The sequence below is a fragment of the Python bivittatus genome, unplaced genomic scaffold (assembly GCF_059951505.1).
Source record: "Python bivittatus isolate LINGU-HERP-01145 unplaced genomic scaffold, Pbiv_v1 ctg000020_np1212, whole genome shotgun sequence".
Lineage (NCBI taxonomy): Eukaryota > Metazoa > Chordata > Lepidosauria > Squamata > Pythonidae > Python > Python bivittatus.
Genome location: NW_028277030.1, coordinates 56,816,010 through 56,960,188, shown reverse-complemented (window position 1 = coordinate 56,960,188; position 144,179 = coordinate 56,816,010).

Sequence of the window (144,179 nt, the reverse complement as noted above, 5' to 3'; positions counted from 1 at the left end):
ATTCTGCAGTAATTATCTCAGTCGTCTGCTTCACCAGATTTTAATGAAAAAGATTGATTAGTGACATAATTAAGCATTTCAAGGGGCTAGTTTGTTTTCTGAGATAAAAGGAATGTGATTAATTGTGAAAGTGTATTTATCAGCTGAAGTCAGAAACCAAACTCTTCCCATGGTATTAAGGGTCACAGCCCAAAAAAGTATAGTAATTATAACTAATACTCCATTTCATTGCCTTCAGTGCAAATTCTTGGTCATGGTTACCTTAAAATGGATTGGTCCAAGGTCTTTTTGGTGTTTAAATCTCTGTTTGCTTTAATATGTGAACATACCACATGATATCTTATGGCATTCTCATAGTAATGGACTGGATTTGCAGGTCTTTACTATGATACAACAAGACAGTTCCCAGATGTGTGAGGGTTCTTTGTTTTCCAAGGACTAGAAACACCAAAGCATAGCAAATCGGTACAAAACACTTTATTGCAGCACGCACCTTCCCTAGCAACAGACTACTACTCTCCACCCAGCTAGGACTTGGAAGGTGATATTTAATACTCAGTCCTTTAATACTTAGTTCAACCAAAAGTCTGTAAATCTGTAAAGTGGCGTACAATCTTTGCCTTTTCCCAACCATTCTCACTCTAGTTGGGATGAGATGGTGTCTCAGTGTGGTTCTTCCTCTTCTAATTGCTACCAAGCTCCTGGCAAAGCTCCAGGCAGGACTCCCACCAGGACATGCTGCTCACCATAACTTGTGGTGCTGGCAGTTGAATGATAGTCCTCTTGCCTGCTTGTAATAGCTGCCAATCTTCAGACGTCACCTCTGCTTCCCCACCTGTATGCCATTTACTTATCACCTTTCTTCCTACACACACCTTCCCCATTCTGTCTTAATGTTTGCCTTTGTAAGCTAAGGGCTTGGGTGGGGTGAGGCTGCCTCTGGATGTCAGCACATCCTTGAAAATGCCAGGGTGAGGCTGAATTATTACAGGCAGCTGGAACGCCAGCTTGGATGCTTGTGAGTAAAGTTTGAGTTAAGGAATGAGTGTATGAGGGAAATGGGGTGAGAAATGTTTCTGCCTGGCTGCAGCTACTTTTCCCAAGTGCAGACAGCAATCCCAACTTTACTCCCTCACAAGATGCAGGTGAATAATTCTCAGTGAAACCAATGGAAAATCAGAAAGGTTTTGCAAACTTTTGAGCAAATTCATGAGTGAAACAAAACAACAGCAGCAGCAACAACAACAGAATTGGGTAAAAGGTCCTTTTGAAATTCTTAACTAACTTTGTGGGCAGAGAAATTGGATGGAAATTTCCCCTCAGTTTCTGCAGGGGAATGAGACGTTCTCCAATAATTTTTCAGGGACAGGACTCCCAGTTCATGGTGACAACCACGCCACTACTGAAAAAGCTCCATGGGAGGAATTCCTTCACAGTGTCTTCTGTCGGGGTTTATTTGAAATAATAAACACCTTATTCATCTAATTGAACAAGTACTAGTATGGAATTGAACAAGTACTAGTACAGAAAAAAGCATATGCAGATGAACTTTTCTGCCCAATCCTAGAAAATGTATGCACTCATGAGAAAAGCCATTAAGTGCAAATTGAAAGAGTGCCATATTCATTGCTATTTCAATCCTGCATATCCAAACACATAATGATTATATTGTGTGGTGCTTACTAGCAGATATACCAACAGCATGGAAGTGAACAATGAAAGATGTTTTGGGACTCTCAGGATGGAGAAACCCTTTCCCTATATCTACCTTGGAAATGATTTATCTGAGACTTCTGGGGAAGAAATGGCAAACCAAAGATGGCTCTGCAGAAAGCGAGCCGACGACTGCAGTGAAATTAAGAGCCGGCAAATAGACCGGCTCTTTGTAATTCCTTTCTGGACAAGGAGGGAACTTCAGATCACCCAAAAGTGCTCCAGACAGTTACTCCTCATGAGGAGACTGCAAGATAGCAGTCTCTGGCAGGTTCAGAGCTCTGAGAGACAAGAGAATAGTCATTTTGCTCAAAACATGGTTGATGCCTTTAAAAGGACCCTGGGTTCACATACTTCCTTTTCTAATCCCTTTTGGAAATTGCTCGTTAACTACTTTTCAGCTTTGAAAAGGAACCTTTGGATCAACAAGTTTTACACCACGGGGTGAGTTTCCTTCAATCTTTAGCAAAATAAGTTTTAAATATAAGTTTAAGGACTTAATTTTTTTCCTGGAATAAATAGCAAAAGGCTGATTTTAGAAAGTTACAAATGGACTAAGGATCCAGAAAAATTTGAAATAAGATTTTGGAATTAATTATAAGGAATCTTTCCTGTGGGAAAATGCTTTTATTTTGAATTCTTAAAAAAAAAAAAAAAAAGCTTTGTGAGAGGGGACAAAGAAAAAATGAAAAGAAATCAAGTTCTAGGACATTATTTGAGGGGACTAAAGATCAAGATTGTTAAAAATAAAAGGAAGAAATATAAAGTTGGTTTATTTGATCAAGGTTAAAATAGATGTTATCTCTGGTAACCCTTAGTGGACTTTTGATGACATCAGGACTGAAATGATGAGGTTTTATGGATTTATTTATAGATAAGAGATAGGATACGGGAAGAAGATATAATTTGTTGTATTTTAAGAGAAGTTGATAAGTTACTAAAATTGTGTATACTTGTAATTAAGGGGGAAATCACCTTTTTATATATTTCTTTTCTTTTTCTTTAGTATAAGAATATAGTAAATTTCTGTTTTTCTCTTTTTTCTCTTATTTTCTTTTCTGCATTTTCTCTTTTTTCTTTTCTTTTTTAGTTTGTATTAGTTTTTATTGTTGTAAATCGTAAACTTTAATAAAATTACTATAAAAAAAAGGAAATGATTTAGCTCAAAAAACAAAAACAAAACACTTTTGATGTATAGTTGGAATATTTTAAAAATCTTACAGAATGACTTTTCCATTTCCTCTGGTGAAGGTTATCCCTACCAGCAGAAAGACTGGGAAATCCTAGTGGCCTTGGGCACATATGACCACAATGCTTTTGGGTGTTATTCAACAACTTGGGATTCAAACAAAAAATAGGGTTTGAGCAAAGTAATACTGCAACAACAACAACAGAGGGAGAAAGTCACAACTTCTGCTTGGATGGTTTGGATTTAACTTCCATTGTTTAACAGAAAACACACCTTGGACTACTTCATTTCTTCTTTTATTTTCCATGTTAGAAAACTATATTTTGCTAAGTTAATTATCAAAGAAATGAAAAGATTCAATTTCACACGTATCCCAGTTACTTTGTCCAGTATTCACTGAAAGTTTCTGACAAACTATTTTGATTATTGTGACAGTAGTAGCGAGCAGACAATAATTTTAGTGAAAGGAATGATTCCTCTTTGCAATGTTTGTTGCAAATGACATTTAGAAGCTGAAAGGGGGGGGGGGAGAAAATGGATTCAGCTGGTTTATAAACTGTCTGCAATGATATTAAAGTATTTAATTATATTAAATGTTTTAATATAATTTGGATGGATGAGTTAGTCATGATAAATTAAAGTCCCATGGGTTTCTATAACTATTCTGTACTTAGTCTGAATCTAAGCACTCTCTCTATACCTTATGGTTTATCCCAGTCAAATGTGGGCAGAGAACTGAAATTTGCCAGAGCACATTTGTGTATCTGCAGAAGAGACTGCAGACAAGATCCCATTCTGGGCAATGTGATTTCTATGGGTGGGTAGACTTGTTGGATATAATCCCCTGTCAATATCCTACAGATAGAGATTCAGAATCTGTTCCTTATGTTATTAAGCCAGAAGCATAAGCAAGGAGTGCTGTTTGAATATGAGAAGGCAGGGTAAACTCTCCATCTTTTTGGAAGACAGGTGATTTTTTTTCCCTAAAAGGATCTCCACAAGAAGAGCTGGGAAAATGTTCTCCAAAACAGCAAGGGGTGGACTACTATGAGGTAGCCTCTGTCACTTGTGTTCATATTGTCTGAGTGTACATTTGAGACATGGTAAGACACATCAATGAATGTTGCCATTCACAAATTGATCCTCTGCTATATTAACATGATTCTTCCAATGAAGAAGTAAAAGGCATTGTGTCTTGTTCATTAAAAATGTAACTCTGTATCCTTCATTAACTTGATCTAATAATGCACATTCTTTGATGCATTGCCTGTAGGTCTTCAGGAGTATTGTGTATGAGTTGTGTGAAATTTATTTTGAGGCACAGCTGGTTATGTTTTCAAAAATACAGATAATTTTAAAGTATATTCCAGTATTTTGTTATACCAGGACCACATTTTGCTTTCATTCCATCTTTTATTTTTTGAGGTAAGTTTTTATTACAATTTTATTATTGAAATTTGTTTCATCCTGCTTAATTTCCTCAAGTAGGAGTTGCTATTCTAAGGAAGTCCCTATAAATTGTCAATGTATGAGTTTGGATAGGCCATCTTCATTCTTTATTTGGAGCTGGCTACTCAAGTTCCTTGAAGTAATGTTCTTTCTCTGCCAGAAGAATAGAATGAATTGCTTTAGTTCCTTATACAGTCCTTGATTCTTAAATTCTCGGTGATACCATATTCAATAAATAAATAATTTCCCCAATCCATTATACTGCCTAAGGTAAATTTAAAGGTCACGAATTAAAAATGATGGGGTGAAATTCAACATACTGTATATTTGCAAATATATATCCTCAGTAGAATTTCTCATGATTCTTCATTCTCATAAAAGGTCCACCCCATTCATTTTATGTAAGGTTGAAGACCCCCAGAGAAGATTTTCAGGAGCTGCAGAAGGAATTGCTCCTTCCCATTTCATGGGAAGGAACTCTGTCTGCCTATGGAAATGCACCTCTGGATCCTATCAAATTATCTATCTGCATAGTTAATGTACTTTCCATAACACACATACACATGCACTTAACGTCATACTTTCAAAAATACATATGCATACATATTCATGGAGCTTTGCAAAATGAATAGGTGCAAACTTTTCCAGTGATGAATGATAGCTAATTGATCCATGTCATCCATGCTACAGTAACATCTGCTTGTGTTCATCAGAGTATTTTTGTGTAAAAAGAAATGAAAAGCAGATTCCTTTCACACTGAATCTTACCAAAGAGAAGAAAATAAATGTATATAATTTATTATAATCACACTAAGAAAGGGATGGATATCACTCCAGTTAGAATTACCATTGTTTTTCTCTACAGCACCTATTATTCCTTCAAATTTATATTGACTTAGCTGTTTTATAGATCAATCAGCAGGGCAAATTAGATCAACAATGTATTAAATTGCCATCCATGACTGCAAAGAACTTTAAACGCCTATGGAAAAGTATTTGTTAAAAGTGTGATCTATTTTATTATTGAACTTAATCAAGCCTAAGAAAAGATTTGCTACAATCAATGAAATAAATAATTCCATTCTTAAGAGGACTAGGCACATTTTCAATTCATTATTATTTCAAATCCAGGCTGGTAATTATGTTTATGTGACACCCTTGTTAGCTTTTGTGGCTTATTCTATATATATTTTTCTCAGTAAAGTGCAGACAACTAAACAAAACTGCACTATGCATACAACAATATTTTCAGCCATGCTATATGCTTTGATGTTGTAATCAAGTCTGATTACAAAACATTTCAAATTATGTTTGTGACTTATTAAGACAGGGATCAGTTTCCCCCCCATGACTGTTCAATAAACAGATATGGCCATTATGAGTTAATTTCCTCCTAGTTGCTTGTGGACTAGGATCCACAAGCAGAATGAACTGCTTTACCACAAATCTGCTCTGGGTTGATGGGGATATGTGGAAAAGTACAGAAGGCAGGAAAAACAAGAGAATAGTGGAAGTCCATTCATGTAGTACTTGACTTGGCCCTCATGTTCTATTCCAAATTTTATGAAACATTTCTGAAACAGAATGGTGACAGACAATTTCCTTTTTACTACAGAACACATTGTATTTGCTGTGATCATAAGATTCCTAAGCACTTCAAATTATGATTTTTTTCTTTAAAAAAATGAATTGTGTGATTAAAAAAAGAATCTGGAAAATATAATCTAATAGAAGGTTTAATGAGTCAGCTGAAGTTTTATATCCCAGTGAACTTAAATATAATGTAGAAATATGGAAAGTACTGAATAAATAATAAATATTGTTATACATTTTTTGACTAATTTGTCAACATAATCATAATTCATTTATAATTTAAGCTAAAACTATGGGGACTGGGTGGTATTACTTCCAATAATTTCTTATAATTATTATCTACCATCCTGTCCAAGGAATCATAGGCTTGTACCCCTAAACATATCAGTTCCAGTCCCTTGTATTTTGCATTCCAAACGAGGGTGTTCTTCAGAGTGTAGTCTTGAATTTAATGTCTGATGATCTGGCTTTAGATTTGATTGATAGCCTGAGTCTGAAAGACAAATGGATGCCAACCATGTCTAACATTCATATTTCTAGCTATGGAAGTCCTTGTTGTGACTTACTTTACAATAATTTGGTTAAGTGGCCATCTCTAGGGTTGCCATGTACATACCTATGCTGAAAGCAGAACACAGATTAGCAAACACAGATTATTAAGATGATGTGGGAAAGGTTGTCTACTAACATGTAGTTGTAATAAACTTAAATGCCCTACTGGAAGGGTGACTGAAGAAGGAATGCTTGATAAAATCTTCAAAGTGCTATTGGCTATTCTGTTACTGCCAGTGTCTGCTAACACAATATAGTTGTATTTAATATCTCTATCTATTGAAAGATGCATATCGTGTGTTGGGTTTTTCTATATTTCAATACAAATTAAGAGTGGCAAGGCATAGAACAATATGGCCTCTCAGTGAACATTTGCATCTCCTCAAATTGAAATTGTATAACTCATTGCATTACTTCTGTAATAAGTATAATATTCCTGGGGGAATCTCTGAAAAGTCATGAGAAATATCTAGCTATAAATTTTGGCATGTAGTCCATAGTTTACAAGACTTCTTCAAATGCCTGCTGTCAAATGAATGACACACTGAATCTTTTGGTGCCACTGTTATGCTTAATTGTGCTATTGTTTAGTATTAGTGGAGAAACAATTTTTCTTTAGCATTTTTAGAAAGGTCGAAGGTAGTGAGTAAACTTTTTGAAGGCTTAATTACTATGAAAAGATATACCATATCAGCAAGATTCAAGTATGGTTATCTTTTAAATCTTAGGGATCAGTAAGAGTAAACTACATTAATAACTTTTCAAGTATGGTAGATATATTGCTACTAGTATAAACATTGAAATAAAACTATATAAAAGCTAACAAGGAATATGGTTAAATTATAAATTTCTAAAAAATTTCATTGCTTCCTGAAAATAACTCGAGTGTCCCACTTATATTGCCTTCTTCTTTTTTTCAGATTTCCCCAACCTAGTGCTCTCCAGATGCATTGAGGTATATTCAGGGACATACAACCCCAATATATGTATAAGTTTTTACCATCTATATTTATTTGCTGATATGTGTTTCTATGGATAACGTAACATAACCTGTCATCATGAAGTAGATAAGTTCTCAAAGTTCATAACAATTATATAATTTTCTATGGCATTCTCACAAGTATAATCAAATCAGTACTTGTCAGGAGGACGTGCAGATTGTATGCAGCAGACAGAAAACAAACCCATTTGTTTATCATATTCAAACAAGCTGATTAAAATATTGTTCCAGTCACAGAAATACATGTGGTCAGAGTCTATATGCAAAATGGAGATAGTAATATTTCACTTATTAGAAGGATTACTAATGGCCAAACTAACATGGTTATTCATTACATGACAGCACAGAACAAGTTTGTTTTGAAAACAGCAGTACAGTGCATGGCAAAACATCAGTCAGATCATAATCATAGTGCATAGAAAGGTTTTTTAAAGCACTTTCCTGATACTGGCATCCATGGGAGGAGAGAGGATGTCAAAAAAAGCAAGATGGCCATTGTGGCAGCCCAGCCTCTTTCCATGTGCATGTAATGTGGATGCATATATAAAAAGATGGTGGTGCCATGATCCCCATCTTCCCTCTTTTGACCTCACCACTGGACACCACTTTTTCTTGATGATAATCCTGCTGAATATCACCCTTCTCTCAACTATTATACGCACTAGGAAAAGAAAATCCAGTTGGAGCCAATGGAAGATCCTTTTGTTTTTTTCCCCCTTTCAATAGCTTATGAGATGATTATTTCTGCAGCATATTCATGTTGCAGTTAACTACCCCTCTCCAAATCCCATGGCTCCAATCCTATGTGGCCATTGTAGAAGAGGCTGCCATAGTTAATTATAACCATGCTTCCAGTTTGACCATAATATAACCTAAGGAGTGCTAAAGTCATGCTGTATGCACGCTTGTCCTTCTTCCTAACATTTTCTCCTGCCTAGTTGCTGGGTCTGCTTATTTGAACTGCACGTACCCAGTTAACATGGCAAAGCCATCAGTTCTATTCTATTATGCTTTATCTTGTATTGTTGCGGAAATTTTCTACCCACCTTTAAGGAACCAAAGCAATCAGAGATCTGCCACGAAGATCCTGTATTGGCATGCAAATAATGCAGTGGTCACTGGGCTCCCAGCCAAGAAAATGGTGCCCAAAGCCCTGGACATTCTACATACAGAATTATATAAGGATGGGGGGTTCATAGATGTCCCATAGATACCATGAATAATTAATTTATGGTCACTAGAAGGAAGAGCATGCTTTAGATAAGGTGGGCAGGTGGCCCTTAACTTGGAGATGATGATGGTTTGAAGTCACCATGAAATGATTCCGTCCACCCAGAATATCAGTTAGCATATCAGTAACACAAAGAGCATAAACCATCTACATCTGACTACTTTTTATTATGGAGATGGGATATCTCCACACTTCACTCCCAGAAAATGTCAAGTCTGGGGCTGGTCATCTGTCTCCTTAACGTAAGTGGCTTGTTCATCTACTATAAGAATACATTCTTTACAAGTAGAAGGATACTATTACAAAGGCATGCAAGTCTAACAAAGAAAGGCTGTATGTAGTGATACATGACCCCATGGGGAGGGAGAACTGCATTAGGACATACTGTACATGTCACAATATTCCTTAATACAAATTGCACATTCCAAAATATCCCTACAATATTTACTTTTGAAACATTTGTCCTATGTTTTTTCCTACCATTTCAAACCTACATAGCATGCCATAGGGCAACCCACTGATTTCTCCATACAGACAGAAGTGGGCCTAACAATGACAAGAATTCTAATAGTTTGCTTGTACTAAGGAGCCTGACATTTTACCCCCCCTTCTTTTTTCACCTTTTCATTTTATTTTCCCTTGCAGCTAAACTATCATTCCAGCAATCTCATTTTCTTTCAATTGCAGGCTTAAATGGCTCACCAGTATTTTGAAAAGAAAGAGATGTGAATTCTGATCTGGTTTTATCCTAAAAATGCCTTCTCCAACAGCTGTGTATCTCCAAGGTGCTGTGTGCCATAAACAGTAGCTGTATTCATTGCCTTTACTTTGTGTTCATATTTGGTATCCAATAAGCATCTCCAGTAGGTCATGAATTGGGATCCCATCATGTTTTCTCATCATAATAAAATAGGCAGTTTAAGCACTCTATAAAAACTGGGTTTACCACAACTTAAAATTCAGACTTTGGAGAAGGCATTCTGATCCTTGGTTTAATTTAACCCTGAGTGTCTTGTATAAGTTTTCCCAAACTGATACCTTCCAAGATATGTTAGTTTTTAACTTTAATCTCTCAACCAGCATGATTATATTTGGCTGGGGACTATGAGAGGTAAACTCCAGTGCATCTGGCAACACAGGTTTAGGGAAGACTGATCTATTAAGTAGCTTCTTCCTATTCCAACCCAGAGAAAGCAAGATGAATTACTGGAAAACATCAAGACTGTTTTGTGAATTCATCATAGTTTTTGTGGGTCTTACCCTTGGCAGCATGATTTTTGTAAGACAACCCTCTCCCCCAACAACGTAACTTTGGGCTGCCATCATTCAAAATCATTCAGCTGTAATAGAGCTGTGACAAACCATAACTGAATGCTAAAATAAATGAAATACTGTTACTACTTGATGTAGATGCCTTGAATCCTAATTTTCATCTTATGACTGTGATAATGGCCTAGTGTTTTATGATCATTTGTAGTTATCGTGGCACCATGTCTTTAAACTTTGCCGCAAGCCCAAATAAATCTCAGCACTGCAAACTGTATGGTAACAGAATTGCCTTGTTGAGTGAACATCTAAATGTCTTGCTGGGCTAAATAAACTAAAAACATCACTTTAACAGGAACTGGAACAGTTTAAAAATGGTCTTTCCTATTTCTCAAACACTTTAACCTTACACTGTGTGTTGTCATTTAATTTTTTTCCAGTGATGCAAAACAGCAGAAGGTTAATGTAATTAGACAACTGTTTCTAGCTCTGGGGTCACTTAATTAGACAATCCCTTTTTTAACACAAAGTCATTGATGAGTATTTGTGGGGTAGGTTGTTGAGTTATCAGTTTATTTTGGCTTGCTCATTTTTTTCCCTCCACTGAGCTTGAAGAAGCATTTATAAAGCAAATTCATTTTATCTCAGGGATGGGGAGAAAAGTCCACCCAGGGCTAAAATTCATGATGGACAGAACCAGAGCTGAAAGTGGAGAGGTTCTGACATTTTTCAGGACTGCAATTTCTTTCTCTGTGTGCTACCCCATTTCTTCAGGACCACGTCTCCCTGACTCATTATCTCTTCCATGAGCACAACATGAAAGTGGAAATGATTCCTGCAGAATAGCCTAGAGAGGAAGCATCGGCTTGTGCATTTACAGAACCAGATGCTGCAGAATGTGGCAGGAAAATAGGATAAAGTTGCATATAAATGGTGGGGTGCCAGCTTCCAAGACCAGTTTTATTATCAGAGTAGCTCTGCAGAGAAAGATAGAACGAGACATGGTGGTTTAAGTAACTCTGGAGGTTTACAAATTAAAATATAATCTTCCCAAATGGTTATTATGGATATTCCTTTCTCCCTCCCCTCATCTTCAGTAGATTTTCTTATGCTTATGGGGAAAATACTGTATATGCTGCTATTTAAACTTAAATTTCTGTGTAGTATATAATACCTTGATTGTTAATAAGAAATCTTTAAGTTTGGGGACATTCCTTTCTCTAGCAAAAGGCTCTATGAAATATTTTTTCAGGTTTCAGAGTTTCATACAGCTCTTGTTTTATCAGATGTTGTAGGCCATGTATCAACATTGGCTCCTTCTTGTTCCTTTGTAGTCTTTGTTCCCGAGTAAATCAAAACTGGTGTGAAAAGTACTTTCCATATAAATTCAAAGTTCTGTAATTATGACAATATTCAAAGGGATCCATTAGCATTTTGGCTTTCAAAAGACTAAGGTATTAGGAACTGTACTTTCAGTTCTGAAAATGTATATTAGATTATTGTTAATTAAATACTTTGGATGATCTTCAGGTTTCATCAGTCTTGCCAAACTGATGAAACTGAATCTTTTCCAAGAAATATATAGTTTCTGCAACATTTTCTTTATTGCTTTACTTATTTATTTATCTTACAGTTTTTCTAATCTGCCTAACTCAGAAGACTCTGGATTACAAGAGGCTAACATTATAAAAGCAACAATAGAAATAAATCAACATTATATACCCGCAAACAGTAATGATAAATCAACCCTCCCCCAAGATCGATGGCAATAAAACTTAGCTAGGGTTGATGGCCTCTTGAAATTAAACTGTCTTTAAAGATTTTTTAAAAACTATGCAGGAAGGAACTTTATGGTTATCGCTTTTGACACATAGTCCCCAGTTGTGTGTAATTATATAAAGAATGTTAAAGTTTGTATCCAGCATTGAGAGCATGGAGCAAACCAAATAAAATGTGCTTAGCATTATTGGCCAAGGTCTGTCCTTTTTTTTGGACCATTATGAAACCTGGCATTTGGTAAAAGAACTCAATTTATTTAAATTACCTTCCTAGGCTTGCTGGTTTTCAAAAAGCAATTCATAATTCAGTATTAGTAAACGGCTTCTTAAACAAGTGGATTTGTTTAATGTCTGAGTTACACAGCACTGCTGAAACCAGCACAATAATTGCAAATGTATTTGGAGCGTAATTGACGCAGACAAGGATAGCATTGAAGGGAGAGCTCAGAGGCCATGAACTCACTGCTTTTCAAAGAAGCTCCATGTTGATCAAGGGGATGGCTTCTTTTGGAAAGAGAGATGGCTAGAGAATGTCAGTTTTATTTACAACTGTAAGAACATAGCTGGAGGCAATTAAGCATAGAATAAGCCAGAAACTGGCTGCCCTGCATGTGGCTCCTGGAAAAGTATTCCAGCACTGCTTTCCTTCTTCATGCCATCTCTGTATTTCTAGGTTCCCAGAACAGGTCTGCTTCACACAACTGCCTGAATATCTTAGCTGAAGATGCACCTTAGATGAAATGCTTGACTACCTCTGGGCTCTAAAAAGTTTCCAAGTCAGGAAATATTTATTCTTAAAATGAATAACTTTTCCCTAAGAATCCTTTAAAAAACTACCCAGCCCTTTCTGTTGCATCTTAAAAGACAAATACTTGGGGAATAATCTGCCTGAATAATCACAAGTATCTGAGCAGTGTCACACTTTCCTGTGTCTGGGCCAGTGGCTAGAGCTGGGTGGGTGAGAAGAAATAAGAATGATTAAGCATGGTGCTATCTTGCCATAACGGAGGATAGAAATGAAGTCAAGGCCTTGAAACTGGTTGAGGAAACATGAATTTGCTGAGTTTTATCTAACAGAAGAATTATTTTCCAAAAAGTAAGAAGTGCTGGGAACATCTGGACATTTGAAGGTGCCCCTGAATCCATTCTCCTGAATGTATTGATTTAGTAGGGCACTTTTGCTTTCTTTTTTTCAGTACAAGAAGAAAATAAGACAGAGAAGCCTTAATCATGACTTAAATCTGGCTGGAGGCTATGCCATAAAGCTGGCATGTAAATCTGAGTTAGTCCCCAAGTGAGTATTAGAATGCAAACTTATGAGGTTCATCTCCAAGCTGGGAATAAACATGCAGGTGGTTGCTTGAAGGAGAGAGAAGACTTTATTTCTGAGAGCCAGATATGTAAGATGATCAGCTGTCAGGGCTGGGGCATCGGGGCTTCCCAGGAATCCTCCTTTATAGGGAAGATCCTTAAAAGGTGTGAAGGGAAACCGGCCCTCTAGGATTCCTTCCAAAAGGTAATTAGCCAGGATTTCAAGAGGGAGCACTGGCCGGTGAAATTGACTAGGGAGCAATTGACTAGGGAGTGTTCTAAGGTCAGGCACCCTATTGAGCCTGGGTTTTCTGTGTTTGCCTTATCTGGTATTGTCTAATTGGAAGGTAGATCTCTTCGGGAAGAATCCTTTTTATGATTTGATTTTTTTGGGTTTAAGGAATGTTGGCCCTTCCTTCCAGGTCTTTAGTTGTTTAATTTTGGGCTAAGGTGGAAGACTCTTGATTCTTTCTGTTAGGTCTTAATCTTTTTAGGTGAGCCCATTCTTACTATAATTTAGCTATATGCTTTGATTACTGTTTAAGATAGACAATGGTAGGGTGAGACAAATGGGAAGCTTTGACTTCCTGCTGGCATGGGATGGGGGGAGAATTTGATTTCCTTCTCACATGAGTGTAATGCAAATAATATATAAAATTTTAAACATTTTTATTGCAATGAAAATAATTTAATTATATGTGAATACATGTACATGAGAGATCAGATTCACCTTAGACTGCTACTAACCTATTTAGTAGGCCTGTCTTTAATATAGGATTTCTCAAACCGCAGATATCTAGACAATGGCTTTTTTTTCAGTACGTTTTTTGTGGCCCCCAAATATATTTAAGGGCTTATGAAAAATGCAGTTTCCCTTTTTGCAAACAGAAAGTACATTTTTTAAGACTTCAGTCATGACTTCTGGGGAAAAAAATGGCAGACTGAAGATGACTCTGTGAAAAGCAGAGCTGACAACCACGGTGGAATGAAGAGCCGGTGAGTAGATCAGTTCTTCGATAATTCCTCTCTGGCCAAAAAGAGGACTTGAGATTGCCCACAAGTGCTCCAGGCAGATGCTCCTCACAAGGAGACTTCAAGACAGCGGCCTCTGGTGGGTTTAGAGCTCTGGGAGATGAGGGAATAGCCATCTTGCTCAAACTGTGGTCAGTGCCTTTGAAAGGACATTAAATTCACATATTTCTCTTTCTAATCACTTTTGGAAATTGCTTGTTCTGCTTTTCGGCTATTAGGAACCTTTGGATCAACATGTTTTACACCACTGGGTGAATTTCCTTCAATCCTTAGTGAAATAAGTTTTAATTACAAGTTTTGGAATGAATTATAAAGAATCCTTCCCATGGGAAAATGCTTTTGTTTTGAATTTTTCATTGTGCTGATTCATTATTTTCAGCAAGAAAGTCTTCGTGTTTTGAACATAGAAAATGGACTTGAGTTCTAAAACTGCCCAACATAGCATGCTACTGATGCACGCTCAAAAGCAGACCACTTCTGAACTTCATTCTCTGGAAACCATCTGCCAAATGTGCGCAGAGGATGTTTATGAATGTAATTAAGCAATTCATATCCACTTGATTATTTTCTTGAGAGCTTATGCCTAAAAGAGCCTTAATTTTGTCAGTCCACAAAACTAAATCACTGAGGTATTGTTCTCTGATCTTGCTCAGTTTACTGTGTGCAAGCTGAAATGCTTTATGAGGTGTCCAGCCATGTTTTAGTATTATTTCAGGCTTTTTAGCTTTTTCTGGAAGTATTTAGAAATTGGGATGTTATATTTATCATGCTCAAAGTATTCCAAAAGAAGACTGTAGCTGCAAATAATTGTTTGAAAGCCAGAATGCCAAGACAGCCAACACATTTCATGGAGAGATTTGATAGCCACTGATTTATATTCAGAAGCATTTACTATTTCTTGAATTTTGCATTTTGGTGGTGGGGGTGGGTGGGTGGGGGGTTGCAAAAAACACTATCCTCATTAAAATTTCAAAATCCTAAATAAACTTGCTTTCTTTCTATACATCATACATTTCCAAGTCTTCACAGTATGTAATATAACTTTGCTGGACTTGCTGCGGAATATCATGTTTCAGCTGTGCTGCTGTGCCAGAGAGTCTGCCAGTTTCACAGAGGCATTGCTGGTTGTGAAATCACCATTTTCAGTAGGCAAAGCTTGCATATTTTTTTTATAAAACTGTACTGCAACAGCATTACAACATTGCAATTGTATTATTCCATCAAATGAGGTTTTATAGTCCATAGAATGTATGAGTCTAAATTTAGAGTAGAATGTCAAGTGTAAATAGCTATGTCTGTGCTTTTATCAACAGCTAAAGTATGAAATGTTGCTGATGTTATTTCATTCATAATATCATTCTGTACACTAATGTTGACAATTTCATGACATTCAAAAGTATAATACTTATGTCTCCAGCTTTCTGGTCTGCAGACATACTTTTCCATGAGCCCAGTAGTAAACTGAACAGAAACCATTCACATTAATAGCCAAGAATATACTGTCAATAGAACCTTAATTTCTTCTGGGTTTGAATGTGGTGTTCAAGGTTAATTTGCTTCTTTCTGTATTGGTTGGATTTTCAAGCAGTATGACAAGCAATCTTCCGTGTAAAGAATGGGGTTTGTTTAATGAGTGTATGAGATTAACTTGACAGATGATGCTTTAAGAAATCCATATCCTCCCACATTTTCCTTTGGAAAATTCTCCAGGAGCTTTGGCATCTCCACAATACATACAAACAGCTCTGAGGTCTCCTTGTACAATACGTGAATATTTCACAAAGTTGAATAAAAACCATGCTGGGGATTTTGGTGCAACCATTTCTGTAGTCTCATCCAGCTATTTAGATATAAATGAGGTCATGAGGTCACTATTCACTTGTGTTTCAGACTTCCAGACAGTGACATTTGGGGGATGATTTTTCTATCTTCTGTAAAAGTACTTTCAAAAAAGTAGTCCTGTGATACTAAGATAAGTTTAATGGGTATCTGGCCCTCAACTAAAGGCAGCTCCCCAATCCCCCCAACCTCATGCTCTGAGATTTACTAGTAGTGCTGTGGGTCAGTCAGTTTCCTGATGATGTTCCCAGGTCCACCATCCAATCCCATGCATATCGTGTCCAGGAGACACAGACTGTTGTTAAGATGATCCAGCCAGTGGAAAGGCAGGGCCTGGGATGGAAATATTGAGAAACATGCTACAAATAGGTAGATGTGGATCATTCTGTTTCTGTGTAGTTCTTTCACTACTTATTGTTTCTTTAAACAAAGATACTCATTAAAATCCCCTACTAACGTTTTAGCTTTTGTGCATACTACGTTTAAGTACATACCCTGGGTTCACAACCTGTGTGCACACACACACAGTGTTTAAAGGAAACCAGTATGACAGAAGCATCACTATTTGTACCACTGTTCAATGATATTTTATTTACATTTTGATAGGCTTAACCACGGCACCTGAAAGACATTAAAAAAAAAGGGAAAGTATGTAGCCTAATCAACAACTGAAAGCTGAGAAAATGTGTTCAAATTAAGATACTCCCAGAAGAGGCTTTAATGGTGTAATCACTCTCTCCTATTCACTGAATTTTGCAAAGGGTCTAGATGATGTCATCCTTCATTTGTAACCCTTCTGTCTCTTTCCTAGCATTTTTCTTTCTACAGAAAAATCTGTTGAAGAAAAGACAAAACTGGTGCACAATGGCTTCTGATTAGTAGTCCTAGAAGCTTAGTTTGATCATAATACTAATTGCAATTAATTATAGTATACAATCCTTCCACACTAAGTCCCTCTCTGCCAAATTGGTTCTATTCCAATATTTATATTTATTTTAAAGGACTGGTTTTTCACTATCACTTTGTTTTGTTTTGCTTCGCTATTTCCTTGCCGTTTTAAGATGGGGCCTGGCGGGGAGAGAAGTAAGAGTTGTTGTTCATTTGAATGTATTGCTTCTTTACCATGAGTTGGATGACCTCCTTCTATTTCTTTCTGAATGTTGTTGTCTTTGGCAGCTTTTTCCTGCCTAGCCAGTATAGCAGCCGGGGCCAGTAAAGCTGCTGCTGCTGCTGCTATATGGCGAGATGACCTGATCTGAAAAGGCTTGCTATGGGGAAGCTAGAGTTCAGGTTGTGTTAAGTCCTTGGGAGCCACTTACAACCCCAAAGCAAACGAAGTCTCCTTTAACCAGATTTATTGAAAGGGAAAGGGGAATGAGGTTGCAGAAATCCTGGCACCTGGATATGTGTGCTTTTGTACCCAATTATCTCTACATTCTTTAGGATAGCATTCTCTTGACCCTCTTGCTTACCACCCATTGATGCGCTGGGGAGGTGGCTACCGATTTTCTTGCCAAAGGATGTGATGATGTTCTTGACTTATAATACATTTTGTAAATGCCATCTTTTTTTCTCAGGCTCTGAGAAGCCCATTGCAAGTGGCTGGGAATTTTGTGTATTATGATGTCCTTTATTTTTCAGGTAGCAAATGCAAAGATGTGTAGGTGGGCATGCACTACTGTGCTTCACACACCACTGCTGCTATTAAGTTTCTAAGTAATTGCTAATTGAATGAATATTGATGAGAGAAATCAGCTCATTTGTGTAAAGGAGTTGGCTGTGCATCTTAGAAAGTTTACTTAAGTGGAAGACTCTCTGGTGAGACCAGAGGTAGGATTTCTTTAGGAACAGACTCCATTCATCTTAGGGGAAAACGTCGCTCTGGAAGCACCAGTGATGCAAATGCATCAGTTTCAGCTTTTAATTAGAAATGCTACATGCAGCTTTTAATTGGAAATCTAAACAATTTTAGAAAAAAATGGCACACTGTAATTTGTGTGAGTGATGTAGAAACATCATGAAAGAAAAGTGAGCATCAACTCCAATTTTCTTGCTTTGTTTATGGTAATTGATTACAAGCGATGTTCAGTGCTGAAAACTTTGTCATCATTCATTAACCACCCCCAGAGCTAGGAAAATCTGTCAATGATTTTGGAATTGCAGCAAGAAAGGATTGTGTCAGTCTTTTAGTGAGAGGTTCTAGAGTTGTGCTCCACTATGTTTTCCTTTTCTTTTCATATTGAGAAGAAAATATCTTCTCCCTTAAGTTCCATCAGATTAGGATGATTGTACCCAAATGCTTGATTTAAAATGAATGTACAGTATCTATTTAAAGTCAAAAGGGAAGGGGGTGAGTTGGAGGAGAAGAGACATTACCTGCAATAAACTAAATTAGTATGGAGGAAATACTTTTGAGCCATAGAACAAATCTGTTCTAACAAAAATCTTATTTAAAGCCATCTTTCATTTGTGAAGTAATGGGTGAAGATTAAGTTAGAAAAATGCAATTCCCATTTGGGATGCAATTCCCATTTTCCATCGACATCTCCCTAGATAAAGACAGGAATCTGGCCTGTTTTATGGAGAGGTTGGTAGTTTTTAAAATCATACATCTCTTTTCCTCAACGTAGAGTTTTTGGAATAATGATTAAACAAGTGTGTTCCAGCATCTGAAATACTTCTTTGGTTCTAGCTGTTTACTTTGTTACTAATAAGGTTATCTTTTTAATTTTTATTTTTAAAAAATATGTTAATTTTATCTCTGCTTGCGCTATCCATGTCTGTTCACATTACTACTCAGAAAACAAAGGATAATATTCTTGACTTCTTTGCCAAGGAAAAACATGGCAGAATATTGTCTCATTAAAAGGAAAAAAAGGAGAATTTATACAGTATATGCATGTCAGTGGATCAGAATGGGACTGGAATTCCTTCCTTCATGAGATACTAATGGGATTCTGATTTCTCCCTACAAATGCTATAATGACATCACTAGTAAGGGTAGAAGGAACTAGCATTTCACCTTTATTCATTCTGTAACAACTTGCTGTATCTTGTATGTAAATTGCATGCAAACTGACTTCAGTAGGTGGGAGTTTTCTTTAATTTTAATGTGCCTAGTGCCTTACAGATTTCATTCCCTTTCATGCCTCTGTCATAGCTTATTTCCATATAGTTTACCTGCCCTTCCTTTATTACAGTGTATGAACAAAAGGTTCCTAACAACGATTGAAGATAGTAATCCAGATAGAAGAAAATGGTGGTTATAATCTCAACCATCCTAATCCTATTAAGCAATACATTCAAATGTCTCAGTAGCCAAGAAGACAACACAGTGTAGTATATTCTTGACAATTCAAACAGTAGATAAGATTTCTTCTATTTCTTAATCCAAGAGAGAGATGTCTCTGTCTAGCCACAAATCACAATCCAGTTTATTAAATGAATCTGAAAGAATAATCTTGATTTAGGTACTTTTCAAGCTTTCCATTTCATGCCTTCATTATCATTCTTTAAATCTGACCAATTGAATGATCACCTAGGAAATCATATTCTATTCTACTTTATATTAATTATGTTCTAGCTTTTTTTCAAAGATATTCCACTCTGAATAAAGTAAAGGAAGACCTTGCCCAGTGGGATGGTCTTGAGGTTGAAAGCTTACTAATGTAAAGTAAGCAGGCCTAAGCTTGGCATATAATCAGATTCAAGTTATATATGAGTAAAACTACCTCTCAGTTTACAAGTGTTAGACTTCCCCATATAACTACTGTATGGCAAGGAGCAAAATGTCATCAAGATTTACTATATGTAACATTCAGTGAATACATATTGCTTAATAATAATTATTTCAGTGTATATTGTATTTGGTATATATACTGAGCTACAAACAGTCCAGCGTGCTGATCCAAACAGTCCAGCATGCTGATCCAAAAATTACCATGGTCCTTTCCACAATCATTAGACAATCATTTTTTTTTTCCTGTTTCCTCAATGAAAATACCCTAAGAAATGATGACATAATAATGAGGAACAGTTTTTTAGAACTAAATTAATCTCTACTAAACACACACACACCCTGTAATGATAAAGAATAATATTAAATGTGTACTCACCAAGTGTATAAGATTCTCCTACTGTCTCACACATTCTTTTCTACTAGCAGATCATGGCAGCATTAGCTATCTTGCTAGTAAACTTGTGGAATTTACAATGGCAAGAGTCAAGAGAAAGAATTTCCAGCTTGGAAGTTAGGTGCAACTATTTATTTTGCCTCACCCAGTCCTTTCCCACCCAGACTACTTTATCCCCTCATCCCTAGACTCTGTGGAGACCAACTAAGTCAGACCTGTGCTTGCAGGTGCTCTTAATGCCTCTTAAGTTCCTTGAGAGATTAGTAGGGCCTATGATATTTGGATTGCAAACATTGGGAGGACCACTGGATGGCAGCTAGGAGATACAGAAAACTCTGACTCTTTGCTGCCATCTAGTGTTTGTCCAGGTTTCTGGCCCTACAGGTGAAGAGGCTAAAGGAGAAGGGGGGGGGGGGAAAGGTGAACAAAAGATGACAGAGGATAGAGATGGGTGGAAGGTGAACTTTGCAAAATTTGACCTGCCTAGCATAATTCTGGACATCTGGTCACCATATCCCTACTTACAGAAAGAGTAATATGCCTAGGATGGAAGAAGCTTTTTTTCAGTAGCATATTTTTCAGATGTAGAATTAAATATCTTTGGCTTTTTATGTATGCTCCATTGCCTTCTTTAATCACATGGATTTCTGCTTTTTTTTGCAAACTTTGTGAAGATCAATCTGCATATTTCAGTCAATGAAAAGTAATCAAGACTGGAGGAAGTTTTACTCCCAATCAAATTTATCTTGATGGGGAGAAAAACTATTTAGGAATTTTAAATAGAAAATTTGACTGTAATGTTTGTTGCTTACTCAGGTATGAAAGAAGTCCCAAAATCTAGACAGAAAACATTTATTTTCAGGATCTGAAGGATACAAGAAAACAGAAACAATCAAACAGTAAACACACTAATTGACAATTACGACTAATTTATACTTTTACAGTTTTTGAATTAAGATTACTCATAATTCTCTTAAAGGGACATTACACCACAGGCATGATAGACAAAGTGTTCAAGAGTAGCTCTTCTTTCATAAACTCCTGAAGCCTCTACAAGCTGAGCCAAAATTAGGAGGAGACATTAGGTTCAGCTCCTAAGGGTTGAGAGCTGGGGCAGATTTTGCTCAATTTCTTCTCCCTAAAGTTTCCAGAATTGCCAGTAACATAACAGAAGATGCTTTGATAGCTCCAGATAGACAATATATACTTGCCAAGGGTGAAACATTAACATCTGGACTAAAAATGCTTTGGGTTTTCAAGATTTGTACTAAAAGCAAGGGAATTAAAAATGAACAATCAAGAAAAACACAAATGAACAAAATGTAAAATACATTAAAAAAGAGGTGGATGTTTATCTATAAGCAAATTAATGGCTACAAAAAGAGCTGAGAAAGTAAACTCAGCCAGATATACTGGAGATAGACCACTTGCTTAGATCTGGAGTCTTACTTAGTTCCTTAATTCAGCAATGTCTTTGAGCAATGAGTTTGAGCAGCCACTTGCCTTATACATGGTTCTTATAAATCAGATCAGCATTCATGTGGCTTCCCAAACAGAGCAGTTTATAGTGCTGATATTATGGACTTGCCACCTAAGGAAAGGCAAAAGCTTTCTTAATCTACAAATCTACCTATACTCAATGCTAATCTTTACTGTTTTGTTTCCTTTTAATGTGATGAAGTTTTTGTCTTTTTCCATAATTATGAAACTGGATATTAAAACTGACTTGAAATATTACATCATTGGTAAAATGCTTTTGAGAAAGCCCTTACAAAAATCCCAGAATTTTTACTAGACCAGAGGTAGCAATCTGCTGCCTTCTATGTACTTTCTATTGATAATGCCTATAAATTCTCAGCCTTCATGGAGAACTGTCATGGGTTATGAAAACTGAGGTTCAGAGCATATGGGAGAACACATGTTGTCTACTCCTGCATGAAACTTTAAGCTTATGTTTCTCTTTAGAACTTCTCAAACTACTTCACCTCCTCCAGCCATTATTTTTGTCTTGAATCACATGCTTTCCCCCATGCCTGCTTATATTACTCCTGAATACTGTGAGTTTCCTAGACTTGGTTGCTGTGTATACAGTATAAAGGTTAAAAAATGCCATCACTATGATTGTTGATATTGGGTAGCCACTTTTGTTTTCATAGTTTGATTCATAAAATTGCATGATAGCCAGGTAGCTGTGGGCTAATAGAAAACAGATAGGACCAGACCATAGACAATATATTTTCTGCATCCTACCAAGGTTCATTTACTATAACATTCTTTTTTCAAAAGCAGTCTAGTTGGTTGTTTCTAAAAGGAAGTAAGAAAGACTTGGATATCATGGTGTCCTTTTGTTGTTTGATCCCAGCACTAGATAGTCAAACAGATATTGCTTCTGAATGCAGAAGTCCCAGTTGGCTTTTTGGACAAGAATAATGAACTGTGCAATCCTATGCATATTGTAGGAACTTACTCTCATATGCCTGTCGAATATAGCTATCCATTCATTGGTTTCTTTGTACTGAAAAAACACAAAAACGAGTGCCCAATATTACTAGCCAGCTAGGACATTTTTGCTTATACTTCTCCTAGAATGAGGACTGGCTGTTATTAATATTGTTGTTACCCTGTTTCTATGAGCTAAGTTAAAGGATGGTTTTTGGTTTTACACAAGAATACAAATCCTCAATCTCATTAAGTATAGGTAATCATGGTATTTTATTTAGATTGACAATCTCAGCTTTCTGATAGCCCTATAACTCACATGGCTGTCTGTTAGCAAAGAATAAGGAGTGAAATAATAATGATAGAGTATAGAATTAACAGCTCACCAAGGCTGTGCATAGTCTGTCACAGGATCTATAATAAGAGGGTGGTTTAGTTACTTTTTTTTGGTCTGATGCTGTTCATAGAGTGGCAGGAAGCTGATAAAATGCTCAATGGAATTTACCGTTCATTTATCTGTCCTTCTTTGGCCTTCAGAGTTTACTAAAAACAAATTGGCTTTGGAGACTATAATTATATATGAAAAAAGGCTTCTAGTGCTGCATACACTCACATTATTGCCTATTAGGAAAAGAAAAAGATTTCATTATATGGTTTTGATTGTTATTCACTGAAGCATTCCCTCCACAGTAGCAACTTGGTCTTCTGTGCATATTCTTAAGCTCCAGCGTTTATCTCTCAGAGCCGCATCCACTCGCCAGTGTTAATTAGGGAGAGAAGAATCATTTTTATTCCTGTCATTCTAAATGAAGATGGGTGAACTCCAAAATGCCCTGATCCTTATCGGCTCACTAAGAGAATCTTTGGCTTTGCTTTGTGAAAAGGTCTGCCTGTGGAGCACAAGGCTGGGCCAGGGAGCCTTTGTCCAATGACCGCTACCAGCTTGGTACCAGAAACACACAGAGCATGGTAAAGCTTTAAACTACACCCCACATTGTTTATAGAGGACAATGTAAATGGTTCAATTTTATCAAATGTTGGTAGTGGTCTTTTTAAAAATAAAATTACAGTTAAAATAAATTTAAAATGCATTTAAACACAATCATTACAATGTATATATAGCGATTAACAAATTGTACATATAGCAATGAATAGGAAGGAAAAAAGGGAGGAAGAGAGGGAGCATGTGGCATCCTTGGTGCTCTCTGAGCTTGGCTGTTTGCTTGCAGACGTTTCATTACCCGACTAGGTAACATCATCAGTGCTAGTGAGTGTGAGGTTTGCTTCTTGTTTATATACAATAACTTGCCCTGCCCATTTTGGTGTGGTTTTCTCCTTGATAGTTCCCTGATTAGGGTATTTGATAAAGTTGTGTGGGTATCCATTTTGTTGGAAGATGTTGTATAGGCAGTCTTTTTCCTTTTTCTGGTGTTCTGGGTTGCTGCAGTGCATTTGTGCTCGTCTGAATAATGTTCTTACACAGCTCCTCTTTGGGAGGTTGGGTTGTTACTTTGGTAATGGAGCACTTGGTTAGTGTGAGTTGTTTTTCGATAGACTTGTGTTTCTAATTTGCTGTCGTTTCCTCTGCAGATGAGGATATTCAGGAAGGAGAGTGTGTTGTTGTTTTCTTCTTCCCTTATGAATTTTATTCCTTTGAAGATGTTGTTGATGGTTTCATGTTTCTTTTCTAGTTGTTTCTTTTTTATTATAACAAATGTGTCATCTACATACGGTATCCATACTTTTGGTTGTATGTGTGGGAGTGCTATAGTTTCTAGACACTGCATTGCAATCTCTGCTATGAGTCCTGAGAGTGGTGATCTCTCATATATTCTCTTGGAAGAGAGGGGCCAGCCAGAAGATCGAAATTGCACATGCACGTGGGGAGGTTTGGAACTTGGGAAATACATAAAAATACATTTGTAATTTAACCTTGCAATTTGTAATATTAAGGAGAGATTTGATTGATAGATTGATTATGTGCCATCACATTGGTATCAACTCTTCGCAACCATATAGATAGATGGTTTTCATGATGATCTGTCTCTAACCTGGTCCTTCAGGTCTTCTACTGGTGAACCCATTGCTGCTGTAACTGAGTCCTTTCACCTTGCTGCTGGCCATCCTCTTCTCTTTCCTTCCACTTTTGCCACCATTAGAGCCTTCTCCAGAAAGCAAGGCTTTTGCATAATGTGTCTGAAGTAGGATAATTTGAACCTGGTCTTTTGTGCCTCAAGTGAGAACTCGGGGTTGATTTGTGTGCTGATCCAATGGTTTGTTTTCTTGGCTGTCCATGGTATTCTCAGGCATTTTCTCCAACACAAATTTCAAATGCATCAATACTCTTTCTATCCGGCTTCTTCAGGGTCCAGCTTTCGGTTCCATAGAATGTCACAGGGAATATCATTGCTTGCACTATTCTGTCCTTCATAGGTATAGACACATCATGGCATCTGAACATCTTTTCCAAGATCTTAATGGCTGCTCTATTAAGTGTTAGTCTATGATGTATTTCATGACTGCTGTTTCCTTGACCATTAATGATTGATCCCAAAAGGCAAAAGCTATCCACAACTTTAATATCTTCATTATCATTTGTAAGGCTGGTTGTTGTATCTGCTGCCTTTAGTTTGTTTTCTTTATATTTAATTTTAGTCCCGTTTTTTCACTTTTTTAAAATTAATTTTTATTGAAGAGGTTTTTATAAAGTAAAAACAATACAAATTTAAAGAAAAAAGAAAGTAAAGTAAAAGAAAAGTGATAATAGAAAAGAAATGAAAGAAAAAAGAAAAAGAAAAAAAGAAAAGAAAAAATATATATAATGGCTTCTGATCTTCTTTACAGCAGCTATAAGTGCATTCATATTTTATCCTCTCTCACTAAGGTTACATCATAGCTCCCTTCTTTCCATATTCTACCCTTTCTAATCATCAAACCCATAAATTACAAGGAGGAGGAGCCTGCAACTGAGTAATGAGCAGAGATAGAAACTTAGAAAGGATCTGCCCTAAATGATCAGGCGGTAAAAAGGGACAGTGGGAGATTTGTACTTTCAGACTTGCAAGATCCTGTTAATGTAGCCTTACAATAAAGGATAATTGGTTCATCTGGTTGTGTTTCCTGTCTGGTCTACTTGGGAAGCTGATATGACAAAAGTGCTGATCTAATTTCATCTTTTAGTACTAGAAGTTCCTGTAAATATTGGATTCTTCTAAGGTATCTTGAATGTTGACATCTCTACTGTATGGTATTTCAGTATACTCCTTCCATCTTTGTCTGATCTTTGAATCAGTTATTATCTATCTACTGGTGTCCTTTAGCATACCAATTTGAGGGTGGAAACTCCTTCTGAGTTTAGAGATCTTTTGGAAGACTTTCCTTGTTTTTCTACATCTGTTTCCATCTTCATTGTCTTTACAGATGTTGTTGTAATACTGCTTCTTGTCTCTTCTAATAGCTGTCTGCAAATCTTTGTTAAGTTCCTTTCTGAGATTTTTTCTCTTTCTTGGCTTTGACTTCTCTTTTCTTCTTGGAAATTTTCACCATTTGTTCTGACATCCAGTTTGCTTTCTTCTGTTCCTTCATCTTTGGCAGTCTATATTCACATTTAACTAACAATTCCTTTAAGTTCATTCCATCATTCCTCTTGTTCTCTATCAATGAAGTTCAGGACTTCAAAGCAAATCATGATGTTCTTCTTGAAAATGGTGGGTATATCCTCAAGATCAAATTGTAGAAACTGGTTGCCTTTCTTCTTTAGCTTAAGTTGGAACTTACACATGAGCAGGATTTGGGGTGGAGATATAACATGCTAAACTTCTATATTCAATATTTCTTCCAAATATACATTAGTTTAGATGAAGGAGATCTTTTAGGATATTTTTTTTTGATATACAGTAACTAAAAAATTGAGACCAAATTTGAATAAAACAATATTTAATTAAAGGTAACAGCAAGACTTTTTGCTGCTGTGTAAATTTTTCAGCCATTTGTATTTCCCTTATATTTAAATGCTATTGATCTAAAGAAGAATGTATTTCAGTTTTCCAATGTTTTGGTATAATAAATCTGGCAGCTAATGACAACAATTTAATTGATTTCTTGGGTGACACCATTTTGTCCTGAGAAAAATGGACAATAAGCAACACTAGCATCCATAATTAAGGCCACTGAGTACTTTTTTCTGATTCCCTCCAAAACATTTTACTAAAGTAAGTTACTAAATGAGCTTTGCCACCAGAAATCTACCTAATTACCAAAACACAATCTAGAAAGTCTTTGATGAATACAGTGCATTTTTATGGGAGCATAGAATCAGCTATGAATTATTTTTATAGTTTTATTATTTTGATAACATGGCAAAATAGATTTAAAGGATTTTATATCATAAAGAACTCAGCTGACTCATCAAATTCAAATCCCATACTTGAAAAAAGTTTCCTTCTGATTAGCAGTTAGGTATGCCAGTAGTACAAACTTTTTCATTTCATTCAGCTAGATGCACGGCCGTTTAATTTGACACTGTGTGCCTCTGTAAGAAGACATTCTCAATTTTACAGCTAGGAATAATGGTAAAAATATGATCAATCACTGTAAAAATACTTGACTGAAATAAATATATTCCTATGAGTTCACATTAAGTCTTGAATGAGTGCCAGTTCAATTTAGTTGGTGGGAAGGGTGCTACTATGTTGGCTTGCAAAGTAACCTCTAATTAGAGATTCTAACTTGCATAGAATACAATGAGTATGTATGAGCTTTGGATGGGCTCCTGGTGTACTTGTCAAAATGTATTCAAACTGACCAGTTTTGTCTTTACCATTAGCAGAGAATGCTGCATGCTGCTTGAATACATCTAAGGCTGATAACAGCCTAAACCTTGTCTGCTTCCTAAAATGTTATGTGAGCATACCATATTCAGCTGTTCGGCAGGACACTGGGCAATGTATGAAAGTGCCAAACATATTTTATTATAAACCTGTTGATTTAGATTTAGTTTGATTTAGGCCTTTGGAGAGGATGGCTGATGTCCCTTTCTTCCTTTCTGTTCCCCTCTGGGTTTATTTTCTTTGCCATCATTGTTCTGTCTTGTGCTGTTTTTGTGGGTTTTTCCCTACTGTTATTTGTTTTTAAATGTTTTAACAATTGTAAACTGCCCAGAGTTGCTGGGAGTTGGGTGGCATATAAATTGAACAGATGATGATGATGATGATGATGATGGTTGGTCGCACAGTCAGCCAGACGTTTAGATGGATTTGGCATTTTTATCCACCTATTGAGTCCTTCCCAAGGACCTAGGATAGGCAGATGTTGTTTGATGGTGTTAAAGGTATTGCCGCAGGATATAAGCTGTTCCAAGTAACACTGCCTTTTGCAACTGGCTGACGGTGATTTTGTCAGTGCCAAGGGTCTTCAAGTGGTGCTCCACATGTTTTGGGGTTCCACCCAAGGTGCCTATTACTATCTTTGCTTTCTTTGCCATAGTCATTCTATTTGCAGTTCTTTATATTTTGTGATTTTTTTTCCAGTTCTTTCTCTTCTCTTCTGCTGTCTCCAGGTATTGGAATGTACACTATCCAGAGTTTTTTGTCCTTCTTATCAACAGTTGTTAAGTCTGGGGTGTTGTGTGGCAGGTGCTTGTCCCAGAGTACTTTAGCTTCTTCGTTTTCTATTACTTTGTCTGTTTTGTGGACTCACCAGTTCTTGCTTGCAGGCAAATGGTATTTCTTGCAGATATTCCAATGCACCATTGTTGCTACTTTGTCATGCCATTGTTTGTAGTCAGTCTGTGCAATCTTCTTGCAGCAGCTAACTAGGTGGTCCACTATTTCTACAGCTTCTTTGCAGAGGCGGCATTTGCTGTCTGTTGCTATCTTCTCAAGTCTGGCTTTATATGCATTTGTTCTTGAGGCTTGGTCTTGTGCAGCCAGAATTAGCCCCTCTGTCTCTTTCCTCAACTTTCCTGTTCTTAGCCATTACCAAGTCTTGTTATCTGCTTTGCCTGCTAGTTTTTTTGTGTACTGGCCATGTAATACTTTGCCTCGCTATTTCTCTTTTCTGTTCTTCATTTGGTCTTTCTTATAGGCCAGTTTGGTTTCTTTGGTGTTCAGTAAGCCTTCATGGTGTCCTAGCTTCAGTGCATCTTCTTCATTGTCCTTCAGATATTCTTCCAATGCCCTTTTTTCTTCTTCAATTGTCTGGTGTACTTCCAACATTCCATGCCCATCTATGCTCCTTGGTAAGTAGAGTCTGTCAATGTCACTGTGTGGATGAAGGACATGATTCATTGTCATTATTTTTCTGGTCTTCCTATCTAGGGCTTTTAGTTCAGCTTGAATCCAGTTCACTATTCCAGCTGTATATCTAATGACTGGAATTGCCCAGGTGTTAATTGCCTTGATGGTATTTCTGCCACTGAGTTTGGACTTTAAGATCTTCTTCACTCTACTGATATATTCACTATGAACCTTATTCTTGACTTCAGTGCTTGACATTGTCAACCTGAAGGATGCCCAGGTATTTGTAGTGATCTTCTTCATCCAGACTCTTGATGTTATTTCCATAGCGCATCTTGATTCCTTCAGTTTTTACAATTTTTCCCCTGTGGATGGTCAGGGTGGCACATTTGTCCAGCCCAAACTCCATTGCAATATCTTGGCTGTATATTCAGACAGTGTTGAGCAGCAATTCCATTTCAGATGGTGTTTTTCCATACAGCTTCAGATTGTCCATGTAAAGGAGGTGGGATAACCTGGCAGATATTTTTGATGTTTGTTAGCCATGTCCTGACTTGTTCAGTATTATTGACAGAGGAATCAATGCAATGACAAACAGTAGTGGTGATAGTGAGTCTCCTTGAAAGATTCCTCTCTTGATGTTAACCTCTCCCAGTCTATCACCATTGACCAGCAACTGTGTCTTCCACTGTGTCATTGTTCTTTGCACAAAGCTTTTGATGTTCCTACTGACTCCTGTTATTTCTAGGCACTTGATTATCCAGTCATGTGGCATGGAGTCGAATGCCTTCTTGTAATCAATCCAAGCTACATTCAAGTTGGTCTTCCTTCTCTTACAGTTTTCCAAAATAATTTTGTCAATTAGGACCTAATCTTTTGTTCCTCTGCTGTTTGGGCGGTTTCCTTTCTGCTCAGATGGAAAGATCTTGTTTTCAACTAGATGCTGTTGGACTGCATCAGCTACCACACCAATTAGTAATTTGAAAGTTGTTGGCAAGCAGGTAATTGGCCTGTAGTTGCCTGGTGCTGCCCCTTTTGTTGGATCTTTCATTATCAGGTAGGTTTTGCCAGATATTAACCAATCTTCAATTTCACCCCCTTGGAGTATGTTGTTAAACTGCTTGGCAGTGACTGGGTGCAGACCAGTCAGATGTTTAACCAAAACCATGCAGTTCATCTTCACCTGGTGCTGATCTTCCTTGTCCTTTTCTTCACCATTTCTGCTGTTATTACAAGTTCTTTCATTTCAGCTTCTTTTTTAATTCTTATCTACCTCTTTTATCCAAGCTACATTCTTGTTGTATTTCTTTGGGTTGTCCCATAGCTGCTCCCAGAACTTCACTGTTTCTTCTTTGCCAGGTGTTGACTGGTTCATTTCAATCTCTCCATTGATGGATTGGTAGAAATGTTTCTGATTTGACTGAAATTGGAGATTCCGCCTGTAGTGTGCAATTTGAGCTTCACATCTGCTGAGCTTGTTGGCTATGGCTGTTATTTGCTGCTTTATTATTTCCAGTGCTTCCTTGATCTTCCTTGTTTCTAGGTGATATTTCTTGATCAGGTATTCTTTGGTCTTTCTATTTTTCAGCTTCTTTTCTTTCATCTGTTCTAGCTTGCTTGCATCTGATCTTAGCATGCTGATCTGATTTTCCAATCTGATTTTCCATTTTGGTGGTGCACTGTTTGGCTTTTTTTCTTGTTTGTTGATTTTACATCCAAGGTATTCAGTTATAACTGCAGCTGTGCTGTACATCAGTTGGTTTGTTTCCTGCAGTGAGCTGTTGCTTATATTTGATAGTACAGTATTGGCGTCATTTAATACTTGTGCTAGCTATTTCTTTGTAACAAGCTTCAATGCAGGCAACCTTATTCTGTTATGTTTGTGTTATTCTAGTTGCTCAGTTATTCTCTGTTTCAATTCCTCATTTTTTTTTTTTTTTGTTAAAGGGCTTTGTTCTTTCTGAGAAGGCTCTATTGTCTGAGCTACTTCTGGCAAGGCTTTGATTTCTTTGCCCTGGGTAGATCTTTGCAGTTCTTTCAATTCTACTTCTGTGAATACTTCATTTTGTGTTATAAATTGATGTTGATCTGCTAGCCTCTGTTCTGTTATTTCTGATTCTGAATGTTGTTTTTTCCAGAACTGATGCATTCTTTTCAGGCATCCCCTTTTCCTTGGACTTGATTTGTAATAGCAGATCATTATTTCTTTGTTTTTTGTCTTTGTATATTTGTGGTGGATAAACAACTTTTCTTCCAGTAGTTCTGCAGCTGCTGGCCCTGGTTGCTCAGCCAACAGTCCTGAGTCCTGTAATCCACTTGTCACCAGATGTCCAGGAACTAGAACACCTAGTGCAGTCCTTGTTGACCTGGGCGATGACTGATCTGGTATGGGTTTCTGTAAATTATGTCTCACCATATTGTTTATGGGAGAGGCACTCATTGCCTGGCCCCTCTGATGAGACCTGTCCGGTATGGTTGAACCTCTGGCATAACTCTCTTCCTCCTCAGAGCATGCAAGCCCCACAACCACATCACGGTAGTGCCCCACTGGGGTATTATTATTATTAACAAATGAATAGGCTTGAACTACCAAATATTTATATCAAATTGAAAATTGGTTGCTGAATGTGTTAAGAGTAGCATATGACAGAAATAAAGCATGCATGAGACAAAATAGACTGTTTAGTGAATGGTTCAACACTGAGCTGGAGTACAACAAGGATCTGTGGTGTTCCTTAGTTGTTTAATGTATTTATGGATAAATGTATAAGGAAGCCTTCTCATATTAGAGGTATGTTGGTTGGGCAGTTGATGCTGTGTTACTTGCTGAGAAGCTGAATTATTTGAAGCATATGTTAGATAGACTGTATGATATAAGGAGTGTGAATCTGAAACTGAATGCATCAAAGACCAGGATAGCCATGTTTAACAGTGAAAATGGAGTGAACGATGACAATTATATATACATGGGTAAAAACTAGATTATGTAGATAAACTTCCATCCTTTAGTCAACATAGACAAATTGTAAAATAAATAAATGCTGATAGAAAGGGAATGGGTAATGTGTGGCCTGTTGCAAGGAATGAATGTTTGTTGAAAGAAATGAAAATTTCTGTATATAAATACAGGCTTCAACCTACTTCATTATGTGGAAGTGAGAGCTGGGCATGTCAAGAAAAACATGAAATTTAAAAAAAAAGAAGCATAAAAGTATAGTGGAAATGGGTCCACTAAAATGGTAAAAAAAAGAAGCAATCAAGTTGGGATGGCTGATTCTACAGCAGCTGGAAAAGATTTGGCTTAGGAAACCTGTGTAGGGAAGCAGCTTTCACACTCAGGGCCAGCTTTGGGGTTATAGCTGGGACTACCACGGTAAGAATCAGTTGACTGAGTAAAAATGAATGAAAGGTGATCCAGAGCCATGTCCTCTCCCACCATCCCAAGCTGCTTCTTTTTTTTAACTACAGAAAGATTTTTTTTAACCTTCCTCCCCTTGGATAATACGCTGGGATTGTATTTGCCATTGCAGAGAAACATTTTAATTACTGTCAGAATATATTTATGTCAGCAAAGGCTTCGCTCGGGCACAAACAATTCTCTTTAAATTGTGCTTGGCATGCCTATATATCAAAGGATCGAGATGATTTAGGTAGTGACTGGTTTTATAGCATATATAGGGTGATTTGTTAATTCATCGTTTATTTGTAATTTAGATAACCATCATTTACATTTATTCATGTTAATCGGTTCCAGCTCCAAACTTCAGAATCTATTAAGCAGCCAATGAGTGGCCTGCAAATTATACCAAGCATGTCATTCCATTGCTGCATAAAGAAAAGCAACCCTCCAGCTGGTGAGCCAGCCCAGATTATAGCTAGGAAAAAGTCAGGTTTATTTGTTCCTTGTATATATTTGTATCTAACTTTTCCATCAACAGATAACTATAGGCACAGAAGGCTTGACTACCTTATCTGGATCCCATTTTATTGTGCAAATTTGTTTCATTCCAGTTTTGTAATATATTTATAAGGAACTCCACAGTCCACCAATGTGCATTAACAGTTTAACACATGCTCATGGTTTTGCACACTTTAAGATAAAAAGTATCTGTCAGAATCAAAGACTTATCTAGCCTAGTCTTTTAAAAAAATCCAAGAATTTATAGGTAGGAGATGATCATCTGCTAGTCTTTCTTTTCCACTGACTCAAAGAGGAGAGGAAACAAAGTTATTGAACAGGCTGAGATCAAAAGCACTATAATCAGTCCTACAGAAAGATCCTTAAATGGAAGAGTATCACATATTCAATCTGTAAGCAAGATGCAAAGGTTTGCTATTGTGTCTGAAGTAGTTGGGCAAAAGGTATGGTTGATGCAGATAAAGGCTGAAAAGTCCAAACAGACAGAGCAAAGCTGAAGCTGCTGGATATAAGAGGACAAGGCTGGCTGTCAGAAACATTGCTTCTGATGAGGTATCTGGCTTGCTCTGGGTGTGTCTTTATGGACTGGCAAGTGAGTCCTACTTGGATTCAGCTGGTGTTAGTGGCCATTTCTTTACTCCGATGGAGCCCTTCTTCAGAACTTCTTGTGATCTTTAGTTTGGTGCTCCACCACACTGTGGTTTGGTTGGCCTATGGTTAGGAGTTGGGATAATGGAGTTTGAAGCAGCTGAAGGGATAAGACCCAGTTCAGGGTCCATACCAGGGACTACCAGGGATCTCTGGAGAATTCTTTGCCTCAATTTATGAGCTCCACATATCTATTCCTCTAATTTTGGAGCCAAACCTAGACTAATAGCAATCAGCTAGTCTTAAATTGCATGTAGTTTTCAAGTCCTCCCCACTTTTTTTTTTTGCAGCTCCAAATTGCAGAAATTTGGTAGCAAACCACCAAAGAACAAAACTGGGTTTATGTATGTAAGCCATTAAAAGAATTAAGAGAGAGAAAACAAGAAACCTTTTCTCACAAAAGACAAAAAGCTCCAGGAATCTTGGCTACAGCCTGTATCATATCTTTGCAGTACTGTATTCCTTTTGACCAAACGCCAAATACTAAAAAGTGCAGTCCCAGGTCACTGAAATATTGTCCTCAATTCAGCTTAGTCTTAAAAGGATCTGACCAGAATGAGCAATGTGTGGCCATGGTCAGCATATCTGTAGAAATCTGTAGTTTTTTTCAGGAAACCTTGCATAGTACAAGTAGTCCCTGGATTAAGAACGTCTGATTTACAGATGACCCATAGTTAAGAACGGGGCTTATTGTAGCAAAATTCAAGTTAAATTCACAATGGTTCAAGTTAATTACACAACACTACTTATACAGTATTATATGATAATACTGTTCTGGCTTACGTACAAATTTGACTTAAGGACAGACCCTGGGAATGGAACTTGTTCTTAAACTGGGGACTACCTGTATACCTGCTTTAGTTACCTTTACCTTGTTGTCTTTTGTTAGAGAATTGTGCCTTTGTTATTGTTTTGTCATTCCTCCTTATACCATTCTGAGGCGAAGTCTTGTGAACATTCCTGGAAGCTTTTGTCGCCCATGATGGTTATTTTTCCTTGTCTCATCACCGCTCTTGCTGTATATTTCTTTTGCTTTCCCAGCCTTGCTCCAGTCCCTTTAAATGTTTTCACTTGTTTAAATTTAGCTATAATGTACAAATATCAGTCACAAAGTATATTCCAATTGTTTTTTCCCCTTTTTATTATGTTGTTATAAATCTTAATACATTGTGTTGTTTCAGTACATTGATGTTTGTATAATGTGATTCAAGATTATTAGCATTTGATTATTTAAGTAGCTTAGAGTATTGGGAATAGAGAAGAGAAGGAAAAAATATTCTGTCAATGTTAATTATAGTGTAGGATATCGATATTATAAGCATAAAATGATTTGGCTTTTTCATCCAAAGTTGAGTATAACATTGAAAAAGAACCACTACAACTGATATCAAAATATTTGTTATATACTAGAGGTTTTGATCTTAAGCTGATTATTTAATATTAAAGTCTCCCTTGTATTGTTATTTAGTGTGTTTGTGTGTGTATGTGTATACACATGCACACATGCATGTTAATAAAAGAAAATAAATAAGCAGAGCAAATTGAACATGAATTATATTAATCTGCTAATTTGCAATATTTGTAGACATTTAGGCCCCCTTAGAAGCCAGACTAGAAGTGATTATATTTGCCATGCTGAATGTTGTATGGTATGTATGGGAACCAATTCTTGCTTAAATTTAAACTTCTATTGCGTATATATACTGTTAGTTTTGCCACTGCTGCATATTCTCCAAGTTTAAGTTTCCAACCAGATATTGTTGGAATCGTGTCTTTCTTCCAATGTTGAGCAAAAGTTGTTCTTGCTGCTGTAAGCATATATCTCATTAGATTATGATGTTTCTTGTTAATTTTTTTCTGAGAATATACTGAGGAAACAATCAAGAAATATGTCAAAATAACTATGTCAAATTATGGCAAGAGATTAAATGAGGTATGACACAGAGACAGAACGAACAAAAAACTATATGATAAAATGGATGCAAAATATCAAAGAAACAGTTACAAAACAACACTGGGAAGAATTATGGACTAAATCTATAAAATTGACACCAAGTTATAGCTTAAAGGAAAGCTGGTACAAAATGTTTTTACAAATGGTACACAACGCCATCAATAATAGCTAAGATAGACAAATCATACAGCAACAAATGTTGGAAATGCAATGAAGCAGAAGAAATGTTTTATCACATGTGGTGAACATGTAAAAAAACCCCCCAAAGTACTGGAAAGACATGCATAGTATAATACAGCAAATCTTGGAATTTAAATGTGAAATGAAATCACAACTTTTCCTACAAAGCATACACCAATTGTGATCCTTGTCTCAATAAGCACTAGCAAACATGGTTCTTGGGAAAACGTATTGTGCAATCCAACAGTACCTGCAAGGCCATGTGTTACTTTCTTGGTCTAGACAGATCCTTATTCTGGGTCACCTTTATGCACTTTTGCAACCACAATCAACGAGAGAGGTATTTCAAGCCATCTACAAAGGCGTGTCTGCTCTAGAAGGATCATTCAGTGATAGGATCTCGGCCGTTGGTTAAGACCATATCCACATTTATGAATAATGCTAATAATTCTGAAAGGCTTAACTGTCAGATTAAAGCTGTAAAAAAGAAAGAAACTAATGGAGGATTACAGATAAATAGCTAGAGAGAAATTGGCCTGGGAAGACAATGAAAATAGAATTAAGATTTTTGCCTGATCTTATCGCTCCCAAAATAGTTCTACATCTGCTTTAACTAGACAGTACTTAACATCAACATTTTTATTCAAAAGGATGTCTAACTGGGCATAGTTCATGAGCTATCTATGATATCTAAGTAATTTGTTTTTAATTACAAACTACTGCGTGAATGAATAAATCTGCTCAGAAAATCAGCAGTTTCCTCAAAGCTACCAATTTCTCGCCAGCAAGCCTATATAGTGGAATGTGCATGAGACACTGAATTGTTAAGGCTGATTCTTCTTCTTCTTTAAATGATTGCACTGCAGTTCTGAAGAAAACTATATTTCCTAACAATTTAAATAAAAGCAAAGTGGAAATTCTGCTAAATATTTCAGCCGATCAATTTCTGAAGTGTCTTTTAATCAATTGGGTTACCCCAAAAATTTTTGTTTTATTTTTGCACTTAATTTTTATTGCTGAATCTTAGTTACTGAACAGATAGAAATCTCTTTGCTTTTAAGTGAAGTGCTAAATGTATAGCATATACAGAAAATCTGAATAAAATGCCCATAGTTTGCTGGGGTGACTGTACTGTTCCTACCACAAGGCCCAGATACACTGTTGGCCAAGCAGTAGAAGTGGGAGGCTGGCATGAGATGGTCCAGAGACCTCTGCATTACTCCTGGAGGCACAAGCTGACCCCATCAGGAGTGGTAAAGAATGCTGCCTTAGGCAACCACAGCAAATTGAGATATTGTCAAAATGATGTCATACATACAGCGATGTCATGACACAACCCCCACCTTTATGTACTTGTGGCCAGTGTTTGACACAGAATTATAAGGAGCTTTCTTTTGCATCATGACAGTATAAAGAAATTAATCACCTGCCTCATCATGGATGCCTAGAAATACTGTTCATTTATCAGTGTTGAAGAAGGTTCCATTGCTGCTTCAGTCAACTTATGTATATGAGATAGTATTCTTTTCCTTAGGCAGTAAAATGTTCTGAGCACACCCTGTAAAGGAGAGGGACAACATTCTTTTTTTTAGCTATTATTTGCAGTGGGTGGTTTCTTTTGCATGTTACTTGGCTTGGATTATTTTTGAAATTATGCTTTCTTAATCTTTTTTGTTATCTCTACTAATGCTAATGAGACATGTTGCTGCTAGTGTAGAGATCGATAATAGAATGATTATGATCTACTTGCATAGCTGTCATTTTGATAGATACCATCAAGGATCTGTATAAATGCAAAAGAGTGTTGTTCATAAGGACCTCCATGGTTGCTAAGAGACATGCATTGCTGAAGTGGAACTCCAAAGTGCAGCTGACAGGCCTGAACGGGTGAACAGGCCCTGTAGGTTCAGCTGAGAGAAGTGGTGTGCTTGTAAAGCTGCCCAAATCAATGTGATGCAGCAAAGAGAGCCCAATTCTCCCCAGGACTTTTCATTTGCTCCCCTCACTGTTTATGTATAATTCTCAACTATGATTTCAATGTTATTGAAGTGGGAAGGCATGTTAGAATGATGGTCTGTGATTTTAAGATATTGGATACTTTTTTAGTATAATCTCAGCTCCTTTTTGCCTTGGGTTTTCCTAATAAAACTCAGTTAAATACCTACATGGATAAAGGATACATTATGGAATAGCTTGCCAAAGAGATTCACTGCATTGCTCAAAATAATGAAACACCAAGGTTTATCTCCCCAGAGGATGCAGCATTTGTTCTTAGGGAAATTTCAAGAAGGTCCAATAATGCCCAATTCATCCTTCCACTATGTCCAGATATAATAAACCTGTGCATGTCTCCCCTAACATTAGTGAAAGTCGGTTCCAATATTTACAGTATACTTCGGACTGGGCTATTAATAACTAAGAAAGGAATGCATCAGACTGACTTAGCCTACTGGTTTGTGATAAGTAGATATTTGACTAAACTCTTCATATTCAACCTAATATCTTCCAGGAATGCTGGGAATACAACTCCTAACATTTCCAGCCAGGAGTATAGGAGCTATAGTCCCAATATATTTGGAGAGCACCAACTTGGAGAAGAGTGACATAAGCCTATCAACATTTGTTACAGTTTTTCCTCCCCACTCTTCCTATGAAAGTTGTGGTTTCAGGTAAAAGTAAAGAAAAATGCATGCACGATTCTGGAAAAAAAAGCACATTGATAAAAACAAGTGGCAAGGATGAAAATCAAAAGCAAGGTGTCAGGTTCAGCCCAAAGAACTCCACGAGACAGTGCAAATACAGTTCTGTTGCATTTATTAGCTTCCACCTCAAGACAGAAATCTCTCCAGACTGAACCTAAGTTCCCAAGCCAGCCAGCCACAACACCATGAATTCCTTAGGGTGGTGCCAGTCTCATCATCTTAAACTTCCCACACTCCTGTTGGGGGCTAAGGAAACACTTATCTCCCTGAGCGTGGCGGCCTTCATAACACCATTCCATCACACAAGGAATGTAATCTAAAATTATTTCCTATGTCAACTACTTTTATGAGTCCCCCCCCCCCCCAGTATATCTCATTGGTTCACATTCTCCAATACTCTAAGATCTGGGATGATCTGTGGCACCTTAACAAGAGATTTCTTCTGAAGATAGAGTACATGAGATATACTGTAGAGTATATCTTATTAGCTTGAGAAACAAGTAAACCATCCCAAAGCCTTTAGCTTCCAGCAGTGAAGGACAAAATGGTGCCTCTCTCTGAATGACACATGCATTCAGATATTCAACTGAACTCAGATCATGCCCTGAGGGAATCTTTTGAATCTTCTGGCAATTTTTTGCCTTGACAGATTACACACTAAATTATACAGTATGTGCCCACCCAACAGTTGTTTTAGAAGTAAATTAATTTATTCCAGATCCATCAACATAAAACTATACTAACTACTTTGTAGGGAATCTTTTTAAATGAACTCTGATGTCAAGCTTTACAGGAAAGATGTAATAAGAATGCAAAAATCCTACTGTACACATAATTGCTTAACTTATTGAAAGCTTAGGGTGTGGTATATTATGTTGCTAGACTGGAGAAAAAACTAAATAGATTTATAGCTACCTGGAATGGAAAATGACTTTTTACTTATCCTGTGCACCAGTGAGTAAGTAGAAGAGGAGGGAAGTTACTCCATAAGCCAATTTGGAACCACCAAAAATAGAGATTTTGTACACAGATTCTATAGGCTATAACTGATACAATTAAAACCAAGGCAATGCCAATCAAAATCCTGAGTCACTCTGAGTCAGTCATGTTGCTGCTGCAGGAAGAAATGTTAACTTGGTTTAGGTGCAAGACTACCTCTCATTGGGGAGGGCTATGGAAGAAAAAAATGAAAAACAAATGAGGCACACCTTTGTCCTTGCCAACTTACAGAGTAATATGTTCTAGACTGAATTATTCTATACCTTAGAGCATTTTACCTGCCAATTTCTTATAAGAATGGTACATGCCAATTGCATGCCAAGTTGACTTTGCTACTGAATCTTTGTCCAGTATTCCTCTCCTGCATCAGAACAAAAAAACTTAAGAAAACCATCTCAGTTCCTAAAGCTTGACCTTCTGTGGCTTCCAAACCAATTTTGAGCTCAACACTAAAAATGGTTTCAAATGGGGAAATCTGAGTATGTGCAGGGTGTTATACTGAGGGCAACATAAGAGTTTAGATGTACAGAACAAGCTGTGAGACAGATGTATTTCTACCCTCCAAGAGAAGTGTGAGGTTGGTATGGGAGAGAGGAAGGCTAGTGTTGTCTGAGCAAATTGCCTAAGGGAAAAGCTGACCTTGGGCAGACAGAGAGGGCATGCCCATCTATTACCAATGGAAATCAAATGCTCAGAATGGGGAGGGAGAGGGAGAATGAATCCACTTTCCCCAGTTTCAGTCAAAGAATGTCTTTGTAACCTTCTAAAATCAGAAAAACGAAGGGACTATCATCAAAGATAAATGAGTTGTCCTATGAAGCAGGAGTACAAGAAATTCAAGTGCAAGAATTTATCTGTGACTGAAGAGACATTCAAGCTGAAACAAAAAAAGTGCTCCTTTTCTGCAGATTTATTTGCTTCCCCCAGTTTGTATACGGGTAGGACATTTCAAGCTTGTTGGTAGACAAAAGTTAGCTTTGAAATTTCATTTTGGTTCAGAAGAGACTACAGGGGAGGGATCCCTGGCATAACATGGGGTAGGCCAGAAATGGATGACAAAGAAATCAAAAATACTTTGGATGTCAGCGCTCTGGTCTAAAGTTCTTGACTTCATCATATATTGCAAACAAATATCTCAGCCTCTTCCCCTAAAGCAAACACTCACACATATTAACGAACTCATTAAGTAGAAATGTTTGTGCCTGCTTCTGATTTCTTGCCCCTATAAAGCAGGCAGAAATGGAGATTGAGTGAAGAGACCATAAACCTAATGATGCGTTTAATGAAAACATACATTTTATGGACAAATTGTGTCTTAAAAAATCACTTGAAGCAATTGCACACCAGCTAATGAAATTAAATGACCCTAAAATGTTACTAATATGACCTCAAGTTGCTTCAAGGAACTTGCTTTTGATCAGGTTCTTCAATTAATTAATTTTTACACACTGTAGATTTTTTTCATGCTCCAACACTGTTCCTGTTTATCTTGCATTGGTTATTTTAGCTAAGGAAGACACAAATAATATTGTGGACAATCATAACAATAGCACGAAGAAAAAGCATTGTTAAAATTAATCCAGGCCTTAAGCAGCCATTGCTTTTCTAGATCCTTTTTGATATTTCTATTCCCAAATTAATCTACTTTGAAGTTAAGAGGTTCTTTGAATATACTCTGTGTGTGTGTGTGTGTGTGTTTGTGTGTGTGTGCCTATCTCTCTCTCTCTCTCTCTCTCTCTCTCTCTCTCTCTATCTATCTCTGAAATGAGTAAAGTGAACTCCAAAGTAAATCTGCAAGTCCTGTTGAAAATATTCTCAAACTTCCAGTACAGGTATGACTATTGGAAAATGCAAAATGAATGAATGATTTTTAATTCTGATAATGATTCATTGTGCATTTATTATTTGCATTTCAGAAAACACTACAAATACTCAAGAGCTCAGCTGTCTACATTCTGGAGACGGGTCAAGGCAAAATGAATTCTTCAGTTAAAACCAATTTTTAAATTGTGCATGATTGAGGCAGATTTAAGTCTTTCAGCATTTGGTGAATCGGCAACAGGGTAAATCCTATAAATATTAGATTAAGCATTTACTATTTTAAGAATAGAATGGCAAAGCGAGGAATGCCAGCTGTTTGGCATCAGCTTCTTTCTCTGTGGCATTGTATCTTATGGAGCCAACCTGCTTTTGCTAATTAATGAACAGTATTGCTTGCAAGCTTCAATCCTGGCACAATCAAGCCCTGCCAAGGATGGGGATGGGGGGGGGGGCTTCTGAGCTTGCCAATCTTCTATGGCAACCTTCCTGGCACCTTAGACAATCAAAGGATCAGAGATAGCAAAGCACACCATTCTAACAGGGCAAGTTAATAATCATTCTTCAGTTTTATGCCAAGCCCAGTATTTCAGAAATGCAAATGGAAAAGTAAGACCTTACCTTTCAAACAGTTTTGGAAAGTTTTAATTTTTAAATTGGTATAAGATACTTGTTATATTAATTCACTCAGTACAACTAAATTCTTTGCAAAACAATTTGAAGGTGGCCATACTGTTTTTTTTTCCTTATCCCTGCAATGCCTGCTTTAAAAGAACTGCAGGACGGAGAGTTTGAAAGAAAACCCTTGAAAAGATCTAGCTGAAACTAGGAGGGTTAATGGCTTCTACAGTCTGCCACCCTAGATATTTTTATCCCATTCTGCCAAAAATGAAGCAGCTGCAGTCACTTTCAAGCTCCCCCACTATGGCCTACGGAAGAATCTTTTTTCAAAGTGAATTCAAAGTGGTTCAAATCATATTGGTTTGCCCTTGAATCTCAAACTGCATGCCTAAATCAAAGCATGCCCTTTTCAAACCTCAGCTCTCCAATTCAAATCGAATCGGGGCTAATTTTCTCAGGACTAGAAAATGGATGACTATTCCTTTTGATAATGAGGCTGAATATCTGTCCTCCCTTCTTCCCCTGAAAAGTTCATTTTGGAAACACAGATTCAAGGTCTTCTGCTTTTAAACAATAATACTTTCAGAAACAAAGCCTCTTGGGATACCTTACAAACTATAGTTATTAACCTTCATGGGCTAGAGTCTTCTTTTTCAGATGCAGGAAGTGTTTGTCTCAAAAAGCATTATTCATAGGAGACTAAAGTTGGAAGGCCCTGAAATGTTTGTCGCCATTCAGTTTACTTGTATGCAAAATAAGCCTAGGGGCCATTCATAACTGTGAGACTGGGGGCACACATTTCCATTTTAGCCTCTTTGGGTCAAATGACTCCTCTGTTGGGACAGAGAAGCATTGTCTTGTGTTTTTCAGAATTAAGGAAATGTATTATTAATCCCAATTCAGTAGTTATAGGCTTGACTTCCTTTAAAATCCCTCTGTTGGTAACTCTATCTTCAGTAACAGAGTGCCACGGAAGAGTAAACCATTTTGCTATTGATTTCTGATGGTTGTCATTTCTGTTGTTAGGTCTGTGACCATTTATTCTTGTAGGTAGTGACTGACCTGTTGCTGTTTTTTTCCAGGTAGCATGATGGTACCATTGTAAGATATAGACAATAGCCTTAAATGATTTTGGAGGATAAGCAGTTGAACAGACTCATATACTACCTGAGATTATTAGGTGCTAGGTTGGTGTAGGGCACTAAGTTGGCAAAATCTGGTTCCTGTGTTTGCGCTGCTGATAAAAGGTTAGCACACTGTGTTACTGTCTAAGGGTAGTGGACTTATTGTAAGGAAGGACAGACATAGCCAGTACCTGGCAAATATCCCTGCCTAGGATGTAAACTATCCAAGATGGTTGTAGATCATCCAGGATGTTCCAGTTAAGTAGTTCTAATCAGAAGACAGAAGTGACAAGTGATGTTCTGTTTCTTCCTTTTGGGACTGATTCATAGCTATCTGCTTTCTCACTCTGTGGGGTGGACAAGAAATTCTGATATAAATCATTCAGTTGTGAGTCATTGTTGGATGACTCAGAATGGATGTGGTTGTACTGTAGAGCTTAAATATAGGACCAGGGAGCCTAATCAGACCCTCTGTCTTACCACATTTTGTTTCTACAAGAATGCAAAAATTTTATATATCTATCTCTATGTCAGGTTCAGCCCAAAGAACTCCACGAGACAGTACAGAAACAGTTCTGTTGCATTTATTAGCTTCAACCTCTCAGACAGAAATCTCTCCAGACTGAATCTACACTTCCCAAGCCAGCCAGCCAAAACACCGTGAATTCCTTAGGGTGGTGCCAGCTTCATCTTCTTAACCTTCCCACACTCCTGCTGGGGGCTAAGGAAATGCTTATCTCTCCGAGCACGGCCTTCATCAAACCATTCCATCATCCTCTACCTCTACCTCTACCTTGACCTTGACCTCTCTCTTTCTCAGCTTCCAGAATGAACCTGATTTTCAGGGATACCTCTATACTCCTGCTGGACAGCTTTAGTTTAGTACAATACCAGTATTTAATTCATTCATCTATTAATTAATTAATTAATTAAAATGTATATAGCTGCCCATCTCACATTTGTGACTCTGGGAGGCTCACACAATTAAAACAACAAGAAACGGCAAACAAAATACAAATAAAAACATATAGAACCATTAAAAACCAGATTAAAACCATAAAAAATTATCAGCAGGAGAGTACAATTCATGCATCATAATACAGCCATCTAAGAGGCTCCACACCAGTGCCGAAATTTCCACAAGTAAGAGGGCAAAATAGGGAGCATGAGGGTTGGGGGGTAGAAAGGTAACCATCTAGTAAATTAATCTTTTAAATGACTGTATTAGAATGGCAGGTTTATGGCATATCTTTGTGAATTGTCAAGTCCCTCTAGCAACCATTTTTGGAAAATATCCGCTAAATGTTCTAAAAATTCCAAAGGTGCCCATCGGTCCCAAAAAATTGCACAGTAGTCTCCCACAGTAGATAATAGATCCTGGATTGTATAGAAATGGAAGCAGAAAACATGTACTTAGATTAATGGTCATTAGATTCACAACATAGAATTGTACTTAAATATCACATTTGTAGTTATATAGTACAACTGTCCAACAATATGGTCCTGTTGTTTTTAGTTTATGAGCTAGGTAAAAGCCAGAACTTTTAAGTTCCATTTATTGCAATGGGACAGAATGGTGGTTGCCTAATTCTCTCCTGCTACATCAATAGAGTGTAAAAGTAATGGGTGATTGGGTTCAATTTGCTTTTAATGGGACAGGATTGTGCTCTTGATTTCCAGGAAAACACATGTCTTTTATCTCTTACAGAAACTGCAGAGTTCTCAGTTATTTTGTTAATCTCATTCTTGAAACTTAGAATACAGACAGCCTCCTGGGATGAAAAGTATAGAACATTTATTTATTTTATGCCTTCAAGTCAGTGTTGACTCCTGGTGTCTGTTGGACAAGTCCCTGCTGTTTTCTTGGCAACGTTTTTGGAAGTGGTTTGCCATTGTTTGCTTCCTACAGCTGAGAGAGAGTGACTGGCCCAAAGTCACCCAGCTGGCTTCATGCCTAAGGTGGGGCTAGAACTCATAGTCTCCTGCTTTCTAGCCTGATGTCTAGTGGTTAAGGCACCAGGCTAGAAACTGGGAGACCATCACTTCTAGTACAGTACATGCCTTCCCCATGAATAGCTTCAGAGAGCTAATGATCTCCTTAACTGTATATAGAGATCTATATATGTATTTGTGCACATGCGTGCACAGAGTCTTTATTTTATATTTGATACCTATTTCCTGTTTTTCCATGCTTTCATTTATATATATACACAGATAATGGTGGTTAAATGCCAGAACTGTCCAAAATTCTATACTCTACAGCATCAAGCATGACCTATGAGTGATTGATCACTAGAAGGGCTAGGTTGTTGTTCTGCCACAGAAATGTTGAGCCTAAATTCTTCTGCTTGGGTGGAGTTGATGCTATTGATTTCAGCTGAAGCAGGATCAAGTTCAATCTCTCTCAATTCTGTAGTCCTGCACTAAATGTTTATCATTCTTTCCTGCCTCGCTCCAGCTCTCCCTACTGACGTACGTCCGAGGTCTCCAAGGTCTCCAAATCTCTCTTGGCAATATTTCTGTCAATTGTGTATATGTGAGTCCTGCTCCTTCATTGCAAGGATTCCCAAAATGCCTTAAGGTGAACTGAGAGCTTCAGCTATTCATGATCAGTAAATCTCTTCAGACAAACAAAATAATAAATCCAGAGTGTTTTGGAAAGGTTGGCATATTTCAGGATGGAACTGCTTCTGTTTCAGTGGTACCTGTCACAGCAATTTGGTGTTTGCACTTTCCTAACTCTTTCATCTTCTAATATTGAACTATGGACCTGGAATATATTTTATTGCAACACCCTTAGAATTTACTACAGCAACTTTAAACTGGGCTTTTTCAATGTTCTTGGTGTGAAGACACACACACACACACACACACACACACACATGCATGGACATATACTAAAAGAATAAAAGTATACACTGCTTAGGCAATGCATTGTTCTTGACATGCCTAAATATTGATATATTATATGATACCGTATATAATGTCACTATTCTTTTAGGAAATTAATTATTTCAAGGAGAGTAACTTGTTTTAAAACCGTCTGGTAACATAGTGAAAGTGCTACATTTATTTTCTTCCTATAAAACTTTTTGGAGTGAACAAGTTTTGAGCAGGAACATGTCCCTGAAAACAAACAATATTTTTGTATTTTCCCCCTTCATGTTGTCTCCTCTTTCTTCTCTAAGGAAGAACATAGTGAGAGATAGCATAGAGAGATAGCATAGTGAGAGGAAAGCAGGCACCTTCATAGAAGAAGACTTCCCTCCCCCTCCCCTTCAAACACTGATTTGGGCAGTGTTATTCAAGAGGTCCATCCTTGCTGCCTTGGTTGTTTTTCCAATTTCCCAGAACTGGACTTCCCCATCTGAATATTCACCAGATGCAATCCTACTTAGCTTCCAAGATCAGCTGAACCTGGCTATGCACTGCCATTTGCTGACACATCTGAGAATTGACTTCACTATATTCAGTGGATTTTTTTCTGAAGAGACATATATGGATTAGGCTGAATAGCTACAAAGCTACACATATTTATAGATAAAGGCACGTTAAACTGAGAACTGACTTTAGAGTAACGTGTTTAGGACCCTCCTATTGACATAATTTCAGGACAAAGCTTACCTAACCAGGCACTAAAAAGCAGAGAGATGAAATAGCTAAAAAAAAAAAAAAATAGATTGCTCCCCAATGCAGAAGTGGCTGCAATATTCCCTGTTGATTTGCTGCTTGTAACAGAAAATGTTTTTTTTTAAATCAGAAGTACATGGCTGACGTGAAATTAATCCCCATCATTTAAACATGGACCTAACTAGCCTTCTATGGTGTTTAGCATAAAATGTTAGGGAGGAAAAAGAGTTGAGTTGCCATGGTAGCATGATTCTTTTCCTACTTCTCTTTTTTCTCACCCCAACACAAGTTATGTTTGTTGCAAATATTTAGGAACAATCAGAAAATTAGCTGACTTGAAAAAAGAGGAGAAACTTGTGTTATTTTCCTCTAAACAACCTTCTCCTTCCCCATTTTCGAGTATACCCCTTAGCATTTCAAGGTCAGCAGATTTGTAGTCTTGAAAGTATGACATTAAAAAGTTCAGTTTCTGGGAAGTCGCAGAATCTAACATATTTTAAAAGAAGTCAGACAGGGCATCTGAAAAGCTAACATATGGTAAGCTTTAAAAGATGTTCCTTGTCACATGTTCCTTTGCTACATATCAATGATTTTCAATAGTTTTCTTAGATTGTTTGTGTTGGAGAAGTAGGAGCACGGGGATGAAGATTTACCATCTTTAGTCCTCTTCAAAGTCAGGATTCCTTGATAGCATATACTTGACATAGCATATATATTCCCTGGAAATCTCAGCACTGTAAACTACATGGAGAAGTTAAAAAACCATTCCCAGAGAAGGAACTGGCAACCCACTTCCAAAGGGCTACCAATAAAACTGCATGGATGTGTCCATTAGTCACTGGGCACTGAATGAGGGAGACTTTTCCTTTCAGCACACTATTAATCATACTAGAGAAAGGGAGAATGTGATATATGTCACAAATTCTTCCTTTCATCCTAGTAGCCTTCGGTATTCCCTGGAGCAATTTTTGGAGCAGCATAAGACGCAGCTTTGAGAGAAGCAGAGTAAAGACGTAATCCCCTCCCTTTCCTTCTTTGGATGCTGGTTCCATCCGCAAATGAAAGAAGCCTTTCAGTTCCAGAGGGACAAAGCAGGAGTCAATGGACAATTTGTCTTATCAGCTGAACATATCAGTTATTCCTTCTGCTCTTTTTTCATTTGTTCATTAATTATATCATTGGCCTTTCCTCTAGAAAGGTACTATTCTGAGTATAGAAAAAGTCACTCAGCCCAATTTTTTAAAACTACAATTAAACCTTGACTGCAGCGAATAATATTCATCAGTCTTTGAATTACACTGATAGCTGGTTCATAGACAGAAAGTGAATATGTATTATTGATCCAAGATTGAAATCCCAGGATTGCCCTGTCTTTCCAACATTGAAGAATATATCTGTATCTCTATCTGTATCATCTGTCTTGCTGCATTCTATTGTTGTAAACCCAGTTTTCATAAATTCCAAATTTTTGGTATATAGTTCAAATGAACATTCATGGTAATAAACCAGAACAAGGCATTAGTGGAGTCACTTACTTATATGAGTAAGTGACTCTTCACCATTTTATATTTCCAGTTTAATTAAACTAATAGCCAACTCTTTTAAAATATTATCTGAGGTGTCCCGTAAACATGAAGGACAATCATGTGTTGAATTGATCTCATCGTAAGGTCATAATAAACATGTCCAATATTCTTAAAAAGCCTTAAAGACTGATTTGTTAATATGACACAATACAACTCTTTATTTTGGAGTTCTTGCAATATAGTACTCTTTAAACTTTTAATAATCCGAAACACATATCAATATTGATTAAAAACGAGGAGTTTTGATTCTGCTGTTGCATTGGGACCAGATATATTGCTCTTGAAACATGTATCTTTCCTCATAAACTCAGCTGGATTTTTAATCATCTATTTATATTGATTTTGATTTGAATATTTAATGTGATATATTTGTATCCACAACTGAAGACATTTTGGGGAGAACAATTATTGTGAAACATTTAAAGGATTTAAAAGAAGTGAACTGCCAATTTTTACAAATTTCCAGAGAAACATTAATGCTTATAAGAAATGTATGGAATTTTCTTCAATTAACTGAGCAACTTGGTAATATACCATAATTGTTGTGTTATGTGTATGTACTACACCAGAGTTATAGTATAGAACATAAGTAATTATCATTAAAACATAATATATCATCAGGATCAGCAGTTCCTATTCAACTCCAGCTGGTCCTCAGTTACATATGACTCAATTATAGAATCAGGAAAAAGGTTAAAAAGTTATCATAGTCATTGTACACTTTATCTTGAGCATCCTTGATAGTAGAAATAATATTACTTTGCAATAACTGTTTTAATTAATAAGCCAGTAATTTACCTTGTCTTTCATCTTGTTCCCAACATCTTTACCATGCACAATTCAATCACCTTTATAAAAAATGGATCTTTTAATAGTGATGTGTTTAAGTACAATGTTGGAAACATTTGATATGTCTTAGTTGTAATAATGAGTAGTATTATTGGGGCATCATCAGATATAATAGTACAGCTTATATTACAAAGGACTGACTACTAAAAATAATATTGTTGAAAACAAATAGGATGTGGAATTAAAAGTATTATCTTGACATGAAGGATTTAAAAGTCACTACTTCTCTACCATATTAGACTCTAACATAAGCAATATTTTGCAAATTCAAGAATTAAATTTAGTGTAGTATTGCTGATCAAACAAGTAATCTAAAAGTTAAAATCTCAGCCATAATTATCTGATCTATAGCCAAAGTAAAAACATATTCAGAACAGCTGTGTAATATATCTGGATAAAACTTAGTAGGACCATATTAATTAATATGTGCAGTATATTTTTAAAAAGATCCCTCTGGATACCCTTCTTTTTCATTCCCCCACAAAGTTTGAGCATTTGTTATTTGCCTGGAAGTTCACATAGGATCTACTGTCAGTCAATTTGCATGGGATTTTGTTTAAGATGAGTGCGGTGGCAACAGAAATTTAGCAGAAATGAATATATGACACTGAAGAGAATTGAACAGTTGTTCTCTTAAATTTTAAACCATAGGAATTATGCAATTCCTACATATTGGGAGAGTAAGGATTGAACTGGTATATATTTAAGTAAGCACCTACTCCATTTTCTGATACATAATTGGACAATTGGGCAGAAAAATATAAATTGTCAATATAAAGGTATTTTTGATTCCAAAAAGCACAGTGCCAGCACAGGAAGGATCTTTACTGGGTTTTAATTGATTATTATATTGGTCAGAATGAGTCTTTAATGGTTTTCTTACATGTGGGCACCATCATGTTTGTTTGCTTTTTTTTTTTTTTTTTAAAAAGCCCTGATATCCACAATTTGTTAATGAAATGGTTTGTATATTTGGTAACATGATGGTGTGGGACCAGTATTCTGAAAGGCAGCCTGAAGCTGTATTAAGCAAATTAACAACCTTGAGATCTGTTTTGCTCTTCCTTCTCTTCTGGGGGAAGAAGAAAGGCATCCATCTAACACATCCACAATTCAGTCTTTACTTTCCAGTTACTTGATTTCTAGTTTGTGGGGAGCGGTGTTAGTAACGCATGCAGAAATGTCCTATCCATGAATTGTTTTGATACAGAGTCTACATTATGGATCCTTCATGGATCCACAAGGAAGAAGAGAAAGAGAGGTCTGTTAAGGCGAGGTTTTATAATTTTGAGTGTGGATGGATCTAAGAACAAACAGAGAAAAGTCAATTTCTGAATTCTGAAACAATGATCAATATCAGACAATAGAAACAAAATCTGGGAGAAAAACACAAGGTGGCTTATGGGAAATCATCATCTTCCGCCCCTCTGAAAACAGAGACTCCATAGCAGATATAACCTTAACATTGCTAACTGCAATGCTATAACTCTATAGCAACATTATAGCTTTTTAAAAATTTGCCTGGGGAGCACAGTCTATTAAAATGATTGGCTTTTCACATTATAAAATGGCTCAGCCTTGGATAGTTTTGATGTAAAAAACACTCCTTTATTGTTAGATACATTTAAAACAATGGTCTGTCAATAGAAGAATGTGCCTTTGCCTGTTCTATTTAATCTTATCTTGGAGGGTGGGAGGGATAAAACCTCCTTTGCATATTCTAGGTTTAATGGACATAATGAGCATTTAAAATGTTGCAGGTGGTCCATTATAGATCCCTAGGACTTCAATCAACAGTAAAATTGACATTTTTCTTTTTCTTACTGGGAAGCAAAGTGCACAAGAGAAACTGGAATTATTTCTAATAACATTAGAATAGTTTTGGACCAAAGTGGGAGGATAAACAAGGACAAGTGATCTGTAGACCCACTAGTCACACTGCAATGTTGGAGAGGGGAACTTCATATGCCTATTGCATATATTGCATTATTCTTATTATTTGGAAAATGTCAAATAATTAATAAACAAAATGCGACAGCCTTAAAAGTCAAATCAGAACAGTTAAAATGGCCTGATCTTTGCTTTCTTATTGTGAAATTTTAATCTCCAATGGTCTGACTACCATTACCACCTAAACACAATTGCACATTTAGTAGCAGGAGTCATTTTTCCTTTTCTTTTTAAGCCATCAGAATCAGATGTACATCTAAATATAGACTTTCATTTAAAAATGGTAAGCAGGCTGATGAAAAGTGACTGCTAGGAGTCTAGTATAATACTTCATTAATTTATTGTCAGTGACCGAATAAAAATAGAACAGCAGTGCAATGCACATAGTAAAACAACCAGATAGATTAACAACAGCATTCTAAAGCTGCTGTGAGTAACTCCTCTGCTAAATCATGATTAGGCCCAATGCCTCCTGATGGCAGTGGTGATTGAGCAGAACTTTGCTATGTTCCTGGAGATTTCTGGTGAGAGTTCTGCATGAATGAAGCACATCATTTCCATATCTGAGCAACCCATGTATTATGAGGGAGATGGAAGTGTAAGCTCTATGCTCCAAGTATTATAGAGGAGACAGCACAGTAAGACATGTGCTCCTGATTCAACAGCAGCATCAACGCAGATGCAAAAGTGCTCCACATATGTGATTTCATTAAATCTTCTCTCCATCAGCCTTAAAGCCTCCATCAAATTAAATATTGTGAGCATGAGTGTTCTTCTATGAGTAGCAGATGTCATGGTTTGAAGAAATTTGGGGAGATTGAAAGGGCTACAGAAAAAGCCCTTGAGACAATCAAGATGTAATGGTATGTGAGAAAGACCTTGAGAAATGGGGTGAGGAGATGCTGCCTAGGGAATGGTCAGATAAGAGAGGCTAACTTCTCAGGCTGTAAAGGAGACAGTGGAAGATTTGTACTTTCAGATTTGCAAGATTGATGTCAGCCTTCCCAGGTAGACCAGACAAGAAACCCAACCAGATGAACTAATTCTACTTTATTGTAAGACTACATTAACAGAATCTTGCAAGTCTAAAAGCACAAATTTCCTGCCATTTCCTTTATAACCTGAGAAGTTAGGGAGGGTCCCTTCTGATCCTCTTTCTCCACCCATTATGCAGTTGCGGGCTATGCCCTCTCTTATCTGACTGTTCCCTAGGCAGCATCTCTTCACCCCATTTCTCAAGGTTTTTCTCACATACCATTACACAAGGGGAATTTTAGGTCTATCACTCTGTATATCCAAATCAAGGACACTCTATTTAATTTGGGCACAGCTCTGTCAAGGGCAAAAATGACAATAAAAATCAAGCACAAAGATCACAAAAGGAAATATCTTTAGCAATAGTTCTTTTCTAAGCAGAAATAAATTTATTATGAAAAGTCAGCTGAGTCAATGACTCACCCCAGAAGCATTATCTCAGCCAATATTTTAGGCAGCAGATTCTCATTCAGGCTCTACTTGAAAGGCATCCTAATTCTATCTGGAAGAGAGTATTTGTGAAGGACTTACAATAGAATTCTAATAAATTTGGGCTTGATAGTTTCAAAATGTAAGCACAAAGATGAATGTTTAATAAGAAAAGACTCAAAACTTTTGTATTATATAATTTGATTGCACCAGCAATCATTTGCAACCAAATGATTCTTGCAATTGCCAGATCTAATAATTGTGTTTGCAGTATTTGGACCCAGGTGTGACTTTATGAATTTGATTTGTTCAGGAAGTAGCAGAGAAAATACCTAAGCATTTGAACATAATTGCCTGCCTGATTTGAAAGTCATTGATTGTCCACTGATATTCCCAACATTTCTTAGTGAAAAAGAGCACCTTCATTTTGGAGCAATTTATTTCCAACTCCTTGGCCTGACAAAATTTAGTTAATGTCCATAAGGAACACTGAAGGCCAGTTTTGGTCAAGGAAAGAATTGCCATGTCAAATGTGGACCTTAATCTGTGATTTAGGGGAGGAGTGTGAAATTCAACTTATAAAGGGCCTGTATAATGCCATTAACATAAACATTAAATAGCTCGTGAATAAAGATACAACCAGTAGAGATACATAATTTGAGGAAAGGGTTCCTTGAGGAAAAGCAGCAATAAATCAGTCACACCTGGGTCAGTAGAGATTGTTTCTGCCATAGACACTCATGAGAGATTGAACAGGAAGTTGCCTATAAAGCAACTTGGGAGTGGCTAGAATATTTTTATCCCGGATGTTGAAAGGTGATGCCTTGGTCAAAAACTGAAAAATCTGATGTAAAGCAAGCTTCCTCCACACTAAACACTATTCTTGAGCTTGCAGTTACCCATCCACATAATTGTGAACTTGTGCACATGGAGGAGGATTAAAATAAAGTACTTTGAGTTGTGGGAAATGCTGTCAGGGTAAAAGGCGATTTCAAGGTCAATACCATCAGTGGCTATTGTATTAGATACTAACATACTGTAAATGTTATTAGCACTTTTGGGGCCTCAGGAGGTGAGTTTGCTTTCTGGGTCTTCAGGTGTCAAGCAACTTAGAATTCTCAGGTCAAATTTATTGGACAGAGAAGCTAACCGTCACCATTCCAAGTTTAGGATCTTTAGAATGGTGAGGACCAAACTGTAGAGGCTCATAAGGATAAACGCTTGAGGCATTAAAATGCAAAAGGAAAGATTTATCATCATGGCCCAGCCTGGTATTAAATTCTCCAGCTAAAGTCAGAGACAGATTTGGAAACTGTGCATGTGTGTTTGAAATCTAATACAAACTTCTCTAATAGCTCCCAGGAGGAGTTTGTCTGTGGGAAAGAACATATACATTAACCGGGAGAAGTTTTAACCTCCGGTTTTCAAAGTTTAGAACAATAGTCAGTAGAGGGCTACTGGATACTGAAGTAGAAACAGATCCTTGGAGTTTGGAAGCAGTCAAGATGGTTAAACCTCCAAATGTACTACCAGTCTTTTGGCTAAGAGTTGCATGCAATGAATAGGGTGTAAAACCATCCAGGACCCCTGGCATGTACTGCCATGTTTTCTGTAAAAAAGCAATGTCCTGCTTTAGTAGCAAGGTAATAAAAGTAAGTACTTGTACTTTTAAACAAGTAACCCTGTTTAAAAGGCCATGCAGCTATATTCTAGGAAATCAACCATGGGAATAGAGAAAACTGCATGTTATTTGGTCAGGATGTGATATGACCTAAGGCTTGAAGTTGAAGTTGGTAGCAGATAACTCATGCAAAGGAATGGAGCTACATTTACAACAAATGCCTGGGAAAGAATTTTAAGGGAACAACTCAGCCTTCCAATAGCAGGAAACAGTTGAAGTCATCAGATGAACATCAGGCTGGACAAAATTGTCCTCAGCCATGATTTGGCTGTTCCCAGCTGATTGGCCAAATCAGCTTCCATGTGAAGGAGTATGGTTGATGGATGGAGTTGAAGCAGAGAACAATGAGATGGAGCTGACATGGATGAGATACTAGCAGCAGTAACTTTAAAGGGGACAGAGATCAACAGCTGAGTAGTGGGCCCTAGGTTACTTGCTGAAGAATTAGGGGAGCTGTGGGATTTGGGGTATGAGTGTCATCATATAAATCATAAAGGGCTTGCTTTAAATCCTCTAATCTCTGGAGGACAATGGATTGTTTTGATCTTGGCAGTTGGTTAAATGAGTTTTTAGCCAGAGTTTCTTTTGAGATAGCCTCTGGGGAGGATTACGGTTAAGGAGTCTCTAAGAGGATCTTAGCTGGCATTTTTCAGAGTTACCTGTTGGATTGCAATTAACTATAGTTGGGGGTTTTTTTTGGAAGGCGGTTAATGAGACAGCAGAAGTGCTGTGATTATTAGTAGGATGGAGGATTGTAATGGTTTGATATGTGATCATAAAAACCCATGACATGGACAGATTAAAATGGATTGGTAACTTTTTCATTTTAAACAGCCTAAGAAGGATAGTTGGAATTTTGAATCTGAATAGGATTTTGTGTCCTACGAAGGTTTTGGGCACCCAACTTGTCTTGTTCAGATCAACTTGAATATGAAGTAGCTGACTCAAAGATATAGTAGGTGCCTTTCATGAGGCCCACCACAGGTTATTTAAAATGCTATTTCTGATAAGTGTTTTTAGCCTGCGTGGGAAAGCCGGAACCGGTGCTGGACGTGACTAATGCAACGGGCGAAAAGATCATTGGTGGAAGAAAGCCCGGATGAGCTGACTCCCTTACGACTGCTGCTGGCCACGATAGAATAGGGTTGCACTGTAGTTGTATTAGAATAGGTGTAATTATAATTGTAATGGTTAAGGTGTACTTTGTGAGCTGCCCAGAGTTCCCCATTGGGGGAGATGGGAGGAGATAAATCCAAAATGTAAATGTAAATAATTTGAGAAGCAAGAGATATGTAGGCAATGAAAGTGACAGATGCAGAGATCAAGGTGAGAGCAATGGAAGTATAGGTTGGGAGTAGCTTGGTGATTTTACCAGAAACCACCATATGATGCTTCTCCCTCTCTGCAGAGTGGTAACATTCAGCATGCAAGAGGACAGGGAGATATCTTAAGAGCTGAATCAAATGATCCAACTTTGTATTAATAGCAGTTTGTTCCTGAAAGACTGAAGAGACTTTGTTCAAAGCAAGAGAGCACTGTGGTCAGCAAGTCTGACTGGAGGTGCTCTAGCGGTTGATTTGTAAGCAGGACATAAAAAACACTGCCTGGACTGTTTAACTGTATAGATCAGAAGATGCAATTTGGGAAGGGGGCAATGATTAACTGTCAATTGTTCCTTTAAACTACTTATTTAAAGAGTCTGTTCAGCATGACAAATCAATCTTTTTGGCTCAAGAATTGATGAAATTCTGCATTTCATAAGCCATTGCCCTGAAACCCATCAGGGAACAGGTTCACAACTTGGGAGTTCTTCTGGACTCATGGCTCCTGCTGGATCAGCAAGTGAAACAGTGGCCAGAGAGGCCTATGCCCAACTCTGGCTGGTGTGCCAGTTGTGGCCTTACCTGAGGCAGGAGGACTTGGCAACAATAACCTTTATCACCATTTGTCTAGACTACGGTAATGCATTCTACTTAAGGCTGCCCTTAAAGAAAATTCAGAAACTGTAGTTGGTCCAAAGTGCAGAGACCTACATACTTTTACACTCCCAGTGTTGAGAGAACATAAACTGGTTTTGTAAACCCTGCATTGGTTGCCAATTGGTTTCCAGGTCCAATTTAAGGTGCTGTTTTTGACCTATAAAAGCCTTTAATGACTTGGCACTTTAGAACTTTCAGGGTGCTGCAAATCTCACCCTTTCTGGAGATTCAGAAGGCTGAGATGAGGAGGCAATTCTATTGTGTCACCAATGTTGTGGGATGGCCTCCCTGTGGAGATTGGGCTAGCTCCCTCTTTGCTGCTCTTTTGAAAGCTCTTGAAGACCGAGCTATTTTGGAGAACCTTCCCCTGATTTGACTTGATGCTGCCATCTCTTTTATTCCACCTTCTTTGTATTATTGTAGTACCACTGTGATTTTTTTTAGTTTTTGTTTTATATTATATATTTTTCTATGTAAGCTACTGAGAGTCATTTTGATTGCAATAGCATAAAAATATGTCTAATAAACAATGAATTGTGAATTAAATAAATGGTTTTCAGATCTTTAGCTTTTATTATTCTAGTTTAGCAGGGATTTAATAAATGGAAAACAATCATTTGGGGGTGGAAATGATTAAGTAGCATTGGCTGGCAGCTTGGTGGCAGAAATAAGCTGAGGGTTTCATTGGTGAAGCAGCTGCCCAGTGAATTGGAAAGGAGAAGGTCTCAGCATGGGGAACTGAGAGGAGAAATGATCTGGACTGAGATGGGCCAGGAGGGAATAGATTCTGCTCAGAAAGAGAGATTAAGCCACTGCAAAGAAGAGGATGAAGAGAACTATTACATGAAGCCTTGCAGGCACAGTTGGTGTTTCTGGCATTGTCACAAGGGCAGGGGGAAGTTGGCTGGGTTAAGTATGGATAGTACTTTTAAAATGCACTGCAACTTTAAGGAGATGCTCTACAGTGTGTGAGAGAGGATGAATTGCTATATCTGAGCTAGAGTCTCAGGACACAGGAAAAATTCATCCCACAGAGTTGAATAGTTTCCTGTTTACAGTTATTTTTGTATCTGTATAATATTGTGTTCTTGTATACACAGATATGGACTATATAGTTGTATGGCTGTTGTTTTCCTGATGCAAGTAGTAATTTTTGGGGGGGCGTTCATACCTAACAATTGGTGTTTTTTTTTTTTATTGGATGCCCCAGGAAGGAGGGAGGAGAATGCCCTTTAGAGCCCCATCCTGCTGGTTGGGGATTTGGCAACAGGCTTGTTTAAAATAACTTGGATAGGAGGGAGGGATCCTGTGTGCAGGTTCCCTGGTGTCTTACAGCATCTTGGAGGACCAGCTACTCTGTTAAAACCAGAGATACTTAGATAATTTTTCAAAGTATGCCTGAGATTTAAGGCCTATTATACTTTGCCCAGACAGGAACAGTGAAAAAAGTGATAATACAGCAAAACAAATTCAACCTTTGTGAAAACAATTATAAACAAGGGAAGGAATGGTATAAATGCCAACCTTACTCTGTCTCATTTTTAAGATTACAATCTAGTAGTTTTACTCAGGCACCATGTGATTACAATACAATTTTGCCCTTTGGATACGTTATAGAAAGAGGTGAAATGATTGTAATATAACACCTGACGAGAAGACTTTCAAATACAATTCCCAGTTTTTATAGTAGTTAGACTCTGTTGAGATATAATGAAGGCCTCCTGAAAAAAAAAAAGTCAAGTCCAGTAATTGAAGTCCTAAATATACATAGTCTCTTTACCCATTTACATTCTGGTATATCTAAGCATAGATCTAAATAGGGAACATTCTTTTGGAAATCCTTTACCTGAGTCAAAAAACAAAGTCTGCAGTGACATACCAGTTTGAAGACACACAGCTTTTTTACTGTTATTAATTCCAGATCAAATCAGGGCTCCAGGACTGACATGATTCTTCATTTCCTGTAAAAGAGGTAGTGCTTTCTTGGCTTCATTCACAGAAAGAAAAAGAATTCCATAGGATACGCAGAGGAGCTGGAAGTCACTAGCTTTGAAAGTGTCCCTCCTCCTCCTCCTCCTCCTCCTCCTCCTCCAGAAGCTCAGAAGGATAGCTGCTGAGTTATGAAAGAGAAGAAAATGGAGAGCAGAAGGTTTCAATGCATGCATCCTATTAATAAAAAAAAAAAAATTCCAAGTGGAATTCTGATTCCTTTCCTTTAATATTTGTTCTGCTTCACTCATTTCCCTTCCCACAAACAGATAAAAGTCAAAGTGAAATGAGAGTTGGCTATTAGTTTTTTTTTTTAAAATTTCTATGAGGTTTTAGTAATGACAGTTGCCTTTATCGATAGAAAGTCTGAATGCCAATATCAGTGTTTCTCAACATTAGCAACTTTAAGATATTGGACTTCAACTCCCAGAATCCCCCATCCAGCATGGGGAATCATGCATTTATCCTCCCTTAGGACCCAATTTGTTTCAGGTGTGACACCATTTAAGAGTCATATGTTTAATCCAGTCAGTTAACCTAGAGAATAATACCAAATGAATTACCACTTTGGGAACACTGTATCTCAATTCACTTTCCCCAGGAAATATCTGGTATCCCCTGATACCTTGTACAAGGCTTCATGCCATTACCCATCCTTTTGCTCTTGGCAAGCTCTTTTAGACAGAAATTCATAGTTCCTACTCATTCTATTGGTCCTTTTGTTCCTTTTAGCAAACCATCAAATTAAGTTCTATTAAAATAACTGTGATGGAATGGAATTATGAAGGCCAGGCTCAGGGAGAAAAACATTTTCTTTCATCTCCTGAGGTGTGTGGGAAATATAAGAGGATGAGACTGGCACCTCCCTGAGGAATTTACAATGTTGTGGCTGGCATTACTTGGGAGCTGGGGTTTCAGTCTGGGAAGATTCTTGCTAGAGGTTGTAGCTAATAAACATTGCTGGACTGAATTTACATGGTCTCTTGGAGTTCCTTGGGCTAGGCCTGACAATAACAGAGTAATTAGACCTTGAAAAGCTAACTTCTTGTTTGTTTTGGCCTGTATGAATTCCAGTCTGCTTCACACATCATGCTAATCCGTGGCTGCTTAACCATGGTGTCTTGATCAAACCACAGTTGACTGGGTTTACACAACATGCTAAACCCAAATCAAATAAAACCATCTTATATCTGAGCACAATATGTGAACCCATCCTTTATATTTATACTGCAGCCCAACTAGATTTGACTTGAAGGCCTATCTCAGTGCATGAATTTTGCTCATTCCACTCTTTTTTATCTGCAAGTAAATAGATGGTTTTCAGATCACATGGGCATCAAAGTGGGCAAGATTCATTTCTTTTTAGGTAGAACTATCTCATTTTTCTTCAGATAGAATTATTCAGTTTTAATCCTCCCAATGTTCTTGTTTCTCCCCTTCTGATACTTTTTATTGTCATTGAACCATCTTCCATTTTGACATTGGTAAAGACAACAGTGACTTGATGGCACATAATCAAATTAATTTAATCTATCAAAGACTGCACATAACTGGCTGGAAATAAAATAATAATAATATATTAAATGTACAGTATATGCCACCCTCTGTGTTACTCTGGGAGCATAAACTCTTGAGCAAAGATAGGTTTAAAAGTGAAAAATCATTAGAAAATGGTTGTTCGAAATGGTTGCCTTTCCTTGTTCATTCATTGCATCGATAAATGCTGCAGGCACTAGGCCTGCCTTTCACAACCAGGTATTCACCAGACTTATTGAACTAGTTGTATCTCTCACCATCCTCAGCCCATATGGCCCCCTAGAGAACACCAGTTCGGGGAAAACTATTGTAGGCTAAAAGATAGTCTTAGCAGACTTCTGAATGTTTCCTTTCATTTTATAGACCCACATTCTAAATTATAAAAGAAAAGAGGTATATGGTTAAAGCAGTAGCAATAGTAGTAGCAGTACCAATAGCATTAATGGCCACAAGCAGTTCACTTATTAGAACGAACCAATAGCTAGAATGATTCGCCATATCTTCTTCTTTGCTTGAGACAGCTCTGTTTGTTTGCAGAGATCAGTACTGTCTGCAGATGAAATAACATATACCACTAGATGTTGCTCTAAGACAGCTCTAGGAATTATAAAGCTCCCCCCCCCCTCCAAATCACTGCATACCTTTACTAATATGTCTGAAACTTCATTTCTAAGTGAACTTGAGCTTTGAGAAGCTACACAAAAACAGCATCCAGCTTTTTGATATGTATGTACACATTATACATGGAATACCTGATTTCCAATAATTTGAGACAAATATGGATGTGTGGACTGCAGCTTTGTATATACATGTTTAAATAAGATCTCTCTGTTTTATTGGTCCCTGCTTCTAAGGACAGCAGCACTTGATTGGCTGTTTATTTAAACTTGTTTCTTTTGGCTATCTATGCTAGAGATATCCATTAAAAAATGTCACAGGGTGTCCTGGCTGTCATTTATAAGAATGGAGACTTCATAGTCAGGCGCAGGGTATCTCTGAAGTCTGGAGATGCTAAGCAGACAACCTATAAAGCTGGACTTCACATTCTGTTTCTAAATTTCTAAACATAGTATTTGGTTTCTGCTACTGAAAATGGAGGGCTTTCTTGAACTGATATGGAATTACCTTAGCTGCCTTTGAAAGGCCAGAATTCTACATACACAAGCTTGGAAACAACTGTCTGTCAATTAGTGAAATTCAGCTTCTAAGAGGGATTATAGAAGGATCTGACTGCCCATCTTTCTAGTTGACTGGCTGCTTTGATTTCCATTTTTCTATTTCTATTATCCATATGACACTAGAAATACCTTCTCTAAAATGGTGATTTTTAGATTACAATTCCCACAATCCTCAACACATCTGTATTGGGATGGAGGTCATAATCCATTTGAATGACAAAACTGGGGATCACTAGGCTGTTTTAGAAGCTACTTATCTTCAAAACTAGGTACACTGGTATTTTGACATGTCTGGTGGCCATGCTGATAAGTTCTTATAGAAATTGTCCTCAAAATATCTCAAGGGCATCTAGAGCTGCCATTATCTAGATAGTAAATAAAATAAAATAGAAATAACTCTAAAGACCCAACTAGGTGATATATAACATTTGTTTCATTCTGCCCTATTAGAAATTTATTTTCCTTGTAATATTGGGGTAGAGTCTGTTGTTCTGTGCAGTCAATCCAGCAGGCCATATTCCTGATCCCATCTCCTTGGGAAGTTAAGGGATGAGAGCTAGGAGGTGGATGTACTCAGTGGCCATACTAGTCCTTTGAAATAGCCTCCCATTGAATGTTAAGAGATTTGAGATGAGGACAATCTTCCACAGGCCTTGAATGTAGAATGTTATTCCATGGCTGAGTTTCTGGGCTAAAGCCAGACACATTTTTCTCTTTTCCTATCCCAAATACACAGCACTCTATACTACATCATGCAAACATAGTTAATGCTATTGTGAAAAATGCCTAGTTGCAAAAACACTACCACATCATTTTTAAAGCAGCAGAGACTTTTTAAGAGAAACTGAAAGAATGATGCCTTTATACAGGATAATTTGTGGCAGTTCATGAGGTAGGGCACTACTTGAATCCTGCTTTTTTTTTTTTTTTTTTAAAACTCTGTTATTGGTCAGCTGGAGGAGAACTGTTGGTGTTTTCTGCCTGTCTGAGACCAACAGAAATGAAGATTGTCAAAAATTGTCTCCAGACTTGATTGTAAGGGATTCTGGGGTGAAATGACGAGAAAATTGTGCCAAGTGGAAGTGGCCCAATTCTAAGTGTCGACAATTAAATGTCTAAGGTAAGGAATCCTTGTTGCTCCTATATTAAAATACTATCTTGAGCATGATTTATGTCAGTAAACTGTAATAAAATTTGTCTTTTTCCAATCTGTGTGCACTGCTCTGTGCCAAATGTCAGTCTAACCTGTGGTTACAAGGAGACATCAGGTGTTCATTAATGTGTCAAGCAAGTTCTCTCAGCTTCACATTTTCAAGGAGCCACCAAGATCACTTGTATTTTGTATTATATTTCTACTCTAAAGTTAGAGCTGCCAGATGGGGGCTGTAATAGTCTGGATAACTGGTAGATGGCACTAATGAATTTTCTATATCTTTTGGCTGTCATAAAGTGGTTGTCTGGATTTCTGCAGGTAAGATATGGTAGCCCTAACTTACCCTTCCCTTAAACTACCCCTTCTAGTCTTAGCTCCCTAAATTTATGTCTGTATGTATCAAATTTATGAAGCTGCCCATCTATCCAGAGAAATTCTAGGTGGCAGATGAAAATAGAAAACATCAACAATCATTCAACACAAAAAACTCAAGTTGACCCCAGCTCTCCTCCATTAAGAATCTCAAAAGACCTTTGTGACATACATCCAGGCCAGAGCTCCAGTAACTAACAGCCTGGTCCCAATGGTTGATGGAAGAACTAGGTCTTCACAGCCTTCCGAAAGGCCAGCATCATTGGGGCTCAGTGGGGAGGCTGTTCCATAGGGCGGGTGCCATGACAGAAGGCACACTTTCTAGGACCCACCAGGTGATACTACCTCACTGAGGGAACCCACAGCTCACTCTGCCAAATCTGGTGGGATAGGCAGAAACGATTGGGGAGAAGCTGTCCCGCAAGTAACCTGGCACCGTGTTGTACTGCAGTTCTCCTCTTCCCCAAACACCATGGCTTATAGGCATGAACTCTGGGATTTGTAGTCTGGCAACATCCGAAGAAAGAAAGCAATAAAAAGAACTTTGCATAAAATAGAACCAATATCCAAGTTATTCAGGCAGCCACCACTTTTTGCTTAATTTGTAAAAGGTTGGCGATAGAAGCCTAAATTGGCCCTGTACACCAAATCTTATAATTGACTCCCTGTTGCTGTTGAAATGCTTTTGTACTTCCTCTTCCATACAACAAAGATGAATGAATAAAGCCTAGTGCAGTGTAGGAATCTCCCCTTCTTTTCCTAACGCTGCTCCTTTCCTCTCTGCCAGCTATACTTCTTTTCACATGCTTTATTTGAGTTTGCCTTTATCAGCCCACAGAGGCTTGCCCTCAAAGGTGTTTTATAGAGAGGGAGAACATTCTCATTTCCCGGCTATGTTCAATGCACACATTCTTGGGCTGCAGCCATAAATCAAGATCTAAAAATTAACTCTTCCAAATCACCCAAATGTGGTACCATTTTGAAACTGGGCCTGCTTTTTTTCTCCATGCCTTTACTGAAATGGCACTGTTCCCACACATGGGTACAAGAATCAGTCATTTGGCAATACAGATACAACTGTGCAAAAAAAGTGGCCTGACTACTAGTGGCAATAATTATCAGTTATAGTTTACAAATGGGAGAATGTTCCATATCAGCACCTTGTGACAAAGCATGTGCCCCCACAGATAGGGACATCTGTACCACCAGGCTCTTTCAATTCATGCTAGCAAAAGGGAAATGGCTTCAAAGACCAACATCCTGAAGAACAAGCAAAGGCAGCTGATAGGGTGACAGAAATGCTCTTAACATCTACAAAAGAACAAAAGCTTTCCTTTTCTGCCTGGGGAAGGTAGCAAACTTAATTCTATGTGACAATGCCTAGGAGTCCTTAAACTAGCAAGAAGCTGCATTTGCCATTTCAGTATTTTGAAGCTTGAGCTGTCATTTTATTTCTTTTGGAAACAGGAGCCATCTTTAATTCATCTCCATGAACAGATCAAAGAGCCTGCCTGCCTGCCTGCCTGCCTGCCTGCCTGCCTGCCTGCCTGCCTGCCTGCCTGCCTGCCTTCCTTCCTTCCTTCCTTCCTTCCTTCCTTCCTTCCTTCCTTCCTTCCTTCCTTCCTTCCTTCCTTCCTTCCTTCCTTCCTTCCTTCTGTTGATGAACTGAAAGGTCAGAAGTAATGTAAAATGAATCAGAATATTTTAATAACAGCACATGGTCTGCAAAGGACTATTTATTGCCCTCTGGGATTCAGCAGCCAGGTGAACAAAGCTTTTATTGGGTTTTTTATTCCAAAAGGTTTCAAAGCTAAAATTCTGTCATTCATTGCTCCATGGCTTTGCAGGTTGCAGCTGGACTATGATGATCCTCATACAATGGCTATGAACTTACAATGTGTCACGTGGTTTGGATATTTTAAGTTCATATTTCCCAAGTGTGGTATGACAAATCAGTTATAATAAAATTTAAGATTGTTAATAAACCTGTGGAGAGTAAGGAAGATGACCTTGATGGAGATTCACAAGAATCTGTTACCAGTGATGAGGGTCTGAAACATATTTTAAATCCACAACAGACAGATAATATTTGAAAGCTGCTTAGACATACACTCCCAAATTCACAGGAGTAAAAGAAGGGGGAGGAGGTACAGGACAATCAGACTTGCATGTTTCTGTTGTTACAGCCAATCTCAATCAAAGTAGTTTTAGCCTTCCTGTGGAATTGATTTCCTGGTCTGCTCTACCTAGTGGGGTTGACATCAATCTTGCAAGTCTGATTGTGCTGACTTAAAATATGTTTCAGGTCCTGTCACCCTGGTAATGGATCTTGCATATCTCTGTTAAGACCTGTGTAAAGAAGGGCCCCTTTGTGGATCAAAGGATCTGCTTGATTTGAAGGGGCACTTGCTTCAAAAAAAGTGAGATACTCTGCCTGAAGTGTCAATTCCTTTTTGGCAGGCCACTTTGTTTCAGTGGAAGTACCACAGACATGCATATTCAGAAGACCCTTGGAGCCTTCAAAATGTCTCCTTCAATATGGCTTGGCCAAATATCAGGCCTTTAGGAAGGATTGGGTGTTTCAGTGGTTTGGGAAGCTGCCTTCAAAACTGAGGTTTTGAAGGAGGCAAGGAGCCCCATTTCAGGCGTTTATAGTCTTTGTACTTAATAGCTACCTTATAGCCATTCACTTGCTCCTATCCACATTAACTGAGTCTACACTTTATGCTAAGTCATGGTCTGTTGAATAAACCACAATTGCTTGGATTTTCATAACACCTTAAACCATGAATTATGTTGTAAAAATCTCAAAGACTGGATTCATACTACATGTTAAATCAAAACCAAACACATACGTCTTACTACAATAGAGACCTGATTATTCTGTTGTGGCCACAAGATTGCTGATGTAGGTACAGTGATACCTCGGGATACGAACGCCTCTGCTTGCGAATTTTTCGGGTTACGACCAGCTCTGGCCCCAAAATTTTACCTCCGCCTCGGGGTACGAGCCATTTTCCGCCCGTGCCACGTGGTCCGCGGCCATTTTCTGCCCGTGCCACGTGGTCCGCGGCCATTTTTCCGCCCGTGCCACGTGGTCCGCGGCTGTTTTTCCGGCCCTGCCGCGTGGTCCGCGGCCGTTTTCGCGCCGCGCCGGGCTGTTTTCGCGCTGCGCCGCGCCGCGCCGGGCTGTTTTCGTGCTGCGCCGCGCCGCGCCGTTTTCGCGCCGCGCCGCGTCGGGCCGTTTTCGCACCGCGCCGGGCCGTTTTCACGCCGCGCCGCGCTGCACCCGGCCATTTTCACGCCGCACCACGCCGCGCCCGGCCGCTTTCCGTGTGGTCCGTGGACGCCAGAACGGATTAACGGTAATTACATTGAACCGTATGGGAAATTGCCTCGGGTTGCGACCAAATTCGGGCGGAGGGCGGAACGGATTAACCGGATTTACATTGAACCCTATGGGGAAATTTGCCTCGGGGTGCGACCAAATTCAGAGGGCGGAACGGATTAACCGGATTTACATTGAACCCTATGGGGAAATTTGCCTCGGGGTGCGACCAAATTCAGAGGGCGGAACGGATTAACCGGATTTACATTGAACCCTATGGGGAAATTTCCTTCGGGTTACGACCAACTCGGGATACGCCCAGAGTCACGGAACGGATTAAGTTCGTATCCCGAGGTACCACTGTACTTTCCCTCATGTGTACCATTGTAGTATTCCCCCCAAACGTATATGCATATACAACTTTTCTATTAAACTACCTGGGAAAATACTTGTGAGTGGAAAATTCAGGGCAGCTTTGCTAACATGTATGTTCTCAATGTGTGGACTTCATCTTCTGATATTCCCTAGCCAGCAACACTGAACATTCTTGGAGTTGGTCACACATTATTTTATTTGTTTTTTAAGATTTATATCCTGCTTTTCATACAGGAGCTCAAGGTGGCATACATAGGACTTCCTCCTATTTATTCTCACAACACCAATCCTTTGAGTAAGTTGGTTAGGGAGAGTGATTGCCCCCAAATCTCCTAGTGGCTGAGGATGGATTAAAACCTGGGTTTCCCAAGCATCAGTTCAACAACTTAACCACTACCCTACATTGGCCGTCTCATGCCTGGATAAAACTCAAGTTTGGGAAGGCTGACATCAGATTATATTTCAGATGTCAGCCCAAATGAGTCTCCAGGTTGAGATAAACACCTCCTATTTCTTGATCCTAAACTCATTTATTTTATAAAGGTATCAGTCCCACATACTGTGACTTGAAGGGAATCCCACTGAACTTATTGAAACTGATTTTTGCATAGATACACACAGACTTGCATCATAAGATTGCTGTGAGTAGGGAAAACTTACCTCCCTTGATTTAAATGAACTATATGTTCTCAAAAAGTAGCCTCAGTGATTCAGGCAAAGATCCTCTATGTCCTTACCTGATGGCAGTTTCCACTGAGCACACCGAGTTTTATGTTTGCATAAACATGAAATATTGGGTGATAGGTCCATTATGTTCAGCTATCAAAAGACAGTATAATTTTAACAAGCTCTAAAATTAAGCCTCTCTCTCTACTGGCCTATGAACAAACGTTCTGATGCTTGGACTCACACAATATGCGGTGCTATACTGCAGTGTAAGTTAATAATGATGTCAACCTTACACTTGTTTATGAACCATGGCACACAAAGGAAAACTCCAGGCCTGTTCCTGATACTGTCATTTAACTGAAAGTGCTAACTCTTCTCAGTTGTACATTTGATGCATTAACAAAAGCACCAAGAAATCAATTAACTGGCTACCCTTTTTAGAACACAATGGAAGGAGGGGCTCAATGGCCTCTGCTCATCCCCTGCTCTCAAGCAACTCAGTAGGGGCTTAGCCTGCCCTTTTCTTAAAAGCATAATCACCCAGTCAATATGATTGGCATCACTGATGGGGAGGGTAGTATTGTTGAAGGCTTCCTGGAATGCTTGAACCAAATATTACCTGGTTAACATGCCTATTTGCAGTGGTGACAGTTTAAAGCTTACTGGAACATTATGGTGTTTGGGCTGTGATTGGATATCAAGGGCTCAGCCATTGTCTCCAATACAAATGCAAGGTATTCTATGGCGAAGGGCTGAATGAATCAATTTGCCTACTTCCAAAGAGAATAGATGGCTTTGCAACTTCTGCAATCTGACAGCAAGCCTCATTACTTAAACAGAGTTTGCTGGCTTTGTAACCAGTGGTTGCATCACAATATTTTATGTAAAATTTGAAAATGGGATGAAGTGGCATCTCTGTTCACCCAACCGGAGTAATTGCATTCTCTAAGAGGGACTTTTACCCCATACAGAGAGTTTGAAAACATGAGTGCCATATTTTTCATGAAGCAGTTCTGAACTGCTACTTTCAGTTTAATGCTTGCTTTTTCACTCCTGAGCCATAAGTGTATGATATTTTTCAAGATTCATAAATAATTGGATATTAATACTAGTAGATGTTGTGGAACTGCTTCCCATTGATTTTGGTGTTGTTTCAGCAGCAACAGAACCTAGCTACCAGAATCAATGAGTAAATAAATACAAACTAGCTGGGTTAAGCCAGGAATTTTTAAATCATGGTTTGTTGAACAAGTCATAGGGGCTAGTATTTGGACCATACATTGACTATTCTAACTCAAAAATGGAAGGTCATAGAGTTTGGCCAAACCTAAGAGCATTTATGTCTGAACAGAGAGTAAACATGTTCAGTGATTGTTTACTACATGACTAATGATCAGTGTCATAAAAAGTCATGCCAGAACGATCCAATCATTTGCAAAAATGACTGGTGAAAAAAGTCATGCGAGAATGAACAGGAAGCCATTCCCTTCCAAACCTGCACTATTACATTAAAGGTGAACACAGAATGGCTGTAAGGACATGAAAAATGACACCCACTGAAAAATGACACCCAGGAATCAATAGCCAAAGTGCTAATTCTGATGGATGGAAGACTAATATCTGAAGATAATATGTTGGAGATCAGAAGAAAACAATGTCTCAATGTATCTTTTTCAAAAAATGGAATACTTTGTAATAATGTCCAGATATGGACTAACTGAAAATTGCTGGTCAGGGTTGAACACAGTCTTGCTGGTTAGCATGAGAAGTGAGTTGTTGGGAGTCAGGCATATCCCCATCATCATCATCATCATCATCATCATCATCATCGGAGTAGACTTAGTTAATGCATCTTTTGTTCAGTTCAACTTAATTCAGTTATGCTTGGCTTAGTGTCTTTTGCTTTCTCTTCTTCTCTGTTGATCTGACTGTATGAACACCTTTGGGACTGAGAAGTAACAGGATATCTTTCTGGTAACTGTATAACTAAGAGGACCTTTCTGTTTGCTTTAGTGAGAAGGCTGTGTTGATCAACCGTGAACATCTCTAAGCAGTTTGAGCTGGAACTGAGAAGTATATTAAAGGAGAAATTGTACTTAAATTTTGAATCAATAAGCCTATATGCAATTGTTGAGATGCATCCTCTTTTCTTTAATGGTTGGTGTACTCTCTGGGGATAAAGATTCTAAATTGGCTGAAGTTTAGCCAGGTCAAGGGCCTGGTTTGCACATAACATTAAGGCATAATAAGTGAGCTCAGACACCATGCTATGCCAAGTCAGGTTATGACTCAGCCCTTTTTGGTCTGAAGTCACACATTATGCTGTATATGTCAGTCAGATTCTTTCTCTCATCTCATAAATCTAAAGCATACTCACTGAAGCTGAGACAGTGTATATGTCCATCTGCTTTTCTTCCATAGCACTGGATGCTGCTAATATTGCACAGCAGATTATGTCATGGCACAGGCAATTGTTGAACATTTTCTGTAGGAAATAGAAAATGGGTTTTGCTTAGAATCTGAGACAAACCATCACATGTGGAAGATCTGCCACACTGTTTCAGATTGTCCATAGTTCAGCAGCAACAAACCTTGGAATATTTTGTTGTTGTTGGTTTTGGCTGCAACAAAACCTAGAGGGATCCCTGAGTGCTTTTATGGGCTGAATAGGGCAAGGCTGGTGTGCCAACCCACCCCCACCTTCCCAGTGCCTTGTCCTCCTTCTCTCTCCTCAGTCATTATCCTCTTTACAAAAAAGAGGAGGATGGGCTCTCTGTGGCATACTTGGTAGCATGCAGAGCCTCCCTGATGTCACAATGGCCATGCGAGAGGCTAGCTCCTCCCCCTTTCATCTTTTATTATTTTTCTACCACCACTAGGGCCATAGGCACACATCATCACCAAATAAACTCCTAAGCCTTGACTTCTTCCTTCTTGCCAAGACACTTCTGCTCAGAACAATCACTTTTCAATCTGCATGCAGAACAAAAGAGCTCCATTTATTCTGTATATGGAGCAAAACAGGCAAAATATAAATGTTTCCATTTGGGTATGGACCACTCAAAACTAACTTTTGGGTTCATGGAACATTCATTGTGCATGAAACATTCTGTATATCTCTACAGTGAACCTAATCTCCTAGGCAGAAACAGCTGGTTTTGTCAGTTTTCAGGAATGTAATGAAATGATGCCCTGTGAAGTGGTAGAGACTAAATTAACATACTGCTCTAAGCCACATGTGGTTTGGTTTTGGCTTAACATGATATGTAAGCCCAATATAGCTTAGGGTTCTGTTCAAACCAAGCCATTATGATTTGTTCAACAAACCAAAGTTCAAACATTCTAGCTTAGTGCTATGTGGGAATGTAGTTGTAGTGCAAGATGTGACAACCACCTATGCATGATTATCCTTAGGACAGGGGGACATCCTCCCAACATACCTGGTGAGCATAAGGTTGGGGAGAAACCAGGGATGGCTCTTTAGATCTTTTGATAAAGTGCTTCCCTCTAGCAAAGCATTTCCACTTATTAAGGTCACTTAATAAGTCACTTCCTCATGAGATGGGCGGTGTCTAAATTTGAAATATAAATAAATAAATATAAATAAAGATGTGCAACCACTCATTAAAGGTACAGCCCCAAGACACGTTCTCTGAGTAGCTGCTTTGTACCTTCAACGAGCATCTCATCAAATGATCTGCACAGACTTAGGGTTAGGCTGCGGTGGGGAGGCTTAACTATTAGACTTAGTGAGGAAGCAAGTAATGGAATACCAATCCTTGATTGTGTTTATGGCTATTCATAAATAAATATTGGCCCATTCTGTATTCAGATCTATGCTGCCATGTTTTTTTTTTCCCCTTCAGTTAGCAGATTGTCAAGACTTGTTTGTGGCATTGTCTGTCACTACTCTAGGATAAATCCACCTTGTGAAAGAAACCACAACTCAGGATTCCCACTCTACTCTTCTTACTTCAAAGTAAATAATAAAGTCAGGCTTTTAGATTAAATCATATATATTTTAGAAAAGTCTAGAGCAGTGTTTCTCAACCTCAGCAATGTTAAGATGCGTGAACTTCAACTTCCAGAATTCCCCCAGCCAGCATGCTGACTGGGGGAATTGTAGAACTTGAAGTTCACATATCTTGAAGTTCCTGAGGTTGAGACGCACTGGTCTAGAGTGTCAGTGTAGTGTAGTAGTTATGGTGCTGGACTAGGAGCAGGGAGACCCAGGTTCTAGTTTTCCCTTAGGCATGGACCTTGGGCCGGTTACCCTCTTTCAACCTCAAAATGTCAGGCTGTAGAATAACCAAGTGAAGGACAAACCCCTCATTGCATGATGCATTGATAGCTTCGCCATGCCAACTTTAAGGGGCTGCCCTTAAAGTCTATTTGGAAGCTATAGCTGGTCTAGAATACAGGGGCAAGAGCAATGATGGGCAAGCTGTGCGTCATGTCAATGTTTTGTGAGCTGCGCTGGTTACCAGTTGGCTTCCAGGTGCAATTCAAGGTGCTGGTCATCATCTTTAAAGCCCTAAATGGCATAGGATCTAATTATTTGAAGGACCTCTAACTCCTGTGGTTTCTGCCTGTTTTGTAAGATCTGATGGAGTTAACTCACTCCAGGTCCTATTGATTAAGCAATGCCATCTAGCAGGACCCAGGAAGCAGGCCTACCCTGTCACTGTACCTGCCCACTGATACAGCATCCCCCCCGAGATCTATATGACCCCCCAAGCTTACCAGCCTTTAAAAGAGCATTTAAAACATGGCTCTTTCCCCAGGCCCTTTTTGTAATAAGGTAATCTGTCTGTTTTTGTCTCTGCTAGTGGGAAAGAGAGTTTGGCTGTTGTTCCCTCTGGGTGACACTATCTATTGAGTTCTGTGGTTCATACTATCATAGTTCTTGTACATGTCAAACTGCTAAGAATGATTTGGAGTTGGGCAGCCTAGAAATGTGATTACTAAATAAATAAACAATCCTTCCTTGGCCCCCAGTTCTATCATTTTCCAGTTCTCAAGTATGTGAAGATCATAATGTGGCATTCATTGTTCATATTGTTTTTAATATGTTGCTAGTAAAATCTATTAATAAAACTAATCTCAATCATAATTTTCCCTTCTTGGTAAAAATTAATAACCAAAATCAATATTATATTTATCTAAGGAATATAACTTTTCAGTTATGACTACCTGATCTATGAAATTATTATTACTATTATTAGCTTTACACTACAAATGTTTGCAGTTATTTTTGAAATTGCTCACTCTGAATTCTGTTGTGCTTCCTGTTAAATAAGTATGGATAAGATTGATCTGGTAAAGGTGTAATATTTTTAGAAACAGAAAGCTGGTAATATTTAATGTGTCTTATCATGAAGAACATAAGGATGTACAATACCTAAGGATATTACAACAGAATGAATTAAAACAAAGGTTTATTAAACTTGTATGCAGGTATTCCAAAACAGATTACAGGCTGGCACATGGCATAATTTTCTATTGGAATATGTACAAAAGAGAAAATTAGTTTCTATTGCAAAGGCAAGCTGTAGTGTTATCCTGTATTGTTGTTATGACATTGAAGTCATTAGCATGCAGGAGTGCTCCCTTCATTTCATGCAGTAACTGTCTTTTGTTGGCTTTACAGATAATCCAGCAACTTTGCAGACCAAATACCTTTCTGAAAAATCCACAAAACATTGAATCAGAAAGTATACTGCTCAGGGGACTCTAGTACAGAGCCATCACAGGGTGTATATTAATTAACACTAAACCAAACTGGGGAAGAAGAAGAGTTTCATGAATATTTTATGCCTCCCAGAAAATATATTAGTATATTGCTAATGTAATGTACCTTCCATGGTGATTTTTCAGAAAACATCCTAGACAGCTTGCAAATGTTTCTAGGGATAGTGAAGAATTTGGGTTTGTGATGGATGCAAACTCTCCTTCCTACTTGCTATAAAATTCCTCTTAAAAAGAAAAAAGAAAGAAGAAAGAAGGGGGGGGGGTGCGGGGGGAACACCCTGATATGTCCAGTTGGCTTAGGCATGGCCTAGCAAAAATCTACCTGAATCCTTATTCCATGATTTCCCTATGGCTCAACTTTTTATTGAATAGATACTATGGGAATCATATGTAAGATACCTGATCAGATCATTCAAGAAACCAATTGTCAATCTGAATTTTCCTTTTTGGAAGCTTTTCCCATCCTCTTAGAATTTATCCTCTTTGCTGAACTATTATTCTTCTGGGGGCTGACTAAGTGTTAAGCCTAAAGCGACCAGATTTTTGGACTTCTGGAAAAGAAATGACAAACTGAAGATGGCTCCACTGAGAGCGGAGCTGATGACCATGGTGGAATGAAGAGCTGGCAAGTGGACTGGCTCTTTGGGATTCTTCTCCAGACAGGGAGAGGACTTGGGATTGTCCACAAGTGCCCCAGACAGTTGTTCCTCATGAGGAAACCACAAGGCAGCAGTCTCTTGTGGGTTTAGAGCTCTGGGAGATGAGGGAACAGCATCTTTGCCCAAACCACGGTCAGGGCCTTTATGGACACAGGGTTCACATACTTCCTTTTCTAATCACTTTTGGAAATTGCTTATTAACTGCTATTCAGCTATTAGGAACCTTTGGAATGACAAGTTTTTACAGCACTAGGTGAGTTTCCTTCAAACCTTAGCGAAAGAAATTTTAAATACAAATTTAAGGACTTAAATAAAATTCTTTTTTTTTGGAATAAACAGCAAAATGGTAATTAGAACTTTGATTCTGGAAAGTTACAAATGGACTAAAGACCCAGATGGATTTCAGATAAGATTTTGAAATTAATTATAAGAATTCTTCCCATGGGAAAATGCTGTTGTTTTGAATTCTTTTTAAAAAATGATAGGTTGGGCCTTTGAAGATTGAACACTGGAGGGAACCAGAAGGAACTAAAGATTACAATTAAAGGAGAAGAACACTTAACTTTGATTCACTAATACAGAATGAAGCAAAATACTTTAACACTGGATGTATTGAGGGATATTTGTGAACAATGGACCCAGGAGTTAATTTTAAGAGTGTCTGCCATTATAGACTGACTATATTTAAAAGGTGTTATGGAAGAGGAGCAAGCTTTACTGGACAAGGCTGAGACTGATCTGAAAATGGATTTAAAAATGACAGGCTACAAGAATGATATGGAAAAATATGTTACACTGGATATACAAATGAAATCTGCTGATGTCTTAATAATTAAAAGGGACATACAAATAAATCAAAAGAGCGACCTGGATATTTTTCCTATATTGGATTTATGAAAGAGACTTGCTAAAGTTTTGAAGAATTTTGTGAGAAGAGACAAAGAAAAAATGAAAAGAAATCAAGTTCTAGGACATTATTTGAAGGGACCAAAGATCAAGATTGTTAAAAGTAAAAGGAAGGAATATAAAGTTGGTTTATTTGATCAAGGTTAAAATGGATATGTTGTTCTCTCTGGTAACCCTTAATGAACTTTTGCTGATTAGGACTGAATGATGAGGCTTTGCTTATAGATAAGAGATGAGATGTGAGCAGATAATTAGTTGTATTTTAAGAGAAGATGATACGTTACTAAAATTGTGTATACTTGTGATGAAGGGGGAAGTCATTTTTTAATATATTTCTTTTCTTTTCCTTTACTATATTCTTATTTTTTTTCTATTTTTCTATTTTTTTTCTTTTCTGCACCTTCTATTTTTTCTTTTTCTTAGTTTATATTAATTTTTATCTTTTAAATTGTATGTTTAATAAAATTACTATAAAAAGAGAGAGGAAGCCTAGAGTGACCGGAATGCCAAGAGTAAAACCAAGGCACATTAACTTACGTACATACACATATTTCTTAATCTTACACCATACCCTTGAGCCCTTGCACAGGCATCATCAGGGCTGCAAAACTGCAACCAACCACTAGAAGGCACACAGAGATACTGAAAACTCTAACCCTTTGCTGACATCTAGTGCTTGTCTAGAACGTGACAGACCAGACGTTGGAATTTGTTTCTAGCGCTGTGTTTTGTGCCCGTTTCCTGCTGCTGTCAAAAGCCTCTTGCTGCTCACACTGCAGCTGCAGACCAGTTAAGATGGACTCTTGAAAACCAAGACCCTTTTCTGGTTTGGGGAGTATGTGTTCAGCGTTCAGGGCATCTTCCTCAAAACTGGGACTGCACCCAGAAAAACTGGGATGTCTGATCGCACTCTAAAAGCCAGAGCCTAATGTGGACCTCCAGGTAGTTGATTCTATGATGTGTGTTTGTCAAAACAAGGAAGATGGTGGATGCAGCCCTGCCCCTTTTGTATTTTATCTGTTTTTATGTTTTTTCTAGTTTTGTACATCACCCAGAGTCCATTGGAGTTGGGCGGCTACTAAACTCAAATAAATCAACAGATTAAATACATACGTACATACATACATACATACATACATACATACATAAAAATGTGTGTGCAATGGTGCACATACAAAAGGGACAGGGCTGCATCACAACACTGTGTCCACCACTTGCCTCTTTGAACCCTCTCCCCCTGGGAATTGCTTTGGAAGCACAATCACATTTTAAGGCTTGTGATAAGCTTTGGTAACTAAGCCTGATACATTTTAGCTGGTAAAATATACATTTTACTATTTCTCACTCTTCCATGCTTGATTTCTTTTAATAAATGCACAAAAGTGGAGTTGATTATACTGTAGCCTTTCTGCAGACTGATGAATATTCATACTTCTCTGGTTCTTTAAGGGTGAGAGAAAAAAAAAAGCAAACTTCTGAATAAGAGGCCTGCCCTTTCTTGTCAGAGGATGGCCATGGTGACAAGAATTCCCATGTGGTTTCCTCTCACATCCCTAGTTTTAAGAGCCCACCCTTCCATTTTTGGAGACCCAGCTCTTTAAAAAAGGGGTTTGGCTGAAAAAGGAAGGGCATTGGCATTGGAAGAAGGAAGAAGAGGGGCTGAATAAGTACACAAAAAAAGAAGGAAGGACAGAAAATAAAAGAAGAAAGCAAAAGGCAGAAGACTGGACAAAACAGCTGAAGATCTCAGAGAGTGATGGAGGTTGGGGGCTGCAAATTTAGCAGCAAAGCACACTTGCATCAATGGGACAGCCAAGAAGATGTCAGCTGGATTCCTTCACATAGATCAGCTGTTGGCAAGTTTTGGAATGCTCCCTGGTGCTGGAATTCATGCTCAGAAGTGTTGGCATTCATCCAGAGGAGGGCTCAAGAAGGCTGGCTGTCATCTGATGGAGGCCCTGGGAATGCTGGCAATTAGCTGAGGAGGGTCCAGGATGTGAGCAGAAGAGACAGGGTGGCCAGAAAACCCAGTGCCAGGCCAGGAGAGGCAAACTGGACCAGCCCAAGAGGCTACTGAGTTCCCAGATTACCACACCAATCACCCAGCAGCCAGTTAAGCCACACCAATAGTCCAGGAGAATAGCTGACATTAATGAGTGGATATATCACACATATTCTGTTTGATTATAAACTGTATTCTGTAGCAAGGTCTGATTGTTTAGGTTCTTTCTTAAAATTTAAGAAATCCTGGGATGCTCAGAATAAATTGTAATACTTTTTGCAGGAAACAAACTTGCATATTATTAGGAGGACCATGTCTTTTACATCAAAGACCATCCTGAAGAGGATGGACCGCGTAGAACAGATTATGCTTAACTGCAGGGGCAACGACAGATTATCAATGTGTTCTACTTTTTGGTTTGTATCATTTTTGTAGCTTCTTGACATGGTCAAATGACTAATCAATAAACTAACCGATATCTATGAATCTTTTCGTGAGTGGCTACAAAAGAACAGCAATTCTGCTCCTGAAAGCAGTACCTCCAAGTGACTTTGGTACAGGCTGATCAGGGAAGTGCAAGAGTGGAAGAGACTAGTTTTATAACAAGAATCAGGGGAAGGCAATAGAAAGAAAAAGACGTCGGTTAGGAGTAAAGTTTATAATGAATTGGTAGGCTGAGAATATAGAAAGCAAAGCTATAGCTATAGATTAGAGTTAAGAACATAAGCAGTAAAGTAAAGCTACCAAACTGAGATAATAGAAAAAGTAAACCCAGGAATCAAGAACGAGAGTCAAAGGGCTGCGAGGCCACATAAGCTGAGCACGCTGGGGACAGCGGGCTTGAGCGGGCTGGCACGGATACGGGCCAGAAAAAGACAGGATAAATGAATATGGGGAAATAGAGTAGTCTGAATCCTAGTATAAGTTAGAGCTATAGGCATAAAAGAACAGAGATAAGAATATAAAACACAGTATAGAATCGTAGAGTGAAAGCAAAAGTTGAAATATAGGAATAAGAAGTATAGAGGCTAACAGAAACGAAGAGGCCACACCATTGTTTAATATAGAAGAAAGTTTATTTTTGTATTTATCACATTTGTAGCAAATTCTGTTTCCCCAGGGAGAGGAGAACTGTGTCATCCCTGAAACTATGACCCTACTCTAGATGTATAACCCTTAGTCCTGGACTCTCCCTGGCATCAGTACACAGACAAATACAACTGGCTTTGTGGTGTGATCAGATTCACTGATTGGTTGGGATCAAACAACAACAACAACAACAACAACAACAACAATAATAAAATCTTCTCCATTAAACAAAGAACAGAGAAGCTGAAGGTCGAAAGAAAAACGCAGGAGCTATGAGCAGCATGAGACAAAACAGGTGAAATCATTCGTTCAACCCAAATCAGGCTAAATTTAATGATTTAATATTAATGGTATCTCTAAAAACAGAAAAAAGCCACTTGACATTCTTATTAGTATTCCTTAAATATTAGGCCAACGACTACTGTAGATTTATCAGGATTATAAAAAGTACAGTACTTGAGTTCATAAAGTGAGCTATAAATTAGGTGTTACACAACACGCACCTGCTTTTTAAACTGATTCTATTGCTTTCTTACGTGCCTCAAGAATGTCACTTGGCTGTCTTTTATGATTCTTAGTTTTATTTATGTCCCGTTCTTCCACTAGAAGAGAGTACACATGTTGTCACACCTAAGCAACAGCAGTGCAGATTAAGTAACATCTGTTAAATCCCAAGTTTCTGTGTGGTCCTGAAAGTTGTAGGTAGATCTCTGGAATTGTTCTAGGAGTTCTTATGAACTCTAATGTGATCGAAAGGGAAACTTTTTAAATACATATTGACAGCAATCATATTAACTGTTTTTAATGACATTTAATTTTAAAATTTACCTTGGATTAAATCAATTTTACTTTTTGTCCAAGAAAATTTTGTACCCCTGTGCTTGGAATGTTCCAAGATGTCAATGGGTTGGAGATAGTAAAGGAAAGAAATACATCCATTGATGATGGATATACTGTGCAAAGCCTCTAAAACCATGGGGGAGGGAGGGAGGGAGGGAGGTTCATTTTTGTTTTGTTACTGTTGTTATTCCTGTTTGTGTTGAGTTGACTATCTTGAAAGGAATCTAACAAATGAAAGATTACGGCTTCCCCAAACACAGTTCATTGCCTTCAGCTCCCTCTTAGCTTTGTGACAGCCCCTCTTCTGTCAGTGCCAGTGAACTGAAACAAAGAGGCAAACAGATTGATGAATTCTAAAACATCTGGAACAGCACTATAGAAGCCTGTTTCCTTATAGGAATTTCCAGGATAGTTCTTCCAGCATTGTGAAAATTTTGTCTTTCCTATGAATTGGGAAATTCCCCAGATCTTTGCAGGTTAAAAAAAAAATGTTCACAACCAGAGATGATAGGGCTTACTAGTAAAAAGGTGAAGAAACCCTTTTTCTAGTTACATATAGATTTATGCTCAGGACAACATACTTATTATACTGTAAACTGAAATTCTTAGCTAGTAGTGCAGATTGTTCTTTTCTGAATACAACCCCTCATAGAGATTAACTGCCCATTAAGGGGTGGGATTTCTTATTTAAACTTCCTACTACATGTTCCCCATTCTTCTTTAAGAGCTAGTCCATGATAAGATTATCTATGCTTTTATTTGTCAGGTAATTACTTCTGGAAAGGTTATCATCAGCACAGTTATTATATAAAAGATAATCTCTTTTCAAAATGTATTACATATGAGAGTCAGATTCTGCCAGTCTGAGAGCCTTAATAGGTGGTAGTACCCGCCCAAAATTGTCTGGGCTCAAAAGTTAAGCAGGATCAGATTTGGTCAGTACAGGGATAGATTAGCCTGAAAAATATAAAAACAACTTTTTTTGGCTATAATAGAAAAACAAACAAACAAAAATACATCCAGAAGTAGACAGTGACAAACCATTTCTATACTGTTGCCAGCCAAATTGTACGGTTGAGTCCATGAAGTCACCAGGAGTAGGGCTCAGCTTGAAGAGATATTACATTTTAGGAGATGGCTGTAGCCATCTGCAAGTAGCAGGTGATCCTTTGTTCCCTACTCACACTATCACTAATTGAGACAAGGTCCTCAAACAGTAAGAATCCTATCCTTGCCAATGTTCCTTCTACTAGCACAGCAGCCCTTGCAGCGTGGTGTCTTATTGCAGTACCAGTACAAAATAGCTCACATTCCAGTTTCTCCCCCTGGCTTTATAAACCGAGTTTAATACTCAGGAAAGTCTACAGTACTTTGAGTATTCAAGAGCATGTTTTCTTAGTTTTGTCTTGTGTTTGCTATTATGATCAGTGCCTCAGTGCTGACTTTTAGTTCAGCCCCTTCCAGCCACTGGTAGGATTTCCCAACGTCAGCCACCTCAGGTATCTGTCAATGGTACATCCCACGCGGGGGCTTGTCTTGCCTCACTTGAACTTCTTCCACTCGAACTTCCTCCCATGTCTGCTGCTGCCTCAGGCATTCTCTTAGCAGCTCATCTTTGGGTGCTGATAGAATGGCATGGGGCAGGGTGAGCTGCCCTGATGGACTTTGGATGATGGCATGGCCTCGAGGTTACCTGACCAAAAGCAGACTGAGTGTCATGTTGACACTGAGAAACTTCATGTCTAATTAGAACTCTTGCTTTATAACTGTAAACATCTAAAAGGGCAAAAGCATTAAGCAATGGAGGAGAAGCTTGGTGGGCATTCCTGGACTGTTTTATCTGCAGCCTGGACTGGCAATACTCTGTGCATCAAGGAGGAGGAATCTGCAGTTGGAGACCCTGAAGGAACAAACAGGATGTGCAAGAGAGTTCTACTGAGTGCATTGATGGTGGAAAAGCAAACACAGCATAGGTCAGCAAAGACAGCTTGACAGAGATGCTGGAATGAGGAAGGCCAGAAAAATAGTTATTTTTCTCCCTAGGATAGAATGAGGCCAAAAGCACAGAAAGAAGCTGTTTGAGAGAGGATGGGAGAAAACGAAACAGATAAGGGACTGTAAAAAGCTCTACTTGAAATTGTATAGAACTGTACATGTATAGTTTGTTAAGTTAAAACACACATATATATATATATATACAGTGTGTGTATATGTGTATGTGTATGTGTATGCGTGTGCGTGTATATACACACACACATACAAAATCCCCTCTCACCCCTATGGGTAGTATGTGTCTTCCTCAATCTCAGGTCTTCTACCAGAGGTCTGGGAGTTTCAGGGTTCTGTGCAGTATCTTAGCTGTTCCTAGCATTGCACTCTTCTGGACAGAGAGCTCTGATGTTCTTCTTGGGATCTGTTGGAGCCACCCTCCCAGCTTAGGAGTTACAGCCCCAAGTGCTCCTACCACCACTGGGACCACTTTGGCCTTTACTTTCCACATCCTCTCTATTTCCTCCTTCAGGCCCTGGTACTTCTCCAGCTTCTCATACTCCTTCTTCCTGAGGTTGCTGTCACTTGGCACTGCTACATCTATCACCACCACTGTCTTCTGTTCCTTGTCTACTACCACGATGTTTGGTTGACTGGTCAGTACCTGCCTGTCTGTCTGGATCTGGAAGTCCCACAGGATCTTAGCCCTTTTATTCTCCATGACCTTCTGTGGAATCTTCCATTTGGACTTGGAAGGGTCTAGCCCATACACTGTGCAGATGTTCCTGTACACAATGCCAGCTACTTGGTTGTGCCATTCAGTGTATACTGTTCCTGACTGCATCTTACACCCTGCCACTATGTGTTGGATTGCCTCTGATGCCTCTCTACACAGTCTGCACCTTGGGTCCTGTCTAGTGTGGTAGATCCCTGCTTCTGTGGATCTGGTGCTTAGTGCCTGTTCTTGTGCTGCTATGATCAGTGCCTCAGTGCTGTCTTTTAGTTCAGCCCTTTCCAGCCACTGGCAGGACTTCCCAATGTCAGCCACCTCAGCTATCTGTCAATGGTACATCCCACGCGGGGGCTTGTCTTGCCTCACTTGAACTTCTTCCACTCGAACTTCCTCCCATGTCTGCTGCCGCCTCAGGCTTTCTCTCAGTAGCTCATCTTTGGGTTCCATCTTACTGATGTACTCCTGGTTGCTCTGGGTTTCATCCAGGACAGTGGCTTTGACATATAACAGACTGTATAAAATATCACTGTAAATAGAGAAAAGCTCTCTGTGTGTGTCTGGAAAATTCCTGTTCCTTTTCCCCAGCTTCCAACATGGCAACCATTTTTCTCCCCAAAATTCTAACACCATTTGTTAGATATCATCATCATCATCATCATCATCACCACCACCACCACCACCATCACCAGCATGGTTTTCGTTACAATGACAATAATTATTATAGTCAGCTTACTACCAGCTTACAACAAAAATTAAACATAGTTCCAATGCCCCCTCCCCGAAACCTCAAATGATTAAACTTTACAATAATATTTTGCAGCCCAAGGAGCAGAAAATGGCACACACAGAGACACAAAATTTAGTACCTCTACAGGTGATATTGGAATAGCCATCAGTTAATAGATAATATAGATAGTAATTGGGTTCCCTGCCTGGAATTTTCCAAAGAGTAGAATAAACCAGCAGGACCTGCCAATATCTACAAAGGGAACAGCCAAGCATTATATGAGTGGGCTTCCACAGTGCCCGACCCACAATGGCAGAGGTGCTGTGAAATTGGTATGTTATGAAATCTATGGAATAACCTTGCCAAGGGAAGAATGTCCAATCTTGCCAAAATGAAAGCCCTGAGATGTTTAAAAGAAGCTGTATTAACAAGATAGGCAGTAGGTGTAGACCTGTTTTCCCTTTTCTAAAAAAATCCTGAGGCCAGGGGCCGTTTGGAAAGCGTGCTTCTTATGGAAGCTAGATGTTTCCTTTTTACTGTGTATGCATGTTTTCCTTCTGAGTAAAGCCTTTACTACCCTGAATTCATAAACAGTATCTCACTGCATTATAATTTGATACTAATTGAGCATTTATTTGCTCTGCAAGCATCTTCTCCATTTGTGGCATGCAGAGTTATGTACTCTGTAAATAGGTCTGGAAAGTTAAGTGAGCAGATGATGATTTCTTAAATGAAAGATTTGGACTAGTTGAACTTTCTGCATCTTGTGATCTGTGTGAGGCTTTAATTATGGTTTGGCCTCAGACTAGGGATCAAAAGAACTAACAGAATAGAGTCACTTCCTCTCCCAGCAAGAAGGCAGGGCAAAACTAGAATGTCCTTCTTACCTTCAGATAGACACCCCCCTCCCCCATCTCCTCTTCTTGAGGAGAGCAATAGTATTCTGGAGCCAATTTAAAAAAAGAAGGGGAAAAAGAAATAAAGTTGAAGTCAGGCTGTAGAAGAGTGGCAGATTTACTGAACCTATTGGAGAAGAAATAATATTGAGCTGTCCTCAGCCACTATTGTGGCCAGATACTAAATAAGAGACTAAGTGAGCATCCGAAAGAGAGCTTTGGGAAGATGAAGGTATTCAGTGGCATCAGTGCTCCCTAATGCTCAGTCCCTGGTAGGTTACTGACTGCAGATATTCTAGGACATGCCTAATTCTAACTATCTCCTTCTTCTATTGGAAGCAAGCTCCTCGGAGAGATGGGAGAGGGAGATGGTTAGATTTAGGGATACCCTAGAGTTCTCAGAGAAACCAGGAAGTGAGCTTCTCCCATCACCAGTCTCCAAGAACAAACAACTTCAGTAACAAAGATATCTGTGAGCTGTCACCCACCTACTGGAAATAGGTGCCATAGCGAGTTTGCCTGCAGAAGAGCTTTCCCCCAGAATGCTCTCTATCTTGTTCACTGTTCTTAAAAATGCAGAGAACTGGAGAAACTGATCAGAAATAACTATTAGATCGTTGTCTTCTTAAGATCAGCAACTGAAAGCCTCTTCTCCCCCAGATGAACAGCCCACACAAAGATGTACCAGATGACTTTTCAGACCTCCTGAAAAAGGTGGAGGAGGATGCATGTGGAGTCCAAATCAGCTTAAGTTCCAGAACTCTTAGGTTTCCTTCAAGACAACCTAGAAAGGAGTTGGCAGCAAATATACAGCAAACAAATGGCTGCCTTGGAAGACTACATCCTCTTAAATAGTCAGGCAGTAGCTCATCAAACCACATGCAAGTATGCTGTTTTCTCCACCTGACATCTCTGCCCTCATAGCAGCCATTTTGTTGTCCAGATTCTTATGGTAGCTATTTTAAGATGGTGCCCAAATACTTTCTCAGGTTTCAGAATGTGCCTTTACATTAAAAAGGCTACGATGGGAGAGTTTTTACCTCTTTATTCACAGTTCTGGACCCTGCCTATCACACATGACTCATCTACAATACCTTTAGTGGACTTTTCCAATTTGGATCTTCTCTAGATCTCTGGCATTAATTTTCCCTGAGAACCTTGGGTAGTCAAAGAATGAGACAGATGACCTGTCAAGCAAGACATTATATACCTAAATACTTTTATGGTTGATGCCTTATTTCTATGTAGATGCTGGTGGTAAATAAACTGCAGAGTTACATTTGCAAGAGTGTCATCTTTGACAGGAGGAGGAAGAGAAGTAAAAGAAAAGAAAGTGGTTGAACAGCTATTCATTGATTTCATGGGTAATTTGGTTGGTTATCAAAAATGTTGACAGGTATATTGAATGTTTGCTGACATCAGATTTAAGGTAAACAAGGATATGTCTCCTTCTCCTTGAAATATAACAAGTATACATAAACTTTTGGCAGCATTGTGAAGTTTTTAAAAACTGCTATGCTATACTTGGAAATGAACAGCTTGTGTTAACTTCTGTAATGTACCACTTTGGTGGCCTGTTTTGGGGGAGATGTGAATTGTACAGAAAAACTTCAAAAGATAAAGAAAACCAACCACTGACAGAAATTGCTCAGAGCTGCAGTAAATTGCAGAGAGAAAGGATGAAGAATATTAAAGTTTGGTTCCATGATTCAGGGGAGGAAACTGCAACTCCTTGATTATTACTTTCAGAGTTCATATCCTGAGGAGTGATCTATTTCATTCCCAAATAAGAAAGTTTGTCTAGAAAGTATTAACAAAATCCTCTAGAGATCATTTTAGAAGATGTATTCATTAAGAGTCTTTTAAAATCTGTTCTTTACTCACTGGGCTCTCAAAGTGAAATATATAATTTTTAAAAGAAGTCAACAATAACAATGATAAGGCAAAATCAAATAAGACAAAGTATTATGAACATCTATTTTTTCATATTTACCACATCAAATAAAAATGCATCTATAATTCTTAGTCTTGTCAATGACTTATTGTTACACTCTGCTTCTTTTGATTAGGTTTAGTATTGTAAAATACAATCAATGAACACAGTCTACTGTTTTTGTTGTCCTCAGCTCTTTAGTTGCTGCAGAACATTATCATAAAGTACTATAACTACTAAGCATTATGCAAACACAAGAGAAAATGTTTGCTTCAAAATCTCTACAGAAACATAGATGATGTACACAACAGGCTAATTCTGAGAGAATGTGTGTTTTAATGGAAGTCAACATCCATCAACATCTGCTGAAATACATTATCTCATAAAGCTAAATTTGTGGGAAATATTTAGAAATATTATATTGGATACACTTTCTATAACATTATTAAAAAAAAGAAAGAAAAGAAACAGATGGTATATTTCCAGCATGATTACAGTGAAAGCTCTTTGAAACTATTTGTATATTTCACGGTCCTAGGATACCCGAAATTAAATTTTATATCTGAATATTCATGAAAATATTCCATTAAAATTATATATATGACTGCAGCCTAATGATGAATAGCAATAATACAAATATTACTCGTACTGTTCTACAGTTGTATGTTTGGTAAGCAGATTAAAACAGAAACAATTCTAAAGGCCAAACTAGGGGGGGGTATGTAAAATGTGTATTGTCCTGCCCTATGAGCAGTTTATTTTGCTTGATTATAAGTGCATGATCAGGGCAATCAGACATGAAGTTATTCCTTCAGGGCCACCTTCTCCAGCCAGCTTTGACCCAGCTGATAAATCTAGCATGGAGAAACTGCTGGAGATCTCACACTTTCGGAAAGTTGGAGGGGAGGGGGTGGAGGATGGGGCTGAGAGAAGGAGGCACTGCTTTTCTGCTGCAGCACAAATATTGTGGAAGAGCCTCCCTGTGAAGATCAGGCTGGGTCTCTCTTTCCTGGTTTTCTTTGAGCTTTTTCAGAGAGCTTCTCTGATTTGAGTTGTGGTGGCCATCTTTTATTCTTTTCTTGTCATGCTGTTGTGTTTTTATTTTTGTATGGGGTTTGCTTTCTATTGTATTTTTCTATGTGAGCTGTCAGGAGTTGTTTCTGACTGTAGTGCCATTCAAATATATTAAATAAATAAATAAATGGTGGAAGTCTAACCTAATGTAATCATGATATAGTGTCAGTAAACAGTAATAAAATCTGTGTCTTGTCATTTTCCATCCAGTATGCATCCTTTGTTCTGCCAAGGTTCATTCTAACCTGAAGTTACAAGAAGGCAGTACAAGAAGACATCAAACACATTTGTTGGCTACATGTTTCCAAGGCGTTATGGAGATCTCTTGCATTTTTATTTTAAAGTTTGGGCTACCAGATCTGAACAACCAGTAGATGATAGCAAAAGGTTAGCATTTCCTGTATCTCTTTGCAGCCATATAATCTGGAGTTTTGCAGCATGGATTCAGCATCCTTACTAAAACTCTTCCTTCCTTCCTTCCTTCCTTCCTTCCTTCCTTCCTTCCTTCCTTCCTTCCTTCCTTCCTTCCTTCCTTCCTTCCTTCCTTCCTTCCTTCCTTCCTTCCTGTTTCCTGAATGGACAAAATTGCAGTAGCCCATCTTTTTTCAATCTGGGGCCCTTCAGATGTCTTGATCTCATAAACATCGAGAGGACATATTTAGGAAACACTGTTGGAACTAACTCCTCTCAATTAATCTACAAATGTGATTTCCATTCCAGGAACTATCATTTTAATATGAACAAAAGTTTAAAAATGTATTCATTCCAGTTCTCAGAGTTATGTCAGTTTGCTGTAATTCCTGTACCTATGGAAAGCAGCTTTAATTTGCTTGGATGAGGTATTTATGCCATGCAGGTGATATGATTCACCTTACGGAGGTTACATGATTGGCCTTGATGTGATGCTTTGCATTGCCTTTAGTCTCTTTGCCTCCTCTGACAGTTGCAAAAGATGGAAGAAACTGAGCAGAAGTATTTCTGGCTTTTGAAAGTGATGGAGGAAACTGCAGAGAAAAGTGAAGTCACGTCATCTCTTCGCTCTTACAATTAAGGTGGCTTTGCTGCTTCATGAAATAGCTTCAAGAAGGTGAGCTTGAATCGGCACAACTGATTCAATTTACTAACAAGGTGATAAAATGAAAATAATATCTGACTGGCAAATACAGTTACCTTTTGTGATAATGGAACTGTGGAACATAGGAGTCTGTCTAAAAAGGTTTTTATGATATTACAAGTAGTTCTCCTTTAGTGGCTGCCTTGTACAGTGACTATTCACTGTTATGACAGTGATGAAAAAGTAACTTTGTAACCAATCCTTGCATTTACGACCTCTGCAGGACTGTAAAGCAAAGGAAATCTGAGGTAAGATCATAAGCACAGTCATGGTTTTACTCCTTACTTAACAACCAGGTTGTGGTCCTAATTGTGGTCACTAAATGAGGACTACCTATACTTCCTATGAGCTGAGGCAGCATCTTAAAAACAACATGTCCATGAGTAAATCAGCATTAGAAAAGAGGTGATATGACTGAGAAAATATGTTTTTAAAAAGTAAAAAATATATAATTAACTACTTCCTAGGGACATAATACCTCAACATCTTTACTTTAGTCAACAACTAAACATTTAGATGCATAGATATAATTGCTGTTTCTCATTGACAAAATTGATTATCTTCGCAAATACCATATGACAGAATCACAAACCTCAGCAGTACTCAGATGTACAAGGTATCATTGATGGATAGTTAAAGAACTTTAAAAAAAATCTTGAAGGATGCACTCAATGAAGGCATCCACTGTGGCTTTGATAGTATTGAATCTATCAAGACAATTTAGCTTCTTCATAAAAATTAATCAAATCCATGTATGTAGAACATACCCACTTACAGAATGGTATAGAATAGAAACTTTATTGATTTAGTCTGACCATATCAAAAGTATAAAATTGATATAAGTATATAAGTAAATACAAAGAAAACAGTAGGACATATTCATAATAAGTCATCACCCCTACAATTAACTCCAATCTGATCTAGATAGTTTGTCCTCTTCAAAATAGCCTTTGATATAAAGAGTGCTGTCTTACTAGTGATATGCAGGTTTGTTCCTTGCAAAAAGTAAGACAGTTTCTCCTGGGTCCCCCAGTATTTTTTAGTTTTTAAATAAGAATCTAGGTAAACAGTCCTTTCTGCAGAATATAATTTGCAATCAAAGAGGATATGTGCCACGTCTTCAACAGCTGGTGCACCATAGCTACGCAATCTTTCTTCCAATGGAACTCCATGAAATCTCCCATATCTTACCGTGGAATCTAATTGTTCAAAATGAGCTCTAGAAAAATTTTTTCCAAGATGTTGAGGCGTATAAGTTGTTAAATACTCTTCTAACTGGGAGGCTGATTTATGTTGAACCAGCCACTTCAAGGATTTAATATGTTCAAGGGCTGCAATATCATCTTGGGCAGCCACATCCTACCCACCTACAAATATTCTGACCAGAAAATAGGTATCACCATAGCAGTCTATTATGTTTCACCATGGGAATCTCAAGTAAATGTTGGAAAAATGTATCCTTTTCAAAATATTTCCAGACAGTCTTAAAATAAAGTTGGAAGCTAAAGGTGTCTGTTTGAGGTGTTCGAAGAAAGTAATTGTTTTGATACTTTCTGTCAAAATATTTGTTCTCAGTTTTAGTGAGTGCAAATTACACACACATTTTTGGGCCATGGTTAATATCCTACTTATTTCTTTCAATAGATTTTTGGTGTGGCTTTTTCTGTTTGACAGTTATAATGACAAAACTTCCTTAACATCTTCCTTATTATTCTGTGCATGCTTAAAAGGTAGGCTTCATGCAAATGCCTGTTCACCACGTGTGAGTATAACTTAAGCAGCAGAGCTGTGGCATCCACCAACATTGTAAGGGGAAGTTTGAAATGCTGTCACCATCTAATCAAAATTCACAGCTGTCGAAGTAAGGTAAAACTCTTCTTTATAATGTGGGCAGATGCTCTGGATGATCGGTATGTGTGGAACTGTGTAAATACTAATCTCTATCCATAATTACTTTTTCAAAACTGACAGTGAAACATCAGAACAACAGCAACTGCATTCTAACATAAGACAAGATATAAGCCACCTATACAACATTTTCCAACAAAATGGATATCCATAGAACTTTATTTAAAGTGCCTGACCACACAATCCACTACAGCACAGCCAGTACAACTAAAGAAAAGGATAATGCTCCCATACATCCAAAACATCTCAGAAATAACCAAGAGACTACTACAACTACACAGCATCACCGTAGCACAGCAAACCAGCTAAAGCCCTCCAAAGCACCTTAAGCAAACAAAACACACAGTAGGCAAAGAAGAAAAAAACAGGAGTCATCTACAACATTCAGTGCAAGAACTGCAACAGCCACTATGTAGGACACGCGGGCAGAAGACTAGCAGATTGCATCTATGAACCTCAACTAGTAGTCAGAAGACACAATGGAAACTTCTTAATCTCACAACACATGGACAGACTCAACCACAGTTTCAGCTGGGAAACTATTAGCATCTTAGACCAAGCCAAATCCAAAAATGCTAGGGAATTCCTGGTAGCTTGGCATTCAGACAAATCAGCCCCAATAGACATATAGAAATAAACCACATTTATACACTATTCAAAAGAGACATTTAAAAAACTAGGAAGGTAACAAAAAGATTAGAACACATCCCCTCCAGCAGTCAACACTCAAATAAGCAGGGTCAACACCAGACAAACAATCAAGTAGAGAACAATTCCCTAATCAAGGAACCTCCAAGGAGGAAACCATACTCCCACTAAAATTGGCAGGGCAAGGGTGGGAGCCTGCTGAATCTCCAGGGGAGGGTATTCCATAAGGTAGGAGCAGCCACAGAAAAGGTACACTTCCTAGGTCCCACTAGATGGCAACATTTCAGGGAAAGGAGCTGGGGTGTGCCTACCCTATCCAATCTAGTGGGACAGGCAGATACCCACAGGGAAAGGTAGTCCTGTAAATAACCTGGTCCCATGTCATGTAGGGATTTAAAGGTAATACAGTCCCAGTCCTCAAAGCCAGCTCAGAAGGATAGCATTGTTGATGGTATTGAAAGCTGCTGAGAAATCCAGGAAGGTCAGGACAGTTGCACCACCCTTGTCCCGAGCCCACCAGAGGTCATCTGCAAGCATGACCACTGCTATCCCAGTGCTGTACCTTGGTCTGAACCCAGACTGAAAAGGGTCTAAATCACTGGGATGGCCAGTGCTTTTGTCAAAATGGTGGAACTAGTGTTGCACTATTACAACATAAACTCCACCCCTTTTGTACATGCATACAGCATCATGACACACATGCAAAAGGGGCACAATTGCTTCATGATGGCACAACACTTGTTTGTCATTTGTCACCCCCACCCTCATTCCCCTGCAGACCAATTGGCTCATACTTTCCCCAACAGATTCATGCATTTGGTGGAAAATACATTAATAATTAATAATATATTCTTCCAAAGGATGGGTGTGGACCACAGTTGGAACTTATAGGCTGTGCATTAATCTTCCTTACATTCTTGTAGGTGTAGTGATTTTACCTCAATGGCTTCCCCTTCCTTATTAGTGTCACAAATCAGGAGATTTCTATCACTTAATTATCACTTCCTTATGGGGAACACCTTAATTTCCTCTAGCCATTTTAAGTAGTATAGATTGGTGTTTAAAAACATCTCCCCCCAAATCAAATATGTATTATAGCAGTATGACACAATTTAAAAAAATGTGCTACCAATGTTTTTGGAGTTTGTTTAACTCCCTCCCTTCTGATTGTTACTGAATGGGAAGTCAGTTTAAGCTAAGGAGATAATATTTTAAAATATGAGGGATTCAAATGAATGCAACACACTGCTCTGTTTGGACCTTGCTGCTCAATCTAATAAGGTTAGGGACAAGGAGAATTACCATGGAGACATTAGAAGTGGGCCCAATATATTCAGTAACACACCTGTTACACACATTTATATAAAGTGTACATTTCCTTCATATCAAAGCAACTGGCGATTGTCTTTGTACCGCTCATATGTATTAAAAACCTGCTTATATCTAGAAAGCAATATTGCCTCTTGTATTTGTTAGAAGCTTCTTCAGAGCATAGCTGTATGCCTGGAAGTGAGCCCACTAGAGTTAAGTGTGCAAAGTCAGTCACAAGCTGGAATGAATTTGACCTTCAAGAGCATTATGGAGAGACTGCAGATAACCATTTGAACTGACTTCAGAGGTTTGTGGCCTCAGTATCGAGAAGGAAAGAGATTGACTAAATATGCGGGAGTGTATGCATCAGAAGCACAAGAAGGAACAGGCAATATTCTCAAGGCTCATACATTCTATTATTGTCGTGAGCTCAATGCTCATAGAACAAGGGGAAGCATTAACTGTCTTGATTACAGCTAGTAGCAAAACTGAAATAGCATGACTACATGCAATCCCAGGAAAACACTTAGTTGCTTTGAAGAGTTGCAAAGAGATGCTCTGCCCATGTCCTCATACTCTCCAAGGCACCTTTATGGAATAGAATCTCAAGTGCTGTATAGGTCTTGGGTATGTAATACCGTAATACTGTAGATTTATTGCAGGTGGTCAATGGAATAAGATCCAAAATGGAACAGCACTTCAGATCTAGCATGGATGTGCTTACTGTAAAAATCAGTGGCTCTTTAAAGAAGCCATGCTTTTTCTGAGCCTCATACAGCCTGGGTCCTGGGAAAATAGGCATTTGCATGAAGGAGGTGTTAGAGAGACACCCCAGTTGTACTTTTTCCATGTTGGATTCAAATGTCTCCTTAAGTCAGAATATATTTTAGGAGAAATATTAAGACCCAATTTTAAGGATCTATTCTGAGCTCATACCCAAGAATGAGGGTAGCCTGGGATGGCTGTGTTTTCCCAAGTAATTATGATCAACCTGAAAATAACTTCCATGTTTGTTTCCTTTATTTTAGAAGAATGAATTATAACTGTTATGATTTACATTTTCTTCTTTCTTTTCTAAAACTGTAATTGCTGGTTTACCAGCAGCTTACCATATTCACCAGAATTCTGCCTTCCTGATACAAGTAGTCCTCATTTAGTGACCACAATTGGGACCAGCCACTTGGTTGTTTAGCAAAGCAGTCGCTAAGTGAAACCGCAACTGTGCTTATGATCTTATTTCAGTTTTCCTTTGCTTTACAGACCTGTGAAGGATTGGCCGCAAAGTTACTTTTTTATCACTGTCATAATTGCAAATAGTTGCTAAACGAGGACTACCTGTATATACTGTTGGATACAGTATATTAACTCCTGCCTATTTCTGTAGTGTCTCCTAGTCCTCCTTATTTAGAAGACAATAATGCCCTGGGGTTACTATTTCTCTGTTAGAAATCCTGTGCTGATCTATGCTTAAGGGCAGAGGTGGCCAATCTGAAGTCTCAGGACTGCAAGGGACTCTCTAGTGGCCTTTTTGCAGTCCTTTGTGCCACCTTTGGCCATGGTTACTAAAAACTGGTGGCATATTTTTCTTCCATTTTGAGGCAGAAACCTAAAAAAAATATGACTAAGCTCTCAAATAGACTTTCTTAGGTTTGGTTTAAACTTATCTCTAAATCCTAAGGAAAAACTCCTTAAATCATCAAACCTCCGATGTGAAATGTAGATTTCAGTCGCCCACCGTTGTGCACTGTGGTTTATAAGAAAGTTTCTATTTAACAAGTGTGCATATAATGGTAAATTTAAAACACCAGCTTACTAATTTCCCCAACACTGGAAGCAGTTATTTCTCACTTTGTTATAGTGCCTTGCATTACTTTAAGATCAAAATAGTGCAGGATAGGAAGAATATTGATGTTTTTGAACTTTGGTATTGGAGAAGACTCCTGAGTATTCCATGGACAGCCAAGAAAACAATCCAATGGATCATCAAACAAATCAACCCAGAGTTCTCACTCAAGGCACAAATGACCAGGCTCAAATTATCCTACTTTGGACACATTATGCAATGACCCAGCTCTCTGGAGAAGGCTTTAATGCTGGGAAAGGTGGAAGGAACTAGGAGAAGAGGATGACCAGCAGCAAGGTGGATGGACTCAGTCACAGTGGTGATGAGTACACTGAAAGAACAGGTTAGGGACAGATTGTCACAGAGAAAATCTATCTATGTGGTCACTAAGAGTCGACACCAACTTGATGTCCCATAATCAATCAATAAAACAACACATCACTTTGCTGTGTGTTTGCCCTGCCTTTGAAAAAGGCCTTTTATACCTCTGTGTGTCTCTCTCTCCCTCTTTTTCTCCCTCAGTGCACATTTAAAGGCCTTCTTACAAGGGTGTACAGAGGACACATGGCAACAACTGCAAACTAACTATGGCAAATTATATATTTAAATATCTGATGGTCACAAACTGAACTAATTGGATGTCCATTACACATATTATTCTTGACGGTTCAGAAGAGACACACATCTCCACGGTTAAAACCAGCATAGGCCAGAGGAGAAAACAAAATCTGTCATTTCACTGGTGTAGTCTGTAGAGCATAAAAGTACACAGAAAACCATCAGGCAATTATCCTTGACTGGAATAATTATCTTGCAGTAAAGAAGAATGTCAGGTCTTATCATTCAAACACTTACTCAGGTGAGCGAAATTTATGAAAATGAACTCACAGAAATGAAATGAAAACTTATTAGTATGCATACAAGACAACTTAAGTACAGAACCATGGAACAAATATATCAAGCTATACTGTTTTGACACTGTTTTAACATGACTACCCCATTTAAAAACACACACACACACAATATTTAGTATTTAGCTTACTATATATTATTTCTCATGTGAAAGAGATTTCAAAATGATGATTAAGATCGTACAAGATTTTTTGACTTTTGGTTTTTTAGGGGCTGGTGAGGAAGAGAAACAGGGCTGCACACAGGAAACAACATTGATATTTCTCTCTTTTTCTTTATCCACATTTCTTTTCCCTGATCCTACAAAGGGGGTCAAGGTACAAAAGCCAAAATGGTCAGATTGGGCTATATAACAAATTTGAAATCAACAGGTCATTTCCTGTACAACTAGAATAGCTGCTAGCAGCCTTGTTAATGTTTTATGGACTTTGGATAAAACACTGTATTTGTAGAATAGAGATCCTGGCACATCAGTAGGATTTACTGCGTAAAATGAAGTTAATCTGTTTACCCTTACAAATATGCAACAGTGAAGCATTTGTGTACAAAATTCAGTCCCCATATAGACAAATCTATATAGCAATGTTGCTTTTATAATGAATACTATTTATTATTCCACATTTTTGAGGATTCTACATGCCTTTCAGCATTTAAAATATTGATTTCAATATTTTTTACTCCAGGTTATATTATCTCTGGTTATTATTCCAGGCGTTGTATGATAAAATCGGGAAATGTTCTTCCCTGCAGGAATTTCACTGTTAAATATGATGACCATTAGTGTTATGAGTATGAACCATGAAGAAATTATAGTTTAAAATGTTTTAGGGACAAGCAAGCTTTCATTCATTCTATTTGCTCTAACTCAGAGAGATGTGATTAGACATGATGTTCAACTGACTGTGAAGAAGGTGACATGTATCAGTTTTCAAGTTGTCATAATAAATGGCACATTATTAATTATGCTTTGCATTGTTGCATTAGATCAATTCTATAATTAATCTGCCTGCGTTCTGCGTTTGCTTTCTTTCCTGCTGTGATACATATACTGACACTACCATAGACTATCAGTGCTTAATTTAATTTTAGTAATTTCCTTTGCATAGTTTCCTTGGCAAAGGATACATTTTGCAAATATACATACTTGGCTTGAATTAAATGAACGTGAGATCTTTTCACCTAATCCGAGCTCAGTGTTCAAATGTCCTTTCCTAGGCAGCATTTTCAATCTGTTGTATTTCTTAAAAAGCTGCTGCTTTGGTACAGTGGCACTATCTTGTTGGACCAGAGGATAAAAGTCAAGAATCTTTCAGCCCAGAATGTTCCAAATGACAACATTAAGGAAACATCAAGTGGTGGGGCTGTGGCAGACGTCTGTCTGGCATCAACATGGATATTGCCGGGATACGCTTCACATTCTTGGGCTGACTTTTCCATTGCATCCTTAGTTTCTTCTTATTTTTTAAAAAATATATAATCAGGGAATGGCTAGCGAGGTATGCACATGATAACATGTATTTAGAATATTATTTTTCCTTTAAAAATACACCATTTTTACAACAAAATGATCTCTGTGTATTTATGTATGAATGTTCCTACAACAAAGCATAGTCATAAATAAATGGGCTTAAGAACAGGACAGCAGTAGATTCCCTTTACTCCTCTAGGCAATATTTAAGTGAGTTGAAAATACAAAATTACCCATTTTCAAAGTATTTCTTTGTTATCTGGACTGGATCATAATTGTTTGGGCTTGTAATTTGTTTGTCTTTGATTTAACATTGTTTAGAATGTAGCTTTTGTAAAGCATAGAAACATGTGTGTTAACTTGTCAATTTCATGGAGCAGAGGAGACAGGCTGGCTGCAGTTCAGTAACAGATATCCTCAAGAACCTTCATATAGGCAAGTGAAAACACAAAAGAATACAAATTGAGTTTCAGTCATTTTTAGTGGTGCATGGCGAGTTGTAGGACAGAGCACTGAAATGAAGCCTCAGGGTCTCAACCACAATAAATATGTTTTGTTGCATTGATGCTCTCTGGATGAATGCATTGACTATAACATTGAGATCATGCTGCCACAAGACTTGTTTATGTAGAAGAGCAGGAGAACCACATGACTGGTCTAGTCTGTCCTGTGCTTGACTGTAGAAAGGTCTTTGCTTTACAAAGGCATGAGAATGAACTTTTTGAGGACGCTATGGGAATGCTCAGACTTATTTTTTATCAGCTTTGCCAGTTCTGCCCACAAGTGGCATAGGTGGCTTTCTTTTTCACCACTCAGAAGATCAAACCCATCCGGAAGAGTCTAATCTTAACCCAACAATATGAACAACAAGCAAAATACAAATAATACACCGGTTTAAAAACTCACTAAAGGTACTCCTGTCACCATTAGTGTCTAGACTCCCTAGGAAATGAAAAGGTGTTAAGTGGCTTCTTGAAGGCCAGAGGATTAGGGAGTCCTTGTATTTCACGAGGCAAGTACAAGAAGAACAGTCAGTCACCTGACCCCTTCACCTCATGTGCATTGGGGACCCTCAGCATCTTCTTTGAAAGAGTGTATGAGACAGGTTGAAATTTGTTGGTGGTTTGGTTTTCAGTGCCCTTCCCAATGATTCCAAGCATGGATTTTTCCTTTTTAAGTTTTGTTCTAATAGTTATCACCCTCTTCTTAACATTTTAAAAACAACATTTTTTTTATTCTAAAGCTAGCTCTTCAAAGATCATGACCCCAAATGCTACTCAGCAAATCTTACAATACAGCAATGAACAAAAGTTAAGAGTTTGTGTTATCTGCTCTCAGTGAAGTTACAAATAGATCAAACAGAGCTTGGTCATCTTGAAAATATTTTCTTCTTCATCATCATCATCATCATCATCATCATCATCATCACCACCACCACCACCACCACCACCACCACCACCATAATCATCATCCCATCTTAATGCCCGGGTTTTATTGAATGTACTAGGTTGTAGCGGTTCTAAAAATATTTAAAGGATCAAACCATTTTTAATGGAGTTTTGAATATGTGTGTTATTACCTCAGCCTGCATTCCAGGTCCTCTGACATTTAGAAAAGTAATTCTGGTAGCAGTATTGAGGATCACCCACTAGGATTGTAACCTTAATCAGATATTTATCTCCTTATTTTTTGGATTTGTAACCCATCTTTTCTCCAGAAGCATACACTCTTTCATTTTTTTTAATCCATAGCAATAATCTCCCAGGAGGATATGTTTGATTGAGAAAGAACTGGATTAAAGCCACACTAAGAACTCCAGTGACTGAGGGTGGACCTGATTCTGCATTTCCCAGCCCCTAGTCCAATTCTTAATTACTACCATACACCATCTGTCAGTATGTACATAGATCTAATCTTGCATTTTTGCAAGAAGACAATGGAAGTTGCTGCACCAATTCATTTTCACTTAGGTGAGTGATGGTAATGAGTATATGTTGATGACATTGTCCAGCATGGATATAATGTGGAAAGGCCCAGTTATTGGCCATACGCTCTGCCACCAGACATGAATTACTGACTCTATTTAGTAGGGAGAATCTAGGTGGATCCCAAAAGGTAGAAGAGTCAGCCCTGGGCTAGATACTAGAGGCCAGAGGACAAAAGAAGGATTTCTTTCAGTGGAGAGAAAAACCAACATCTTAAAACTATCAGCCTTCTCTGGGTGAGAGCAATGGCTGAACCAACTTGGGTGTACCAGCTGCAGGTGTGTGTGTGTGTGTGTGTGTTGTTATTGTTGTTGTTGTTGGTAAGAAGTTACTGCCAGTCAGCATGAACTAATTTAAAGCTTTCTATACTCTTGATTATTGAAGGCAAAAGGAGAAGAGGACGGCAGAGGATGAGATGGTTAGATAGCATCACTGAAGCAATGAGCATGAAACTGAGCAAACTCAGGGAGGCAGTGAAGGACAGGAAGGCCTGGCGCAATATGGTTCATGGGGTCACGAAGAGTCGGACACGACTTAACGACTAAACAACAACAACATACTCTTGATTGCCTGATGTTAGATCATTAGGTAAGTTACTTTTCCATGTCTCACATCAGTCTGGGTTGGGCATGTCATGCAAACGTGCCTATCATCTGCATTGTCAGTGCAACAGGACAATTTCTTCCTTTGACCAACTTGTTTTCCATCTCAGCATTCAATCAGCAGAGACTTTGATCACATTGTTGGAGCCCTCTGCACTATCATTACATCAGTGTGGTTTTCCTCTAACCTAATCTGGAGATAGGGGGACGCGGTGGCACAGCGGCTTAATGACGCTGAAAGTTGCCGGCCAGAAATGGTCGACGCTTCAGCGGTTCGAGTCCAGCCTTCACGTTAGCAGGGTGAGCTCCTGTTTCCTCCCCAGTTCCTGTCAACCCAACAGTTCGAAAACTCACGTGAGTAGATAAATGGGGACTCTCACTCCGGTGGGAGGAAAAATGCTGGCGGCGCCTTGCAAAAAAGGAGTCGGGAGCAGTTGCCGGTAAGCGCAAAAAACTGCACGCGCCCGAAAAGGGCGCGAAGCAACGGAAACCCCGCCTCCTGCACTCGCCAGCTGGGCTCTGCCCTAGGAAGGAGGCTCTGGCAAACCACTTCTGAAACAATTGCCTTGAAAACTGCAAGGACTCGTCCAAGCAGTCACTACAGAGTCAGTAACGACTGAGCACAGATAAAAAAAAATAAAAATAAAAATCTGGAGATAGAATGCTCTCAAACTGTTTGGGATTGTGATTCCTGCACCTCCTTGTCATTGATGATGAGGTGGCTAGAGCTGTGACATAGGGCCCCTGATGCATAATACTGTAGCAGTGGCCAGAATTGTCTGCAGAACTGAAGAATTTCATGGGGCGGACCTTTAATTGCATTGGCACAATGCTGCTTTCGTCATTTTCTCCCCCTTGCTCCTCCTCTGCAGATGCCTCTGGCTGTGACCGATGCAGATAATCCTGGATTTGGCCATTCTTTCTTGATTTCCCTGAGTTTACATTTGTATTCCATTCCAGTTTTATATTGAGATTTCTGTGGAAGCTGTTCCATCAGACCAAGAGTAAATGAACCTTGTAAGAAATCTCTCTTTCTCTCTTTCATCACAGTCAGACAAAGGTTTATTATCAAGATGGGCTTTATGCAAATAAGAAAGCTGTTTTGCTAAAAGTGCACTTAATATTATCCCTGTGGCAATGATAACATTCCACTCTACAGCCAAACACTTTGTGTAGTTTGCAGAAACTTTTCTGTTATTTGCAAGATGTGGTGCTGAATAAATGGAGGTGAATGGGGTTTTATTTTGTTTTGCTTCTTTGTCATAAAATATGAATTCAACAGAATTTAGATATTCTATTTATTATTTTAAGCTGAAATCCTGACTTGACTTGAAGAGGTAAGCTTTTCATTGTAGACTTTTTCCATGAGATGGCTACTTTTCTGTGTAGAATCTGTTTGTTTATTATATTTATTTATTCATCTGGATTGCATTACAGCTCTCAGTGGCTTTCTGCTGAGACACTTTCTGTCTCCCAAAGTATGCATTCTGAATAATTAAAGGTTAACTCATTTCTGCTACTAGGAAAAACTTGCTGTGGCTTCACTCCATGGTACCTATCAAAGTGTCTGGCTGGAACCTTCTTTTTTTGTTTATTTATGCAATTTATCGGTTTCCTCAATCCTCATTTTGTTTGTTCCCGAGGGAACTGGTTCAGGAAGGACAGCTTGGCCTAGCAAAGTAACCAAGGGAGAAAGAGTTAAGCAAGTTCTTCCAGCTACTTGGTTCCCAATTGCCCTTCTCTGAGATAGGAACAGATTTTGACTGGATATCAGGAAGCATTTCTTGATGATCAGAACCATGGAACTAATTGCCTCCATAATGGAACTGATGGCCTCAGAAGGTGGCATTACTGATTGCATCAGTAATACAACTGATTGCCACAGAAGGTGGCAAATTCTCCTTCACAGGAAGAGAACAGCATCAGGGTTAGTGTGGTACTAGATTTCTGGACTGAGCAGGGATTCAGGCTGGTGATTCCTAGGTTCCCTTCCAACACTTGCATTCTATGATTCTAATGCAGCATGAAACTAAATTCTGAGCTGGGAAAGAAGGTGCAAATGGCCGCTGCCAATTAGAACTATCGTTCCAACAATCTCCAACCAAATGGCTTTGGACAACTAGTGCAGCAATGGAGAACGATTATTGTTTCCTCTCAGTATCTGGTAATTGAAGCCATATTGTTAATAGGGATTCTCTTTTCAAATGTCTCCATTGCCCAAACTCTCCACAGAGTGAACTTTTCCTAACCTCTTCGTATTCACCTGGTGCAGACAGGTGGCATGTGGATCCCTCATTTTACTCTCTCATTTTGGAAGTTTCATTTCAGGGAACCTTTAAACCAATACAACTCTGACCACCCCTGAAATCTGAACTTCCATGCCTTGCTGCCAAGGAAGATGTAGAGGCGTTGGAAGAAAAAGAAACAATTATATTTAAATAGATTCTGAATTTGTTCAGGTCTTAGTGCAAAATTAATGATACTTAATTTTCCATTACAGATACAAAGAATCCTGTCAATCTGCATTTCTTGCTTTTTATAACTTAAATTGTCATAATCATATGCATTAACTCAGCATTTGGGTGGAGGATTGCCACTGACTGACTTGAATGTGAAAGAAATGCATTTTATTTCATCAGTGTTTAAGAAAAAAATGTTAAAGGTAATGTTTATTTTTAACGTGAACTGAAGCTTTTATAGTGAGATTTTGGTAACATAGACATGTTTTTAAATGTAAATCAGTAATGAACTGATTATGGGGTTGGAAGTCAGATGTTTCATCAATAAAATAGTTTTCAATTTCTTGATTTCTTTGATAGACTTTTTCTGGAGTCCTATGGCACCTGCAGGGCTGAGGCACAGCTAATATTGCTCTTTCTTTCTTCTGTTTGAACACTCTGTTGCTGTTGGAGCTTGCTCTGCTATCATATTCAGGAGGTGGTTTGGTCTGGTTGCAGGCTGATATGACTTTCCCTGGAAGCTCAATGGGACCTGCTCCTAAGTAGACATGCATTAGATTTCAGCATTGTTTTACCATGAAACTAACAACAAAAAACTCATGGTGAATTTTGGAATGATAAATAAACATATGTGTAGCAATCTCAGTGAAGGGCAGAACAATTAAAACATGTTTATAAAAATCTAATTAACATTTTAACTGGGACAACTTACTGCTTTGATGCCACAAGGGAATCATGGTGGCAGATAGTAGATAAAATTAAATATTCCCAAGTGGTTTTTATAAGAAACAGTGCTATCAATATTTAATGGATGGTGGCAGAATTTAGTCTAATTTGGAAGCACACTAATAAAGGTTATAATAAACATCACCTTGAGAGAATCTTTTGCAAAGTTCCAGTACATAGACACTGTCCATCCATCCTGTGCACTCCGATCATGCACCGGGGAGGGAAATCTCATGTGAAAGTTTATATTATGTGTGTGCAGACTTTCCAAGAATTGGTATTCTCAGAGGTGAAAATGACAACGCATTCCAGGTAACCTTCTTTTTCCACTTTAATCTTTCTGGATCAGGGTTATTGTCTCTTAATTGTCCTCAGTTGGAACATGATTTCTGTCTGTTGCACCTACAGTATATTTATTAATCAAATTAATCAAACGTATACTCCACCCATCTCACTGTATAAGAGATTCTAGGTATATATACAGAGTTGATATAGAATGCACATATTTTTAAAGATGAGTAATGTATATATGTGCATATGCACAAAGGCTCACAACTTTGTATCAAATTATTGCATGGAATTCTTCGTATAGAATTTACACTCCAAGAGTACAGTAATGCTTTTCACCCATATTTTTAATTCAGATGCTTGTCAAAAGGCCCTAGCAATTGTTCTGTAATTCATTTACATTTGAATCTGAATGAGTTTAGCAAATTTTGATGAATTTTGGCAGATGCCAAATTGTGTTATCTTTCAGGAAATCCCTACCTAAGAAGGGCTAGGAATTTCTGTTTGAAAATTATTAATAAATTGTGTTATAAAGGATTATGCAAATTAATTATTTTAAGAAGTAGATAGGGATTTGGAAGTTGCAAAGAAGACACAAGCAAATTTACAAAATATCTTTGGAGGTCATGGCAAAAACCAGCATTTGCAATGACAGAGAAACTTCTAATGATCTTTGGTGGAAGGCAACAACACCAGAATGCTATCTGGTTGGTTTATTCTGGTTTGTGACAATGGGGTGATCAATTATTGCATATATTATAGCTCAGTCAAAACCTCACCTTTTTCTGTTTGTCCTGGAAAGGACAGGAAAGAAAGCACAGAGTATGTCTAACAGAAATCAGGTTTTGAATGCCCAGGCAAAGCTGGAGCTTTAATAGGACTGTGCTCTAAGCTTTCCAGGCATCTGGCTTGTCCAGGCAGACCAGGAAAAATGTGAGTTTATAGAGTTTTAGCTCTAATTATATAGATGATACTGGGACTTAAGCATTCATGAAGAATTTAACTTTCATGGATTCCTTTTTAACAGAACACAGTGGGTTCTGGTATATAGCAGTTAATAAAGGATACATTCAGTAGCCTTGAAATGGCAGTTTACTTAGTAAAAATTTGATTTAGGCACAACAAACCTGGTGAAAAGGCAGGGTTCAAAACACACGTACAGACAAGCAGACTGGAGGAGTGGGATTACAGAAAACCATAAAAATGATTTCATCCTCTCTCTCTCTATTTCTGTTTCTACATACATTTTAACAGTGCCATCTAGTATTATGGGATGTTTCAGTATAATTGTTACATATCCCAGCAGATAAAGTGCTTTGCAGCCCCCACAGCTACAGTATTACTCCATTGAGAAATCAATGGATTAACACACAGAAAATGAAATGAAAATGGGAACTGAATACAGGACATTGTTTGATCATTCAGTTGGAGAGAGGCCTGTCTTATGGCATTCTCAGCATTTTGACTGTCAGCAGAAATCAGGGTCAAACATCTTTGGAGGAACTGGGGAGTAAAAATGGTGAAAGTGTGAATGTGCTCACTATTTCTGTGTCCAATGAGTTCTTTCTAAAGCCTGAGTAGGGAGGCATTCAGCAAGCCAGTTTTCAGATTCTTTGGGCTTTATCTATTTTGAAATACCCTCATATGAGGCAGCAATGAATTCCTTGGAACAAAAAAAATCAATTTTAAAAAAATCTAGAGTCTTTGGGCTGCTATTTTCCCTCATCCTTATCACTGAGTGAGATAGGCAGCTATGTAAGTTCTTTAAATCAATCAATCAATCCCCTGAATTCAGACTTTCAGGAAATTGCTTCTGGGAATTCAAGGAGGACATTGAAGCCTATAACATTTCATGCTTAAACTGTGAATTTTGACCAGAAGGATTATCTTCATGGCTACCTACAGCCATGGAAGCTGTCTGGGTGACTATGAGACACCAATCTCTCAGCCTGACCTATTGCACAAATTGTTGTTGTGGGGAAAAATTGGAGGAAGGAATGCTATGCAAATCACCTGGAGGTCCCAGAGAAAGATGGGATATAAATTCAACTAATACAATAAAATAGTGATAGCTGTCTCCAATTGTGGTCAGCCATGTTTGATATTCAAGACAGAAACTGATGATTGTCAAAATAAAGAGAAGAATATGAACAAGACCATACATTTTGTGTTTCTAGCACACACACATGCACACACACAGGAAAACAATCTACTTACTAGGAAACTAATGTCCCCTGATCTGAGTTAAAAGCATTAAAAGTTTTCAACTTGTCCTCAGTCCTGGCCAGGAAATATATTCTCTCCTTCGGTAGAATCCTGTAAGACTTCTACAATAATTCCATGTTAAGAGCAGCTTTGACAGGAAACTACTTGGTGAGACTGTGGTAACATGACAGGATTTTGTTACATTAAATAACACAATTCCAGAAGTAACCTATGTGGAACATATTGCCTCTGCTTGCACCCGTCAGGCAGTGGACTTTGATCGATGTTGTGGCAATACAAAACCACATAGTAAAACTTTTTAATTATGATGACAGTGTAAAAAAGAAGGTGCACACTGGCAGTGTTTAGTCCGTCTTTGTAATTAACAAATGGACAATGCAGCTTAATTTTGCATGCTGTTCATGTTTCATAGTTCTTTTTACTTGCTGCCATCAGCATCTCTGTAAGCAATAAGGCATGACAGGGGGCCTAGTTATCACCTCTAGGGTGTTAAGAAGCATTCTCTAGGGGTGTGATTATTTCATTATAACCATACCACCTGGAGATACCATATTGTTGCTATAAAAACCTCATTAATATGAGAAGAAGGAGGGAAAAAAAACCCTTGCATAGTTTTGCTAAAGGATGAAGTCTGGAAGTTTGGAATGTTAAGTAGCAGTACCAGGAGGCTTAGTGCTGATCTCTTCATCCTCAGGCCATTTTGCAGAATGATCCTCACCAACATTTCAACAGAGCTTTATAACTAAGACCTAGTTCATAAGGAGGTCATAAAGCTGTCCCTAGATTGGGCCATTTTTGAATAGAATCCTCCAGTGTGCATGCATGCAAAAGGTCTCAACATGTAAAACCAGCTTTAAATGGGGATTAAGGAAGTTCATGGAAGATAAGGTTATCAGTGGTTACTAGTCTTGATCGTGGGCATCCCCAGTAGAAGCCACCTTGATGTCACTTGTATCATCATGCCATCATGAAAGTGATGTGAATTGTGTCATTTGCATAATGATGTCATGACATGGGACATCACTTCTCTCCCCTTGCCCCTGCAGTGGCCCTCATGCGGATGGCGGCTATAACCAGTATGGGACACAGTAAGTTACTACCCGTGGAAGTTACTACCAGGGGAAGGCATGAATGAATTTTGGACCAGATTAACCTGACCAATCAATAGGGACAGGTTTTTATGTTATATGCAAAGACTGTCATCCCACTGGTTTCTACAGAAGGAAAAAAACTGGCATATTTTGGACTTTTTAAAGGAATCCCAGTTCTTTGACCAAACTTATGGAATAGCTGTCTCAATTGGCTAACACCCATTTAATGTCCAAATCTTCTGCCTCAGTGAATGGAAGTGGAAGATCAGAAAGCATTGGCAATTATTTAAAAAGGTATATTGTACCAATCTTACTAAGAGTAGCATATAGGAAGTATTAATTTGAAAAGTGTGATATTCAGTGAAGGGAAACATAATAGTTCGTTCTTTCTTATTTGGATAAGAGTTTGGACATATATGCTAATGTGGCAAAGTGCTATTTTATATTCTAATGACTCTTATGTTAATGGACTGTTTGCTCAATGACCTTTGCAGAACTAGATCTCTAAGTGCTTTTTCTGCCTTTCAGTCTCTTCTGCACTTTTCTCCACCTTCTCAGCACTCTGCATGTCTTGGATTAGTTTCTCTTCCTTTATGCCTCTTCCTTTGCATTTAATTTCCTCCTCAGCAGGTGGGAAATAACAAACGAGGAATATATTTGGGCTAAAAGCTTTAGATATATGCCTCTAAGGTGGAGTAATTCTTACCAGTAGAAACTAAATAACTACAAAATTTGACTGTTTAGTCAGGCAGCTGTTTTCAGTGTGACATTCTGAACTCTCTTCCCTTTCTAGAAGGGACAGGCAAACAATTTGAGTAGTGGGCAAATTTTGGAATTTTGACAGCATGATATGTGTGTTCTCACCAACTGGTGGGCATGGCCGATCACAATGCGTTTATTTACCAGAAGAAAACAGGAGAAGTTGCTCCTGACCCATCAGGATGTTGACCAGCACAGAATAATTGCCCTTTCTTTTTCTTGAAAAATGGGCACAGTTCCAAAGAAAGCATGGCAGGAAAGTTGTGTGAAGTTTCAAAGGAATCTTTCCCTTCAATGAGCCTTTCAACAAAGTATCCCCTCCAAGCTGCTTTGGGAAACAACAGAGGTCCCCTCACTTCTAAGGGTGAAGTAGTTGGGTTGCTTCACTTTAGTCTCTTCTTGGTCTTCTCTCCTAGTTGGTTGTACTACAGGGGAAGGCTGAGAGGAGCTTCATCATATGCACAGGCCAGACTTCTTCCATCTGGGCAGCTTCAGCAAATGTTCCTGGAACACTTCAGCCGCACTGAGATGTTCCAAGCTTGGGTGGCTTTGGCAAAGGCCATAGACAATCACAAAGCTACCAGTCTGGATGTGCTTTGGCCAGTTCTGGGGAGAAGGGGCCAGATTAATTGTTTTGATAAGGCAAATCAGGTGGCCTCTTGTTCTGGTGAAGCAAATTAAGTTGTCTCCATAGCCTGAATATCTTCATCCAAGTGAACCTATGTTACTGAATGTGGATCTACTGGGCAGCCAACCACCATTCTTTTCTGAAAGCCCATAGGGCAAAGGGGTTCTAGGGAATTCAAATGCCAGAGGCTCATACTTTGCTTTTCAGCATGCCGGCTTCTCATTTTATTTCTGTTTATTAAAAGGATTTTTAAAAAAATTGAAGTCAGTTTGGTCAGACCCAGTGATGCCCACAGGAGCCAGCTGCCTACCTTCACCCCTAATGGAACAGCATCTCTGGATATTCTATGGACCTGGCTTAGAAGTCAAATTGCCAGGTGAGGTGACTTAGCTCCTTGATCCCATTCAGATGAGCAATTCCCTGCCAGAAAGCTCTATGCTGACTGTCAGAACCAAGACCTGATTGTACTGATAGTACTGTGTGCAGGTGCTAGTAACACAAAGGAATAAATCTTGGTGTTTGTGTGAGCTTGGTCTGTAGGCAGAAGAATCAGCATGTATAAAACAAAAATGTTTGAAATCGTAATACTTCTATCCTTTTTTTTTTAAGTTGGAATAACATGGGAAATCAGGGATATTGCAAAAGTGTGTATATAAATGTATTTTTTTGGTTTATCATTTATTTATTTGTCTATCATGTTTATCAAGGGACTACTCCTGGTCTTTTTCCAACAATTCAGACCAAGCAGATACTGGTGCAGTCATCACTTACTACATCATTAGTGTCCTAATGTTTGGGTATGTACTATTTAAAATGAATCTTCCTAAACTCCTCCTACTGAGGGTGTCTGGTGGGGGGGGGGAGGAATTAGAAAAAGTCAGAATGGCATCTATGACTGTGAGATTGAAGCCCCACCTGACACAGTTGCAGATGCCATCTTGACTTTTTATGAAAACGCCCCCCCCCGCCCCCCGGAGGATGCTCCTGGCTCCCATTGATTTAGTAAAATGTATCTTTTGTTTTTATTGATTTAAGGAATTGATATGGCTGCCAACTTGAGCATTGCGACTCCAGGTGGCATTCAATAAATAAAAACCACACAAGAGAAACAATGTCAGGTAAAATCCAAAACTTTAATAGGCAATCAGGAAATCACATTCATATTTTTCTCCAGATGGGAAACTCCAATAAACTTGGTCCCAAACCATGAGGAAAAAGCCAAGATGTACTGTTTTTCTGAAGGCCAGCAGGGGTAGGGCCAACTATATCTTGGTGGGGATGGGGGAGAAATCATTTCAGAGGACTGTAGTGGAAAAGGCATGCTTCCTGGGTCCCCTTAGCTGGCATTGTTTCAGGGAAGGGACCTGAAATGTCACCACCCTATTGGAGCATGTAGGACAGATAGATATCACTATGGAGAGGTGGTCCTGCCAATAACCTGGTCTTGTATCATGTAGGTCTTTATAGGTGATAACTAGCACCTAAAATTGTACCCAGACGCCTATAGGAAGCCAGTACAGCTTACAAAATAGTGTGTTACATGGGAGTACTGAGGTGAGCCCATAATTACCCATGATATTGCATTCTGGACCACAGTAACCCCAGCTGTTCAGAGACGTTCCTTTCCTCAGGCTTTTGAGCTTTATGAATGCAGGTTTGCTGCCTCACCAACCACCTATACACTTGGAAAAGCATGTTGAATGCATGCATTTATATTTTTTACAATCAAACTTTCCCTCCAGTCCCCTGTAAGCTCTTCAGAAGGGATATTTTTGCAAACCACCAGGCAAGTGTACATAAACAGACATATACATGGATCATGGGAAGAAGGAACTGTTAGCAATCTCTTTTCTTTTTATGGTGGGGTTGAAGCTTCCACCTTCTACTTGATTCCTAGGCATTTGGCAGCAAGAAACCCAAAGAATAGCTTAAAATTATGACATTTATGATTGAGTATCAACATGACCTTCATTTAGTTATTGATGTATATAGATTTAAATATATTCCACCTTTCCATGAAAAATTGTAAAAAATAAGAAACAGACTTGACTGATTGATTATGTGCCATCAGGTCAGCATTGACTCTTAGTGATCTCAGGTTTTTCCAGGAAGATCTGTACCCAGCCTGGTTCTCCAGATCTTCCAGTGATGCACCCATTACTGCTGTAATTGACTCCATCCATCTGGCTGCTGGTCATCCTCTTCCTTACCTTTCCCAGCATTACAGCCTTTTCCAAAGAGCTAGTTTTTTTGCATAATATGTCCGAAGTTGATAATTTAGTCTGGTCATTTAATCAGATAAGAACAGATTATTAAAGAAAACAGAAAAATAAATCCATTAAAAGGTATCAGTTAAAATTCCTTCATAAAAAAGATTATATTACTGTATTTTTCTTACCCTTCACTCATATTAGATCACAGCCAGAACTGCTGTGTTTGGAAGAGAGTCCCTAACCAGCCACCAAAATGATAAATGTAGAAAATACTGGCCTTGGACTTGTTGCTTACACCTTGTCCTCTGTGGTAACTCTCTAGTTACAAATACTGGAAACTTTTAAATATGAAAATGAATAAAGCTCATTGTACCCCATTCTATCTCACTTCATTATTAAATTCTTTTCAACTGACTTTGTTCCCTTGCCTGAAATATGTCTGCAAAAATGTTACTTTATTCAGAAAATGGTATTTTTCAGCTTTTGTGTGGAAAATTACATGGTTCATGATTTCTGCTTAGTGAGATTTTCCTTCTTCATGCTGAAGCTCATGGTGAGCTTCACAGGCTTTGAGCGTCCCTATCTTTTTGATTGATGTTACTATCAATCTATGGTTACTATGATGTCTATATACTAACTGTCTGGTTCCAAAGACAGCAGCAAATGTATCCATCTATGTATCTGAAGGAGATCATACCAAAAAATAAGAAAATATTCTCAGTGTATGGCCAAGTAATGTATCTTTGCTTGCTTTTCTGTAGCATTTTAAAGGAAGCAAGGAGAAATCTACATATCGGTTCAGGAAGTACAAGTATGAATTCTTAGCAAAATGCAAAATGGGGCAAAGTTTTGCTATTTTTACATCACCCTTCAACTTTTAACTTTTTGAACAGGAGGGGCATCACAAATAAAGGAGGACAAAAGGGGACACTCTTTCACTAATCTGCATGCATAGATGCTGACTTACAAAAACAATTACTGTGATCTAAATAAAAATGCAGGAGATCTCAGTATAATAATGAACCCTGAGACTAGATGACCAGTTGGCCTTTTCAGACTAGTGTTGATGCATAATTTTAGGGCTCTGATTCTACTCTATAATGGGTTCTCTGTCTTTAAACTAGACTTAGATGAAGCAAGCTTTGGAAAGAACAGAGGTGGTCAAAGGCTTTGTTTTGTTCTGTGTTTTTTTAAAGTTTCTGAGAACATATGAAATTTTGAGTGCATGTCTGGGTCCCCTTATAAAGTGGCTGCCACTAGTGAGGTGGCTAGTCATAAAGCCGTCCTTTATCAGAATGAAAATTGATTAGACTGTTTTTTTGTTGCCCTTTACAGACTGTACCCTTGATGTTCCTTATCAACCCCACTTACCTTTGACTTTTTTCTAAGAAAGCAGACACACATTCAGAGCAAATATTGGGCGACAGCTGCTGGTGACTGTTGTTATTTTTAAGGATTCCTTATGCTGTTATTTTAAAGAATCTTCTGTAGAGCCCAGAGGCATTCTTGCAAGTGATGTCATTGTGGATGGTATATCCCTTGCAAAATTGTGGGCCTTTTTCTAAATAAAAAGAAAATATACATCTAATTTGAGCGATGTTGGGCTGGAAACCTGGTGAGTGCTATGGGATGTGTTTGCAGGCACACTGATGCCCTTTGGCACATTGTTGCCCTTTTGAGAAACAGGGTGCTTTCAATGATTCAAATCCACTACAAGATCTAGTTTCCTTCATATTAACTTAGGAGATCAATAAGCAAGTTAGGGAACAATAATTATATTGTGCTGTAAGTCCAGTGAAGGCCAGTAAACATGGCTTCAGGGATCATCCAGCGCTCAGCTTCTCACCTTCTTTCTTCTGTAGCTCTCTACCTCTGTCAGTAGAGATTGTAAAGAATTTGTTCATTTTGCATTTTGCTAAGAATTCATACTTCCACTTCTGGAACTGATAAGTGAGCTGAAATGCAGTTCTCCTTCAGTATTCATAATTCTCATATGATGACTGTCCTAGTTTGCACACCTGCAAACATTTATGTGCATAGCACTCCTGAATTAAATGGATTTCCATCCATCTTGGATGATATATAATACCAGTTTTAGAAAGACACTTCAGACTCATTTTCTCTTTCAATTTCTAATATGATAATCTGGTACCAAGATTTCAAAGAGTTTAATTGATGATCCATCTATTCACTAGTGGTTCTGATGGCTTTACAAAATTCCACTCCCAGATCTGACCAAGACCCCAGGCTTTTTATTTTGTTTTGTGAGTAAATATCTTATTTGCACAGCTCATACTGTTCATGATCCTTATCCATCATAAGGAGGGCGCGTTGAACTATGATACCTACAGTTTGAGATAAAACTTCATACAGAAGATACTTTTACAACAGATAATCCTGGGAGATTTATACAGAGGTTTTTACATAAGTGAGAGAAAAAGAGATTAATGATGCTGCTGCTTCAGATGCCTTATCTTTCCTATCTACATGCTGTTCTCTTTTCCCCGACTAGAAATGATTACCCAGAATACTTTCTACGGCTGAAGGCTGCCAAATGTTGCTTTATAAGTGACTAGCTTTGATACACGAGGTAGGATAATCCTCATCCTCATTATTGTGAATGGGTGCAAAATGAATGCTTCAATGTCATGGGAAAAAAAAAAAAAGGAAAGGAAAAGGAAAAGGAAAAGGAAAGGAAAGGAAAGGAAAGGAAAGGAAAGGAAAGGAAAGGAAAGGAAAGGAAAGGAAAGGAAAGGAAAGGAAAGGAAAGGAAGGGAAAGGAAAGGAAGGGAAAGGAAAAGGCAGCAGACTAGTGGTAGGAACTTTTCAAAAGCCAAAAACAAATCCACTAATGAAATAAATCAGCAGTAATCATGTAACCTATGTGACTTGATGAATGCTATTTACACATACTCTCACTCTCTCTTAAATATGAATCTTTATGTTATTATTACTCTGTTGTATGCTGTCCAGAATCTACAGATTGGGTAGATTTCAAACACTGTAAATAGATAATTCTCAAATACAGTATTATATAAGATAGCTGCGGCAAGTATTACATCTGCTATTCCAGAGCTAGAAAATTTACAGACTCATTGCCATTACTGAACATCCCTTATTATTGGCCCTGATGGTTTAGGCTTGGGGGTGAGGGGGTGGGTTGAAGTTCAACAACAGATTCTCCCTTCCTCTAATTTCTTAAAAGGGGTAACTGCATTGTAAACCCCACCCTCATCCCCACCCCATGTTGGTAGCTTTCAAACTCCCCTCCCCTCCCCTCCCCTCCCTCCCTCCCTTCCTTTTCTTCATACTAATACTGGGCTTAGTATTCATGCTTTTCAAATAAACCATTAAAGGTTTTAGGAAGGACTATATCCAACATTCTTATCATATCAGCTATCACATTACTTTAGCTCAGGAGTCAGTGTGCACACAGGTATAGCATCTAACACTGAATGCAAGATGGAAATCATTAGCAATAATTATGAATCCAGATAGAACAACAGATGAAAGCAGGCCATTTCCCCAGCTAAAGATGGGAATGTGTCTAGAAAAGGATTGGAGCTTTGTCCTCAGGGCTTCCTAGTGTGGAACACCTTCCACCTTTGTTTTCACTGAGAGCACCACCAACATTAAGACTGAGAATTAGCCATCAGAGTGAGTAAGGCGGGACAAGGGAAGACATTAAATGCAGAACCCTAACCCTGACATCGACTATTAGGCAATTAAGGTCACTTGGATTCCAACTTCAGAGAAAACTCCAGCTAAGAGAACACCAAGAACCCCACAATCAAACCTTGAGCCATGTCTATTCTCCATTACGGGTAGTCCTCACTTACTGACCATTCATTTAGTGACCATTCAAAGTTATGACGGTGCTAAAAAAGGTTATTGCCCATTTACAACCATTTATTACCTTCACAGCATCCCTCAGTCACACGATTGCCATTACAATCACTACATGTTGTCCTGTGCCTGACCTATGGCTTTTTCTCCCCCCGCCTTGTGGAGCAGATTGATTGGAGAGAAAGGGATTGTAAGAAAGTAAGCTGTTTGCTCTTCTACACATCGAAAGCAATGTGATAGCACTGGCAGCCCAGGGCTGGGAGCCGCGGGTGCACTACACAAACAGCTTACAGTACGCTCTTGAAACCTCTTTCTCTCCAATCTCTCTGCTCTGTGAAGTGGGGGAGAGAAAGAAAAGCAAGTGATTTCTTTAGGCAATCTCTCCTTTGCCTGACCCTTTCCTGCTGCCAGCATGATCACATTGCTCTCAATGTGTAGAAGGGCAAACAGCTTATTCTCTTGAAATCCCTTTCTCACCAATCTCTCTGCTCTGAGGGGAGGGGGAAAGGGTCAGGCAAAGGAGAGATTGCCTACAGAAATTGCTTGCTTTTTCTCTCTCTCCGCCTCCCCTGCTTTTGCAGACTGGAGAGAAAGAGATTTCAAGAGAGTATGTCTGCATAGCATGCTACAGCTCCCAGCCCTGGGCTACCAGTGCGATCCCATTGCTTTTGATGTGTAGAAGACAGTAAGCAGGCACCCGAGCATTCCAAAGGATGGGGGAATGGTTAGGAGGCAAACAAAAGCCAAAGGTGTGGAACTGAGTAGTCTTGTCTCTTTCCAACTGGAACGCACAGTCGCGATCATGTGATTTCCCACTTAGTGACTGCTTCACTTAGTGGCAGAGTTGCTGGTCACAATTAGGGTCATTAAGTGAGGACTACCTGTATTGCAACAAAGATAGCATTTCAGAAAAGGTATGTGTCTGTAACTGGTGAGTGAATTTTCAGTGAATTTTATTTGATTCATAGAAAGAGTGTCATCCCCACTCACAGGAAAATGTATGATTTGGGGAATCCATTCTGAATGCTGATTTTCATATAATGCTATGAAAACTTAATGCCTAGATAAACATTTGTTATTCTGAGCTTGAAATATTTCTTTTGATGCCTGCACCCCACCAGAAATGAAGAGATCTTAACTGTGATTAATAACTCCTACTGGGAAATGTATCATAACTGAAATACTGAAGCAGAAACTGGAGTGGGGAGAGGGGGTTGAATGGAGGAAAAATGCCTCACATTTCAGCAGTAGAGTTCTCAAAGGAAACTCAGCCCCAGCTCAAACCATGTTTGCTTGCTAGAATCTTATGCTTCCATAATACTTGCTGTCAGGTTTCTGGAGAAGTCAAAAGGCTGTATCAGACAGTGGAAATGGCTGTAATCAGTGAAGCTAGATTCCAAAACAGTAGAATAGGAAAATGGTCCTTTGTGTGCCACAGGCAAGGAAAACTAATAAATCCATGCCTGACAGCTCGATATACTGTTCAGTGTGTACAGTGTACAAATTACATGCTTTTATCCATGGAGATTTTCTTGAGCAAGATTAAGGTTTTAATGCGAACACCTCAGGACAATTATCAGATGGATGGAACTGCATTCTATAACGGAGCAAAGGAGCTGGAAGCTGAGGTCATTGAAGGTTTTTTTTTTTTTTTTGCCCTCTCTATATTTGAGTTACTTTCCTGACAAAATTGCACACTTTAGTTTTAAGAGGAGCAAAGCAGAGGTGGTGTGAAAAATAAACACCGCCCTGACAAACCTCTCATGGCTTTAGATCTGCATCAAATGGCACATTGAAGGGAAAATAACTAACTGCACGAAATAAAAATGACACATCCTATTAACATTTATTTAGGTGCTTTTGAAATATAATTACATTTTGTTCTCAGGTGACTGTTAAAAGAGCAAGGATTTCTAAATCATCTTTTCAAATTTCAAAATAAAAATAAATATAGAATATCAGAAACATGATCCTCCTTCCCCCAAGTACTTCTCTTCTGGGTTGCCATGATTAAAGTGCTTTCAACGCTTTGATGTTTGAAATTCTAATTCCCTCTGTTGTGATTTTTATGGTGGCTTTTGAAGGTTTCTTTGCAGTTCCGTCCTGTGTGTTTCCTTAATAGTTTTATGAGGACATACTTCTGTTAGAGCTGGGGTGGCTTCAATGAAATACATTCTTTAAATAGGAAATGAAAAAGAAGATAATGCAAAGCTAGAGTCTCTTCTTGCCTTTGTCGTTTGGAGGATTGTAAGATGACTTTCCAGAAATAATGAGAAAAAAAGCGGGTGAAGAAAATACATGTCAAAAATCCACCAATTTAAGCTTATTTTAGCTGTATTTTCTGGTAGCCTGAAAACTAGCAGGGAAGATCTTGCCTTGTTGTTTTTTCTTCAATGCTGTCGATGGCTTAATTTTCATATCCCAAGATCCACCACTCAGGGAAGGTACACCACAAAAAGCCTGAACTGTAGCGAATTCAGACATCATGTCTGGAGGATCTTAGTTATGAATCAGGCTCTCTCTGCAGGCACATATTATATAATACTATCCCCGTTTTAAAGTGCTTACAATCTTGACACTGACAGAAAATGAGAGCTGAGAAAAAAACAGGCAATTGTGGAGAGTAATGAAGGGCCTATTATCTGTAAGGTTAATACATGGTGTAAAGAAAGAGGCACCTCAACGTGCCAACTGTTGAACTATTTTCAGCAATGCTACACCATCCAAACAAGCAGCTTCCACCGCATTTTCTACACCACCCAGACCTTAACATCTGGGCAAGCAAATGTGCATAGAAAACTTTTTTTTTTACAACAACCTTGTAGAGAGACTGTATGTATATATAAGGGAGGAAGATAGAGAGCTAGGTGGATGCTTTCTCTCTTCTAGGGCTACCATATTTGCAGCCTTAGATGTAGATGACCACTAAGGGGCAACAAAGGTTTAAGAGTTATCTGTACCTCTTGGCTGGATTTCTGCATGGGTGTCCATAGAGAGGGCGGTCAAAATCTGCATGAAGGCTATGGTTTTCTCAGTGCATAGCCACCCCTTTTATACATGTGTATAACATTACTGCATGCCCAAAGAACTGGGGGCTTGGATCAAGACATCCCCTCCCAACCCCATGGAAACCATTGCCCTATCTTACATCACCCTTTCTGGATTGCAATACGCTCAGGAGGCCTTCCTGAGTATCTTAGGCACCCAGCAGGCTGTGTTAGGTACGTACATCTTTTCCTTTCCCCCACCATTTGCCACATGTTTGAGCCAGCCTTGCAAAGTCCACTGGCACAACTTTTCTATTGCCAGTGACTGCTACAGCAAGACAGACTGCATCCAGAAAACTGTTCAAAGCAAAAGATTTGTGTTTCATAAAAAAAGCTGGTAATGCTATCTACAATCAAAGGAGTGCCACCTCAGATTTCAGTTGTGGGGTGAGGAAAGATCTTTTTCTTAAGAAAATCCTTAGCATGGTTGAAGGCCCACATTTACATGATAAAGAAAACTCTGTGTTGTAAGAACAATTCTGGGGGGGGGAGGGATACTTAAAAACACTTGTAATTAATTATCAACACAGGTTGAAGGTTCACATTTGGTTTTGTTTTTATGCAAGCAGATTTTGTAGGTATCTGTAGCTCATGAGTAGCTAGTGCTGAGTTTGAGAAGCAGATCCCCCAGGAATCTACCAAAACAGGGTCCCTTTAGCATCTATGCCAATCACTTTAATCATGCCAGCTGCCAAACCATCCACCAGCAGAAGGCTCTAAGGGGCAGTTTCCCCACTTCCTCTATAGATCTAATTAAAAACAACTCTAAGCTCTAATTATGAACATATAAGAACAGTTTTATCTCTTGAATTCAGAACCAATTACTAGCCAGAGAGACAGATAGTGTTATACAAGTAATATATTCAGGTATTGTAGACAGGTATGGAGATAACCATGAAGAAGGAATGCAAGAATTATTAAGTAAATAGCAACTCAGTCCTGGGAAAGAAGAAAGTGTGAGAAAGAAATGCAAATAGCCCACCTTGACTTTGTTTGATGTAAGAGGGGCAGAGGAATAGTCTGGCAGGCTTGCAAGATTCTGTTATTACCCTATAATAATAAAGTTGAGTTCCAGTAGTCTTTGTGTGGTCTGTTCCTGTAATGGTATGTGGGAAAGACCTTGAGAGATGGGGTAAAGAGATGCTGCCTAGGGAACTATCAAATAAGAGACAGCAGCTGGATAGTGGGCATGGCAAGAGGCTTAGAAGGGACCCTCCCTAGTTTCTCAGGCTGTAAAGGAGATGGCGGGAGCCTCGATGTCACCCTTACCAGGTAGACCAGACAGGAAACATGACCAGAGAAGCTAATTCTACTTTATTGTAAAGCTGCATTAACTGAATCTTGCAAGTCTGAAAGTACAATTCTCCCACCATCTCCTTTACAGCCTGAGAAACTGGGGGGGGGGGTCCCTTCTGAGCCTCTTGCCCTACCCACTATCCAGCTGCAGGGCAAGAGGCTCAGAAGAGACCCTCCCTGATCTCTCTTATCTGACCATTCCCTAGGCAGCATCTCTTCACCCTATCTCCCAAGGTCTTTCCTACTTACCATTATACAGTGCTACCTTGGTTCACGAACTTAATTCGTTCTGCGACTCTGGTCGCGACCCGAATTGGTTGCGACCCGAATCAAATTTTCCCATAAGGTTCAATGTAATTACGGTTAATCCGTTCTGAACCATATGTATTTTTTTAAAAAAACCGCAAAAATATGAAACAAAATACAGTACGAAGAGAGAGAACGCTAACCTTGCTCGACACGACTTCTGGCGTGGAGGACAGGAAGGCGGGTGAGGAGGCAGTTATTGCTTGGAGGAAGAGTCCCCCTCCTTACAGGAAGCCACGACCACGTGTCACGGGAGGGAAAATGGCTGCAGATCCTGTTCATCACCCGATCCGGTGTTCGCGAACAGAAGCAACATTTTGCAAACGGTGCTGTTCGTGACCCGAATTGGTCGTGAACAGAAGCGTTCGTGACCCAAGGTACCACTGTAGTTCCATGACCTGGCCTATCTTGAAGGGGCTGACAGGTACAAGAATAACTTTAGGCAATGGTAGCTATTGAACTCTGAAGATGAATCCTTCAGTCCTGAGAGGCTGCTTCTGAGCTAGCAGGCAGTCTCTCTCTCTCTGTCTCACTAAATAGCTGGAAAGACTCCTTAAAGGGGGCAGTACAATTCAAAAGCACAGTACACATTCAGACTATTAATTCTTGCCCCTCCTTTAGTAAGTTTCAACTGCCTTGCCAAAGTCTCATGAAGTGGGTTCTGACTATCCTCCTCTTGGCTGCTTGATCCTTCTTGAACTTCCTCCTTGCTGGCCTGTCTGTCTGTCCTTCCTCTTCAGCCATGTCAGCCACAATGCATTCCAAGGCAACACACACTGCACAATCCTTTTCCTCTTGATCTTCCCCAGCTGACACATATTGGGCATACGCTTCATGCTCCACATTGACTGAGTGGAAAGTGAAATGCTCTTCATGCTCCACATTGACTGAGTGACCAAAGATTAATCTCTGCCTTAACTTGAAGTCTTTGCCTCTTTTTCTAGGCTAACCATTTTCTTCTCTCTTTCATAGCCACATCTTCATCCTAAAGTGCTTCTCTCTTTTCTCCTGATGCATGTCAGTCTATGTGCAGTTTGTAAGTGTCCAGTGGAGTACCTTATACCCGCAGTGTTTCATACCCTTTCCCAAATGCTAAGTTTATTTTCTTCCATCTCAACTTTTTTGCAACAACTGCTCCCTTCTTTTGGAAGTCTCCAGTTCTGATCCTGTTGTGGGGTCCATACTGTCTGCCAAGAAGCCCCTTATCTCTTCCTGGGATCTATTCTCTCTTAACATCCAAAGTTCCTGTTTCTTTCCCTTCTGGCTCCTTCCAATTATAGACCTGTTCTACTAGATTTTTAGCATCCAAGCTAATTCCCTAGATGCTCATGGCAAACCCCTACCAGTTCTTCCAAGATTCATTCATTTCCCAACTCTGCTTCAATTCTCTGCGTTACATACCTCGTATCTAACCTCCATTTGAGAATGGCAGTTACTAATTGTATGTAATTAATTGTAGTAAGATAACATGAAACAGAAGTCTTACAGAAAACAATCAAATAAAGGACAAAAGGATGGCCTTAATCTGCCCTCTCCAAATGATTTCTCTGGCTCTAAGATTTAAACTCAAGAATCTTGGAGCTCCTATTCAGCCACTGTAATGTTTTCTCATCTTTTTTATACTAGCACAACCAGTATTCTAATTGTTGATCACAGGATCCCTCCAGGCTCATTATTTGTGCAAAAGATCATTGTGAGTAGAAAGGAGTTTCAAGGACATGCATTGTGGCTTATACTTTGAGAGTAAATGCTTGAGTAAAGGAGTGTGAACACTGACTTCCAAAATCCTACAACAATGGCCAGATTGATCGGAAATGCTGTGAACTGAAAACTGAACATCTGGGGGACATGCAGGTTGGTGAAGGCTGTCCCCTCTGATTCATGAAGTCATATGGTTTTGGTTACTAGGTGCCACTGAATTAAATTGCAACCAGAGGAGTGAATTTTATGAGTTTATCCATTCCCCTTTTAAAGCTATATGACCACTAGATGGCAGCATGTTATCCAGCCCTCTCTTTTAAATCTACACCATTAGATGGCAGCATGGAGTTGGAGGTTTTTGTATGTGTTGGCCACCAACTAGGGGTTATCTAGATTTGTGCATTCAGATTTCATATGCCTTAGAAGAAATGCTTTGTCTGTTTAAATCTTCTTCCAATCAATTGCATTAGATGACCCCCAGTCCTAGTGTTTTAGGAGAGGGAGTTTTTCCCTGTTAGTTTTCTCCATGCCATGCACTATTAATTTACACTGTGACCTCAGTGCCTTTTTTTCTAAGCTAAGGGGTCCCAAACATTCTGATTCTTCCTTCCTTGTAAGGAAAATTCTTAAGACTCCTGATCATGTCAGTTGCCCTTGTCTGTCCTTTCTCCAGTCCTATTAGATCCTTCCTTGAATGTGGTAACTAGAGCTAAATGTTGTCTCCTGATGTAGAAATTATTGTTGATTTGTATAAAGGCATTACAGCATCAGCAGTTTTCTTTTCAGTCTTTTTCTTAATAATCCAGGCATGCAATTTGCCTTTTTCACAGTTGCTGTAGACTGAACAGATAGCTTCATTGAGTTGCCCACTGTATTTTTCCTTGCGAGTTACAGACAGCTCAGAGCCCAGTGGTGTCTGGGGGTGGGGGGTGGGGATGGTGCAGGATAATAAAAACAGCACTGAAGCATCACGGTGCAAGCCCTGCCTCTTTTGTAGGGACGTTGTGTTGAAAAGGGCAGAGTTGCGTTGTGACCCTGCAATGCTGCTTTTGTCGTTTTGATAAAAGCAGCAAGCTTCTGCCACATCAGACACCCATCAATGTATATAAGAAGTTAGGGTTTATTTGTTTGTTTGTTTGTTTAATTTTATTTAAATAGATTTGTATGGCTGCCCATCTCACTAATGCAACTCTGGATAGCTAACAAAGATTTAAAAATACATTATAAATATATGCAAAAAAATAATATCAAGAACAACTAAAATACAAGTGGCTGCTGAAGATACCATATTCCAACAATATGGGCTCAGTTATACTCCCAACCCCCATGCTTGGGAATGATTTTGCTCCAATGTGTGTTACTTTACACTTAAGTTGTATCACATTTGTTGCTTTATTCACCACTCATCCAGTTTAAAGGGATATTTGTGGTCCAGGTCCAGTGAGATTTTATTTATTTATTCACAGCACTTATATGGCAGCCTATCTCACACAATGACTCTAGACAACTCACAACAATCCATAAAAACATGGTTAAAAACAAAAGTACTCTCCCTTCCAGGTGCCAGACCAAACACTTTAGCAGCTCAGAGATGTGCCCATGGTTGTCAAGATGGCCATGAACTCTTGAGTTGCCTTTGAACCTGTGAGAGGGAAAACTAAAATTCCCCAGTACCAGCCTGGGAACCTGCACTGCAACTGAGCCACAGCATCCAGCAGCTTGGGCAGGGAGATTGCAACCCAGCAGGGAAGCTGGTACAGTTGCAACAGTCTCATCTGATCCCTAGAGCTGAACTTCACCAGCAGAGCTTCACAACTTTTGATTTTGGCCAGGACCAGACTGCATGGCCATCTGGATCAGGTGGTGGGCATCCCAGGTCACCATTACTACTACTACCCAAGAGGTGGAGAAGAAGTTTCTCCAGCCAAATGCATTGCTGCCACTGGGAAGGAGAATGAATACAGCTCCATTCGTGCAAAACTAAATCTTCAGCCAAGTGGCAGCACTCCAGTCCAATTCTTTGGACCATAAAACAGCTGATCAGCAGAGACCCTCCACTTCTTACTCCAGCCTCCTTATATTCACAGACTACCTTCAATGTACTTCTTTGCAAAACCATGTTCTTTCCCCAACACACATATTTTACAATTGTGGACAGATATTGTCATCCATAACGATTCTATGGAGGAATCTGGTTTTCCAATGTGGTAGATTTTATATCCTTCTTGATATAAAGACCAACACTTTTGCAGCTATACTTTCCCCTGTGTCATCCCTTCGAGATAGACCAGGTCAAGAAACTGATACTGCAAGGATTGCAGGAATGCTATTTTATGTTGTAGGGCATATCAACAGAATCTTGAAAGCCTGTCCAAGTTTCTTTCTGTACCATCTTAAACTGAACAAAATCAAGGCAGGGCTATTTTGAGTTTCTTTCTCAGTTTCCATCTATATCTGTCTGAAACCCTCCTTAATGACCCATTTCTTCCTTCCCCTCTTAATGGCTCTTTATACTTTCCCCAAAGTGGGCTTTAAATTCCTTTATACCCTCTCCTTTCTATGAAGTTTGTATCTAGGAATGAAACAGGTTTCATAGGTTTCTGTTGTAGTACTCTTATGTTTTTGTTCGCAGCCAAACATTTTAGCTTCTTTATCTTGGCTTGGAGTTTGATAGCACTGGCATGGGAACATTTACAGTATGCATCATGCCATTTAAATAATTTTGTTGACTTGAACATTTTTCATGGCCCTTTTCCCTCCTGACTCTTATATCCATCCAGTAAACCACTTCCAGTAGTTGTCCTATCAGTATTTTCTGAAACATCAACATCCTTCCAAACCAGATGCTGCCCATCCCTGCTGGATTTTTTTCAGGGATCCCTTTAAAAGTTGATCTATCACCTTTTCAATGAATCAGTCGCCTTATTCTTCTTTGGTTCAGATCCATCATTTTTTTTTTTTAAGTACTATTTATTCCTCTTATATTCCAAGGTACAATCTTTCATGGGCCATGGTTGTCACCAGACAGACCCATAGACATTGACTTAGCCATCATGGCTTTAGTCAAGCAACACTTTCACATGTTTGTTTTGTAATATAGAAAATGTGTAGCCTAAGTTACCAGCAACATTCTCTGCTTAACAATAAAGGCATGTGGTTAGTTTGGTACATTTGGGAAAGTGTAGAGAACTACAGGGATGACCTTGGAGAAGGACTGCGATACTCCGCAAAACATGATGTAAGCCCAGGAGAAGAAGAGAACATTAGAAGGTGTTAAAGAGAACATTAAAGTGACTCTGCCTTAAGTCCCTTTGGTATAAGAGAGAGAGAGGGAAAATGCTGTCAGATTTTCCAGATTCAGTTGCTAAAGTCTATATAAAAAGAATTCTAGTATTTCTTGTGGAGTCTGTTTCTTGACCTGACCTGACCTGCTTTGAAGAGTTGACACGAATATGCCTCAAACCCAACCAAAGCCCAGTTTTACTCTAAGCATGCTCATGTTATTCCATGCAAGCCAGGATCTATAATCTAGAAACTATCTTGCAAGATAATAAGAAACACAAACCATCTACTTCCATTTGTACTCCATGTTTGGCTCCAAACAAAAACATAGAGTACTACAACTGAAACCTGTTTCATTCCTAGATACAAACTTCATAGAAAGGACAGGGTATAAAGAATTTAAAGCTCACTTGGGGGAAAGTATAAAGGGGGAAGGAAGAAATGGGTCATTAAGGAGGGTTTCAGACAGATATAGATGGAAGTAGGTATGTTCAATATACTGACACACTCAAGATTTGTGTATGTGTAAATATTTTATTTTTAAGAAATAATTTGGAATGTATTTATTGGTGATCATTTTCTTTGAAAATGGATCCAGTCAGGCGATTTTTGTATTATGTGTGAAAGTCACAGTATTAAGGTTATTTTTAGGCTACGTGTCTATTAGCTTGACATTATTATCTACCATCCTATTCAGGTTAGATTAATACCAGCATATCTTCATTCGGTGAGTAAAATTGCTCACAGTGTGCAAGGCTATATAATGGCAGACATGGTTATAATAATGTTTGGAAATTTCAAAAGAAACCTGCAACAAATAAGAGCAAAATACACTATAGAGAAAGTGAATGAGATAAATATTGGTGAATTATTTTGCACATAAACTCATGACTTCTGATCTGGAGCTTCAGTCTGCATGGCCTCACATTCACTTCAATAGAGACATAATTCCATTCATCTATACGAATGCAAATGCAGAACGGCAACTTCCTACCAAGGTTAAACATCTGAAGTAAGAGAAGAAACGTTTTATACAGGGTTATGACTGCAGATACAAACTCACAATTCAGTTTCATTGCTCTCTGCAAAATCCAAGTCATAAGTGGGCTACCTGAGTATCCTGAAGCCCCATTTTTCTGGCCTCTAGAGTCCCACTCATCATGATGGTTGAAAATTGACGTCACACTTTCTTCCCATTATGCGAAACACACTAAAATAAGCATAGGGCAGTTCAAGTCTTCAAACTTTCCCCTTGAATCTAGACAGAATGGGACAATCCCTGCTCCTAAAATCTGGCCCCAGTCATTTGCATCATTGCTTGACCCACCTCAGCCTTCAGTCCTCTGCAGTGCTAACACCATCTGTGATCTTGGTAGCAAAGAAAGCAATTTAGTCTCCCCAAAAAGTCTTTGAGAATCTAAAGCTCAAGGAGAAAAATGGTTTGAAGGTGCCCTCAAGATCCAGCTGGTGAGTAATTAATACTGCAAATGTAGCCAAGTGATTTCACAGTCTGACTACAAGTGGATGTGCTATGGCAGTGCAGAAATGAATTCAAGATAGCACAGAAGGTCTGATTTCAAGCGGTGTCTGGGCATGTTGAGAACTATCTGATTGGATTTCTTTCTTCCTATGGCAAATGTTGTGTGGGTTTCAGGGAAAGGTGGCAACATTTGCTAAGCACTGTGAGCCATAAAAAAAAGTGTGTGGGGGAGGCACTGTCATTAGTTTGTTTATTATTAAGCAAGTTATATGGCTGCCCATCTTGAGTAAATAACTCTGGGCAGCTAACAACAACAACAAAATATAATAACCACAGTACAAAATAAAAAATAATAATTGAGAGGCTCCTAAAATTTTCATTAAAACATAAAGACAAAACCTACCTACTGGGATGCACCAACATCCCAGCCTCACTGCTTTTGGGAAGAACCAAATATTCAGGGCCTTCCAAAAACCCAACAGGTTTGGGGCCATCCAAATCACATGGGGGAAGCTGTCTCATAGGGTAAGTGCACTTTCTGGATCCCATAAACTGACATTGCTTCACAGAGGGAACCTGGAGCACACCCACCTTGCCAGATCTGATTGGATGTGCTGAAAGCACTGGAGACAGGCAGTCCTGCAAGTAACCTGGTGTAGAGGGAAGAGGGAATGGCCTTGAAGGACAGGAGGAAGAGTCACTACCAAGGTAACGGTCAGATAAGAGGGTCCTGAGCCTGGACCAAGAAAGAAAACATCTCAGACAACCTCCTCCCTTGTTCACATGGAGGAAAGAGGAAGCATATTCAGATTTGCAAGATTCTGTTAACTATAGCTGTTACAATAAAAGTAGTACTGAATATATGGCATTGTTTTTTTAATCTGGTCTACCTTGTAGGCGTGACACCTGGCTCCATGTCATGTAAGGCTTTAAAGGTGACAAGAGTGAAAAAAATACTCTTTCTCCTCCTTACCTACCTAAAAAAGATGGGCGTGTTAGCAATCAAAATGGCTGCTGTCCCATGTGGTTAGTCACACGGTAGCTGCAAGATGCAGGTTGGTTCTCTCACAGGACCACCAATCTGCTCCCACTCCTGCTGCCATCTCAGACCTAGTGTCCTAAAATCTCCAGCACACTGGGGGATAGGCATCCCTGATTACCTCTGCCAATGATACCTGCTAAAATAGGCCAAACAGGATCACCTGCCATCCTAGTGCTCCTCACCAGCTCTGATCAGCAGAACTATTAGAACTCCTGTGCCATTGCTGACTCCATAACAAGTTTCTTGGCTCTGTGTTCTGATCCCAATCTAAGGCTGATTGGGATCCTCCACCAGTGACCTGACCACTCTCCAGCTGCCTAGCAGTTTGCTCCTGGGGCTCTGCTCTTATCGGGTTCCCAAGCTGCCACCACTGCTTTTTCACATGCCACACTGGACTGAGAATGTCTCCAAGGCATTCCAGTCTCTCCAAACCAACTCTGAACCACCACCTCTCTCTTACCATCCTTGACAAACTAATACCACCCAACATCTGAAGCTCTGACAAAAGACATCTGATGCCATGTTAAAAAAATTAAAAGGTTTTGGTCAAGAAAATGGGAGTTTACCCAGAAGGGATAAAGCATACAGGTACATAATTTCTTTATCTCAGTCTGTTAGAGGTCCACACTGAGGGGATAGATTTAATTAATAAGCCAAATGACGAAGGAATGAATTTTTTATATAAAAGTGAAAAAATGTCTAAGTCAAAATAATTGACTCTTGACTTTTTATTACTGAGCCCGAATATAAAATAGGAAATGAAGGGAAGTTTCATATTATAAATAGCAGATCAAAATTAAATCATTTTCCCATTTTGGATATAAATGAAAATATGTTTAAACAAGCCATGACTGAAATATTGAAGCTGCCACACCATGGGAAAGGATATGTGTATAACAGTCCATTTGAGCTTAATAAACTATGATTTATTAAGCAAGAGTTGGTACTCCTGACTGGGTTCATTATCTAGATAATGTTAAGCACTTCTAAGACTTATTCTGGGAATGCCCTGATCAAGCTCTTTCCTAATATTAGAGCACCAGGATTGTTCTTCATTTTTTTAAGTAGAGAGGGTATTTTTTTTCTCTGTTTCAAATTGTTTTGAAGCTCAAACTCTATAATTCTGCACAGTGAAAAATTAAGAAGCCATTCTTTCATGTTTTTGTTTGGTTTTCAAAGCATCTGAACCTTGATTTTGAAGTTAATTAATGAGTTAATTAATTAATAGTTAATCATTAACTATCCTTGAGTGACTCCTGGTTTACATCACAGGAGCTCTTAGATTTGAAGATGAAATTAGACTTTCAAATGTATTTTAAGGTTGCCCCACACTCTAGCTAGTAAGCCACAGGGTTTTGGAAAGAGAGAGAGAGAGAGAAGAAAAAAAGAAAAAAAACCCTGAAAATGCATTAGGCTGACAATAGCACCAAAACAGGGACCCCACTTAGAGGTCTCTAAGAGTTTTGTTTTCAAAAATAATTAGAAAAAAGTCAATTATAGAAGATGTCAAAATTTCCAATTATTATTTTATGTAGAAAAAATAATTCTATTCATAAATAGAGAAATTAGGTAACTCAAAAAACAAAAACAAAACAAAATAGGGAGTAAATGGAATTATGTCTATCTGCTCACAATGTTCTTGGTTTCACAGAAATAGGAGTCCATGGAACATTAAGCCATGGTTGGAGGTTAGAGATATATAATGATTGAATGAAGGTGCTGGGGAATGTTGTAGTAATGAAGTCAGTAATGCTGGCAATCTCTCCAAGTACAGATGTGAATGTTCAATACTGACAGGTTGGGTTACTGGTACCCAACAGCATCCATCAACACATTTGAAGTACTTTTAAAATATTATTCATATTATAAGAAGGGAGGAGGAGGAGGGGGAATCTAAGCTGCATTAGTGGGTTAGTCATCAAGTCCAACATTTCAGCTGTAAAACCAGTCTAGGTAAACTATCCCAAAAGGAGTGGGCACACTAGGTCCTCCCTTACAAGGATCCCTTACCAATTATACAACCACTACTGCACATCAGTGTTGATACGCTGCAAGTAGAAAATAATCAAATCAAATCAATTCTGGCTTTTCCAGCTTCCTTTCCGGATTGATCAGAGGCTCAAGAGAGTAAAGTTAGTTCTCTTCTTTTCCTAGACCTGGTATCCAACTTCTCCCCATGTTCTACAGAGTTCAAAACTTTCTTTCTCCACAGAGTGGGAGGGGCTGGGGAAAATCTGACTTTGTACATGATCCAGAACATGCACCTCTCCTTTGCAAGACATAGATTCTGTGTCTAAGGTGAGTGAATGTATATTCTGTGTCTGGCATGAAGGACTGACAGTTTGGAGTATGTGAATCAAAACTGGCTTCACAACCAGGAGCTATCACATAACAGTTCTAAATGTTCACCCTGGTCAGACTTCATTCTTTGATACTTATTAAGAGTTCCATAGGCATACTAGTTCTGACCTTGGCCTATCATCCCAGAGGTACTTTCCAGTACTTTCACATCAGAGATCATTGGCATATATAGTGTCAATACAGTTGCAACACCATCCTAGTCCACATCAGTTGGCTTCTACCAACTGGGGGTTTAGTTCCCATTCCCTTGCAGTTACTTGAAGTAGCATGAAGTTACTTATCTCTAATGGGATAAATCCAGACATAGCTTGTTGTATTATTCCTAACAATACACTGTGCATCAGAGCTTGCCCTTGTGTGTAAACAAAGGCATATGTTATGACCTGTTATTATTATTGTTAACTGAGGCAATGGGTTTTAGTTAAACTTTTTTGTGATGGTAGCCAGAATGTGGATTATGACTAGTCTTTATGGGTGTTAACTTTAAAGTACTAGTTTGTTGGAATTCTTAGTTATTTGGCTAGAAAGAGTATAGTAGATGAATTTGTTAATTCTTTGGTATTAGCAGCATTGGCCAATTTCTAGTGGATTAAACTGTCCAGCTTTGTTTTCTTCTGTGTTTAGTTGTAGGTAAATTTGAATCAATCCAATTACTCAATCCAGTTTGACTGGGAACTAGATAATGAGTATATCTAATTGGGGGAAATCTAGAAAATGTTCAGTTGTTATAGTCACACACATTCTACCATGATGCCCTCTCCCCTTTGATTTTAAAATCCTTACAATAATTAAGGGTTCTTTATATTATGGGGTCTTCTCCCTTAGAATATTCCCTTTTCTTAACAAGCCACCTTTCCAATTTCATGGCATTACTGGGTAGCTAGTGTGCTTACTATTATCATCTTGCATTTTTTTGAAGGACCAACAAACCAAAAATACATTTACTCAAAGAGATATATGTGTGCACACTGATTTTACTGAGACTAGATTCCTTCAACATGAAGTTGTGTATAAAAACTAGTGTTTTTTATTTCAGAAGTTCTCAAGTTCTTTACTTTAAGCTAAAGAAAACAAAATTAGCTACAAAGATAGGTCTTGTTACTTATATCAGCTGATATATGAGGTTTAGAAATCCTGCATTTAGACATCCTATATAGCGATAAGTCAGTTCAAATTATACACTCTGACACATAGTAATGGTTTATAGTCCTGCAGAGAGCTACTGAAAGAGAATTATTGTTGTTGCTTAGATTTGGACTACTAGGTAGAGGTTCAAAGCTCTGCAACCTATAGGGCCCCTAAGTATAGTTGCTACGCATGTAGCACTCACATTTCATTCACATTTCTTCTTTTCGTTTCTATTTTTTCTCCTTACCAGATAGCAGCATCCGGTAGCAGACACCATCTTTCTGTTTCTGTGTTATTTACTTTGAGAGAAGACTTTGGATATGTTTCAGGAAGAAGGAATGGTTGTATCCAACAGCATCTCCCAGATTGCTTCTGAGACCCTGAAGAGTGTAGGGATGCTAGGATACCTTGCTAAGGAATCTCAGCTACAGCCTTGCACTTGGAGACAATGACCTAGAGTCTAAGAACTGGGTCTGCAGTGAAACAGCTATCACCAGCCTTGCATGGAAATATGAGAGAAGTGAATATACAGGCAGGGGACTGGTTTTTGTGGAAGATGTTCTGATTAGATGGGCCTGATTAGATGGGCTACAGACCCTTCAGTGTCTGTAGCACCCTCTTGTGAGGAAACTTTGCAGCAATAGAAATAGAACCAGAGGGACCTTAGCTTTATGCTATCTAAAAAGCTTTCAAAATGACAAATAAACTATTGCTGCATAGCTGTGTCTCATGTATAAACTTCACAATATGGGAAAAACAGGATCCCAGAAATGCTTGTACTTATGCCTTTAGGGCATCTTTCAAAGCTGCTTCATAAAACAGCACAATCCCTTTGCTTCTACAAGAGAAGCAAAGTGGCCATATTGCTTCGCTCTGTGCTGTTTTAACCATATTGAGTGACATTTATAATAGGGAGAAGTTGTTTCTGGACATGCAGTGCACAAATGCAAATGCTTCTCCTGGTTACTGCAAATTTTGGTTGAGGCTGGAAGGTGACATGGAACAACCTCTTGAGGAAAATTGTGGTGCCTTTTTGAAGAAAATTGCTTTCTCTGTGTCATGGTAAATGCTTCACGGAGGAAAACCCAAAACCATCTCACACAGGCCTAATGATTATCAAGGAAAAGCAGGGAATGGGGGTGAACCCGTGACAACAGTTTTCAAATATTCTAAGTGCTGCCATAAGTGAAGAACAAGAATATGCATCCAATCTCTGAGGGCTGAGTTTTTCAAGCAGCTGTTACATGCTTTCGGTACCAAACATGGAGTCAATGCCATTTGTAAAGAGATGAAGAGGTCACAAGAGTGACTTCCCTCATAACTCAATGGGATTAACTGAATTGGACTACTTTTGAGTAGACATGCAGATGACAAAGCTGATGAAGACTGATTTGAGTTTGTGTGTGTGTGTGTGCCTTCAAGTCAGTGTTGACTCCTGGCCTAGTCCCTGCAGTTTTCTTGGCAAGATTTCAGAAGTGGTTTGCCCTTGCATCATTCCCAGGGCTGAGAAAGAGTGTCTGGTCCAAGGTCACCCACCTGGCTTTGTGCCTAAGGTGGGACTAGAATTCATGGTCTCCTGTAGAGGCCGTAACCACTACGTCAAACTGGCTCTCTGAGTTCGTTAGTCTCATCTAAAAGAGAAACGGAGGAAGCCTAGGTGAGGTATGCATGCATCCACTATTTTTATTCAGTCTCTGTAGCCTGTTCAGGTCTTCTGTGTGTTCTGTCAAACATGAATATAAAGACGACCTCCATGCTTACAGCAGAATTTCTCTGCAGCATGGAGCCTTAATATACAGGCAGGTGTTTTTCTCTGATCTGTGATCCTCTGCTATCAAGTTTCAGGCTTCTGGAAAGCAACAACATGTAAAGCTAGACATCCCACAGCAGTCAATCACCTCTTCATTTACACCATCAATGTAATGAGGAAAGAGGAGGTGTTTCCTGTGAAGGCAATGCCTACATTTCACAGTTCTATATCTTCTGCTAGATTCTCAATTCCTTACTGCTGTATTCTCTTTTTTAAACTGGGGTTGCTGTGGGGGAGGGAGGAAGCAGGTTTTTTTTTTTTTGGAAACTATTTAAAGAAACCACTTTCAAAGCCATTTAACATGGCCTTAGCTGAAATTACTTTCTGGGAATATGTGTGTGGGTTGAAACATAGCTTCTAGAGTTTTCTCCCATTTTGTGTCAGAAATTCTATACTTTTAGCTTATAAGTTCAAAATCCTATTAGAGTCCCTATTGTCAGAATACATACTATATTTTGGTGTTGTCTTAGATGAATGTCTCAAATTATTGGGATATACAGGCTGATGTATATAAAAAAGAACTCAGTATTACTTAACTATTAATGCAGGTCACTTTCTTAAACTGAGAAGTACAGACTGAGGCACTAAGAAGCACTCTGTTTAAGTGCCTAAAAACAGTCTGTCGGTTGTATTAACTAGAGAAGGAAGAGAATTTTGTTTTGCTTATGTTTAAATGTGAATCTACTCAGTTCATAGTTTCCAAACCTGCACCTCCAGGATGAGCAATGTGTAGGCTATGGCTGTGTTTTCACATAATTTGCTGTCTTTGGTGGGAGGCAGGTTACAAGCCCCTTAATCAAATAACAATCGTAATATGTTAAAAACTCATTGTGTTTGTTCAGGCCTTCTGAGGTAGCCTGCTATCTCTTGATGTACGTAAGTCCAGGAGTCTCACACTCAGTTGTGCTGGCAAAGTTTCTTTGTTCCAAAACTGCTATTTGGAGATCTCTAATGGGCTGTCAATAATGTAATTCCCACAGTGGATTGTGAAAATGTCAGAATTTGCAGAAATGGTGAAACTGACTTGTTTGTCAGAGAACAAGTGACAATTTTTTTTTTGAAAGGCTGGAAACCTGACATGGACTTTTTGCTGAAAGAAGAAAAAAAGCAAATTGATGATTTATGGATTTGATGATTTAAAAAGATGCAGACTAAATGGGGGGTAAGGGGATTTGTAAAATATTTAAATGGGTGGAGAGATAATAAGATTGTAATTATCTGTTGAAAAGAAGGTTGAAAATCATTTATATATTTCTTAATTTTAGTTTTCTTATTCTTTTCTTGCACCTTTTTGTTTTTTGTTTTTCTTTGGATTTGTCTTTTATTAGATGAAAATTCTTAATAAAAATAAATAAACAGAGATCTATCATGGACTGTCTGGAAGGTTGGAATGCTCTACTATTACTTCACCCTTGTTCTGAGTCCTGAGGTTAAAATTGTGTCCATTGATTTTTTTGCACAAAATCTGGCCTATTTCAAAATCTGCAGAATCCATACAGGCATTTCTGGTAGATAATTGTATATATCACATTAGAGGACGAGTATGTGAAGTGGCCTCTAACCTTGTGTGTGAAGTTGTTGTAAATTGATAAAGTGTTGTAAGTTGTCTCCCATGGAACCTTCATCTGTATTACTACCCTGTCTTCCCCTGCCCCATCCCTGTGTATTTAAATCCCACATCAGTCAAACCAATTTACTTACCTGATAAAGTGAGCTATCCAACTCTTTTTGATTTTGGGCTGCTTTAGTCTAACACAGCAATTTTCCCATAATGTTTTATGTATGGTTTTTAATCAATGTGCGTTTGGACAAATCTAAATTTAAATCAATATGTGTATGAACAAATCCAAATCAATGTGGTATGTACAGATCCAAATCCTTTGGGACAAATCTAAATTATTTCAAAAGAAGTAGAATTTTGATTGACTGAATACCTGCAGTATCCTTCCATCAATTAAAAAAGCACTCAAGCTGAATTAAATACTGATACAGGACATTCCTATATAATGTACTGTAATTTTTTCATCCCCTTTAACATGTAACAATGTTGAACTGACAACAAGGTATTTCCCCAATAATATATGCATTTACTTTTTTTTTTAATAGTACTTTTATTAAAAGTTACAAAGATAAAAACTAGTGCAAACTAAAAAATAAAAGAATAGAAGGAAAAAATAGGAAGTGCAGAAAAGAAAAAAATAGAAAGTAAAATAGAAAAGAAAGAAAAAATAAAAATATAGTAAAGAAAAAGAAAAATATATAAATGACTTCCTCCTTTATCACAACAAGTAAAAACAATTTTAGTAACTTATCACCTTCTCTTAAAATACAACAAATGATCTTCTTCCCATATCCCATCTCTTATCTATAAACAAATCCTTAAAGCCTTGTCATTTCAGTCGTGATGTCAGCAAAAGTCCACTAAGGGTTACCAGAGATAGCTACATAGCTATTTTAACTTTGACCAAATAAACCAACTTTATATTCCTTCCTTTTACTTTTAACAATCTTGATCTTTAGTCCCTTCAAATAATGTCCTAGAACTTGATTTCTTTTCATTTTTTCTTTGTCCCTTCTCACAAAATTCTTAAAAACTTTAACAAGCCTTTTTTGTAAATCCAATATAGGAACATTATCCGGGTCACTCTCTTGGTTTGTTATTTGTATATCCCTTTTAATTATTAAGACATCAGCTGGTTTCTTTTGTATGTCCAGTGTAACATCTTTTTTCCATATCATTCCTGTAACCTGCCATTTGTAAATCCACTTTCAGATCAGTCTCAATCTTGTCAGGTAAAACAAGACTGTAAAACAAGTTTTACCTGACAAGATTGAGACTGATCTGAAAGTGGATTTAGACACAGTCTATCTATAGAGGCAGATACTCTTTAACTTCTGGGCCTATTGTTCAAAAGTCCTTCAATATGTCCAATGTTAAAATACTTTGTTTCATTCTGTATTGGTGAGTCAAATTTAAGTGTTCTCCCTTAATTGTAATCTTTAGTTCCTTTTGGTTCCCTTTAGTGTCCCTTCAAAGTCTTGTCCTATCATGCTTTTTTTTTTTTTTAAGAGAATTCAAAACAAAAGCATTTTACCATGGGAAGGATTCTTTATAATTAATTCCAAAATCTTATTTCCAATCCATCTGGACCCATAGTCCATTTGTAACTGTCCAAAATCAAAGTTCTAATCACCCTTGCTGTTTATTCCAAAATAAAAGTCCTTAAACTTGTATTTAAAACTTCTTTCACTAAGGATTGAAGGAAACATACCTGGTGCTGAAAACTTGTTGATCGAAAGGTTCCTAATAGCTGAAAAGCAGTTAGCAAGCAATTTCTGAAAGTGATTAGAAAAGAAAGTATGCGAACCCAGTGTCCTTTTCAAGGCACTGACTGTGGTTTGAGCACGATGGCTATTCCCTCATCTCCCAGAGCTCTAAACCTGCCAAAACCTGTCTTGTTGTTTCCTTGTAAGGAGCAACTATCTGGAGCACTTTTGTGTGATCTCAAGTCCTCTCCTTGTCTGGAGAGGAATTACAAAGAGCTGGTCTACTTGCTAGCTCTTCAGCGTCATCGGCACTGCCATTTCTTCCACGGAAGTCTACATTTACTCTACTTTTCAAGTTTTTGCAGAAATAGCCACCTGAATCTTTCAGAACTATTAGAATAGGACTTTAGAAAACATGTATTCCCCCGATGAGCTTCTAGTTCAGTTTTCTAAGAAAACAAAATATAAAATTGCAGCAATGAGATGGGTGGCCATATAAATTGTTTAAATAAGCAAATAATGAAAAACTATCAGCTTCAGTGCATTATTACTTGATAAAACATTCTGCATTCTCTGTGACCAAACATGAATATTAGAGGCAATGCAACAGATTTGCTAGAAGGTTATCACCAATAAAGAGCTACCACTTTTTCAAATGAGAAGTGAATCATTTCAGTTTAATTTATTCTGTATTGATAGTTGGAGTTATGGGGGGAAAAAGAATGAAATGTGGACAGAGATACTTTGAAAAGAACGAAGATTAGATAAGACAACACAACACAAGACAACACAGCGTTTCTTAAGCAGTTATGACTGCAGAATGCTGGGTGTTCATGATCAGATTTAGCACATTTGAAAAACAGCCCAATTTGAACAGGATCAAATCAGAGGCTGCTCTGTTCAGTTTAAAACTTTAGTCTAAAGCAGGGGTATTATGTAGCTTATTCAGTCCAATCTGCAAAAACCAGTTTTTAGGGTCTTTTCTGTTCTTCCTGGGTTTCTTCCTGAGAGGTCTCTGGGTGAGTTTTGGCACTGGACCTGCACCCATCCTCTAGGCAGCCTGAGCACTGCCCCTCCTGTGCCTCTCCTACTTCTTGCAGGAAGATGATACCTTGCAATGGGGAGGCTGGTCTGCTGTGCAGCTTGGAAAAATTACCTGTTTATTAGTTTGCAAGAGACCTTTCAGTCCCTTTAAATTAAATTTGGAGGAGGTGTGGGAAGATGGGAGTGGAGGAAATAAACACTGGAGCTAATCTTCTGTTCTTGGAGGTGAGGGGAAGAGAAAGAACAGCAACGGTAGAAGGGTATCTGCAAGTTGCGGTCAAAAAAGTCAAAGCGCAGCCACAACAGTGTGATAAAAGCCCTGCCTGTTTTTCATATGAGGTGTACCATTGTGGCTGCCATTCTTGACTTTTTTGACCTACAGACACCCTGTCTGAGTGTCCTGGGCAGTGGACTGAATTTTCTTCAGTAACGTGTATTTGTGCATGCTTAGGTGAAGTATTGGGGTTTCACTGCAAATAAGGAAGGGAAGGGAAGAAGGGAAGCTCAATTATGCCTAATTGAGATACCCCCACTCTAAAGAAGCATTCCTCTCTTCCATCCAGCTTCACCCAGGTTGGCAAACCAGAATGCTTGCAGTCAGAGATTCAGGGTCGCAGCTCTGATAAGATACTTTTACTGGAGATACTTGAAATGCTAATAATAGTAATAATAATAATAATCCCAGCTATAGCGAATTCTAAGATTCAAGTCCCATCTATAGCAGTTGAAACCCTACATCTGTGTCTCCTGGCTCATATTGTAATGAGTTGAGAGCTGCTTATTACTCAGAGTTGGCACCTAGGCATTGTTCCTGCAACTGACCTGTCTCTTTGCTTCTGATCTTTCGGCTTTTGCCTTCATACTTTCTGCTCTGAGGGTGAGTAAAACAAAACTGCGTACAGGTCAGTTTCCTTGTGTTCCCTTGTTTTGTTTTTTAATGACATGTTAATGTTGCTGTCTCTGTTTGCCCTGTATGGTACATACCTCTCAGAAACAGTGGGGAGGGGCAAACGCTATGCATTTGATGACATAATCACCCAAATGCCATTGTATTTGCATCAGATCTTCTGGTGCAAGGACTTTGTTGCAGCAATGGATTGATCACATCATTACATGCATGTCAGCATTTTGACAACATCCCAGTTTGCTGTGAATGTGGTTGCTTTCTACTTCCCAACATCGGCCTTGTTATCTTGATATGCTTTTAGCTGAAGATGAGAAGTGTTGCACTGGGTACAGTAGTAGTACATAAAAACATGTGTCCTACTACTGGATCTTAGGCCTTTTCTGTCTAACCATAGGCCTATGTTCTCTGTAGATCAGCATAGCTACTATTGTTATCAGCAACTCTTAAGTAGAGTCCTTCGCAGTCTAGCTTCCCAAGCATCTGGAAGTGTAAATGATGAAACTGCAACATCAGAGAGATAAAACATATATGCTACAGAGAGATACAATCCTGCTTTTTGGCTGTAGTAGTTCACTAGATCAAAGCATCCTCAGGAGATCAAGTAAGCAACAGCACACAGAAAAGGGCGACATCGCTCTGTGTTTTGGTTTTTGTTTGGCTTCTTTTTTATCACAGCGGCATTGCATATGCTTTTAGATGTGGTAATTTCTTCGTTTCGTTCCTTGACAAAGAATAATTTTGCTATTTTTTGATCTAATGGTATAAGAGCTGGGCATGCCACTTTGAAATCTGACTGACAGAGCCAACAAATATGCAAAAGATAAATCAAATGTCATCACATTTATCTCTCTTGCCTAGGAAATATACAAATCATTTGTATTTTGAGGAGTCTGAATCAATGGGTGGGTAATGCGGAAAGGGTTATATGGACATGACTTTTACAAAGGAACATGTATTTCAGATTTTTTTTTCCAAAAAGAAGGAAAAAAGCAGCAAAAATTTGACAACAATTGCTTTGAATTCTCATAGGATTCAAAACTTTTGGAAAAACTATCCTATTGCACTGAGGGATAAATATATTTGTGACTAAAGAATAAAGAAATGTACAGTTACTTTAAGGAGATTAAGAAATGTGTCAAAAGCAATGGAATGTTAGGTATCCATTTATTTGCTAGACGTACATGTCACTCCATTCACTAAACTAACCCTGGTACAGACCTGAATACAGTAATAAGTTTAAAAACATAAATTAATGAAACTGTGGAAGAAATGCACAAATGCAACAAACAGCCCAATTACCTACAACATTCTGCTGCAAGAAGGACAAATTCAACACTTCAGACCCCAAAAGCTTACTGAAAAAAAAAGAGGTCAATTGCTTTATGAAACTAGAAGACTTGGGACTTACCTAATCTCTCGGGGGAATTGAGCTCTAAAGACATAACTTTGCCTACAGATAGCATCACCTACAGCAGTGTTGTCCAAACTTGGCCACTTTAAGATGAGTGGACTTCAACTCCCAGAATTCCCCAGCCAGCATGGCTGGCTAGGGAATTCTGGGAGTTGAAGTCCACTCATCTTAAAGTGGCCAAGTTTGGACAACACTGACTTAGAGGAAGGGACCTGGAGGGAGCCTTCTCTTCTAGCACTTAATGGCTGGGTAGAAGCCACTGGGAGCAGGTGGTCCCAAAGATAATTCCTGAGCCGCATAGGACTTTAAAGGTGATGTCAGCCCTTCCAGGTAGGCCAGGTCAAGAAACAGGCACAGCAGGGATTCTAGGAATGCTTTTTATTGTTGTGGGGTAGAACAACAGGATCTTGAAAGCCTATCCACATTTCTCTCTAGTCCCTTTTACATCAAACAAAATCAAGGCATGTTTATTTTGAGTTTCTTTCTCACCCTTTGCTCTTTCTTAGGACTGAGTAATCTTTATTAACATCCCTCCTCAATGGTTTGGTCATTTCTTCCCCATCCCCAAGGGCAAGGTAATCTTTATTAACATCCCTCCTCAACGGTTTGGTCATTTCTTCCCCATCCCCAAGGGCAAGGTCTATATTCCTTCAAAGGTGACAACAAGCACTTTGAATTGCATGTGGAAGTAAACTGATAGTCAGCTCTTGTAGTAGGGGTATCACACGGGGGAACCATATTTTACCCATAACTACTCAAGTCACAACATTCTGTATCAGATGAAACTTTTGGATGCAATTCAAGAGATCTTTGCAGTAGTCTAGATGAGAGGTGGCCAAAGGATGACTTAGAGTGAATAGGGTCTCCTGATCTGAATAAGGCCATCGCTTTCATTCTTGTGGTGCAGTTTTATATATCAAAAGTAGACAGCATGGAGCTGTAAAATCCTTTTGAACTGCAATCCGCATCACATCTCACCATGCTAGTTAGGGCTGATGGAATTGGGAGGGTGTGAGCACCAGAAACATCACACATTGCCTAATCCTAATATGGAAGCACGTTTCGCGATGGCCAGTATTGCTTCACAATAAATGCGCCTAAGGTGGATTTAAAGTTGTTTTTTTAAGGTTTAAGGCTGATTATCCTATGCCAGTTTTTCCAGGACATGTCTTATTTTTAAATCTACCTTTTGCCTGTCTTGGAATTCCCAAAAACCATCCCATGTTCAGAAAACTGCAGTATGACTGGATCCCTAGAGAGAAGGTGTGAGGTCAGAGCTCTTGCAGCTAGATTTCCCCAACCCATTGTAGAAGCCAGCCAGCCAGCCAGCCAGCCAGCCAGCCAGCCAGCCAGCCAGCCAGCCAGCCAGCCAGCCAGCCAGCCAGCCAGCCAGGCTAATTTAGGCACTGAGAGACCAGAAGCTCCAGTGTGAGACTGATGCTCAAGTCTAGAGTGTCTAGAGTTATAATGGTAGCATTTGTAGGAGGCATGGAAGGTCACCTTATCTCAGCTTTCATAGCAAGCTGTTGACTTTGGCAACTAAATGCCCTTTTTTCTTCCTTCTTGAAAATATAAACAAATACCCCCCCCCCCCAAGTATTCATCCTATCAGAAAAGTTTTTCTGGCTATTTCACAAGATAAGATCTAAGTGCCCGAGACTAAACTCAAAGTTCTTTCCTTCCTTCTTTTTTTGGCAACAAAGTTGGCATGGAAATGCTGTTATTCAGATGAATTGGATAAACTAAAGTTATCATAATAGGGTGGCTTTAGTTTTTATATCATAGTTCCTGTAGTGGTTCAGTCATACTTTCTTCAGGAGGCCACAGCAACTTTGGAAAGAGCAACAGAACCAATGGTGTCACAGCAGTCACAGGAGGTCACACCCATCCTGCTTCCTAATGGGCAAGCACTGGAAAGGGGATGAGATTTTGGAGGGATCAGTCAGCATAAGTTTAGAAGTGCTGCTGGCCAAGAGACATTAGAAGGAATGATTCAGGTTTGGGTGGTCATTATAATGGGAGTGCTGTAGAGCAGTGTTCTCAACCTTGGCAACTTGAAGATGTGTGGACTTCAACTCCCAGAATTCCCCAGCCAGCATGCTGGCTGGGGAATTCTGGGAGTTGAAGTTCACACATCTCCAAGCTGCCAAGGTTGAGAAACATTGCTGTAAAGATTTCATTTCAACTGAAAACAAACATTGATTTATAACAAAGAGGTTTATTTTATTGTGATGAGAAACTGGTTTTTTTAAAAAAAGGCTACAGGGCTACTGTAGAGATTTCATTTTGACTGGAAACAGAAATTGGTTTCATTTTTATTGGGAACAACCACAGGTTTGTAATAGGGGGATTCTCTTAACTCTGAGTAGAAAGAGGTACAGAGATATAGAGCTGCGTTAGAGATTTTCTTGGACTGAACATAGTAAGATTGTTATTTGAAACACTGCCTCAGCCCCAGTTAATCTGTTTATTATTTGGATGGGTTTGTTTATTTCAACTTAGGAGAAGAAGAAATAAAATAATAGTAATAATAATACTCATTATTTTGAAGTATTTCTTAGACTGTTCTACTTCAGCCTCAGTACTGCTGTATTGTTCTGTTGGATTTATCCCTTTAGGAATTAAGAAGCAGAAAATGGGCAAGCAAGAAAGATATTATATAATATACACACACACGAATACCGACACACTCATGGCTCACAGCATCATGGCTGTGAAATAAATAAATCAACTTTACATAGTGCTCTTTTTTCTTTGTCAGATAGCTCAAACATCATAACAGTCATTTAAGGGATTCCATACCATGTTTAGCTAATAAATTATTTGTGCGTGCGTGTGTGTGTGTTTGTATGGGAGTTTAGCTTAGATAGACAGGACCTCCCTAGAACAGCCTTGGTGGAATTATGAGCTTTGGAACTAGGGTTGGCAGGTCCTCATGTGATTAGAACATGGCTAGATCTTCTGATGCTGCAAGAGATAAAGGTCAGGATTCTCAATGTTTTATCCTTGAGCCTCCTGCCTCCTGACTTTCTTCACTGGTTTTGTGGGCAGGTCTTCCAAACTGATACAGAATGTACTTCAGTTGATTGAGGAAATGGCAGGAACAGGACTGGGAATTAACTGGAAGAGCCACAGCTTCCTTGACCCAGAAGCATCAGGACTGCAAACATCTGTTGAACATTTGGATGTAAAGTTAGACCTTTTTCACCACCAGCAACAGAAAAAGGAAATACAGTATGTAGCTTTCTTTAAAGCAACAACAAGAATAATTTCTCTTCCAAATTAGGTGTCTTCCACTTTGGGGCTGAAACTTACTTTATTGATTACGATTAAAGATAGATGGGTAAACCTGGATCCATAACCTTAGCTAATGTAAAGGTGTGACTGGCTTGAGTCCTAAAAGGGCCTCCTCCATGTGCCTATTTCTGGTGTTGTTACAGTTGTGTAGAAGAGGGCACTGCTAGAGGTGGATTTTTCCTGACTTCTGTATTAGATCCTGCACTGATTAAAAATAATCCTTCTCATTTGCTAAACAAAATGTAAGAGCCCTGTTTTTTCCTACCTCAGATGAGGCCTCATTTGGGGCAGGGTAAATGACTCCTGCCCTATACCCCCTTGCTGCATAGTCTTATAGTGCTGGAATAATCCTTTTTTACTCAGCGGCAGCAATTAATTGAAGAGACAAAATCTGGATATCCAAAGCAAAGTCATTGTTTGTCTGCCACCAGGCATTCCCCAAGGGTCTTTGAAGAATGCTTTTAATTAGATAAAGAAGGAGCACACGAAAGCAACATATGAAGTTTCCTGCTCCCATCCACCTAAGTCTCAAAAAACTGTTTTTCTTTCTTCAACCACTGCCTGGTTTATCAAGTTGGAGGTTTTTTTTTAGAGAATCCCCCTGAAGCAGAAAAGGAAATCCTTGTCACTGAGGCTCAGTATTAAAAAGATTCTCAAGGGGACTTTCTCACATAATTATTGACTTCACTGAGTGGCTATTTTTATTCTATGAGTGGTATTGTGTGCCTGTAAGCATAATGAGCATGCATATTCTTCAGGTTTATGCAGTCAAGTATGTGTGTGTGTGTGCGTGCGTGTGTACACACACACACACACACACACACACACAAAGCTGAATTGTGTATGTATGCGTGTTTAATAACCAAATGCCTGTCTTCTCATATGCATTGTTATCTGATACATATTCAATATTGAATTATATTTGCAACCTGTACATTCTGGAGGCACATTACTGTCTGGTTACATAGGAAAAGAGTGTGATTATTTTTCTAGTACTGACTGCATCGGGAAACTCATGAGTGTTCCATATTTGGAGAGAGAGTTGCTGATCTTTTACTAGCTCAATGTATTTTGGGTGGAATATGTCCATGGACTTTGGGAATCTAGATTTTTCCTCATAATTATAACAATTACAGCAATATAATCATCTCAGTAAGAGTTGGGTTGTATATATTCAGCAATTCCACCCAAGACTGACCATTGGGCAGAGGGTCCTATATTTCTGGAGTTACAGTTTGCCTATCCTTATGCTTCAAAATGTTTGAGGAAGGCCTGATGGCACCTTAGAGTTGGAGGTGGGGTATAAGGCAAGGAAATCTCTGGGAACCAACCCCATGAGGTTCAAATTCTGTTTCCTGAATAATGCTGCCTCTTAATTCCTAAACAAGCATTGTTCAATTTTAAATTATAAACCCCCTCCCCCATCACACTCCAAAACCAGATCTAAGACTGAATGAGGGTAAGAAGCAGCATGTGAAGAGGAATTGCCAGGTGAAGAATTGGTAGGCAAAGTACCTTTTAATCATCCCTTTATGTTCAATTTGCATAAAGATGACTGGGAAGTTTGGGGATGCAGCATTTCTTTTCCATCACGTAGCATGAACAAGACCTAAGAAAATAATGTTCTCCCTAAAGAAGCTAACAAGTAAGTAGACCAAGCATGCTCTGGGTACAGCATGGTGTTCCTTCTTACTAGAGGACAGGAAAATGAGCAAGGGAGTGTGCACAATTTTATTTGAAACAATCACGCTATTCATAGTCAAATACATTTTGCTAAAAGTAGGTTACTAGGATTCATAAATCAGAGACACCATTTCAAAGGTCAGGAGAAAGGTAACCAGATTGCTTTATGTGAGAGTGCAGAAAAGTTAAGATTCACAATCAGTTTCAAGGCTGCTTTCAGGTTTGTGGGAGACAAAGGGAAAGTTTTTTTCTGGAGAGGTTCAAACTCCACTTAGCTATGATGCTCATTGGGTGATTTTGAACCAGGCACTTCACTAACTCTCAGCCCAGGCCATTTCACAGGCTTGTTTTAAAGTTAACAAATACAGGCTGCTTAAAGCTCATGGAAGAAAGAGGGAATATGGATATATGTATGCATGTATGACTATATTTTTATACCACTTCACTTTGCAAGATCTTATCATTAACAAGCATGTAGTTCTACTCTCTCTCTCTCCCCTCCTTTACAACATCTTTTTCAATATTTCCTCTTTTTCAACATCTTAATTGCTGGGTAAGTCCAGCTGCAGGTTTGGGGTTTGGTATCATCAGTATGCTAATCTTTTGAACATATAATTGGGTATCATCCAATATATAAAAACCTAGGCCAGCCAAGTAAGGCTGTCAAGATTCTGTCCCAGTGCTTGGAGGCTGTGTAGGTTTGGATGGACAGGAATTGTCTTTGACTCAATCCTACCAAGACTGAGTGGCTGTGGGTGTTTGAGCCACCCAGATCTGGAGATATTCGATCTTTGACCTTGGATGGGGTAGCACTTCCCCCTTCAGTGTTGTTATGCAATCCGGGGCTCACAACTCTTGCTTGAAGAGCAAAAGTCAGGTGGGGCCAGGAAAGCCTTTGCACAACTCAATCTGGTGTGCCAGTTGTACCCTTTTTTAGATCAGGTAGCCCTTCAGACAGTCACTCATGTCCTAGTCACCTCGCGGCTTGACTACTGCAACACACTCTACATGAGGCTGCCCTTGAAGACTACCTAGAAGCTTCAACTGGTCCAGAATGTGGTGGTACAAGCAGTAGTGGGCATGCCTCAGTATGTCATATAACACCTCTGCTTTGTAAGCTGCACTTGTTGCTGGTTTGCTTCTGGGTGTGATTCAAGGTGCTGGTCATTACCTATAAAGCTCTACATAGCATAGGTTACTTGAAGGACTGCCAGAGGCAGTCCTGGTTACTTGAAGGACTGCCTCTCTCCCATAACATCTGCCTGGCAAATTCAATCCTGCTGGCACGCTCTGGGTTCCTTCGCTTAAACAGTGTCATCTACTGCGATCCTGGATGTGCGCCTTCTCTGTAGCAGCACCTGCCCTCTGGAACGAGGTTCCCCTGAGATCTGGATGGCCCCCACTCTACTATTGTTTAGAAGAGTCATGAAGACCTGGCTCTTCACCCAGGCCTTTGACGAGGGAGAGTGAAACCCCTTGTTTCATCACACTTGCTATCTTTTATCTTTTATCTTTTATTGATTTTATTGTAATTTGTTTGATTGTTGTGAGCTGCCCAGAGCCATTGATAGTCGGGCAGCATACAAGTTTAAATGATAATGATAATGATATTTCTTTCTCTGCTTTGCATAATGTTGCATGTCCCCCCCCCCCCCATGGTATAGACTCTTGGGTAAGTATGCATGTAACAAAAACATATATAATTGTTTCAAAGTTTGCATGTGCATGCCCACTTTCCTCAACCTGAGTGAGATCAAGTTCTGTGCAAAGACTAACTTGTAAATAAACTCCAATGTTTTACAGTGTACCAAAATGATCTTTAAACTCCTTGGTTCATAAAAATTTCATGCTTTGTCTAAGAGTTGGGATGCAGTTGGAATTTGTTTTGAAAAACCTACACAAAAGCCAAGCATTTTCCTCCCTGTCGTGAACAAAGATGGATGGTATTTTTAGCAAAATCATTTTTGGAATCACCACAGTTGTGCCTATTGGACTAGTGTTTCCACAGATCTTTCTTATGGTGTCTATCAGACTCTGCTCCTGGCTCTACTTTATGGCTTTTCAAAAATTAGTTTAATATTACCTAAAATGAAAAGAAACTGGCAAACTGAAAATCAAACTATCAGCATTCAGAGTTTCCTGGATTTCTCAAAATGCCCTTGGAGGCCCCATAGGCCCCACAGGCATTTTTTGAAAATAAAAACAGTGAACATTTGCAGCTCAGTGCTTTGACTGTAGAGATGTCCACATTGCTAGAGAACTAAAGCTGGGGTGATAGAGACCATTCGGGGGGGGGGGGGGAGTCCAAAAAAGCTGTCAAGAAAGCAGTTTTACCAGCTTGCCATTGAACAAGTCAATTTTTTTCTTGACTGCTCCCACTGACAATAATTCACAGGCAAGATCCACCTAGAAGCCATTTTATTTGAGTGCCCATAGCATGTTTTCAAAAGGTGCCTTTTGATTCAGAAAGTGGCCTAGTTAGTCATTTTAGAGAATTTATGTCCTGACTTTTCACCATGGCTTAATACTCAAGAAGTCTTACAGAAGTTTAAAATAGGCTGAGCAACTCATAATCCAAGGACTGAAACTCCTTTTTAATGGTTTAGAGCTTCCCAGTAGCCATTCCTCAACCCACATGGATTTCAGAGAGAGAGAGAGAGGGAGAGAGAGAGGGAGAGAGAGATTTAATTATCCCAGTGAAATAATGGGATTTAAAGAGGTCAGCTTTCTCTGATTGTACCTACTCTTTCCTTCTTTCGGTTTCATCTTAATTATGCACAGAAACTTTACTGAGTTGGACTTTTCTGAAAAGGGAAATAAAACAACACTAAAAAAAAAAAAGTAAGTTACTACCCATAAATCATTGGCAGGAATTTGCAACCTTAACACTGTTTTAATACAATATTGTCTGGAAATTAACAGCAATGAGAAAAGGTATCCGGAGTTGCTTGTACTGTTATTTATCAAAAGCAGGAGAGAGAGCCCAGACTACAAATTAGTTTTGAGCCTTTTAAGTCGACAGGCATTGTCTATAATGAGGATGACACTTTCTGAAGGTCGAAAAGTTTCTCTCTGGCAGAGGGCTAGCTTTAGTTCCCATAAAGCCTGTTTGATGACCCATTAAAAAGAACTTCTCCAAATGTCAGTTTGTGAACATAAAAGGCAGCAGTTTAACAGTACCCTAGAAGAAGATCTTTTGGGGCCATGCCTCCCTTTCCTTCCTGATATGCCTTGCCAAAGGAACTGTGTGTGATGCCAGCAGTACTGGAGATGCTGAAATAGCACATGTTCCTCTGTTGCAGCATTCCTGTTCCGTCAAGCCAGCTTAATTTTACTGTGAAATGATAGATGCATGGGCAATATGATGATACAATTTGGGTTGTCCCAAATTGTCTTGATTCCAAAAAGGGAGATTTACCTATGACTACAGATTATCATGCACACAGCTAATATGACTGCAGGTGCATCGGATATGACTCCACATTACACCCAACCTATTTTCATTGAGCTGATTAGATGTACCTTTTGATATAGATGGAAATGGATAGAAACATAGAATGGAAGGGTTGGAAGGACTCTGGAGCTCAACTAGGCCAAACCCCATGCATAAATCCACTACAACAGCATCTCTGACAGATGGCCATATCCTACGTGGCCTCTATTTAAATGAAATCAGCATTTAGCAGCACTCAGGAAACAGCCAGAAGCAACCAGTTAGCAATTTCTCCACCTCTTTGGCTAGGCTTTGCCCTCTCATAAGCTTACATTGAGCTACTTATTGCCAAAGGTATCAAGTTGCCTGTGACTTAGAATTGGATTGGGTTCTTTGTTTGCTGAGCCCTCTTCATAGGTTCAGATAATCTTATGACTCACATGAAATTCCACCGATGTGGAAAAGAGAATGAAAGCAGAAGTTCAGTGGAAGCTTAAACAATGCTCCAAAAGAAGGGATAGAATCACATTGGTTTCCTCCATTTTTAAAAAGTTGCACGAATACTTTCCAATGACACTGATAACTTTTTTTAA